Here is a 144,179-nt window from a genome sequence, read left to right on the forward strand (position 1 = left end):
GTATTATTATATTATAGCTGATATTTCCTCATTAGCCATTGTTAAAAATAATAGCTAGTAAAATGAGTTTTGAGAGAAATTACTAAAGTGGGAGAAATTATCCTTCCTGATGTTAAGGATTATTATATAGCTACAGTAATAATGACAGGATGTTACTGGTGGAAAGATAGACACATAGGTCGGTGGAACAGAACACAGAACTCCAAAACAGACCTACACAAATATGCTCAAATGATTTTTGACAGTCTATAAAGCAATTGAAAGGAGGAAGGGTAATCTTTTCAATAAATAGTACTCAAGAGATTGGACATCCATAAGCAAAGGAAATGAACCTTAACCTAAGTCTCACATCTTATATAAAAATTAATTCAAAATGGATCACATACTTAAGTGTAACATGTAAAAATTTAGTAAATTTAGAGAAAAACACATGAAAAAAAATCTTTGGGATGACATAAGAATAGGTAAAGAGGTCTTAGAGTTGACACTAAAATAAAGAATAGAAAACATTTATAAAAGAAAAAGTCACTGAATTGGATCTCTTCAAAATTAAAAATCTTACTCTGTAAGAGATCCTGTTAATAGAATGAAAAAGGAATTTAAAGGTTTAGATAAAATATTTGTATCCAATATCCAACAAATGACTTGTATCTAGACATTATCAAGAGCTATCAAATGCAACAGTAAAAATAAACAATCCAATTTAAAAATGGACAAAACGTGAACACTCTCCAAAGAGGATTTAAATACAGAAAATAGATAATAAGCACATGAAAAGTTATTCAACATTAGCCATTAGAGAAATATAAATTAAAATAACAATGAGATATCATTACACATCTATCAGAATGGCTAAAATGAAAAATGGTAATCATGTCGCCTTACAAGGAGATATGACATTCTCTAAGCATCCAGGACTGAAAGTTGGGATGTCCCATGGGATTATCAAAAAATGGGGTAACCTCATCCCTACAATTAACCCTAGAGCCAGCAGCTATCAGAACACTGAAGGCATGGCCATGGTGCCTACCTACAGCCATCACTGGACAGGACCAATGGTCAGTTAAAGGAGATCACTGTTTAAATGAGCTTCTAAGGAGGACAGTCAAGCAGGTTGGGGTATTCTTATTTCTCTCAATGTTTCCTGTATACTTGGATTAAACAAGGTGTCTTTAAGTGATAAAGACACATTAATGATCCTTAGAAAAATTGTGTAAAATTTTTATTTTTTTTAAGTAAAAAGTCATTTTATTCCAATCTACCTATTCTCTTGAATAAGGTTTCTCAGTGCTGGCATACAAGGGATACTGGCAAGGAGACAAAGAATCTAGATCATTCATTCATTTCTGGTGAGAATGTAAAATGGTAACCACTCTGTAAAACAATTGGCATTTCCTTTTTAAACATGTGTATACCATAAGAACCAGCAATCACACTTGTGAGCATTTATCCCAGAGAAAATGAAAACTTATGTTCATAAAAAATCTGTATATGTGTGTATATAGAAGCTTTATTCATAATAACTAAAACCTAGAAACAACCTCAAAGTCCTTCACTGAATGAATAAACAAGTTTTGGTACATTGATACCATGGAATGTTAGCAATAGAAAGGAACAAATATTGATATACACAAAGATGGTTCTCAAGGAATGTACTGAGTGAAAAAATCTATTTAAAAAGATTGATTTCCACTTATTTCCATACTTCCATCAATATAACATTTTTAAATAACACAATTATATGGATGGAGAAGAGATCAGTGGTTGAAACCAGAGATTAAGAGTGGAGGAAGGCCAGCGTGACTGTGAACATGTAGCGAAAGAGAGTAGTCCTCTGGTGATGACAATTATTTCTCCTGATCATTATGGTGGTCATTACATAAAGCTACACATGGGATAAAATTGCATAAAACCACACATACACACACATGCAAACTTACACACACACACACACGAGTTTTAAAAACGTGAAAAATTTGAAGGAAATTTGTGGATGGTAACAATACCAATTTTTTGGTTTTGATATAGCTGTACTGTTATTCAAGATGTTCTCATAGAAAGATGCTGAGTTAAGTTTACACAGGGCCTCTCTGTACATTATTTTGCAATTTCCTATGTGTATAGAATCATTTCAATATAAAAATTTTAATATTTACAATAATTATATCCATTCTAGATTATTTATTTTTTTCTGATGAACTTTATTCTATGTAGTTTGTACAGCATACTGAATTATTTCTGGGCAAATTAAATGTCAAACCCAAGCCCACAGTCAGCTATGTCATTACCACTGGTGAACTACCTTTGTCAGGAGAGGGAATTATACAATGGTTAAGCAAAGAGGCATTGTGGTTAAAATTCTGATTGCTGTCTCTGGAAGTTATTTGATTAGAGATCCTCATTTCTCAGCTTTTTGAAACTTCTTATACTGAATTTGAAGTATGAGTAATAATTGTGCATAGTTTATGTAATAACCACTTATATTGTGCTACTTATATGTCAGGGGCTGGCAATTTACAAATATTTATTAAATCTCTATAATTATTTTATGGGTTATTCCCCCATTTATAGTTGAGGAAACTGAGGGATAGGGAGATTAAGTAGTTTGCTCAAGAATATGCAATTGGGTTTTTGGACAAGATTCTCTAATAGACTCAGCCAAGAAGCACCACTGCCACTGAGAGAGGACAAATTATTGAGTAAATCAGCATAATTTGGTCAGATCTATGGAGAGAAAATGTCAAGAGTGGGTAAAGAGGTGACACTGAAGCAGATGCTGAAGGAGGAAGCTGGGAACCCTGTGTGAGGTGTCTGAACACCAGAGCTAGCTCCTGGCCCCAGTGACTCCTGGGAAATGGATGAGCAGGAGAACTGAGAGATGGCTCACTCTCACCGTGGACCTCTGGGCCCCTAGTTACAGCGGGCCTTGTGTCCCCCATTTACATGTGAACTGGCAGGGGGATCTCCCCAGGGAGCAGAGACAGACTTCAGATGATACAAAGCCTGGGAGCAGCTTTTGTGCATTGGGCAGCTCCAGCAGAGCATAGCCATAGGCTCCAATCCCTCTGGGCTCCCCATCACCCTCCAGCAGCAATGGCCTCAGCTGATGGCTGAGCCAGGGAGAGAGTAAGACCAGTGACCCTGTGGGACCAGGGTATGTTTGTTCTACAAGCCCTTCTGCCCAGTGGCTCCTTCCAGGGGCCATGCCCCGCTAGCCACCTCACAGTAGTGGGTGTATGCTGCAGCTTCTGTAGCCCAGCCTGAGTGTGCTGCTCCACCTGAGTAATTTTCCAGTGACCTGGGAGCACATTGGATTCTCCAGTGCAGTTGAAGCCTGACCCCTAGCTGCAGGATGTCCTGGCATCCCCAGGGCTGTGGTGCACAGCTCAGGAGTACCAAGCCAAGATCTCTGGCTGGAACTGAAGTAGGGGAGGAGTCCCCACTCTCAGAATACTGACAGCGGCAAGATGCATGAGTCCCTGGGCTGAGTCAGGAATGAGGCATGCCTCCCTTCACAGGGCTGGTTCAGAAAAGGCATAGCCTGTCTTCCTGTCAGGGCCTCTGCCCAAGAGAGCTCACACAGCCTGGAACACTTAACAAAAGAAATGTCACATGGTGCCGGTGACCAGAGGGGGCTCCCCCAAAGCCCAGGAATGTACTTAGTGAGCGAGCAATCTCCCCCCACCTCCCACTGCAGAGCATGTCTGCGAATATGAGAAAGTACCAAAGAGCCCTGTGGTTGGGTATTATCCTAGCTACCAGCCATTACTCTCTCTGCCATCTACTGATGGCAAAAATTACCCTACTTATATATACACTTGTGAAACCAAGTGCAAGACTTTACCACGCATAAAGATCCTATACAGAGCCCTGCCCCCATGAAAGCACCCAGAAATGAAGCCAACTGACTATATCCAACTTACACCACAGTTAAAGGAACACCAACCTTCCCAGATTAGAAAGAAATAGCACAAGAACTCTCTCAATTCTAAAAGCCAGAATATACCCTGATATGGTTTGGCTGTGTCCCCACGAAAATTTCATCTCTAGTTGTAGCTCCCATAATTCCCATGTGTCGTGGGAGGGACCTGATGGTGGGTAATTGAATCATGGAGGCAGGTCTTTCCTGTGCTGTTCTTGTCATAGTGAATAAGTCTCACGAGACCTGATGGTTTTATAAAAAGGAGTTCTCTGCACATGTTCTCTTTGCTTCCTGCCACGTAAGACATGACTTTGCTCCTCATTCACCTTCTGCCATGATAGTGGGGCCTCTCCAGCCACGTGGAACGGTGAGTTAATTAAACCTCTTTCCTTTATAAATTGCCTAGTCTCAGGTATGTCTTTATTAGCCATGTGAGAACAGACTAATACATCTCCTTACCTCCAAATGAGTCCACTCATTTGGAGCTTCCCAACAATGGTTCTTAACCATTCTGAAATAACTGAAATGACAGACATAGAATTCAGAATCTGAATGGCAAAAAAGCTCATCGAGATTCAGGAATGAGTTGAAATCCAATCCAAGAAATCCAAGGAATCCAGTAAAATGATCCAAGGGCTGAAAGAAGAAATAGTAACTTTAAGAAAGAGCCAAACTGAACTTCTAGAGCTGAAAATTCACTACTAGAATTTCATAATACAATTGGAAGTATTTGCAGCAGAATAGAACATGCTGAGGAAAGAATCTCAGAGCTCAAAGATCAGTTCATCGACCCAACTCAGTCAGACAAAAATAAAGAAAAAAGAATTTATAAAAATGAACAAAACCTCTGAGAAATATGAAATTATGTAAAGATACCAAAATCTATGACTCATTGGCATACCTGATAGAGAAGGAGAGAGAATAAGCAACTTGAAAAATATATTTAAGGATATAGCTCATGAAAATTTCGCTAATCTTGCTAAAGAGATTGACGTGCAAATCCAAGAAATACAGAGAACCTTGACTAGACACTATACAAGATGACCATCCCCAAGGCACATAGTCATCAGATTCACTGAGGTCAATGCAAAAGAAAAAAATCTTTTTTTTTAAATTATACTTTAAGTTCCAGGGTACATGCGCAGAATGTGCAGGTTTGTTACATAGGTATACATGTGCCATGGTGGTTTGCTGCACCCACCAACCCGTCATCTACTTTAGGTATTTCTCCTAATGCTGTCCCTCCCCTAGACCCCTACCCGCTGACAGGTCCCAGTATGTGATGTTCCCCTCCCTGTGCCCATGTGCTCTCATTGTTCAACTCCCACTTATGAGTGAGAACACGTGGTGTTTGGTTTTCTGTTCTTATGTTAGTTTGCTGAGAATGATGGTTTTCAGCTTCATCCATGTCCCTGCAAAGGACATGAACTCATCATTTTTAAGGCTGCATAGTATTCCATGGTGTATATGTGCCACATTTTCTTTATCCAGTCTATCATTGATGGGCATTTGGGTTGGTTCCAAGTCTTTGCTATTGTGAACAGTGCTGCAATAAACATACATGTGCATGTGTCTTTATAGTAGAATGATTTATAATCCTTTGGGTATATACCCATTAATGGGATTTATGGGTCAAATGGTATTTCTGGTTCTAGATCCTTGAGGAATCGCCACACTGTCTTCCACAATGGTTCAACTAATTTACACTCCCACCAACAGTGTAAAAGCGTTCCTATTTCTCCATATCTTCTCCAGCATTCTAATTGTCCCTCTTTTCAGATGACATGATTCCATATCTAGAAAATCCCATAGTCTCAGCCCAAAAGCTCCTTAAGCTGATAAACAAGTTTAGCAATGTCTCAGGATACAAAATAAGGTACAAAAATTACCAACATCCCCAAAGACCAATAACAATCAAGCTGAGAGCCAAATAAGGAACAGAATCCCATTTACAATAGTCACAAAAAGAATAAAATACCTAGGAATACAGCTAACCAGGGAGATGAAAGGTCTCTACAAGGAGAACTACAAAACACTGCTGTTCCAAGAAATTGGAGATGACACAAACAAATGGAAAAGCATTCAATGCTCATAGATAGGAAGGATCAATATCATTAAAATGACCATACTGCCCAAAGCAATCTATAGACTCAATGCTATTCCTATTAAACTACCATTGACATTCTTCACAGAACTAGAAAAAAAATCTATTTGAAAATTCACATGGAACCAAAAAAAAAAGAAAAGAGCCCAAATAGTCAAGGCAATTCTAAGCAAAAAGAACAAACCTGGAGGCATCACACGACCCAATTTCAAGCTATGCTACAGGGCTACAGTAACCAAAACAGCATGGTACTGGTACAGACACATGGAGCAATGGAACAGAATAGAGAACCCAGAAATAAGATTACACAGCTACAACTATCTGATCTTCAACAAAATTGACAAAACAAGGGGGAAGCATTCTCTATTTAATAAATGGTGCTAGGATAACTGGCTAGCCATATGCAGAAAATTAAAACTCCTTCCTTACACCATATACAAAAATTAACTCGAGATGGATTAAAGACTTAAATGTAAAACCCAAAACTATAAAAACCTTGGAAGACAACCTAGGCAATACCATTCTGGACAAAGGAATGAGGAAAGATTTCATGACAGAGACACCAAAAGCAATTGCAACAAAAGCAAAAATTGATGAATGGGATGTAATTAAACTAAAAACTTCTGCACAGCAAAAGAAACTATCAACAGAGTAAAGAGACAAATACATAATGGGAGAAAATTTTTGCAAACTGAATATGACAAAGATCTAATATCCAGCATCTATAAGGAACTTAAACAAATTTACAAGAAAAGAACAAACAAACAACTCCATTAAAAAGTGGGCAAAGGACATGAACAGACAGCTCTCAAAAGAAAACATACATGCAGCCAACAATCATATGATAAAAAGCTCAACATCACTGATCTTTAGAGAAATGCAAAACAAAACCACAGTGAGATACCATCTCACACAAGTCAGAATGGCTAATATTAGAAAGTTAAAAAAAATAACAGATGTGGCCAGGCACGGGGAGTCACGCCTGTGATCTTAGCACTTTGGGAGGCTGAGGTGGGCGGATCATGAGGTCAGGAGTTTGAGATCAGCCTGGCCAACATGGTGAGACCCAGGCTCTACTAAAGATACAAAAAATTAGCTAGGCAGGAGTGGTGGCGAGCACCTGTAATCCCATCTACTCGGGAGGCAGAGGCAGGAGAATCACTTGAACCCGGGAGATGGAGGTTGCGGTGAGCTGAGGTCAAGCCATTGCACTCCAGCCTGGGTGACATGGCGAGACTCCGTCTCAAAAAAATAAAAATAAAAATGAATAAGTAAATAACAGATGCTGGTGAAGTTACGAAGAAAAAGGAATGCTTATACACTGTTGGTGGAAGTGTAAATTAGTTCAACCATTGTAGAAGACGATGTGGCAATTCCTCAAAGACCTAAACACAGAAATACCACTATCTAGCCAAAGGTATATAAGTTGTTCTATTATAAAGACACATACATGCATATGTTCATTGCAACACTATTCACAGTAGCAAAGACATGGAATCAACCTAAATGCCCATCAATAGTAGACTGGATAAAGAAAATGTCGTGCATATGTACCATGGAATACTATGTGGCCATATAAAAGGAGATCATGTCCTTTGCAGGAACATGAATGGAGCTGGAGGCCATTATTCTTCACAAACTAACACAGGAACAGAAAACCAAAAACTGCATGTTCTTACTTATAAGTGGGAGCTAAATAATGAGAACACATGGACACATAGAGAGGAACAACACACATTGGGGCCTATCAGAGGGTGAAGAGTGAGAAGAGGGAGAGGATCAGAAAAAAACGATGGGTACTAGGCTTAATGCCTGAGTGATGAAATAACCTATACAACAAACCCCCACAACACAAGTTTACCTACATAACAAACCTGTACAGTTACCCCTGAACTTAAAAGTCAAATAACAAAAAAGAAAATGTGGTACATATAACCATAGAATACTACATGGCCATAAAAGAGAATGAAATCATGTCCTCCACAGCAACATGAATGGAGCTGGAGGTCATAACTTTAAGCAAATTAATGCAGGAACAGAAAACCAAATATCACATGTTCTTAGTTATAAGTGGGAGCTAAACATTGAGTATATATGGACAAAAACATAGGAACAACAGACACTATGCGCTACTAGAGCGGGGAGAGAGGGAGGGGAGCGTGGGTCAAAAAACTACCTATTGGGTATTATGCTCATTACCAGGGTACAATATACCCATGTAACAAACCTGCATATGTACTCCCCATATCTAAAATAAAATTTGAAATTTTAAAAAAGAAAAGAGTTAAAGATACATTGAATTATCTGAAGATTTCTTCAAATACCAATTAAATCTGCAAGGACAATTAGTGTGATGTATATTATTTCCTGAAAAGTGTTCTTAATTAAAGCTTTGAGAACATTAAAAAAAGTTATGTTTGTACAGTACTGTAGTCTATTAAGTGTGCAATAGAATTAAGTCTACAAAAGCAATGTACTTATCTGAACTAAAAAATACTTAATTGCCTAAGGAATGCTAATGATTATATAAGCCTGAAGTGAGTTGTAATCTGTTTTCTGATGGGGAGGTCTTGCCTCAGTGTTGATGGCTGCTGACTGGTCAGAGTAGTGGTTGCTGAAGGCTAAAGTGGCTTTGGTAATTTCTTAAAATAGCAATGACATTTGCTGCATTGACTGACTCTTCCTGTTACAAAAGACTTCTCTGTAGCATGTGATGCTGTTTGAAAGCATTTTTCCCACAACAGTACTTCTTTCAAAATTGAAGTCAATCCTCTCAAACCTTGCCGCTGCTTTATCAACTATGTTTATGGGATATTCAAAATGCTTCATTTTCATTTCAACATTGTTTACATCTTCACTAGGAGAAGATTCCAGCTCAAGAAACCATGTTCTTTGCTCATCCATAAGAAGCAACTCCTCATTCATTCACATTTTATCATGAGATTGCAGCGATTCTGTCATATCTCAGGCTTCACTTCCAATTCTAGTTCTCTTGCTGTTTCTACCACATCTTCAGTTACTTCCTTCACTGGAGTTTTGAACCCCTCTAAGTCATCCATGAGAGTTGGAATCATCTTCTTCCAAACTTTTGTTTAATGTTGATATTCGGACTTCCTCCCACAAATCATGAATGTTCTTAATAACGTCAAGAATGGTGAATCCTTTCCAGAACATTTTCAATTTATTTTGCCTAGATCCATAGGAGAAATCATTAAGAGAGTAATAGTCTTGCAACATGTATTTCTTAACTTGAAAATCTAACTTACCCCTTGATCCATGGGCTGCAGAATGAATGTTATATTAGCAGGCATGAAAACAACATTAATCTCCTTGTGTATCTCCATCAGAGCCTTGGGTGACCACGTACATTGCCAAGGAGCAGCAATATTTTGAAAGAAATCTTTTATTCTGAGCAGTAAGTCTCAACAGTGGGCTTAAAATATTCAGTAACTATGTTGTAAACAGATGTGCTATTATGCAGACTTTCTGGCTCCATTTGTAGAACACGAGAAGGTTAGACTTAGTGTAACTCTTAAGGGCCTTAGGATTTTCAGAATAGTAAATGAGCATTGGCTTCAACTTAAAGTCACCAGTTGCATTTGTACCTAACAAGAGAGTCAACCTGTCCTTTGATTCTTTGAAGCCAGACATTGACTTCTCTTCTCTAACTGTGAAAATTCTAAATGGCATCTTTTTCCAGGATCAGGCTGTTTCACTACGTTGAAAATCTGTTGTTTAGTGTAACCACCTTTATTTTAGCTACTTCTGGATAACTTGCTGCAGCTTTGACACAGCACTTGCTGCTTCACCTTGTACTTTTTATGTTATTGAGACGACTTCTTTCCCTAAACTTCATGAACCAACATTTCTTAGCTTCAAATTTTTCTTCCACAGCTTCCTCACCTCTCTCAGCCTTTATAGAATTGAAAAGAGTTAAAGGCCTCACTCTGTATTAAGCTTTGGCTTTTAAGGGAATGTTGTGGCTGATTTGATCTTCTATCCAGACCACTAAAACTGTCTTCATATCAGCAATGAGGCTGTATTGCTTTCTTATTATGCATGTGTTCACTGCAGTAGAATATTTAATTTCCTTCAATAACTTTTCCTTTGCATTCACAACTTGGCTAACTGGCACCAGAGGCCTAGCTTTTGGCCCATCTCAGCTGTTGACATGCCTTCTTTGCTAAGCTTAGTCAGTTCCAGATTTTGACTTAAAGTGAAAGACATGTGACTCCTCCTTTCACTTGAACACTTAAAGGGCATTGTAACGATATTAATTAGACTAGTTTCAATATTTTTTGTCTCAGGGAATAGGGAGGCCCAAGAAGAAAGGGAGAAACAGGGGAAAGGCCAGTCTGTGGAGCAGCCAGAAAACACACAACATTTGTCAATTATGTTCACCATCTTATGTGGGTATGGTTTTGTGGAGCCCCAAAACAATTACAATAGATCATTAATTACAGATAATCATAACATATATAATAATAATGAAAAAGTCTGAAATATTATGAGAATTACCAAAATGTGACACAGAGATACAAAGTGAGCACATGCTGTGGGAAAAATCGCACAAGCGGACTTTCTGAATGCAGGGTTGCCACAAACCTTCAATGTTTAAGAAACACAGTATTTGCAAAGCACAATAAAACAAGATATACTGGTATATAAATTTAGGCTGAAACATTCTAAATGCTAACTTAAAAATAAAAGTCCATGAACCAAGAGGCTTGAAAGGAGTTCACCTAGACAACCTCCTAGTGTATTCCTCCTAGCCAATCATGCATGAGCCATTGGTTCAGGAGATCCAAAATGAACTTCATAGCAGCATCTGGTACCACCCTAGAAATGGGGAACTACTCTTTTATTTATTTATTTATTTTTTGAGATAGAGTCTTACTCCATTATCCAGGCTGCAGTACAGTAGCACAATCACAGCTTACTGCCGCCTTGACCTCCTGGACCCAAGTGATCCTCCCACTTCTGCCTCCCAAGTAGTTGGGACCACAGGTCTGTGCCACTACGCCCAGCTAATTTTTTAAAAAAAAATCTTCGGTAGATATGAGGTCTCACTATGTTGCACAAGCTGGTCTCAAACTCCTTCATCAGATACTTCAAGCGACCCTCCAGCCTTGGCCTCCCAAAGTGCTGGGAGTACAGTGGTGAGCCACTGCATCCAGCTGTGAAAAATTACTCTTAGCTATTACTTACACCCAACCATCCTTGGGAGATAGTACATACTCCCTTTATTAATAGTAACTCTGGAGTAAATTGCTCCAGAGGAATATATTAAAGTATACATGGCAACACAGGCACTTAATGTATCTCCGATCAGTGACTCCCCGCACAAACAACCACCTCAAACTCACATTTATCTGTTAAGAATTACTTTACATATTTCTGGCTTGCCTAAATCTGGTGGGAACTGCAGGCTTTCAGAAATTCAAGGTCTGGACTGATGATTAAGTTGCTAGTGACCTCTCTGGTCTCAGATGGAGACTATCTGATGACGAGATGTCACTTGACCATTTAACTTTCCTCCACATGCTTAACATCCATACATATGACTTGCCTGTTCTGAAATCTGAGAATCTGGACCCTGAACCTGAACCCCTTAGAACTGAGAAGGGCCACAAGAACCTATGGTGCATGTTTGTGTGTGTGTTTGGGTGTCCATTATAGAAAAATTAGAAACATGAGAAATAAAAAAAGATAATTAAAAATCACTTTTATTCCATTAACTCTGAGATAATTGCTAATATCTCAATATCCATCAGCCAGAATATTTTCTATGCATGTGCTCATGTATACATAAATATACAATTTAAAAATAATGATAACAGTAATCTCATTTTTTTCTTTTAATAATTTTGTTTTGTTTTCATGCCATTAAGTATTATTCTAAGATATTTGTGTATTGCCTGGTATGTTTGAAAACGTACAAACTTATTTTGTAAATGATTTATTTGAGGGCCTTTATAGTATTGACAATTACTCATTATGATAAACAGTGTTACAATGAACATCTTTGTGTTTAAGTCAACACTTTGAGTAGCATTACTAGTTTAGAGAAATGAAAGGCTGTTACTCTATGCAGTCAGACAATAACTTGGCAATATTTTCCCTGAGATATCCCAGTGGTTGTGTGGAGGGTCTATCAGCTTATGATATATTACTGTTGAGATATATAATCAAGACAATCTTATAGAAAAGAGCTCTGTATACTATATGAGGAAGTAGAGATCAAACATTGGAGGAGTCTTACTTCCTTGCTTTCTATCTAGGTAAAATATTCTGAAGGGCTGTTTGTGATCCTTGCTTTTGGTTACTGTTTGATAGACCCCTTCAAGTCAGTCACTAAGACAATCTCCTTTCAAATAGCTGAATGAGGAGGCCTCATGGTACTGTGGTCATTGCTGCTGGCATTTTATGAGCTGGACGACTTGGAATGAGATGTGGAACAGCAAGAGAATGGAGGTCCTGGGATCTGGATATCTTTGAGGTCTTCTCAGAGCCCAAGTCTGTGGCCATTGTCTAGCAGAAACGCTGGGTCTCACTTCCAATGCAGTCTCCAGAGATATTTGAGAATAAAGAAAATGAGATGATTTAGATTTCCAAGAAAATGTAGAAGCAATGCATCTCAAATTCCACTAGGAAAAACAGAAATCTTTCTTTTTAATAAATTTCTGTTCTGATCTTATAGGAAACTTTATACGTGATGTAATTGGCTTTTTTTTAATACCACACTCCAGTAATCCATTCCTTCCAAAATGAAACAACACACTTTAGATAACAGATTAAAATTTGTATTAAACAATAGACCCTTTGGCATCACTGTTTATTTGTACACAAGGGAAGATAAAAACTTTGCTAAGAAACACAATTCCTTCCTCTGTACTTAGTAGACACATTCTGTACATAATTTTAGAGTGAAAAATGGACTCCTAAGCAAAAAGTTGACCTAAAATCAAGAAAGGAGGACCCATACAACCTACAGAACACGGGAGAGACCACTTTTCTTCTGTATGTTCTCTCCCTAGCTCTGTGTCTTTTTTTAAAATATCTTAATATTTTATTATTTCAATAGTTTGGAGGTATAAGTGGTTTTTGGTTACATAGATGAATTATATAGTGGTGTATTCTGAGATTTTAGTGCACCCATCACCCAACTAGTGTACATTGTACCCAATATGTAGGGGTTTGTCCCTTATACCCCTCCTACCCTCCTTCTTCTGAGTCTCCAGTGCCCGATACCACTCTGTAAGCCTTTGTGTACTCATAGATTAGCTCCCACTGTTAAGTGAGAACATACAGTATTTGATTTTCCATTCCTGAGTTACTTCAATTAGAATAGTGGCCTCCAGCTTCACCCAAGTGCTGCAAAAGGCATTATTTCACTCATTTTTATGGCTGAGTACTATTCCATGGTATACATGTATACCACATTTTCTTTACCCACTCATTAGTTGATGGGCACTTAGATTGGTTCCATCTCTTTGCAGTTGTGACTTGTGCTGCTATAAACATACATGTGTATATGTCTTTTTCTCATAATGACTTATTTTCCTTTGGGTAGATACCCAGTAAGTGGGAATGCTGAAATTAAAGGTAGATCTACTTTTAGTTCTTTATTATTATTATTATTATACTTTATTAGGGTACATGTGCACAATGTGCAGGTTTGTTACATATGTGTACATGTGCCATGTTGGTGCGCTGCACCCATTAACTTGTCATTTAGCATTAGGTATATCTCCTAATGCTATCCCTCCCCCGCCCACCACCCCACAATAGTCACCAGAGTGTGATGTTCCCCTTGCCTGTGTCCACGTGTTCTCATTGTTCAATTCCCACCTAGAGTGAGAACATGCGGTGTTTGGTTTTTTGTCCTTGGGATAGTTTGCTGAGAATGATGGTTTCCAGCTTCATCCATGTCCCTACAAAGGACATGAACTCATCATTTTTTATGGCTGCATAGTATTCCATGGTGTATATGTGCCACATTTTCTTAATCCAGTTTATCATTGTTGGACATTTGGGTTGGTTCCAAGTCTTTGCTATTGTGAATTATGCCGCAATAAACATACTTGTGCATGTGTCTTTATAGCAGCATGATTTATAATCCTTTGGGTATATACCCAGTAATGGGATTTCTGGGTCAAATGGTATTTCTAGTTCTAGATCCCTGAGGAGTCGCCACACCGACTTCCACAATGGTTGAACTAGTTTACAGTCCCACCAACAGTGTAAAATTGTTCCTATTTCTCCACATCCTCTCCAGCACCTGTTGTTTCCTGACTTAGGACTTTTAGTTCTTTAAGAAATCTCCATACCGTTTTCCATAGAGGTTGTACTAATTTACATTCTCACCAGCAGTGTGTAAGTGTTCCCGTTTCACCACATCCATGCCAACATCTATTATTTTTTGACTTTTTAATAATGGCCATTCTTGCAAAAGTAAAGTGGCATCTCATTGTGGTTTTAATTTGCATTTTCCTGATGTTTAGTGATGTTGATCATTGTTTCATATATTTGTTGGCCTTTTGCATATCTTCTTTTGAGAAATGTCTATACATGTCATTTGCTCACTTTTTCATGAGTTTTTTTTCTTGCTGATTTGTCTGAGTTCCTTGTAGTTCTAAATATTAGTTCTTTGTCAGATGGATAGTTTGCAAATATTTTCTCCCAGTCTGTGGGTTATCTGTTTGCTCTGATGATTATTGCTTTTGCTGTGCAGAAGCTTTTTTAGTTTAATTAGGTCCCATTTATTTATCCTTGTTTTTGTTGCATTTGCTTTTGAGGTCTTAGTCATAAATTCTTTGCCTAGGTCAATGTCCAGAAGAGTTTTTCCAAGGTTATCTTCTAGAATTTTTATGGTTTCAGGTCTTAGATTAAGTCTTTGACTCATCCTGAGTTGATTTTTGTATAAGATGAGAGATAGGGATCCAGTTTTATTCTTCTACACGTGGCTAGCCAGTTTTCCCAGCACCATTTATTAAATAGGGTGTCCTCTCTCCAATTTATGTTTTTGTATGTTTTGTTGAACATCAGTTCGTTGTAAGCATTTGGCTTTGTTTCTGGATTTTCTGTTCTGTTCCATTGGTTATGATGTGCCTACTTTTATACCAGTGCCCATGCTGTTTTAGTAACTATAGCCTTGTAGTACAAATTCAAGTCTTGTAATACCTCCAGGTTTGTTCTTTTTGCTTAGGATTGCTTCGGCTATTTGGGCTTTTTTTGTTGTTGTTCCATATGAATTTTAAGATTTTTTTTAAGTCTGTGAAAAATGGTGATGGTATTTTGATATAATTTGCATGAAATCTGTAGGTGACTTTGGGCAATCACAAAATTGTGAAAATAACCATTCTTCCAATCCATGAGCATGGGATGTGTTTCCATCTATATGTGCCATCTACAATTTCTTTCAGCAGTATTTTGTAGTTCTCCTTGCAGAAATCTTCCACCTCCTTGGTTAAGTATATTACTAGGGTTTGTTGTTATCGTTGTTGTTTGTTTGTTTTTACAGCTATTATAAAAGGGATTCCATTTTTTATTTGATTCTCAGCTTGGTTGTTGTTGGTGTACAGCAGTGCTATGAATTTATGCCATTGATTCTGTAACCTGAGACTCTATGTCTTAAATTATACTAGTGCCCTGAAGATGTGGAAGCTGCAGTGAAAGTAATAAATACTGGAGATGCTGAACATCTGAAAAATGAAGAGCTCTTGGTAATGGGCAATGCATATGTTGGAAAGCTCCTTGTGAGCATAAAATAAAGCATGGGTTATAGTGTTGTTGGGAAAGGTGTGGCTTTTGGAGATATATTAAATATGGGAGAAGGAATTTGAAAAAAAGCAGGGAAGTGGGGTATGGACGGGTGCCAAAAACCCTCAGAATTACAGAGTGAAAAAAGATGACGTACTGCTCTGTGCTCACTTTTCATTCTTCTCTCGCTTGCAGCTTCATTCAGTGGACAATTTGCTATGTTTCCCTACTGGTCCTTTCTCATAGATTTTCAGTAACACTGTCCTTCTGACCAGCTCAGGAGGCATATAGATGCTGTCTCAGACATGTGAGGTTGAGAACCCTCAGATATGCAAATGCTCGGTGGTTTCCTCAGGCCCTGATTGTTCTGCTTTCACATACACCTGCTCTGAAAATACAGTTTTTCTGGTTGGGCAGACACTGTCTGGTCTTTTAAAGCCCTCTAATCGGCCGGGCGCGGTGGCTCTAGCCTGTAATCCCAGCACTTTGGGAGGCTGCGGCAGGCAGATCACGAGGTCAGGAGATCAAGACCATCTTGGCTAACACGGTGAAACCCCGTCTCTACTAAAAATACAAAAAAATTAGCCAGGTTTGGTGGGGGGTGCCTGTAGTCCCAGCTACTCGGGAAGCTGAAGCAGGAGAATGGCATAAACCCGGGGAGGCAGAGCTTGCAGCGATAGAGCGAGACTCAGTCTCAAAAAATAAAATAAAATAAAATAAAAATGAAACTAAAAAAGCCATCTAATCCTGTTTCAGCCCACAGATTTATTTTGTTTTACTTGCACTTTTTTTGCATTAACAAACTTACGTTTGTTGACAAGATGGCTTCAGGCTCTTACTATTAAACTGTACCTTGGAAATACCAAATAAACAAGAGACAAACTTTTGCCTATCAAAAAAACCTGTAAAACTGTCATAAATACATGAGGAAACAAATACAGGGAAGCAGAAGCTGCTTAGAGAGGAAGAGGCAAATTAGAGGTAAGAGAATGCTTTCTGAATGAGATCTTTTCTCTCCCCCAGATCTTTCTGAGCTGATCATTTCCTATTCCAGCAGGGCAATTATTCTACCAACCAGTGGTAGTGGAGTAATTACTAGGACAGTATTAGAACCCAGCCACTGTGGCAAGCAGATAGCAATAGGCACAAATGTACTGCTCCCAAGAATTCCTGTCTCACCACCATACACAGTGGGGTGGGCAACTAGGGAATGACTGTGTCCAGCTAGAGCTCTAGAGGTTTTCTGCCCGAGACTAATCCTCAACACTCTCTCAACACACCAATTCATGACAAGTTAAATAACAGCCAACGAGAGATAATAAATATGAAAATTATAATTGTCAAAATAAGTACCTGACAGGTGAATTGATCAGCATACAGAATAATACTAAAGAAAAAAACATAGTGAGCTGGAAGGCCAGGAAAAACTCTCCTAAAAATACCAAGAAGAGGTACGGAGAAGGAGAGTATACAAGTTAAGAAATATGAATGATGGCATAGGAAGTGTCAATATCTGTATGATTCATGTACTGCATATAGGTACAAATAAGAGAAGAAAACTTATGGAAAAAATAATAACCCCAAATTTTACAAAATCAGAGAAAGACTAAAGATTTCACAATGAAAAGTATCATAATTTGCTAACTGAATTGATTTTAAAAACCTAAATATTAAAGTAAAATTTGGGAATACCAATGAACAAGGAAAAATTTTGAAATACTAAAGAACATAAAGCATTATCTATAAGTCACAGGAATGAGAATAGCCTAAGACTTCTTAACAATAACATTAAATGTAAGAAGTCAATGGAAAATGTTTTCAAAGTGTTCAAAGAAAAAAGACAACCCTGTTATTTTATATCTATCTAGACTTTTATTTAATTGCGAGGGTGAATGAAGATTTTTTCTTTGGTATTACAGCCCTCAAAATCTTAAGACACACACGCGCATGCACACACACACACACACACACACACACATGCAAACCACTAAAAACACTTTTAGAGGAAGTGCTACAGCAAGATGAAAAACAAATGCAGAAATAGGCCACAAGATAGGGAAATGAGTTTGAATAAATAAAATAATAAAATTTTGTTGTTTAAACCACGAGAAACACACATGGAAAGAAGAAGTGAAATAAAATTCTATTACTTAAACTCAAGAATGATAATGTGATAGAAGAGTGGGGAGGAAGTTGTTTTGAAGACATGTAAATGAAAGTTGTTATTCATCTTAGTACGTGAGTAATTACCACCAGAAACAAGAATAGAATGACCTTCAAAGCAGCATAGGAAAATCCACCCCCTTACCCTGTTGAGCCTCCTGTGGCTGCCACTGAGCAGAATATGGCTGTCCCTCCCATGTACACTGATCTTGACAAAGGTACCAGGGATGTCTTCACCAAGCGGTATAGATTAGGATTAATAAAGCTTCATTTGAAAACAAAATATGGGAATAGACTGGATGTTACAAGCTCAGGCTCAGCCAATCCTGAGGCCGTCAAAGTGACAGGTAGTCTGGAAACCAAGAACAGATGGATCAAATATGGCCTGACATTTACAGAGAAGTGGAACACTGACAAGACATTAGGTGCAGAGTTACTGGAGAAGATGAGCTTTTTACATGGACTAAAGTTGACCTGTGATTCAGCCTCCTCACCTAACACTGGGGGCAAAATGCTAAAATCAAGACAAGGTACAAGTGAGAGTACATCAACCTGGGCTGCAACGTGGGTTTTGACATCTCCAGGCCTTTCATCCAAGGTGCTCTCTTGCTGAGTTACAAGGACTGGCTGGCTGGATACCAAATACATTTTGAGATCAAAGAGTCCCAGGTGACCTAGAACAACTTTTTGCGGTTGGCTTCAAGACTGATGAATTCCAGCATCACACTAATATAAATGACAGTGTTTGGCCGCTCCACTTACCAGAAGGTGAGCAAGACTTTGGAGACCACTGTCAATCATGCATGGACATCAGGAAACAATAACACTTGCTTTGGAACAGCAGCCAAGTAACACATAGATCCTGACAGCTTCTTCTCAGCTAAAGTGAACAACTCCCGTGAGAGGTTTAGGATACATTCAGACTCCAAAGCAGTTATCGAACTAATTCTGTGAGTCCTGAGAGATGACAAAAACGTCAATGTTGGTCTAAAACGAGCTTGGTCTAAGACTGGATTGTTTTTTTTTTTTTTTTTTTTGGAGATGAAGTCTCGCTTTGTTGCCCAGGCTGGAGTGCAGTGACACTATCTCAGTTCACTACAACCTCCACCTCCTGGGTTCAAGCGATTACTGTGCCTCAGCCTCCCGAGTAGTTGGGATTACAGGCATGCACCACCATGCCCAGCTAATTTTTGTATTTTCAGTAGAGATAGGGTTTCACCATGTTGGTCAGGCTGGTCTTGAACTCCTGACCTCAGGTGATCTGCCACCTAGGCCTCCCAAAGTGCTGAGATTACAGGCATGAGCCACCACACCAGCCTAAGACTGGAATTTTAAGCATAAATCAATACTGTATAATTATTTAATTTTAAAGTATTGTGCAGCATAGCTACCTTCAAAATTTAATGTACCCTCTTATGTTGTACGTCTAGGATTCAAGTATTGCTAGGTATCATGATAAATCTCTAGGTTAAAGATATTTGATCTTTAAGATGTTACCTTTTCAGAGGTATAGAAGGAAGCTGATTCCCAAAAGGTCCTTTCAGTTAGAAATTTGGGAGGAATTGGTGGTCCCTCTAGAGATGTCTGTGTTTTTTTTTTGTTTTGTTTTTTTTATTTAGAAACAGCTGCAAGTGGAAACTGATAACATGTAGGCACTTTGTAAAATCATATTGAGTAAATGAACTTGTGACTTCTTGAGAATTGAACTTTGGTTTCCTATCCTAATGAGAGGCTCATTGCTTGAAGTTGTGTACAAATGTATCTGAGGGACACTTTTTTAGATGTATGTTTATGGTCTATTTCCACTCTACTCTATCACCTCTTTTATACCAAAAGTAGTTTTCAGGGTGTGGTAAGTTATTTCTTTTGTGACATTTGTGGGCAGCAAGGGTGATGAAGCCAATAACTCAAGACTGATATGATTTAGATCTGTGTCCCCATAAAATCTCATGTCGAATTGCAATCCATAGTGTTGGAGGTGGGGCCTAGTGGGAAGTGATCAGATAATGGGATGAAATGCTTATGAATGGTTCAGTAATATCCCCTTGGTACTATATAGTGAGTAAGTTCTCATGAGATATGGTTGTTTAAAAGTGGTGGCACCTTCCCTGCCTCTTTTTCTTGTTCCTGCTCTGGCAATGTACAGTATGCCTGCTTTCCTTTCACCTTCCTCCATGACTGAAAGTTTCCCGAGACCTCCCCAGAAGCAGAAGCTGCTATGCTTCCCGTACAGCCTGCAGAACCATGAGCCAATTAAATCTCTTTTCTTTATAAATTGCTCAGTATCAAGTATTTCTTTATAGCAATGCAAGAATGGACTAATACAGAAAATTGGTACCGAGAAGTGGGGCATTGCTATAAAGATACCTGGAAATTTGGAAGCAGCTAATGGTAACTGACAGAGGTTAGAAGAGTGTGGAGGGCTCAAAAGAAGACTGAAAGATGAGGGAAAGTTCAGAACTTCCCAGAGACTTGTTAAATTGTTGTGACCAAAATGCTAATAGTGATACGGACACTGAAGTCCAGGCTGAGGAGGTCTCAGATGGAGATAAGAAACTTATTGGGAACTGGAGAAAAGGTCACTTTTGTTATGCATTAGCAAAGAACCTGGAGGCATTGTGCCCCTGCCCTAGGGATCTGTGGAACTTTGAACTTGAGAATGATGATTTAGGGTATCCAGCAGAATAAATTTCTAAGAAGGAAAGTATTCAAAATGTGGTCTGGCTGCTTCTAACAGCCTAATGTAAAACTGGGACTTATATTTAAAAGGGAAGCAGAACATGAAAGTTTGGAAAATTTGCAGCCTGGCCATGAGGTAGAAAAGAAAAGCCCATTTTCAGGGGAGGAATTCAAGCAGGCTGCAGACATTTGCGTAAGTATAAAGGAGTCAAGGGCTGATAGCCAAGACAATGGGCAAAAAGCCTCCAAGACACTTCGGAGACCTTCTTGACAACCCCTCCCATCACAGGCCCAGAGGCCTAGAAGGACTAAATGGTTTTGTGGCCTAGGGTCCAGACCCTGCTGTGCTGTGCAGCCTTGGGACATTGCTCTCTGTATCCCAGCCACTCCAGCTTCAGCCATGGCTCAAAGGGCCCCAGATACAGCTTGGGCCACTGCCTCAGAAGGTGAAAACCATGAGACTATGCAGCTTCCACATGGTGTTAAGCCTGTGGGTACATTCTTCCAGAGTGCAAGAGCTGAGTCATGGGTGCCTCCACCTAGATTTCAGAGGATTTTTGGAAAATCCTGGTGTTCAGGCAGAAGCCTGATGTAGGGGTGGAGCCCTCATGGAGAGATTTTTGTAGGGAGGAGAAATGTGGGGTTGGAGCCTCCACACAGGGTCCCCACTGGGGCACTGCCTAGTGGAGCTGTGAGAAGAGAGCCACCATCCTCCAGACTCTAGAATGGTAGATCCACTGACAGCTTACACCATGCTCCAGGTAAATCTGCAGGCACTCAATGCCAGTCCATAGAGTAGCTGTGGGGTCTGAACACTGCAAAGCCACAGGGGTAGAGCTGTCCAAGGCTTTGGGAGCACATTCCTTGCAGCAACATGTCCTGGAGGTGAGGCATGCAGTCAAAATAGATTGTTTTGGAGCTTTAATATTTAATGACTTCCCTGATGGCTATAGCCCCTTTCTTTTGGCTAATTTATCCCTCTTGGAATGGGAGTATTTACCCAATGCCTATACCTCCCATTGTATCTTGAAAGTAACTAACTTGTTTCTTCTCTTACAGTCTCATAGGTGGAAGGGACTAGCCTTGTCTGAGATGAGAATTTGGACTTTGTACTTTTGAGTTAATGTGGGAATGAGTTATGACTTTGGGGGTCTGTTGGGAAGGTATGATTGTATTTTACAATATGAGAAGGACATGAGATTTGGGAGGGACCAGGGGTGGAATTATACAGTTTTGATCTGTGTCTCGACCAAATCTCATGTTGAAATGTAATCCTCAATGCTGGAGGTGGGACCTGGTGGGAGGCAGTTGGATCATGGCAATGGTTTCTAACGGCTTAGTGGTTTAGCATCACCCCGCTAGTGTTGTTCTCGTGGTTGAGTTTTCAGGATATCTGGTTGTTTAAAAGTGTGTAGTACCTCCTCTGTCTCTCTCTTCCTTCTGCTCTAACCATCTGCAACATCTTGCTCCCCCTTCGCCGTCCATTATAATTGAAAGCCTCTTGAGGCCTCCCTGAAGCAGAAGCCATTATGCTTCCTGCAGAACTGTGAGCCAATTAAAGCTCTTTTCTTTATTAATTAGCCAGTCTTGGGTATTTCTTTATAGCAATGTGCAAACAGACTATTACAAAGACTTAATTTCCTCTCAAGTTGTAGTTTTATTGTTCTTGCATGAGAGAATGAAATAGCTTCCAAAAATACTAAATGCAAGCCTGGAAGAGTCTCTGTGGCTGTAATCACACTTAAAATCTAAAGTGGACTTCTGCTACATTCTCACTAACTTATATTCTTAACAGTTTAATGAGTATGGTTTAGAGTCTTCCATTTTGTGTGGAATTAGATTCTTCCCTTCAAATGCTATAATTAATGTCACTTAAATAAAATTTAAATAAAATATTAAAAATTCAAAGTCTATAATAAAAACTGGTAGGCATAAGTAGACATTTTTAAGTAGGTAAACAGAAATGACCAAATAAAGCAGCAGAAATTAGGTCCCATTAGCCTAGTAATTACAATACTGTAAATGAGTTAAATTTAACAATAATAAAGCATAGACTCTTAGATTGTATTTTCAGAAATCCAACAGTACATTGAGAAATATATCTATAACAACACTAAACAAACAAATAATATCAATTTAGTTTGATATAATTCAATTGAAATAATACTATTTGGGGTACTATTTCTAATTGAAGCTATTTTTGCCTCTCATTTTACCATAAAAATGAATGTCGTGGTAATAAAATTCTCTTTCTCCCAGAAATTTAAGCACGTTCCATGGTTTTTCTTAGGTAATAGGTAAGGTAAATATTTAACTCTCAATTGGCTAATTAGGACATTAAGTTCAAGCCATTAACCAAAATTTGAAACTTCCTCTTCTTTCAGCCTATTTTATGCCAAAAACCTACAGTAAAAACAGAGTATGAAATGTGCTTAATTTCAGCTCTTTTCTCCATTTTGCCCCTCTAGCTGGCATCAACAATTTTTGGCATAGGAAGGCAGGATTAGAAAAGCTCAGGTTTCTGATGACATGACGTAGGCACACAAGTATTTAAAACTGTTGTCTTTCCTTTTTTTGGAGGCTCTAATTGGTAGAAAGCTCTCTCCCAGGCCCATCATCAAAACACTTAATCTGCCCTTTCTTTGCCTTTAGATTTCTCAGAAAGGAGTCAGATAAGAGTCCACTGTGCTCCTCTGAATACAAGAAACACATTTCAACTCTAAAGAGTATCAGACCTAAGGCAAGGGAAGTATCACCCCAAACCAGTCCTCTTGTAGTGGGGATAAGGGAAAGAAATCCAGTACAAAAACTCTGCCCAAGGAAGTACATTTAACAATCTCTTTTTTCTCTCTCCGAACCCTTTTATATTCCTTAAGCAGATGAGGAGTTTAGGAGTCATGGAACATATCAGAATATAATTTAAAAGTCCCATATGGATATTTGCCATCTTATTGTGAAAATTAACAGCTATTGAATCATGATATCTAATCAAAACTTTTATTTTAACCACTTGTTATACAGTTAAAACACCCAGGAAAGTTGAATAAAAAATATAAGGAACCAATATTCAAAGTAAATATTGGTCCAAAAAATATCATATATCATGCGCATATACTCATGTAACAATATAGTCTCCAAACATACAGTAACAAGTCAGAACTACAGGAGAAGAAAATTTAAATCAACAATTGTCATTGAAGATTTTAATGTAACCCTTCTGGAAACCAATAGATAAAATAAAGCTAAACAAAACTATAGATATGAGTAATAAATTCAAATATAGATAAATTTACATGGAACCAAAAATTCACTTTGTTTAGGAGTACACATGGAGCATTCAAATGAGTCAATTATAAATTCAATAAAAAGCTAGCAATATATGTTTTTAAACCATAATGCAATAAATCAAAATTGATTAAAGAAGATAGTAAAAATAGTCTCATATCTGCAAAAGGAAAAAAATTACTCAAAATTATACTTTAATTAAAGAGGAAATCATAAAGAATATTATAAAATACAAGAGAGTGATAATAAAAGTGTGATGTGAAAAAATATAGAATACAGCTAGAGCAAGACTTAGAGGAAATTTTATTGAATTAATTCACAATTATTTATTGAATTAATAAAAAAAGAAAAATTAAAGTCAAGAGACCTACCATTGAACTCAAAAAGCTTGTAAATGGAACTACAGAATTCTTCCCTCCAAAAAGGGATGGAATAGTAAAGAAATAACAAAAAATAATAGAATACTAAAAAAGAGCTCAAAAGGAGAACCAGCAAAACCAGTAGCTGTTTCTATAAAAAGACTAATAAAATTAACAAACACCTAGCAAGACTGATTAAGAGAAAAGAAAAAGAAAAAATGTAGGTAAAAAATTACCCTTTAATAAAATATTAGAAATTTAATATTTAAAAATTAAAATTTGTAAAATGTAAAATGTAATATTAATATTAAAAATTACCCTTTAATAATATTAAAGGTTAGCTAGCTACAACATATAAAGATTTAACAAAAGATATAATAAATAATTGCAAGTCAATAAATTTGAAAGTTTTACTGTTGAATATATTAGGAGGTACCCCTGGAGAGGTCCTGAATTCCAGGCATACTCTTGTCCATTCCCATTGTGTTGGCAGCCCTGTTTACCTTCATAAAAATAATAAGTAATGTTTGCCAACATACTGTATAGTTAATTTTAGATGTCAACTTGACTGGATTAAGGAACAATTAGAGGACTGGTAAGCACTATTTTGGGGTGTGACTGTGAGGGTATTTTCAGAGGACATTGCCATGTGAGTCTGAGTGGACTAAGTGGGGAAGATCTGACCTCAATGAGGATATACACCATCCAATCAGCTAGGGGCCCAGATAGCACCAAAAGGCAGAAGAAATGACTTCCTCTCCTCCTGGAAGTGGGACACACTCTTCTCCTCCTGTCCTTGGACATCGGGACCCCAGGCTGTTTGGCCTTGAGCCTCCAGAACTTAAGCCAGTGCCCTCCCACCCTTGGTTTCTCAGGCCTTCACCTTAGGCTAAGAATTATCCCATCAGCTTCCCTGGTCCTGAAGCTTCCACACTTTGACTGAGCCACAGTACTGGCAACCCAGGGTCTCCAGCTTGTAGACAGCCTGTTGTGGGACTTATTAGTCTCCATAGTCATCTGAGCCAATTCCCTAATACATTCCTTATCTATCTATCTGTCTGTCTGTCTGTCTGTCTATCTATCTATTATCTATCTATCCATCTAATCTATCTATCTCTATATAGATATATCCTCTTGGTTCTGTCTTTCTGGGCAATCCTGACTAATTTTTTGCCTGTTGGTCTGCTGACATGAAGAGCCTCAAACTGAGGTCACAGTCTCAGTTTGCAGAGCAATGGAATTGTATCCTTCAGTGGAATGGAATTGTATCCTTCAGAGGAAGCATGCTTTCCTCCAAGGTTTCTAAGCAGAGCCCAAAGTCATGGGTATGGGAAGAAAATGTTGGCAGTGGGTCATAAAAAAGACATGTCATAAGTTGTGTCCCACTTCCACTCCTTAGTTCTCAAATCTAAGTATTCTGACTATGGGAGAAACAATAACATATATTGGCATAGATAAAATAACGCTGGTCTGTGTCTTAAAACATAATAATAAGTTCCCATGTAAACCTAGAAGGGAGAAATCTGAGGAAAAGAAAAACAAATCCACAACACCACAGTGGCCCAGCACTCTATCAACAGTGCCTGGAGGCCCTTTCATTGCAGAAAGACAGGAAAAAGAAACAAAAAAAATAAAGATTAAGCAAGAAGTAAAAGAACAAATATTATTCACAAATAATATGAATGCAAATGTAGCAAGTCCAAAAGAATATATAGATAAATTGTTGGAATTAACACAAAAGTTTAGAAAAATTGCTGAATAAAAACAATTCGTATATAAAAACCAGTAAGTGTCTTTATCACATCAACAAAAATGAAATGCACTATATATATATTATTTTTGATAGCATGCCTAAGAATAAGGAAAAGAAGAGACATTTTAGGCTTCTACAAAGGTAATTATAAAAGCATTAGAAAAAATTAAAGGAGACCTAGAAAATAGAGAAATATATTTAGCAGTTAAAGGTTTAATATGATAATAGCAGTTAAAGGTTTAATATGATAATAACCTCAATTTTTCCCAAATTGCTGTATTAATTTAATGAAATCTCAATCTTAATCCTAAAAAGATTTTATTTGTTTATATTTTATGGAATTTAACAGTTAATTTTAAAATTGGTATGCATATTCAAATGCAAAGGGCAAAGAATAGCAAGACATTTTTGAGAAAAAAGAGAAAGACAAAAGATTTCAGAATAAAATATATTTTGAAGCTATAAAAAGGGTGATACAGCCACAATGATAAATGAATCAATGTAATCATAGATAATTCAGAAACTGATCCATATATATGCATAAACTTCAGTTATAATAAACATAGTACAGAAGGAGGCAGAGGAAGATGAGCAAATAGAAATCTTCACCAATCATCCCTCCTGCAAATTTCAACAACTACACATGAACAAAAAATCAGGTGAGCAATCACAGTACCTAATTTAGCTTTATATTACTGAAAGAGGCACTGAAGAGAGTAGGAAAGACAGTTTTGAATTGCCGACACCACCCCTCCCTGATTCCTTGGCAGCAGCTGGATGATACATAGAGAGAATTCATGCAGTTGGGAGAGGGGAAGCACAGTGACTAGGGAACTTGGCATTAAACTCAGTGTGGCCCTGTCATAACACTGAGAGAAAAGCCAGTGCCCACCCATGGAGGGAACAGAATAGTGCATCCCAGTGGTCAGAACCTGAGTTTCTCAGCAAACCTTGTCACTGTGGGCTAAAGTGCTCTGGGGTTCTAGATAAGCCTGAAACGCAGTCTAGGACACAAGGACTGCAATTCCTAGGCAAGTCCTAGTGCTGGGCTGGGTTTAGAGCCAGTGAACTAGGGTAGCATGAGACCCAGAGAGACACCAGCCCAGTGGGCTAAGGGAGTGCTTGTGCCACCCCTTTCAAAACCCCAGGCAGAGCAGCTTGTAGCAAAGAAATTGACTCCTTTCTTCTGCTTGAGAGGAGAGCGAAGAGTAAAGAGGACTTTGTCTTGCAGCTCAGCCACAGTAGGGTAGGGCATTGGGCAGAGTTGTAAGTCCCCCATTCCAAGACCTAGGTCTCAGATGACATTTCTAGACACATCATGGCCCAGAAGGGAATCTGCTGCCTTGAAGAGAAGGACCCAGTCCAGGCAAGATTCATCACCTGCTGAATAAAGAGACGTTGGGCCCTCAATAACCAGCAGCAATACCCAGGTAGTACTGGGCTTTTGGTGAGACTCTGAGACATCCTGGCTTCAAGTGAGACCCAGTACACTCCCAGTTGTGGAGGCCATGGTGAAAGACTCCTTCTGCTTGAGAAAAGCAAAGAGAAAAGTAAAGGGGACTTTGTCTTGTACCCTAGGTACCAGCTCAGCCACAGTTGGGTAGATCACCAAGTGGGCTCCTGGGGACCCTAAGTCCAGGCCTGGGCTCTTAAACAGCATTTCTGAACCTGCCCTGGGCCAGAGGGAATCCCACTGCCATGAAGGGTGAGTCCCAGGCCTGGCAGCTTTCACCACCCAGGCCTGGCTAAGTGAAGATCCCTGGGGCCTTAAGTGAATATTGGCAGTGGACTGACAGAATTACCCATGGGCCAGTGGTGGTGGTGGCCACTGAGAAAGGCTCCTCTGCCTATGGAAAGGGCAGGGAAGAGCGGAAAGGACTTTGTCTTGTGGACCAAGGAACAGCTTAGCTTCAATAGAATAAAATACCAGGTACATTTCTAAGATTTTTGACTCCAGTCCCTGGCTCTCAGACAGCATCTCTGGGTGTGACCGGGGCAAGAAAGGCACAAACCTGGCTGGCTTCCCAACTTGCTAACTGTAGAGCCCTAGGGCCTTAAGCGAACATAAGCAGTAGCCAGGTAGTGGTTACAGTGGGCCCTGAGTGAGGCCCAGTGCTGGGCTGGCTTCAGATCTGACCCAGCACAGTCAGTGGTGGTGGCCCCAGGGGTGCTTGCATCACGACACCCCCAGATCCAGGCGGCACAGCACAAAGAGAGACTCCATTTATTTAGGAGAACATAAGGGACGAGAACAAGAGTCTCTGCCTGGTAATCCAGGGAAGTCTTCCGGAACTTATCCAAGACCACTAAGTCAGTACGTCTATGAGTCTGCAGGAACCACAGCACTACTGGGGTTGGGTCTCAAGTTCCTTTGAATACCTGGAAAACCTTCCCAAGAAGGACAGGCACAAACAAGGCCAGACTGCAAAGAACCACAGTAAATACTTAACTCTTCAATGCCTAGACACTAAGGAACATCTATGAGTATCAAGACCATCTCTGAAAACGTGATCTCACCAAATGAACTGAATAAGGCACCTGGACCAATACTGGAGAAGCAGAGATATGTTACCTTTCAGACAGATAATGCAAAATAGCAATTTTGAAAAAACGCAAAGAAATTCAAGATAACAAAGAGGAAGAATTCAGAATTCTATCAGGTACACTTAACATACGGATTGAAATAATAAAAGAAAATCAAGCAGAAATTCTGGTGTTGAAAAATGCAATCAACATATGGAAGAATGCATCAGCATCTTTTAATAACAGAATAGATCAAACAGAGGAAAGAATGAGTGAGCTTTACAGGCAACTAATGCCAAAATGGACAAATTGGATCACATCAAATTAAAAAGCTTCAGCACAGGAAAGGAAATAATTCACAAAGTGAAGAGACTACCCACGGAATGGGAGAAAATATTTGCAAACTCCCATTCTGACAAGGTATTAACAACCAGAATATATAAGATCAGACAACTCTGTAGAAAATAATCTAATAATCTAATCAAAAATAGGCAAGAGACCTGAACAGATATTTCTCAAAAGAAGACATACAAATGGCAAACAGGCATATGATCATCAGAGACACGCAAATCAAAACTACAATGAGTTATCATCTCACCCCAGTTAAAATAGCTTATGTCCAACAGACAGGCAATAACAAATGCTAGTGAAGATGTGGAGAAAAGGGAGCCCTCACACACTGTTGGTAGAACGTAAATTAGTACAAGCACTATGGAGAACCGTTTGGAGGTTCATCAGAAAACTAAACATAGAGCTACCATATGATCCAGCAATCCCACTGCTGGGTATATACCACCCCTAAAAGGAAATCAGTTTATTAAAGAGCTATCTACATTCCTATGTCTGTTGCAGCACTATTCACAATAGCCAAGATCTGAAAGCAACCTAAGTGTTCATCACAGAGGAATGGATGAAGAAAATGTGATACGCATATGTAATGGAGTAGTATTCAGCCATAAAAGTGAATGAGATCCTGTCATTTGCAACAACATGGATGGAACTGGAAATCATTATGTTAAGTGAAATAAGCCAGGCACAGAAAGACAAACACATGTTTTCACTTATTTGTGGAAGCTAAAAATCAAAACAATTGAACTCATGAAGATAGAGTAGAAAGATGGTTAGCAGAGGCCGGGAAGGATAGTAGAGGTATGAGGGGGAACTAGGGATGGTTAATGGGTACAAAAAAATAGAAGAATAAATAAGACCTAGTATTTGATAGCACAACAAGGTGACTATAGTCAATAATAATTTAATTGTATATTTTTAAATAACTAAAATAGTATTATTGGGTTGTTTGTAACAGAAAGGATAAATGCTCAAAGTGATGGATACCCTATTTACCATGATGTGGTTATTACACATTGCATGTCTATATCAAAGTATCTCAGGTATCTCATAAAAATATACACTTACTATATACCCACAACAAATAAAAATTAAAAAATAAAAAATAAATGTAGTACGGAGAAGAGAAGAACTTTCTATGATTGATCCTAGGATAATTAGATATCAAGATAGAGTAAAATAAATTTTAATCTCTTCATTATTACATATGCAAGCAACACAAAATAATTTCTAGTGAACTATAAAACTAAATGAGAAAAGATAAAAAGTTTTTAAAACACAACTTAGTACTGTATCTTTATAAGTTAGAGTAGAGAAAATTTCTTAAACAAAACAGCAAAGATAAATGAAAAGATTGGTAAGTTTGACTACATTGAAATTAAGAACTTCTGTTTATCCAAAGACACAAGGAAGAAAGTGCAAAGCAGGGCCTCAGGGTGAGAGAAAATTTTTACATTACATAAACCCAACAAGGGGTTTGTATCCAAAACTACAAGTCATAAAGAACTACAGATTTATAAAGAAAAGACATATAACAGAAAAATCACCACAAGACTTGAGCACTTTACAATAAAAGAAAATCCAAAGACAAAAAATCGGTAAAAATATGGTCAACCTCATTAATAATAAGAGAAATACAAAATAAAATCATGAGCTACTACTACACACCGATAGCAATGGCTAAATTTAAGTGGAGCAATGAGAACTAGGCTGAATGTAAATTGGTTCAACCACTTTGGAAAACTTTTTGGCATCATCTACTAAAGCTGACATGCATATATACTACCCTGTGACCCAACATTCAATTTCTGTATAAGTGTGTGCTTATATATACCAAAATGTTCACAATATCCATAATATCATTGTAATAATGCAAAAACTTGATACTACTCAAATGGCCATAAACAGTACAATGGACAAATAAAAGTGATGCATTCATACAATAGAATGAATTTAATAAAAAGTTAGAACACAGCAATAAAAATAAACTAGAATAAATGCATGAATAAATCTCACAAACATCATGTTGAATGAAACAAGCAAGATACAAAAGAATATAAATAATTTGATTAAATGAATATATAGCTCAGAAACAGGAAAAACTAATCAATATTGATTAGGAATGGGTAGAGCAACGTGAAGTGATTACCATAAAAGCTAACACCCAGGAAGCAGGGAGTTGTGATGAGAAAGAGGCAGGCAAGGACTTCTGGAATCTTTGTAATATCCTATTTTATGATCTGGTGGTGATTATATGGGTGATTGCTTTACAATAATTTATTAAGCTAAACGCTTTTGTTATATATACTATGCTGTACATATATATTACATATGGAAAAAAAGACTCAAAAAAGAATAGACTGGTAGTGAGAGATTGGAATAGGGCCATGACAATAAAAAGAGAAACTAAAGGAGTCAAGAGTAATTTTAGCAAACAGCAATGGTACAGCTGGGAATGATAATAGAAAAGAATCAAACATGATTTTCAGGTTTCTGACTTAAGCATCTGAGTGAATGGTGATGGTGACACCTGAGGGAGTACATGTAGTTAAAAAAAAAAAAAAAGGAGGCCAGGCGTGTTGGCTCACGCCTGTAATCCCAGCATTTTGGGAGGCCAAGGTGGGTGGATCACAAGGTCAGGAGATCAAGACCATCCTGGCCAACATAGTGAAACCCCATCTCTACTAAGAATACAAAAATTAGCCGGGCCTGGTGGTGCATGCCTGTAATCCCAGCTACCTGGGAGGCTGAGGCAGGAGAATTGCTTGAACCCAGGAGGCAGAGGTTGCAGTGAGACAAGATCACGCTACTGCACTCCAGCCTGGGTGACAGCAAGCCTCCGTGTCGGAAAAAAAAAAAAAAAAAGATTGCTTCAATTTTGAATATGTTAATCTGGAGGTACCATTAAACACATGAATGATAATGTTCAGTGAATGTTGGCTATTTTGGTCTAGGCTCTAAAGAGAGAAATCTATTTAATGAAGGGAAAATCAAATGCTCTGAAAAACATCTTATCTCAAAATAATCCTATCACTGCACAGAGGTGTCAAGTGCCTCCACATTGGGTGTAGTAAAACTAAATCTAATTTCACTTATGTAGATGTTCAAGGTTTTGCTTTTTAACCATTCTGTGCCCACTTTATGTGGGCTTGAAGTCAGATGTATTTTCTCCACCATTTGGACTCCCAAGGGACATTTGACCCTAAGGCAGAACTTAGCTACTTTCAAGTCTTTTCCAGAGCTTTGCAGTGAGTAAAACACAAAGCTGCAGTGCCTTTGCACTTGGGCTCTACATGTGCATTCTGCTTTTTTGTCCCATCTGTGTGTGTCCTTCATACTGTATTTTAGCTCATTAATAGAACATTATGGCCAGCTGTCTGAATCAAAAAGGGCAATATAAAGGGAGAGGAAAATAAGAGGGAGGTGAAGTAGGGGAGAGAGAATTTTATTCTATTTGCATTTTATTCTATTGAATGTTAAGCTTTCAAATGTTGTTAGGATCATAAAGCCGGGATGTCTCATTCTAAGATGAAGTACAAGTGAGGTTAGATCTCTACCCTATCTGGCCATGCAATGTCTATGACTTTCTTTTTTTTTAAATTTTATTATTCCAGAGAAGTTAGTATTTGGGCCTTAAGCTTTTGAAAATAAAGTTTAGAAACATAGCATATGAATACCACTGTAATACACATGAAATATCCTATCAGACCCTAAAAATTAACATAAACTTTAACTTTCTCATAGTCAACAGAACAGTGGCTGGTTGCCAATTTTATTAGATAAGTTGGTTACAGCATTTTAATTATCATTTTATGTCTATCTAGGTGTAGCTGAAATTCAAAATGCACATCAAAGTAAAACTATATCACAACTCGATGCCATACTAAATGTACTTGGCCTCAGCAATAGTAGAATTCTAGTCAGACTTCATTTTTTACTCCCTTCTTATGACCCAAGTGGCTTTAACAGGAATGCAGGGCTTAGTGCTGATCATCACACCACATACCCTTTCTTTTTAGAACCTCTACAAAATTTTGAGGGGAGATGGTTGCTTTAGCCCTGTGGAACAGCTCTTGCTTGATCACCTCAATAACACTGGCCCAGTATCTGTCCAGCAGAACCCATTGTGAAATAGTACAAGGTGCACAGCCCTTCACTGATTACAGGCAAGTGTTACAGTAGGCTAGCCATAAGGAAGGGGAGTTACATCATAGTACAAAATACAGTATAAAAGCGTTATTTAACATTCCACACTGAAGATTACTCTAATGCCTTCAAACAATCGTTTGGATGTTAGCCACTTAAACAAATACATCACTAAGATAAACAATATAAACATACCAAAACCCTGTATGGTTAAATACAATTTCCATGGTACAAAAATCAAAGCCTGGAGATGTTTCTACAGATTGCTTTTTACACAATGTCTTAAATTGCCAAATATTTACAACATTAAAGAGGAAACACATTGTGAGGCAGAGTAAAATTATCTGAAATGATTATTATAAAACCTCAATCTATCTATGTGAGGCACTCCTGAAGCAGGTGGCATTAGCCATGAGGTCCTTTGGTACAAGGCCCATTGCTTGAAGAACCACAGTAGCTGCTGTGTCTTTAGTATGCTTCTTATTAAGGCTGGCAAAGCTGGGCTGGTAAGCACTTCCATTTATCAATCCCTATTCAAGAAAAACATACAGCTGGGCTGGTAAGGGCTTCCATTTCTCAATACCCTAAAGAGAAAACGTTTGCGATGATCAGGGCCACTATCATGGACCAATAGAAATTCAGGTGGTTGCCACCTTCTCTTATTTCAGATTTCCATCAAAGCAGACACAGGATGTTTGCCTGGCAGATCTTTCATTGCAGCAGAGAAGTTCCCAGACCTTTTTTGTGCTCTTTCTCCTACCGCAACAAGACCTTTTCGGTCTGTCTTAAAATCAACTAGGATGGGTTCCTTATTGCCTTCTTTGTTTTTTCCTAATCCTTCTCCTTCTCTCCAGCCCATTTTTCTCATCAAAACGGCTCCCGTTCCTCCAGTTACCGGGGCTGCTCTTAAGAACTGATCCTTTTTAATCCAGGTTGGGCACCAGTATTGGCCAACTGTTCTTGTGTCAAAACCTGTACTCCTGTACTTCCTGTGAACTGGCCAGGAATAGAGTTCAGCTGAGCCCAGGCATCAATCCTTTCCTGAGCTCTATTTAACATGCTCATGTCTTCAAGGTCAAATGCTTTCTCACTGAGTCTTTTCTGAGCGAGTGCCCGTTCACTCATTGCTGTAGAGATGTCCACAGGCTCTGAGGGCAAATCGCTGCTGAAAACATTATCATCATCTTTGTTTTCTTCACCATTTTTCTCTACAGGAACTCATTCTCCATAAACACTATCTGCTTCTTTTTTCCAATGTTGAGATCCAGATGATACAGGGAATTCTTTTGTTAAGGTTACCTGGCTTTTTGGTGAAGCTGGTTTTGCTGCAGCAATATTCAGATTGAAAAAAAATGGGTTTGGGTTCACTGAATTTAAAGGGATGACGATAAAAAGGAGGTTCTTCTTCCTCTTCATCCAAAACATGAGGTTTATTCACTACTACATCATCATCTTCTTTACTCTGTGTGATCTGTTTACATTTCTCAGTTAGTTCTTCTATAGTAGGTCCTCTTGACTTTTTAGCAACTTTCTCTTCTATAGTAGGTGGAGGTGCAGACTTTAGGTTTGGTGGGAAAGGGACACCAGCCTTAGCACACATGGCAGGTGCATTAGCTTTAGCTATTTCAAGTAATTGAGCCTTATCCAAACCTGTTAGACGTTTGGATGGTCTGCCTTGTTCAGAAGACTTGGATCTTTTACGACGGATGGGAGATCTGCTAAACCTTCTTCTCAAGGGTGTTCTTGATCGCCTTAATCTGATTGGTGAGATACTGAAGCTTCGTCTTCTTACCACAGACTTTGATCTTCTCTGGCGGCTGGGGGTGTGGCTCCAGCAGCTTGGGGAAAGGCTAAAGCTCCTTCTTCTACCCACAGAACTAGACCTTCGTCAACGACTTGGAGTATGACTCCGACTCTGACGACTTGGGTTTCGTGCAATGTCTATGACTTTCTTTCGTCTCTCCACTCATGTGGAACCTTTTCTTTGACATTTATATCATGTTACTACCTTGTTTAATAAGGTACTTATTTCATATTTGGTTTTCACATGGAAATTTGTGTATACAACTTTATCATATCTATCACTCTTCATAAAATCTTGTATACTTTCTTTTTTTAGGGATCCTATCTCATTTCTCTTTCTATTGCCAACAGTAGCTATCAGAATTTCCGAAAGTTGTCACCCATGTTCACAAAGCTTCTCCCCAGGACAAACCCTGCCTTTGTGGGTATCCTCATGGGACCACTGGTGGGCAGTGGTGTAGAATTTTTCAAGAAAATTCAGAAAAATATGTTAGCTATATAACACAAATATCTATTGGAATCCAAGGCTAAAATTTTGCTCTATATTTTTCATGTCAAATTAAGTCCGATAAGCAGTTCAGAGGTTCTGCAATAAGATTAAACAATGAGATCCTCCAATAGCAAAATTATAACAATGTCGAGATGCCACAAATTTTTACTACAAGCCTTTTTTTCCCCTTGTTAATATCCCTAGGAAGAAATTGAAGTTCAAAGATTAAATCGTTTTGTAGGAAAAATTCCAGACCCAGTAAAATCCAAATAAACTAAAGCCTTAAATCAAATTGTCTTTAAGAACTTAAAGTAACCTCTGACCCCCCAATTTATTATATTCTGCTTAATCTCAACTAAGTGTAAGTTCTCAATGTCTGCATGAAGCTAAGTTTGTTTTAGCAATTGCTGTCTGTACTGTCTCACAGCTGAATGGAATCATTTCTTTCAGAACCTTGGAGATTGTGTTGGTTCAGTGCCAAGACTCTCATGAGCCACAGTTTTAACAAGTTCAAAGGATTAATAGGGGATAAAAGATTATCACAGCACAGGCCCCATAGCCACTGAATTCTAGAAAGCCAACCCCCAACTCTAGAGCAATAATACTAAGTAGGCTTACACTCTTAGAACCCTTATTTAATGTCTCTACAGACCCTGATGGAGATTCATTCACATATGAAGAAAGAAAAGTAGATAAAGAAATTCATTGTTTAGCTTCGCAGAATGCCATTCAGTTGGTGCCAGTTGATGCCAGTGGACTCAGAGCCTTTAAACTTAAACTCAGTTGTGAGGAAACTCACAGCACTCACAAGGTTAACGTTGACACTAAAAGCATTTACTATTTTAAGGATGGGTGGGAACCATTCATTTTGTGCCTTTTTTTTAAGAACAGAAAGCATTTTTAGTTTAAGAATAAGTTTCACTTCAAAGATAGTAGTACACTTGTAAATTCTTACTGAAATCAAAAATTACATAGCAACAAAAAAATACTTATAGCCTGTCACAGGCTGATCACAAGCCTTTATAATAAAGTACACTATTCTTAGCTTTAATATCCTGTATAAGCAAGCATCGCATATGAGGTAGCAGCATTCCTTCTCCTGCTTTCTGAGGATGCCCTACTTTGTAATTGAGTGGTTTCTTTTTTCCCCAACTTTTATTTGAATTCCAGGGGTACATGTGTAGGATGTGCAAGTTTGTTACAGAGGTAAACATGCGTCATGGGAATTCGTTGTACAGATGATGTCATCACCCAGGTATTAAGCCTAGTATTCATTAGTTATTTTTCCTGATGCTCTCTCTCTTCCCGCCCCCCACCCTCCAACAGGCCCCAGTGTGTTCTGTTTCCCTCTATGTGTCCATGTGTTCTTATCATTCAGCTCTCACCTATAAGCAAGAACATGCAGTGTTTGGTTTGCTGTTCTTGCATTAGTTTGTTGAGAATAATGGCTTCCAACTCTAGCTATGTCCCTGGAAAGGACATAATCTCATTCCTTTTTATGGCTGCATAGTATTCCATGGTGTATATGTACCACATTTTCTTTATCCAGTCTGTCATTGATGGGCATTTAGATTGATTCTATGTCTTTGCTATTGTGAATAGTGCTGCAATGAACATATGCATGCAAGTATCTTTATAATCAAATGATTTATGTTCCCTTGGGTATATACCCAGTAATGGGATTGCTGGATCAAATGGTATTTCTGCCTCTAGGTCTTGGAGGAATCACAACACTGTCTTCCACAATGATTGAACTAATATATACTCTCACCAGCAGGGTATAAGCTTTCCTTTTTCTCCACAACCTTGCCAGTATCTGTTGTTTTTTGACTTTTTGATAGTAGCCATTCTGACTGGTGTGAGATGGTATCTCATTGTAGCTTTGATTTGCATTGCTCTAATGATCAGTAGTGTTGAGCTTTTTTTCATGTGTTTGTTGGTCACATATATGTCTTCTTTTGACAAGTGTCTGTCCATGTCCTTTGCCCACTTTTTAATGAAGTTGTTTTTTATTTTTTTCCCTTGTAAATTTGTTTAAGTACCTTGTAGATGTTGGATGTTAGACCTTTGTCAGATGGATAAATTGCAAATATTTTCTCCCATTCTGTAGGTTGTCTGGTCATTCTGATGATAGCTTCTTTTGCTGAGCAGAAGCTCATTAGTTTCATTAGATCTCACTTGTCAATTTTTGCTTTTGTTGCAATTGCTTTTGGTGTCTTTGTCATGAAATCTTTGCCTGCGCCTATGTCCTGAAGGGTATTGCTTAGATTTTCTTCTAGGGTTTTTATAGTTTTGGGTTTTACATTTAAGTTCTTAATCCATCTTGAATTAATTTCTGTATATGGTGAAAGGAGGGGTCCAGTTTCAATTTTCTGCATATGGCTAGCCAGTTCTCCCAGCATCATTTATTAAATAGCGAATCCTTTCCCCATTGCTTGTTTTGGTCAGGTTTGTCAAAGATCAGATGGTTTTAGTTGTGTGGTCTTATTTCTGGGCTCTCTACTCTATTCCATTGGTCTATGTATCTGTTCTTATACCAGTACCTTGCTTTTTTGTCACTGTTGTCTTATAGTATAATTTGAAGTCAGGTAGTGTGATATCTCCAGGTTTGTTCTTTTTGTTTAGGATTGTCCTGTCTATTTGGATTCTTTTTTGTTCCATACACATTTAAAATTTTTTTTTTCTAATTCTGTGAAGAATGTCAATGGTAATTATTGGGCATAGCATTGAATCTATAAATTGTTTTTTCATGATATCAGTTCTTCCTATCCATGAGGATGGAATGTTTTTCCATTTCTTTGTGTCATCTCTGCTATCCTTGAGTAGTGGTTTGTAGCTCTCCTTGAAGAGGTCCTTCACTCCCCTTGTTAGCTGTATTCCTAGGTATTTTATTCTTTTTGTGGCAATTGTGAGTAGGAGTTCATTTATGATTTGGCTCTCTGCTTGTCTACTGTTGGTGTATAGAAATTCTCATGATTTTTGCACTTTGATTATGTACCATGAGACTTTGCTGAAGTTGCTTATCAGCTTAAGAAGCTTTTGAGCTGAGATGATGGGGTTATCTAGATATAGGACCACGTTATCTGCTAACAAACATAGTGTGACTTCCTCTCTTCCTGTTTGAATACCTTTATTTCTTTCTCTTGCCTGATTGCCCTGGCCAGAACTTCCAATCCTATGTTGAATAGGAGTGGTAAGAGAGGGCATCCTTGTCTTGGGCCGGTTTTCAAGGGGAATGCTTCCAGCTTTTGCTCATTCAGTATGATATTGGCTGTGGGTTTCTTATGCCCTAGGATGCAAGGTTCAACATATGCAAATCAATAAATGTGATTCATCCCATAAACAGAACTAAAGACAAAAGCCACATGATTATCTCAATAAATGCAGAAAAGGCCTTCAATAAAATTCAACATCTCTTCATGTTAAAAACTCTCAATAAACTAGACATTGAAGGAACCTATGTTAAAATAACATTTTGTGTCTTTCTTTTCCATTGAATCTATTCAAAGCATCTTGATTTTCACTTCCTCTTTGAGTGAAGTGCTTCTGACACCTCAGCTCTGAATTCAGTGAGGGACCTCTTATGTGACACAGCATCTACCCTCTCAAGTGAGCAGACCAACCTCTGCTTGATATGGAATTGTACTGGCCTAAGAAGACTGTCTCCTAGGGAATATTTTCACCTTGTATTTACATTTAGTTCAGTTAGAAAATATAACTGACCATGTGTGTTTCCTCACACCTGTAGCCCCAGCACTTTGGGAGGCAGAGGTGGGTGGATTGTTTGAGTCTAGGAGTTCAGGACCAGTCTGGGGAGCACAGCCCCATCTCTATATGAAAGAATTAAAAAATTAAGCCACCTACAATAACTATGTAATCATGTCAGTAATTGTTTAAATGTTTTCCACCCTTGAGCTGAGAGAATGCCACATGAATTCAAGAGTAATCCATCCAGTTTGCTGCTTGGACCTGAAAGCAGGGTGAGATTTGGGGTGACTGAGATATGGGAAGCTTTTCTAGGCTTCATTCTAGCAATTTAAAACTAGATTCTTATTGGTGTTTTGTAGCATACAAGGAATCTTGGAGCCAAAAATATTATTCCAGTCACCAGTGCCTAAAAATGCTTTAGAGATTTCTATTTTTGCCCCTCCCCCCCCCCAAAAAAAAACAAAAGACTATCTGCTTCAGCTATGACTACCTAGAAAATGTGACTCCGCCTACTGTGGACCTCTGTTGAACCATCTTGCAGCCCCCAAAGTTCTGTTGCCAGGCAGCACTTGTGTCCTTCCAAGCACTTACTGCCCATACGTAAGCCCTTGCCTTGTCTATCCCTGCTTACAAGGGCTTCGCAGCAATCTTGAAGGCCCTCACAAGGTTCTTGTGCCTTTTGCTCATTCACATTCATGGGTACAGTCCCGCCTCTATAGAAACAACCACTGACCTATGAACAAAGCCACCACAAGTCGTGTCACAAAACCATATGCCCTAAGATTGCAAGCATCTTGCCCAGGCTCAGTAGTTAAGTATAAAAGGTGGCTCAGAATAGGCCTCCACAATCTGGAAAATGCCCTTCTCTCTTACTAAACAAATCCCAAGGCTGAGAATGACAGGATCTCTTCCCACCAAAAGCCTCTCCTTGTAAATATATAGCTCTCATACATTTGTTCTTTTGTTTTTAGTTCTTTTACATATAAACCCATGCCCCAATTGTTTGTGCCTCTGAAAATTTGCTCTGGAACTTTAGACTCCCTCACTCCCTCCCCACTTAAATCTCCACACAGGGGAAGGCGTATGCTTGTTCATAAACCCTTCTGCCAGTAGAGTTGCATCCAGGGGGAAGAGCATGGAGTTAAGTTTAGCATGGGGCCGGGTGCGGTGGCTCATGCCTGTAATCCCTGCACTTTGGGAGGCCGAGTGGGTGGATCACGAGGTCAGGAGATCGAGACCATCCTGGCCAGCATGGTGAAACCCAGTATCTACTAAGAATACAAAAATTAGCTGGGCGTGGTGGCACGTGCCTATAGTCCCAGCTGCTCGGGAGGCTGAGGCACCAGAATCGCTTGAACCCAGGATGCAGAGTTTGCAGTGAGCCGAGATTGGGCCACTGCACTCCAGCCTGGGCAACAAAGTGAGACTCTTTCTCAAAAAATTATAGTAATAATAATAATAAGTTTAGCATGACTCAATTATTCTTCCCAAATTTACTGATCACATAAGGCACGTCACTTCTTCCAGGGTGGAGTGAGTTAAGGAGCAGAAGGAGGAACAGGAGTAGGAGTTGCATGCACATGGAAGAAAATAGATGTCCTCCCAACACAAACATTCACTAATATATTCAGGCAAATGAAAAGTTATTCTGTTCAATTAGATTTGCCATATTTAGCAAATAAAAATATGGGACTCCTAGTTACATTTGTATTTCAGATAAACAGTGACTACTTTTTAAATGCAATTATATCCTGATATGGCTCCATGTCCCCACCCAAATCTCATCTTGAACTGTACTCCCATAACTCCCATGTGTTGTGGGAGGGACCCAGTGAGAAATAATTGAATCCTGGGGACAGTTTTCTCCATACTGTTCTTCTGGTAGTGAGTAAATCTCACGAGATCTGATGGTTTGATAAGGGGAAACCCATTTCGCTTGGCTCTCATTCTCTCTTTGCCTGCTGCCATTCATGTAACATGTGACTTGCTCCTCCTTGCCTTCTGCCATGATTGTGAGGCCTCCCCAGCCATGTGGAACTGTAAGTCCAATAAACCTCTTTATTTTGTAAATTGCCCAGTCTTGTTATGTCTTTATCAGCAGCATGAAAATGAACTCATACATATCCCAAGTATTATATGGAACATAATTATAGTAAAAATTATTTGTTTTTTATCTGAAATACAAATTTAAATGAGAACCTTGCATTTTATCTGACAATCCTCTACTGAGTGTTAGGCACTGTGCTAGGTGCTAGAATAATGTGAATATGACATAGTTCCTGTCTTCAGAGAGAGAGGTAGAAAAATGTAACATTTTTGGCTACAGATGAGCAATTAAATTCAAAATACTCTTTTCTGAGCATATCTTTCCAACCACAGGAAACAATACTTCAGAGTCATCAACAACATCATCACCTTTGAGCATGAAGTATATTTGAGGTTTATTCATATTTTGAATTAGTCTGAAATTACTCACTGAATCTCGAAGCTATCCATATCCCACTGAACCTTCCTTTTGTTGATGAGCATGCTGTCCTCAGAGAAATAAAAAATAAGCCCTAACCGCTCTCTTCCCTAAAGATACTTAGATCATTGAGGAATACCATCAAAGGGACAGGATGTTTCAGTTCACTGTGATCGGTTCTGGAGTGAAGGAAATCCAAGTGTTATTGATGCACTTGAGAGGAACACCCAGCCCAAATGTGGGAGGTCAGAGAATACCTCTCAGTAGAGGTGGCACCATACTCTACAACTATAAGTTTACAAAGACCCTGTAGTATGGATTAACTGGGTATAGTTTTAATAAATAATTTAATTTAATTTAAATAAATTGATATAACCAATATATCTTCTCCAGAATATTGGAGAAATCTCTAACCAGTAATGACTAAGAATACATTGAAACACATCCAATCCTCTTCTATTGTCATCCTGTTCCTTACTGTTTGTTGGTCGTTCATTTGGCAAGTCCTTATTGACAAACTGGTATGTGACAAGTGCTCTGTTAGGCATTGAAACAAAATGAAGAACAAACCAGGCTTGTTCCCAAACCTTGTAATACTATCTAATGAGAAAAATAGGCATTATACAATTACATAAACATATAGAGAATGGTAAAATTTGGTGACTTCCATGGGAGAAATATCATAATAATATTTGTTAAAAAAGAGGACCCTCTTTCCATTACCTGCCAAGGTTGGGCACCCTGAGGATGGGACATTTGATCTGAGATCATCTTCCATTTCTAATGTAAAGGTCTCTGAATGTTGACAACTTTATCCTGGTAGGTAGATTCCCAAGAATGGCTTACCTCTAAGTCTAAAACATGCCTTCCTAACAGAAGTTATATCACCCTCAAAGGGGCAAGAATTGACTCTTGGGAAGATGAAAAAAACTAATTTTTTAATGTATCAAACACAGCTATACATGCAGCACATAAACACATACATAGTATATTTGTGGTATTAAATTTTCATGGAAAAAGGGGGTGGCTAAAAACAAAAATGTCTAAAAAAGATCCTCAGGGGAGCAATAATGAAAAAATGGTTGAGAAACACTGGTTCAGAGTTTTTATTCAATAGTCCCTCAAATAATACTTACTAAAGGCGTGCTTTCAAGAAAGAGCAGTTAGAGGTGCAGGGGATATAAAGGGTAAGAAAAGGGGCCCTTAAATGTTAGTGGGAAAGAAGACACGAAAGCAAACAAGGAAATAGAGAAAATAATTGCAAATTGTTATAAACACTGTGAAAAAAACACAAAGGACCTGAAACAAAATAATGGGGTGGAACCTCTTTGATTGCAAAGTGAGGGAAGGCCTTTCTGAGAAGGGCTTTGGCTTTAAAAACAGTGGTACGCTTGCTGATTTATCTCCTAATTTGCAGATCTGGGTGAGATTACGGGAAGTCCTTGATCTGTAAATTTGTATTATTTTCCTGTTCAGAAGCCTCATAACAACTTATGTGAAAGTCAAAAAGGCATATGCTTGACACCTTGACTGTGTGATTCACACCACGCTCATTAAGCTTGCCTACATTAGGAGCTGCATGCAGAACCAAAGGCTGTGTGAAGACAAGGTAGTGAAGGAGTTTCCCATATGAAAAATACAGAAAGAATTATTTGAATACTAGCAAATACACAACTTGACATTTCTAGAGAACCCAGGCACAGCCTTGGAGACATTACTCCTGAGAGACTGCAGCTGTTGGAAGACGAGCCCCAATTTCTAAAAATGTATCACTACCAGGATTGAGATACAAACAGCATTTAGGAAGGTAGCCACGTTCACATTTTCAGAGCCCAAAGCAAAATATGACACTAAGCTCTTCTTCCCTTTTCTGATTCTTGCAGGTCTCATCTGAGTAGCAGCTTCCTGCCCTCCTTCCTGGAGATAAGTCGGGCTTTTGGTGAGACAGACTTTCCCGACCCTCTGCCCAGCCGGTGCCCATGCTTCTGTGGCTGCTGCTGCTGATCCTGAGTGAGTAGATGGGCTATAATGGGGCCACGGCCTCAGTTCCTAAAGGTGACCAGGGAAAAACTCAAGGAGCTTCTATCTCTGCTTCTACTTGGGGTTCAGAGACAGATAGCAAGGGATGGGAAGTGAGCAGACCTGGGTTCCCAGGACAACCAGGAGGCTCCAAATGCAACCATCAGAGCAAGCCAGATATCCTGACCTTGGTTTCTCATCCACTGCTTTTCTCACCTCATAGGAAACTTGGATTTTTCCTTCTGCCAAACCACAACTCTATATCCCACCCTCCCTCTTAAGCCTCAGACTAAATAATTTTTCAGATGAACAGTCACTTCTAAAAACCTAGGCACGTGAAGGAAGGTTTACTGAGAAACATCACTCTTTTCTAGAAGTTTTAAGCCAAAATTTAATCAGAGATTGAAAAAGTGAGGGGAACAATAGGAAGCCCAAGGAACGAAAGGAGGATAAACCATTTCTGTAAGTCCTTGTCTGCCTCTGCACTCAGAGAAGAGAAGGAGAGAATAAAGTGTGCCGTGGCCAAGTAAATAATAGCAGAGATGAGGTCAGGCCTTGGACATAAGCCATCACGTTTGTAAAATACATTATATGACATTTTCTTTGTTGTTTAGGGGCTCTGGATGATATAAAAAGGGAGCAAAGAAATGATAAGGAAAAACAAAAGAAGTGGTTGTGGTTAGGTTGTTAGAAAATGTTTCGGAGAGTGTCTGATTGTCATTTTCTGCTCCCTCACAGCTCCTGGAAGAGAACAATCAGGTAAGTTTCTCCTTCTCTCTGCCCCTCTGGTCTCTGGATATTGGTCCCCTCAGCCCACACAGCCTGCCCTAACCCTTGCAGGCATGCATCCCATCAGCAATGCTGATGCTCTGGGGTCACATCTGCTACTATATTGGGTGAACAGAGCCTCCTCCGACTTTTTCAGTCTCTAGGTTTTTTTTTTTTCTCCCTACATTACCAGTATTCCTCAGACTACAGGAAGGAAACACTTGCAGAGCAAAGGGCAGAGGCAAGAGGCTGATGATGAAGGAATCTCATATGTGATCTCCATATTCTCTAGTACATCTCCCTCTGAATGTCCAAGCTAGTGCTGCTATCAAAGGACATAGAAATAGCTCCCATCCACGGAGGAAGATGCTACAGCAGAATCCTTATAAATCTCCAAAAAGAGCTCATGCCACTGCCACACCTCACTTCCATGCCTGTCAGTCAGTTGCAATTCCATACACAAGTCTGACTTCTCAAGCAACCCATCCTCCTCCATTTAAATTCTTTATATCCCTCCATTGTTTACTGTGTCCAACTTAAATGGAGAGTAAAGTTGCCTTCCCCACAGACTTTCAAAACTAAGATAGATATAAAAGTAATACAAGTGAGAAAATCTTATTCATTTTAAGTGTTAACAAGTAGGAAGTAATTTTCTGGAGTCTAGAAACTACTTCTGAGGTATATACATCCCAGGTTCACCTTTATCTGGACAGAAATGTATAGGACAAGAGAATTTCAGGATCAGCCACATTCTGAGGCCTTCGCAGTGTTTGTCTAATGGCAAATCACATCTCCTGAGCTTTTCTGAGGCTATGCCAGGAACTTGAGACCTCTCCCCTATAATACCCTTCTGCCCACCTCCAGGAAATGGATGAGGAAGAACAGATTCTTTCCCAGGCATTTCCCTAGGTTATTTCTGCTCAATTTTCCACCCTGGTCCTGACTGGAAATTAGTCCAGGAAAACTCCTGACTGTAGGTTGGGCTCCCCCTGTGCTGTGCCCACCTCCCATTGACCTTCCCCTGCCTTCATCTTTCTATTTCCTGTTTAGGGGTGGCCCCAAAAGCTGTACTTCTCCTCGATCCTCCATGGTCCACAGCCTTCAAAGGAGAAAAAGTGGCTCTCATATGCAGCAGCATATCACATTCCCCAGCCCAGGGAGACACAGATTGGTATCGCGATGAGAAGTTGTTGAAAATAAAACATGACAAGATCCAAATTACAAAGCCTGGAAATTACCAATGTAAGACCCAAGGATCCTCCCTCAGTGATGCCGTGCATGTGGAATTTTCACCTGGTGAGGAATGGAAGGGGAGTGTCTAAAGTCAAGCCACCAGGCAGAATGTCTGAGGGCCGGGTTAATGCAGGGATCCTAGGCAGAGTTGTAAGCAGACATGGGGATTGATGCACTGACCCCAGTGGGGAAAATAAAGAGATAGGGCAGCAGCGTGATGCTGGATTGTCTATCCATCTACCTCCAAAGAATTGTGGGTGACCCAGGGGCCATCAGGCAAAAAGGGGTTCAAGTTTGGGATTCCTCTTTTGTGAAAAGACGTGAAGATTTCTCAAGAACATTTTCTGGGAATTGGTTCACTCTTGTAGGGCAAGGAAGAATCAGGTATTTGGGGCCACATGGCAATGTGGGTGGGGGCCATTTGCAGGTGTGTATAGAACTGTGGCTCTTGCCTCATGGGTGGAAATGAAAGTGAAGGCAGAAACAGCAGGGGATAAACTGAGTGTGCTCCTGTGCTCTTTGCAGACTGGCTGATCCTGCAGGCTTTACATCCTGTCTTTGAAGGAGACAATGTCATTCTGAGATGTCAGGGGAAAGACAACAAAAACACTCATCAAAAGGTTTACTACAAGGATGGAAAACAGCTTCCTAATAGTTATAATTTAGACAAGATCACAGTGAATTCAGTCTCCAGGGATAATAGCAAATATCATTGTACTGCTTATAGGAAGTTTTACATAATTGACATTGAAGTAACTTCAAAACCCCTAAATATCCAAGTTCAAGGTAATGGCTAGATTCCTGTGGATTACTGGGTTTGGTAGGGAAACTGGGGATAAAGGGAAGGTGTTTATCAGTGGGAATTTCATAAAGAGTCTCCTATGGCTCAGCCATGGGAGGGAGATGGTTCCTTCTGCATGCTTCTCTGTCTCCTGATGGCTGGTGCTGAGAACACAAATGCATCTCTCTAGGAACTCTGAGCCTCACCACCCTGGAAACTATGTTGTTTCTTTTCATTAGAGCTGTTTCTACATCCTGTGCTGAGAGCCAGCTCTTCCACACCCATAGAGGGGAGTCCCATGACCCTGACCTGTGAGACCCAGCTCTCTCCACAGAGGCCAGATGTCCAGCTGCAATTCTCCCTCTTCAGAGATAGCCAGACCCTCGGATTGGGCTGGAGCAGGTCCCCCAGACTCCAGATCCCTGCCATGTGGACTGAAGACTCGGGGTCTTACTGGTGTGAGGTGGAGACAGTGACTCACAGCATCAAAAAAAGGAGCCTGAGATCTCAGATACGTGTACAGAGTGAGTGTCTAAGGGGCTGCTCTTCCAGAGTCAGAGCTGGGGAGAGGAAGGCCAGTGATATCTCCTGCACCCCTAGGATGGTGGACATAACAGAGAGGAGTGTCCAGCTATTCTGGTAATCTTCTCTCTTTAAGCTCAACGTTGGTCTAACAGCCCTAGAACATTTTCTTCCACTTGAGTCAGGTAAGAGTAATTATTGATCAGTTACTGATTGCCCAACCCTATGGGGTTACAGAGATGTACAAGATCGGTTCTCTCATGAATCAAGAGACAGCTAGAAGCACAGCTGAACACATGCAGTTTTAAGAGGCCCCTGTGGTGCTTCCATTTGGTAACCTGAACTCACAACAAAATAGTCCGAAAAGGGGAAGATGAATATGAACTGTAATAGTCAGAGAAAGACATGGAGACATGGATGTAAATCTGGAGAAGTCTTGAAGAATAGGAGAAGGGTTTGGATTCTATTTTGATCTTCAAAACAGAGGATCTCCAGTGTTCTCTTTTATTTTGTGGTTTATTGATGCATTAAAGATTCCTTAGAGATAAATGCATATAAAATGTGACCAGAAAACACTGGGTTTACGGAGATTATGGACTTGGTGCCCACATTTCTCAAGGATGGGAATGTTGTGGGAGTGAGAGGGATGTTGCTTCCTTTATAATCGTATACACAATTAATTTCTTATTTCCTACTTTGGGCTTCTGCCTGCTGCACCTGCTGCAATTGGCCTATTCATGGTAGCTCCAGCCTTCCCCTTGACCTTGATGTCCCTGCCATCAGGACCTTCACATGCCATCTTGTGTTCCCCCAGGAGTCCCTGTGTCTAATGTGAATCTAGAGATCCGGCCCACCGGAGGGCAGCTGATTGAAGGAGAAAATATGGTCCTTATTTGCTCAGTAGCCCAGGGTTCAGGGACTGTCACATTCTCCTGGCACAAAGAAGGAAGAGTAAGAAGCCTGGGTAGAAAGACCCAGCGTTCCCTGTTGGCAGAGCTGCATGTTCTCACTGTGAAGGAGAGTGATGCAGGGAGATACTACTGTGCAGCTGATAACGTTCACAGCCCCATCCTCAGCACGTGGATTCGAGTCACCGTGAGAAGTAAGTTCCGATTCCTTTCACACAGCCTCGAGTTGCAAGCCAGGGTTTAGGTTCTCTGTCAGCCACTAAGGTCTCCTAAAAGAGGCACGGGGAGGGAGTGAGGGGAGGGGGGTGGGGAGAGAGGGGGGTGGGAGAGAGAGAGAGAGAGAGAGGTATTTGAAAGCTATCCAAGAAATGGAAAGATTGCAAAATAAGTTGAAGCACCTTACTTCTTGTGGGGAAGACTGAGTGGTGATGAAAACAAAACTACCCAAGATTACCTCTCACTGTTTTGGGGAAATGCTTCTGATTGTTAGATAAGAAAAATGTGATCAGTGGGGAAACAGAAACAATCAAGGGACAAGGGACATATCCATTGCTAGGCTCCTTGAGAGAGGTTGTGCATCTGTCACAACACCAGAATCCTCTGACAGCCCTTTTGTCTCCTTCAGTTCCGGTATCTCACCCCGTCCTCACCTTCAGGGCTCCCAGGGCCCACACTGTGGTGGGGGACCTGCTGGAGCTTCACTGTGAGTCCCTGAGAGGCTCTCCCCCGATCCTGTACCGATTTTATCATGAGGATGTCACCCTGGGGAACAGCTCAGCCCCCTCTGGAGGTGGAGCCTCCTTCAACCTCTCTCTGACTGCAGAACATTCTGGAAACTACTCCTGTGATGCAGACAATGGCCTGGGGGCCCAGCACAGTCATGGAGTGAGTCTCAGGGTCACAGGTAAGCAAGATATACCCACAGCAGTTAACAGCCAATACAACAGATCATGTCTTCTCAGAAATAGCTCCACTGGGCTATTTGCTGGTTGATATCCCAATAGACTTCCCACTCTTTCTGACTCCACCTGGGAGTTCTGGGATTCTTCCTAGTGATTACACATTTAGTAACTTAGACCATTCCTTTTTTTAATTCCTCTGTAATTATCATCAACAGCCATCCATATACCCCATTCATTTTTTTTTCTGGTAGAGGCACGAAGGCTTACCAGAATACCAAACACGTGATGGGTCAGCAATTACTGACAAAGGAAAATGGCACAGAAAGCCTTTATTTCTGAATTCCTTTGCCCAGGAAAAAAATGACTGGATCACCCCTTGCCACAGTTTTCTGCCCCTATCTCGATCTAAATTCCCACTTGGCTCCCTGGATCATTTAAGTGTCTCTCTTCATGGATACCCACTTCTGTGGGTTCTCTGTCAGCCACTAGGATCACAGCAGCAGGCCTCTTTCATGGCCTCCAGATTCTAGTGACCTATCTAACCTTCTCACTTTTTTCAAATGCCTTCTGATTGGGTCTCATTTAATCTGATGTTCTCAGTATCCCCTAACAAAATTTTCCTTCAGCAGAGGCACCAGGGCATCTCGTATTTCCCACGTCCAGCCCCTAAGAACAATTAGCAATGTGCCCAATCATTTAGAAGAGAACCTCCAGTCCAAGTCATGGTTATCCCAAAGGGCTCAGCATTTGGAGGATGGGAGAGGGCAATGGGACCTAGGAGAAGATGGCAAAATAAGAGAGATATGGTGATAATTCCCAGTCACACAAACCCATACATTCTCTGGATTTTGCCATGGACTCTTGTTCTCCAATGATTCCAGACTATTAGAACACTTATGACATTTTGGTTAATAATAATCCTTCCTATAGGCCAAACTTGGGTAATGATTTAAGGAGGTATTAAAATCTGGGAATGCCAGACAGTGTGCTGAAACAGAGACTCGAGTCTTGAACAAGAAAATATCATTTGTTTAACCTTGAATAAGTCTTCTTACTAGTCTTGTGCTTATATTCCTCCCTTATAAAGTAATTGAGTCAGCAAATCATGGGGGTATAAGAATTCTGGATCTCACGCCACTCTCCATCAAAAGTATTTAACACACACCCCACATATATGTATATTAATAACATATATTTGTGTGTTAATTATATACATGTACTACTGTATTAACTTAATGGGCACATTACAAAACAAACAGAAAAAATAGAAATTAAATAAGGGGCTGGGTGCAGTGGCTCATGCCAGTAATCCTAGCATTTTGGGAGGCCGAGGTGGGCAAATCACTTGAGCTTAGGAGTTTGAGACCAGCGTGGGCAATATGGAGAAACCCCTGTCTCTACAAAAAAACACAAAACTCAGTTGGGCGTGGTGGCGTGCGCCTGTACTCTCAGATACTTGGGAGGCTGAGGTGGGAGGATCACTTGAACCCAAGAGGTTGAGACTGCAGTGAGCCAAGATTGCCCAGCTGCACTCCAGCCTGGGCAACAGAGTGATACCATGTCAATGAATGAAAGAAAGAAAGAAAGAAAGAAAGAAAGAAAGAAAGAAAGAAAGAAAGAAAGAAAGAAAGAAAGAAAGAAAGAAAGAAAGAAGGAAGGAAAGAAAGAGAGAAAGAGAGAAAGAGAGAAAGAGAGAAAGAAAGAAAGAAAAAGAAAAGAAAAGAAAAGGAAAGAAGGAAGGAAGGAAGGAAAGAAAGAAAGAAAGAAAAAGAAAGAGAAAGAAGGAGAGAGAGAGAGAAAGGAAGGAAGGAAGGAAGGGAGGAAGGAAGGAGAGAAAGAAAATGAAATAAACAATATTTTAAAATCTTTGATTTAGAATATCTGACTAAAATTATTATAATTGAATATGCTTCATGTACTTTGAAAATCTTAGTTTACTTATGGTGGTACAATTATTTGAGGTTTGGTTCTGAGTTTGGCCTTATTCCTATTAGTTTTAGTGTCTGTTACTGCTTAAAGCTTTAGCTTACCAATATATCTACATCCAAGTGGAAGCAGATCATCACTGCTGCTCTTTCAATTCCATGATACTCATTTTTCAATCCCATAGTCTAACTATGCAAGGGTTTTCATTCAAATTTGGTTAATAAGTTTATGTTTTTGTTGATGTTCATTAGTTGTTCTTGTAAAGTAAGTGGGAAGTGCTGCATGTTGAATATCCATTTTTTTTTTTTTTTGAGATGGAGTCTTACTCTGTTGCCCTGGCTGGAGTGCAGTTGCACTATCTCAGCTCACTGCAACCTCCATCTCCCAGGTTCAAGCGATTCTTCTGCCTCAGCCTCTCCAGTAGCTAGGATTACAGAGGCAGGCTACCACGCCCTGCAAATTTTGTATTTTTAGTAGAGACAGGTTTTTGTCATGTTGCCCAGGCTGGTCTCGAACTTCTGAGCTCAGGGAATCTACCCGCCACAGCCTCCCAAAGTGCTAGAATTACAGGCATGAGCCACCACGCCCAGCCACTGCATGTTGAATTTCTATCGAACGTGTTTAAACTTTGGTTGCCATGTTCGGTTTCCATGGATTTTTAAAGGTGCAGATATAAATTTTTAAAGTTGACATACTTACACTTTCTGGTAATAAGACGACATAGAAATGTAAATATTTTTAAACAACTGTTTTCCAAAATATTATCTCCATAGCATGAGTTTAGAAAAGCATTAACAATATGAAATTCTGTTAAGTCACTTTTTAAAGTGTTTGCTAAGTATTAGCATTGTCAGTAGCCACTGATCACCAAAAAGTCAACAAAAATTAAATACTAATCTTTCTTCATGGAAAAACACGTAACTTATCTTTACATTTAATTCATCTTTTTAGAACTTTGCCACAAAATAAGTGAACTTTCATGTGATACAAAAAGGTTTGAGGTCACTCCCCAATCTCATTACAAAGCATTGTAAATCTTTTATGATTTGGCCAGGCACAGTGGCTCATGCCTGTAATCCCAGCACTTTGGGAGGCCAAGGAAGGATTGCTTGAGCCCGAGAGTTTAGACCAGCCTGGGCCACATGGCGAAACCCTGTCTTTACTAAAAATACAAAAAAATAGCAAGGCGTGGTGGCACAATCTGGTAATCCCAGCTACTCTGGAGACTGAAGCAGCAGGATAACTTGAGCCCAGGAGGTCAAGGCTTCAGTGAGTCATGATTGCACCACTGTACTCCAGGCTGGGCAACAGAGTGAGACGCTGTCTCAAAAAACAAAAAAAGAATACAGAAATTAAATTAAAAAATAAAAAAATATATTTTATGATTTAAATTAAAATCATCTGTAAAAACACTTCAGTAGCCAATTAAAAGGGCATTATGTTCCATATGCTGAGAGTTAACTAACAAGCCAAGGCACTGCTGTCCCGCCCTCTGTGCCTGGGTGGCCCTGCCTTCATAAAAAACCCTGTCCTATCCCAATACACAGTGTGACATCTACCTGAGCAAGAGCACCACCATGAATATTAGTAAAGCTGAATATCTTTTTAAATTTCAAGCTCAAAAAGAAATACTCTTAAACGTTCTCGTATTTTCTTCTTACACTTCAATCTGGTGTCTTATAGCCCATCTTGGAGACCACTTAAGTTGACAATAACCATGGTCTTTTTCAGTCTTCAAATTCTTTGATTTTAGGGGAATATGCATTCAGAACCAGAGGTGCCATGAGCCCTAGAGGAGGGGATGCAAGAGGTTGGAAATCTCTCCAGAATACGAACACCCAGAGACATGAGTGAAAGGCACAGTGAGATCACAAAGCACCATACAAAAGACTCACCCCTGAGGCCCTCTGCATCCCGCCCAGGTCACTTCATATTTAGAGGCTATACAGAAGGGACAAATTCAAACCATCTGTTTCAATTTAGCAGGAACTCTACACTTCCAATATCAGGACTTGGCACCTCTATCCTGATGAGGCAGCTGGTGCTATCTTTCTTGCAGCCAGCAGATGGCTCATTTTCAAGTTTAATCGTTGCCATTCAGTGAATAGTTTCCACATTCACACTCATTCCCTTCAGCCAATCTGCGATGGAAAGCAGAGCTTAAGATCCTTATCAAGTTACCCTTGCCAATAAAGCACACAGCTTATATCTAAAGCACTACACACAGATTGGCTCATCCAGTTTTCCTCACAACTTTGCAGAACCAGCAATCTTACAGTTAACATTCGATATTAAGGGCTTTCTATTCTTCCCGCTATGCCATTTCTTTAATTGTTCATTAAAATAGAAATCATTGTTGCTAGAGCTATATCTGGATTTTTTTTGACAGTTTGGTTCACTTCAGTTTTCCATTCAATCATCAATTATTGAGCATAAATTTTATATGCCAGGCAAAGTTCCAACAGCTATAAATACAGCAACGAACAAACAGATAATTCTCCATCCTATTGGGGAATCATATAAAACAATGATGATGATAGATAGATGATAGATAGATAGATAGATAGATAGATAGATAGATAGATAGATAGATAGATAGATAAATACATACATACATACATACATACATACATACATACATACATACATAGACAGATGTTAGGTAGTGCTAAATGCTATGTAGAAAAATAAAGCAAGGTGATTAGGTAGAGAGTAATGGGTCCTGCCTTTAGATAGGTATGGAAGTCTCAGTCTTAGAGCTAAGATTCAGGTGTAGGAATTTTAGAAACCTTGATTTTAGCTATATTTTTATCAATAATAATAACCAATTTTTATAGTACTTTACATACAATATGATTTTTATTACAATAGCTTGAGATATAATGTACCATTAACTCAGTTTTACAGAGGAATAAAGTAAGACTTAGAGAAATTAAAAAGTTCTTAAAAAATCAAGCTTATAGAGCTAATAAAGGATAGAGACAGGATTGAAGCCCAGGTTCTCCAGAATCCAGGTGCATGTTCCCGCAACTCAACTATGCTGCATATTCCTTTATTAAGTTCTCTTGTATACCTACTTAAGTAAAACTGCCAGTGAACTATTTTTCCTCCCTCAGTTCCGGTGTCTCGCCCCGTCCTCACCCTCAGGGCTCCCGGGGCCCAGGCTGTGGTGGGGGACCTGCTGGAGCTTCACTGTGAGTCCCTGAGAGGCTCCTTCCCGATCCTGTACTGGTTTTATCACGAGGATGACACCTTGGGGAACAGCTCGGCCCACTCTGGAGGAGGGGCATCCTTCAACCTCTCTCTGACTACAGAACATTCTGGAAACTACTCATGTGAGGCTGACAATGGCCTGGGGGCCCAGCACAGTAAAGTGGTGACACTCAATGTTACAGGTGTGTTAATAGTACCTGGGCTAGAGGTCACCGTTATGGTAAATAAAATAGCTATCTGACAGATTGTACAAATTCTACTAGCACCAAGGAGGTTTTGAACATGCACACGAAGGCTTGGGACTTCTGGAGATTGGTACTGATTCTATATGGGAGAGGGAAAGGAAATACATTTTAATCTTAGATGCTGGCGAATACCTTTCATGTGCCATAGTTTTGAAAATTACAAATGATGCTACAGGAGGAATCAGAAACTGGAACATACCCACCCTACTTGCATGATTTTGTCTATATCCAAAACCTGTGCCACTGGAACTCAAGTACAGCTCCCTCTACCCAGGAACTTCCAGGAACAGAACAGGCCTTACTGCTGCGGGAATCACGGGGCTGGTGCTCAGCATCCTCGTCCTTGCTGCTGCTGCTGCTCTGCTGCATTACGCCAGGGCCCGAAGGAAACCAGGTGGGTGTCTAGGTCCTACCTTGTGATGTGATTTTGCCGTTGCTATAATAATTTGAAGTTGTCTGGTGCACCCTATAAAGGTCAAGTATTCCCTTCCAAGTACTAGGCCCTCAGTTCCACTACTCACTGTCACTCTGTAGGCAATTGTAGCAAAAACAATAGAATAAACTTCTCAATAAAATTTTTACCTCATGTGTTTAATTGGAAATTTATATTAGGTAGCAGAGTTTTGCTTCCAATTAAAAATTAGAAAATTAATTAACTCATGTTCTATCTCCCTAAGAAAGTCCTTCATTCATAACAAAAAATAAATAAATCATCATAGAGGTGACCATAAACTCCGAGATATATTTGAATGCCAGCTAAATATAGTGAAATTGGATAAAATAAATAAAGAATGCCAAAAATGAGATTAAAAATTCAATTTCCGATTGTTGCTAGTATATAGAAACACAATTAATTTTAATATTAAGTTTATATCCTGAAATCTTGCTAGACTGACTTATTAGTTCAGTATCTCTTTTGCAGATTTCATCAGATGTTCTATATAGATGATCATGTTGTCTGCAAAGAAAGATAGTTTAACTCTTTTCTTTCTAATATTAATTTCTTTTACTTCTTGTTCTTGCTTAATTGCACTGGTTAGAACTTCCTGTACAATGTTGAGTGCAGGTGGTGAGAGAAAATATTCTTATCACATTCCAGATCTTAGGGGGAAAGTATTCAATCTCTCCCCATTACAGATTACTTTAGCCATGGGTTTTTTTCAGTGCTGTTTATCTGGTGGAGGAAGTCCCTCCTATTCCTAATTTGCTGAGAGATTTTACACAAATAAATTTTTGTAAAATGATTTTTCTACATTTATTGAGATAGTAATGAGATTTTTTTTAGTCTACTGATAAGGTGAATCTTGAATGTCGAAGTAGCCTTATATTTCTGGGGTCAACCCAACTTGGTCATGATTGTTGATTTGATTTGCTAAAATTTTGCAAAGGATGTTTACGCCCATGTTTATGAGGAATATTGGTTGTTAGCTTTCATTTCTAGAAATGTCTTTTTATGATTTGGTCTCAAAGGAATACTTACTTAGTTACCACTTCCAGAATTTTTCTTTCCTTTTTATATAGCCATATTTTCACCTGGTATCAATTTTGTTCTGCCTGAAGGACTTTTTTTTTTTTTTTAACATTTCTTACAGTATGACTGTCTGCCAGTGAATTTGATTGGTAATGTTTCTCAATTCCTCTATATCCTTACTGATTTTTTGTCTACCTGATCTATCAATTATTGAGATAGGGGAACTAAAATCTTTAACTGTAATTGTGAATTTATCCATTTCTTCTGCAATTCTATCAAGTTTTGCTTCCGGAATTTGGAATTGCTCATTATTAGGTGGATAAGTGTTAAGAATTTTCATGTTTTTGATGAATTATCCACTTTATCCTTATGAAATGACCCTCTGTATCCGTGGTTGAATCACTTACTGTAAAACAGTCTTTGTCTAATATTAATATAATTAGTGTTAGCATGTGATTTTTTTCCATCCTTTTGCTTTTAGCCTATTTGTAACCCTATATTTAAAGTTAATTTTTAATAGATAGCATGCAGCTAATTCTTGCCGGTTTTGTTTAGTTTAATATTATAGTCTGCCTTTAAAATGAGGTGTTCAGACCATTTACACTAGTGTAATTATTGATATGATTAGGTTTCATGTCTATTTTGCTATTTGCTTTCTATTTGTCACATCTATTTTTTGCTTTACTTTGACTTATTTTTGGAATAATTGATTTTTTAATTCTATTTTACTTCCTTTGTTAGTATAATAGCCATAACTTTTTAAAAATTTTCAACTTTTATTTTAGATGTAAGGGGTAAATGTGTGGATTGGTTACATGGTTATATTGCATGAGATTGAGATTTGGGGTACAGATCCTGTCACCCAGATAGTAAGCATAGTACCCAATAGGTAGTTTTTCAACTCACACATTCCTCCCCATCTCCCCCATCTAGTAGCCCACAGTGTCTGTTGTTCCATGTTTATGTCCATGTTTGCTCAATGTTTAGGTCCCACTTATAAGTGAGAACATGTAGTATTTGGTTTTCTGTTCTTGTGTTAGTTGGTTTATGATTATGGCCTCCAGTTAAATCTATGTTGCTGCAAAAGACATGATTTCATTTTTTTATGTCTGCGTAGTATTCCATGGTGTATATGTACCACATTTTCTTTATCCAGTCTACCACTGGTGGGCACCTAGATTGATACCATATCTTTGCTATTGTGAATAGTATGGCAATGAACATATGAGTGCATGTGTCTTTTTGACAGAATGATTTATTTTATTGTGGGCGTATACCAATAACAGAATTACTAGGTTGAATGGTAGCTCTATTATAAGTTCTTTGAGAAATCTCCAAACTCCATTCCACAGTGGTTAAACTAACTTAAATTCCCACCAACAGTGTATAAGCATTCCCTTTTCTCCTCAGCCTCACCAGCACCTATTGTTTTCTGACTTTTAAATAATAGCCATTCTGACTGGTGTGAGATAGTATCTGATGGTGGTTTTGATTTCCATTTCTCTGGAGATTAGTGATGTTGAGCATTTTTTTATGTTTGTTGGCCGCTTGCTTGACTTCTTTTGAGAAGTGTCTGTTTATGTCCTTCACTTATATTTTAATGGGGTTATTTGGTTTTTGCTTGTTGATTTGTTTAAGTTCCTTACAGGTCTCAACATTAGACTTCTGTCAGATGCATAGTTTCCTAATATTTTCTCCTATTCTATAGGTTGTCTGTTTACTCTGTTGATAATTTCTTTTGCCGTGCAGAAGCTCTTTAGTTTAATTAAGTCACACTTGTCAATTTTTGTTGTTGTTGCAATTGCTTTGGGAACTTAGCCAAAAATTCTTTGCCAAAGCTGATGTCAAGGATCGTATTTCCTAGGTTTTCCTCTAGGAATTTTATAGTTTGGAGTCCTACATTTAAATCTTTGATCCATCCTGAATTAAGTTTTGTATATGGTGAAAAGTAGGGGTCTAGTTTCAGTCTTCTGAATATGGCTAGCAAGTTATCCCGGCACCATTTATTGAATAGACAGTCATTTCCCCATTGCTTCTTTTTGTTAGCCTTGGCAAAGATCGGATGGTTGTAGGTGTGAATCTTTATTTCTGAGTTTTCTATTCCATTCCATTGGTCTATGTGTCTGTTTTTGTATCAGTACTATACTATTTTGATTACTGTAGGCTTATAGTATAGTTTGAAGTTGTGAGGTGTGATGCCTTCAGCTTTGCTGTCTTTGCTTAGGAATGCTTTGGCTATTTGGGCTCTTTTTGGTTCCATATGAATTTTAAAATAGATTTTTCTAATTCTGTGAAGAATGATTTTGGTAATTTGATAGGAATAATATTGAATCTGTAAATTTCTTTCGGCAGTATGGCCATTTTAACAATATTAATTCTTCCAATCTATGAGCATGCAATGTTTTTCCATTTATTTGTGTTGTCTTTATTTCAGCATTTTTTTTTTTTATTTCTCGCAGAGATCTTTCACCTCCTTTGTTAGCTGTATTCCTAGGTATTTCGTTTTCTTTGTGGCTATTCAAAATGGAATTGTCCCATTGATTTAACTCTTTGCCTGACTTTGTTGATGTATAGAAATGCTACTGGTTTTTGTACCTTAATTTTGTGTCCTGAAACCTTACTCTTGGCAGAGTCTTGAGGGCTTTCAAGTTAGAGAGTCATGCAGTCAGTGAAAAGAGAAAGTGTGACTTAGTTAGCTATTTGGGTGCTTTTTATTTCTTTCTCTTGCCTGGTTGCTCTGGCTAGGAATTTCAGTACTATCTTGAATAGGCGTAGTGATAGTGGACATGCATAGTTGTGTCCATTTTTCATTAATTAAAAAAAAATTTTTATTTATGCATTAATTTTTATCTTTACCCAGGAGTTATTCAGGAGTAAGTTGTCTAATTTCCATGTATTTGTTAGTTTTGAGAGATCTTCCTGATATTTATTTCTATTTTTATTGCACTGTAGTCTAAGAGTGTACTTGGTATGATTTTTTAAAAAATTTTATTGATATCTGCTTTATGGCCCAGCATATGGCTGATCCTAGGATATGTTCCACATGCAGGTGAGAAGAATGTATATTCCATAGTTGCTGGATAGAATATTCTGTAGATGTGTGTTAGGTCTATTTGGTCAAGTGTCAAGTTTCTTTGTCAGTTTTCTGACAAAGTCCAGAGTTTCTTTGTCAGTTTTCTGCCTCGATGATCTGTCTAACTCTGTCAGTGGGATATTGAAATCTCCCACTATTACTGTGTGACTGTCCAGGTTTTTTGTAGATCAAGAGGAACTTGTTTTATGAATCTGGGTGCTGCAATGTTGGGTGCATATATATTTAGAATAGTTAAGTTTTCTTGTTGGAAGCAATAATTATTTGTTTTGTTACTCTGGTGATTGCTTTAGGGCTTATAGTATACATCTTCAACTTATTGCTGTTTTCAAGTGATATTATATTACTTATAGAAGGCTAGTCACACCTCCTACTTCCAAAATTACTTTTCTTTTTTTCCTCTCATTGTTTATCTGGGATGCCATTTTCTAATCTATAACATACTAAAAGAAGACATTTGAATCTCAGTGTTGAGGTTGTCAGTCAGCACAGCACCAGGAGAGAAAACTGACAATCATTTCACACGATCCATGTGGACAGAAGCCTAGGTGGTCTGTCCCCCAGACTTACGGGAAGTGTTATTTTAAATAACAAACTCACTAAGGAATTAGGACAGTTCACCAAGCAAAGGGTCTGTGCTCTTCTTTTCTCAAAATCTTGCTTACTGTACCTCCACATAGCAAAGTCTCCCTTCTCATCATTGACAAGACTTCTCAGGAAGAAGCTCAGACCTTCTACATTTTTCTAAAAGTTAAGGGTTCTGCTCCTTGCCTGAGTGAATCACTCCTAAAAGGAATGATAGGTTTATTGACTCTATAGTAAATCTGGCTGTGTTGAAATTCCAGTAACAAAACTTGCCAACTTGATATTGGGTGAATAAGTTAAACTCACTAAACTTCAGTTTCTTTATCTATGAAGTGGTTATAATAATAATAGTATCTACCTTTTAGGTACTATGACACAACCTAGGTAAACTGCTTAGCACCGTGCTGGCCCATATGTCTTCAAGGAATATTAGCTTGTATAATAAATAGCCACCTGTCTAGGTCTCAGTTTTCTCTTTTACAGATAAGGAGATAGACTGACTCCCAGATGCATTCTAGGTCAAAGCTAACCACCCACAGAAAAGATACTGGTTATTGACTGATGTGGATTGTGATTGCTCTGAGGAGATTCAGGACCAGATCCTGATCACACCCCTCTAGCTTAACTCAGGAGGCCCACTCCCTGAGGAACAGGGAGTTACTCAGTTATTTTTCATGAGAGTCAAGGCTGGTATGTGTATTTTGAGCAACGACTTGCATTCTCTAAGCCAATGAGACCGATTAGAGCTACAGATTTTAAAAAGGCAAAGGACAAGGATGGGAACCTGGATAAGGCTTGTATTGGGGCAAGCCTGAAAGATTCAATATTTTGGTGATGATGGAAACTTGCCATATTTTTAAGTCTGATAGATTTGGCTTCAAGGATAGACTTCTAACAGGCAATCTCCTATTAGAAAATTGTCAATTTGTTATTTTTAAGTCCTCAAAGTAAATACTTTGTTCAGTTGTTTAACAAATCTTTGTTGAACATTTTTAACTGCTAAGCATGATATTAGGAATACAAAAAAATTTAAGATGAGGTTTACAGCCTCAAGTAGCACATCCTTTCATGAAAGAGAGAAATAGAGGCAAATAGAAATAAATAATTACAAAACAATATAGTAATTTTAATATTACATGGTCTTATGTGCATGGAGACAGTTTACTTAATCCAGCCTGTTGGCATCAGGGACAGCTCTGGAAGAAAGATAAATTGGAGCTAGCCAAGTGAAAGAGAAGGAGAGAAGAGGTGTGGAAAACCCATTACATACCCAGACGATTTGCAGTTCAGTGTTGCTGGAATAGACTTGCAGGGGTGAGGGGTCACAGTTAGAGAAAGAGAAGGTAGAGCTTATCATGGTAGTCCCATTGATTCATATTAGTGAAGGAATTCTGTATCCATTTTGAGCATCCCTTGGCCCCTCTAGGCCTCAGTCTCCTTGTCTCCACCTTGTAGGGCTGCAGTCAGGATGAAGAAGTGGGTTTGAGGGGAGCACCTGACCCAGGTTGTGACCTACTCAGTCACAACTACTTAGAGTTGCTATTCACCTATTACTGATTGAAAAATGATTCAGAATGAGCGTGACTCTGGGCAAATGCCTTTCAAGACCCCACCTTCCTCACCTATAACATAACATAGGGGGAGTAAGGAGGGTGGAGCTGGATAATCCTTGAGATTTGCCGTAGCTTAGATCTAGAATGAATCTGATTTCTAGGAAAAAATGTTCTAACAGGGAGTTCATTATTTACACAGCTCACTTACCACCAACCTTCCTTTGTTTGTTTTGCAGGAGGACTTTCTGCCACTGGAACATCTAGGTGAGGTCTCTGCTTCTTGTGCTGCCAACATTTTCATGATTTATTTATATGCACACGACTTGTTTATGTTTTTTTAAAATTTCAATGGATTTCCTAGTAGCATATTTACGTTCTTACAAAATAAAAAAGTAGATATAAGTGAATGTCACTTTCACTTATATTTGTGAACGATATTCACTGTCTCTACTTAAACACAATACATGTTATTGTCTATCTATGTTAATTTATCTACTTCCTTAAATGTGTTCCAGCAGAGACTTGACCACTAGTGTCTTAATGGCATTACCTTTCATAGGGCTACAGTGCATTCATTTCCTTCTTCCTCATTCTTCCACTCATTTGGGAAATTATTATTGAATGCTGGCAATGTTCAATTCACAATATTAACTGCAGAAGGAAATGAAATTGGAAACAAATCCACTTTACTTGAAGAGCTCACATGGCATCTTGCAGGAAAGGTAGATTATTGTAACATGAGGTGGAAAACTGAAAGGGACCTTTTAAAAAAGACAAGGTTTAAGTTCTGTAAGAATGCAGAGGTCTTTGCGTATCAGTGTTTAATCATTTACATCTTCAAAAATAACATTTAAAATTAGTCAAATATGAGTTTTTGCCTTTCAAAGAGGCCCTGAGGCTGCTGGCTCTCTGGCCTTGCCTGGGCTGTCCTGTTTTGTAATGCTTCCCTGGGCTTCATCTTGTGCCATAAGTCTTCTGATACTTTATTAATAAATGGTGCTGGGAAAACTGGCTAACCGTATGTAGAAAGCTGAAACTGGATCCCTTCCTTACACCTTATACAAAAATTAATTCAAGATGGATTAAAGACTTAAATGTTAGACTTAAAACCATAAAAACCCTAGAAGAAAACCTAGGCAATACCATTCAGGACATAGGCATGGGCAAAGACTTCATGTCTAAAACACCAAAAGCAATGGCAACAAAAGCCAAAATTGACAAATGGGATCTAATTAAACTAAAGAGCTTCTGCACAGCAAAAGAAATTACCATCAGAGTGAACAGGCAACCTACAAAATGGGAGAAAATTTTCGCAACCTGCTCATCTGACAAAGGGCTAATGTCCGGAATCTACAATGAACTCAAACAAATTTACAAGAAAAAACAAACAACCCCATCAAAAAGTGGGCGAAGGATATGAACAGACCCTTCTCAAAAGAAGACATTTATGCAGCCAAAAAACACGTGAAAAAATTCTCATCATCACTGGCCATCAGAGAAATGCAAATCAAAACCACAATGAGATACCATCTCACACCAGTTAGAATGGTGATCATTAAAAAGTCAGGAAACAACAGGTGCTGGAGAAGATGTGGAGAAATAGGAACACTTTTACACTGTTGGTGGGACTGTAAACTAGTTCAATCATTGGTGGAAGTCAATGTGGCGATTCCTCAGGGATCTAGAAGTAGAAATACCATTTGACCCAGCCATCCCATTACTGGGTATATACCCAAAGGATTATAAATCATGCTGCTATAAAGACACATGCACACATATGTTTATTAAGGCACTATTCTCAATAGCAAAGACTTGGAACCAACCCAAATGTCCAACAACAATAGACTGGATTAAGAAAATGTGGCACATATACACCATGGAATACTATGCAGCTGTAAAAAATGATGAGTTCATGTCCTTTGTAGGAACATGGATGAAACTGGAAACCATCATTCTCAGCAAACTATCGCAAGGACAAAAAACCAAACACCGCATGTTCTCACTTATAGGTGGGAATTGAACAATGAGATCACATGGACACAGGAAGGGGAACATCACACTCTGGGGACTGTTGTGGGGTGGGGGGAGGGGAGAGGGATAGCATTAGGAGATATACCTAATTCTAAATGACAAGTTAATGGGTGCAACACACCAACATGGCACATGTATACATATGTAACTAACCTGCACATTGTGCACATGTACCCTAAAACTTAAAGTATAATAATAATAAAATTTAAAAAAAAGATCCAAGCAGAAGCAGACACAATATTTTTACTTGAATCATGCTGGACTGGAGGACTTCCAGAATACTGATTTCCCTGAAATTCTGTGTAACCCACAGATACTTTTTAATCCATTCTCTCCCCCTCTGTCACAGTCACAGTCCTGGTGAGTGTCAGGAGCCTTCCTCGTCCAGGCCTTCCAGGATAGACCCTCAAGAGCCCACTCACTCTAAACCACTAGCCCCGATGGAGCTGGAGCCAATGTACAGCAATGGTGAGGACTCCCTAGGGGGCAGAAGGCTCTAGGGAGGAGCCAGGGAGGGAAAAGGGATTGAGCGACAGCCCATGGCCCTGTCACAAATTTAAAAATGACATTCCTAGCATTACACTGGGAATAGAAGTTGGTTATGAATTTGGTGATTGGGAAGTAGAGTCTAGAATATGAGCTCTTGACTGCAACCAACTATGATATCTTCTCTCACAGTAAGTCCTGGAGATAGCAACCCGATTTATTCCCGGATCTGGAGCATCCAGCATAAAAAAGAAAACTCAGGTGAGATGCCTTTCAGGCAAATAGAGGTGAGGGGGCAGTGTTTTATTAAAACGGGCAAGGGGTCTTTGATCAAAGTTATTTCAAATACAAGCCCAACACGCAAGGCATTACTTGCCTCCCATATTGTCAGCTGTATAATCTTTCCATTTCTTCTTACCTTTACATACTGCCGCCATGATCCCATAAATTCTTTGAGGACAGACACTGTGACTTTTTCACTAATGTATTCACAGCATTTAGCTCAATGCTTGGAAAACTGTAGGCCCCCTAAAATAGTGTTTGAATTAATGAGTGAATAATCAAATGTGGAGACAATTGTCATTCTTTTAACTGGTCTCTTTATTTCTACTACTGTTCTCCTCCAGCCTTCCCACAATCTATTTCCAGCATGATCCCTTTGAGGTGCTCTATTGTTCACATCAGTGCCTCGATTAACTGCCCTCAATGACACCCATTCCAAAGCATGATCTTTGCCTTCTGCACGCTGGCTCCTCCTGCAAGCTTTGCCTAATGTTCTTCCTCTAGCCATACTGAACTCTTGGCATCTTTATGCTTGGTGCTCATGTTTCTTACTGGTCCTGAAATGTCCTTTCCTCTAGTCTACTTGGGGACCCCTACTCATATTTCAAGACATAGATCAGGTAACACAGTGAAACTCACACTGATGCCAACTACCCTTTCCATATTCTAATCTGGGAGGAGACATTTATTCTTTATAGTAACAACATAGTTCAATATGTATTTCTGTCTTGGTGCCCATAAAGCTTGTTGCATTTATTTCTATGTCCATTTCTCCCCTTCATAATTATAGGATTCTTGATCACATTAACTGAGTTTCTGTCATTTCTTTTTTTTTTTTGTGAGATGGGGTCTCGTTCTGTCGCCCAGGCTGGAGTGCAGCAGTGCGATCTTGGCTCATTTCAACTTCTGCCTCCTGGGTTCAAGGGATTCTCCTGCCTTAGCTTCCTAAGTAGCCGGGATTACAGGCGTGCATCACCATGCCCAGCTAAATTTTGTATTTTTAGTAGAGACGGGGTTTCACTATGTTGTCCAGGAGTTTCTGTCATTTCTATCTCCTTATACCTTACCTAATGCCTAATAGAAGGCATTGCTTATTGGCTGCACAAATAAATAAAAGAGATACAAACAGCCCCTTGGAAAGGTAGAAAACACACACACACTAAATTTTCTCAATGCTCCAATGCAACTCTTTGGCTTCCTGGGAAATTGTCATGTGGCCTTAGAATGCCAATCTCCTCTCTGGTCTCTTCCAATTTCCCTGTGCAAGTGAAGTGACTCATATCTGCCTCCTTCTCCCAGAGGATCAATACAGCCACAGAAGTCTGCAGTGGATTGGGGGTGGGTGCCCCTCTGGGGTTATAATGAGCAGAGGAGCAAGAAGGAAATTGTCATGAAAATAGTTCTGGGCATTTGGTGGGCAGAGGAAAGTCTTTATTACTGTTTGTGCTTGGGGCAGTACTTTTTCTATTTGGGTTTGGAAGAATCCAACAGACGAAACAGTCAAGAGATCAAGCAAATCAAGAAGATTGGCCTGGAGTACTTTTTCTATGTGGGTTTGGAAGAATCCAGCAGAGGAAACAGCAAGAGATCAAGCAAATCAAGAAGATTGGTTTGGAATGCAGTGTGCGTAGGTTGTAGGTTGGAATATATTGCCCACAGTTTAATACTTTTCTTTGCTACTCCTACCCAACAGCTAATTGTCCAATGATGCATCAAGAGCATGAGGTGAGTCACATTTCTTGGCTTTCTTTCCTCTCTGGCCTTCCTCTCCTGTATTTAGGTACTTACCTTTTGTGTTTTTTTCTACCAGGAACTTACAGTCCTCTATTCAGAATTGAAGAATACACACCCAGATGACTCTGCAGGGGAGGCTAGCAGCAGAGGCAGGGCCCATGAAGAAGATGATGAAGAAAACTATGAGAATGTACCACGTGTATTACTGGCCTCAGACCACTAGCCCCTTACCCAGAGTGGCCCACAGGAAACAGCCTGCACCATTTTTTTTTTTTTTGTTCTCTCCAACCACACATCATCCATCTCTCCAGACTCTGCCCCCTACGAGGCTGGGCTGCAGGGTATGTGAGGCTGCGCAAAAGGTCTGCAAATCTCCCCTGTACCTGATCTGTGTGTTCCCCAGGAAAAGAGCAGGCAGCCTCTGAGCAAGCACTGTGTTATTTTCACAGTGGAGACACGTGGCAAGGCAGGAGGGCCCTCAGCTCCTAGGGCTGTCGAATAGAGGAGGAGAGAGAAATGGTCTAGCCAGGGTTACAAGGGCACAATCATGACCATTTGATCCAAGTGTGATCGAAAGCTGTTAATGTGCTCTCTGTATAAACAATTTGCTCCAAATATTTTGTTTCCCTTTTTTGTGTGGCTGGTAGTGGCATTGCTGATGTTTTGGTGTATATGCTGTATCCTTGCTACCATATTGGGAACAGCCAAAAGAAGTTATAGAACAAGATTTTAAGGTGACTCTATCTGAAGTGTATTTTTGTACTTACAGGGTGACATTCCCAACCAAATTACCCTAGTTATGATGAAAAATAACTTCAGCATTTCATTAAAGACTCTGCTAGTTTAATATGTGACTTCTATTCCCACTGCAAAGACCTTATGTGTGAAGAATCACATTAATTGTAATTTTTGCTTCATGACATAGTCTCATCATTTTCCATACATGATAGATTTCTAGTCAGTCAGTTTTATTCTTATAAGCACCCATTAACCCCGAGACAATAACCTACTATATCTATGTGGCTTCTCCCATTCTTTTCCTCTACCTCACTCCATCTGATAAAAAACCATTCTAAATCTCATGTTCATTATTCCCATGTTCTCCTATTTCTGTCATATTAATATATCTACATGTTTTCCTTAAATATGTTTTTATATTAGTTTTAACTATAAGTTAAAGACCATATTGTTGTAGATAATTTTTTTAGTACTTTCTCTTCATGTTGTATTTCTAAGATTCATCCATATTGTTGCGTGTTGCTATAGTTCATTTGTTTTTATTGCTGTTTAGTATTCACTTGTGTAAAATATCTGGCTTAATGTTTTCCTAGCTATCACTATCAAAAACTCTTTCCACAGCGTGTTGAATTTTTAATATGACAAAAATGAAAATGTACCAACAATTTTCAGTGACTTCACCTCCATTCTGAAATCGTGATGTTTCCAAATATCTCTGAACACCTCAAGTCCTAGGGACAACTGAGATTATATTAACATTAATCTCTGAATGTTGCCAGTTCTAGGCCTTCACTTGGTTCATGTAGGAACACCAAGTCCCTTTCAAAGCACCACATCTTCCTCTAATCAATATTTCTTGGAGTCCCTAGGGAATGTCTTACATGCATTCAAACAATCACCATTTCTGGAGATACACTACAGGGTCACCATAAACTCTGCTACCCTTAGGTTCCATCACTATGGAAGATGAGTTTCATCAGAAGGCACTTTTGCCCTCCGTTACGACCAGCAAAGCCAGCTAAGCCACAGCTGCTGGCCTCAAAAAATGTGATGATCAATCCACACTGCTCCCACTGGCCTCTGTTACCCTTATCCTGGCCTTTGAGAGCAGGGCATGATGTCCTGCCTATACTGAGATGCTGATCTCTGCCAGTTCATGTTCATATTGGCATTAAAATTTTAAGGTCCCTTGAAGAGGGAGGAGGCAAACGTCTCTGTCTTCTATGTGATACACTCTGCTGTTTTTTTCTCTATGGTGAAAATATGTAAACTGGTTTTGGGTACCAACCACCAGGCTGTATATGGAGGCTCTCCTCCTTTCTAACCCTGCTGCTGATTTGGAATTACCTTGCCAAGCCCCTTTGTGCCTTATAGTGAACTTTCTCTAAGGGACCTGTCATCTCTTATCATTGTTTATCCATTTTCTAGATTCTGAACCCAAGAAAGAACAAAGTTCAAGATTTTCCATGTCTTTGTAACACTTAGCCCTGTGCAAATCAGAGTATGTGAGTGGAAGGAGGGGTGAGTCCTAACTGTACATCTCGGATATAACAAAAGTGCAAATTCTGATTGCCCTGTAAAATGAATTATTCTCATGCAGTGCTCTACTTGACTTTTATCGTTGAATTCACAACTAAAAACCCATAGCCCAGAAATCTAAAAAAAGTAATTTTAGTGGAGCCTTTGAAAATAAAAGACCATTGGAAAAAGTACCAGTTTCCACTGTCTTTCTCACACTTACCCTTTTAGTATATCTTTACATCAGAGCCTATTCTCACTCATGGTTTACCAAATAGAAAGCCACATGAGAAGCTTAGGTTTTGTCACTAACGTATATTAAAAAGATTATTTTAATTTTATCAAGTTCAGATTTGGGTGGGGACACAGAGTTAAACCATATCATTCTGCCTCGACCTCTTCCAAATCCCATGTTTTCACATTTCAAAATACAATCATGCCTTCCCAACAGTCCGTTAAAGTCTTAACTCATTCCAGCCTTAATACAAAAAGCCAAGTCCAAAGTCTCATCTGAGACAAGGCAAGTCCCTTCCAACTAGGAGCCTGTGAAATTAAAAGCAAGTCAGTTACTTCCAAGATACAATGGGGGTACAGGCATTGGATAAATGCTTCCATTTTAAATGGGAGAAATTGGCCAAAACAAAGAGGCTACAGGCCCCATGCAGGTCCAAAATTCAGTGGGGCAGTCATTACATCTTAAAGCTCCAACACAATCTCCTTTGACTCCATGTCTCACATCCAGGTCACACTGATGCAAAGAGTGGGCTTCCATGGCCTTGGGCAGCTCTGCCTTTGTGGCTTTGCAGGGTACAGCCCCCATCCCAGCTGCTTTCATGACTGTCATTGAGTGTCTGCAGCTTTTCCAGGTGCACGATGCAAGCTGTCAGTGGACCTACCATTCTGGGGTCTAGAGGATGCTGGGCTTCTTCTCACAGCCCCGCTAGGCAGTGCCCCAGTAGGGATTCGGTGTGGGGGCTCCAACCCCACATTTCCCTTCTGCACTGCACTAGCAGAGCTTCTCCATGGGTACTTCATCCCTGCAGCAGACTTCTGCCTGGACATCCAGGAGTTTCCATACATCCTCTGACATCTAGGGAGAGGTTCCCAAACCTCAATTCTTAACTTCTGTGCACCTGCAGGCCCAAGGCCACATGGAAGCCACTAAGGGTTGGGGCTTGCACTCTTTGAAGCAATGCTCTAAGCTGTATGTTGGCCCTTTTAGCCATAGCTGGGATGCAGGACACCAACTTCTGAGACTGCACAAATCAGCAAGGCCCTGGGCCTGTCCTGTGAAACCATCTTTTCCTCATAGGCCTACCAGACTGTGATGAGAGGGGCTTCTCTGAAGACCTCTGACAGCCCTGGAGACATTTTCCCCTTTGTCTTGGCAATTAACATTTGGATCCTCATTACTTGTGCAAATTTCTGCCTCTGACTTGAATTTCTCCCCAGAAAATAAGTTTGTCTTTTTTGTCACATGGTCAGAAGGCAAATTCTCCAAACTTTTATGCTCTATCACCTCTTGAACACTTTGCTGCTTAGAAATTTCTTCCAGCACATACCCTAAATCATCTCTCTCAAGTTTAAAGTTCCCAAGATCTGTAGGGCAGGGGCAAAATGCCACTAGCCTTTTTGCTAAAGCAGAGAAAGAGTGACTTTTACTCCAATACCCAATAAGTTCCTCATCTGCATCTAAGACCACCTCAGCCTGGACTTCATTGTCCACATCACTAACAGCATTTTTGTCAAAATCATTCAACAAGCCTCTAGAAAATTCCAAACTTTCCCACATCTTCTTGTCTCCTTCTGAGTCCTCCAAACTGTTTCAATCTCTTCCCATTACCCAATTCCAAAGTTGCTTCCACATTTTTGGGTATTTTTATAGCAGTGCCCCACTCCCAGTACCAACTTAATACATTAGGCCATTTTCACACTGCTATGAAGACATACCCAAGACTGGGTAATTTATATAAAAAAGAGGTTTACTTGATTCACAGCTCCACATGGCTGGGAAGGCCTCAGGAAACTTACAGTCATGGAAGAAGATGTAAGAAAAGCAAAGACCTTCACATGGCAGCAGGAAACAGCGAGTTAGCAAGAGCTGGGAAGACTGCCTTACAAAACCATCAAATCTCGTGAGAACTCACTCACTATCACGAGAACAGCATGGGAGAAACTGCCCGCATAATCCAGTCACCTCCCAACAGGTCCCTCCCTTGACACATGGGAATTATGGGGATTACAATTCAAGATGAGACTTGAGTTTGAGAGCAAAACTATATCAATGGCTTTGCATCACATAATTTATTACAGGTGTGTTCTGGAATAGTTTCTATAAATTGATCCATTCTTGTAAAAAAAATTAAAAGGGATTTGAATAAATATATAGATGTGGCTATAAATATAAATTTAGATACTCATCAAACTGTTGAAAGTGGTTATTTCTGGTTGATAATGAACAGTATTTATTATTATCTATTCAAACTTTGATTTCTTATAGTGCTATGTTGACAAAAGTTTTGGGAAACAGACAATTACTCACTCTGCAGGTGGAAGAGTAATTACTAAGTCTTTTCTGGCAATCAGCAACAATATTCTTAAATGTGCATCCCTTTAGCCCTTTAATTCTACCCAAGATTGTTGATAATAAAGAAAAAGTTGGTTCTGTATAAATTACATCAGCGGAAAATTGGTTAAATAAATTATGGTACATCCATAATATGTATACTGTTATCACTATATAATTATATAACTAGAAAGTCCAAAAAAGTCAAACAAAAAGGTTAAAGTGTTGAAAAGTGTTGATAAACTAATAAAAATTAATTATATCCATACATGCCAGTTGTAAGTTGTAGGAAATTCAATTGCTTTTAAAAAGGAGATAATATTTATGACAATAATAAAGAAGATTACATTTCTAGAAGTTCATATACAGAAAATAAACAATAAATAATAACATCCAAAAATAAGAAATAAAGGAAACCCTGAACTAAGATAGAAAAATATCCCAGTTATTTTAAAAAGAAGACCTACACATGGCCAATGAGCATATAAAAGTGTTAGACATCACTAATCATTAAAGAAATGCAAATCAAAACCACCATGAGATACCACCTCACCCTAGGCAGAATGGCTATTATTAAAAAATCAAAAAATAACAGATGCTGGTGAGGTTGTGGAAAAAAGAAAATGCTTATACACTGCTGGTGGAAATGTAAATTAGTTCAGCCATTGTGGAAAGCAGTTTGGTAATTTCTCAAATAACTTAAAACAGAATTACCATTTGAACAAGCAGTCCCATTACTGGGTGTATACCCAAAGGAATGTAAATCATTCCACCAGAAAGACACATGCACATGTATGTTCACTGCAGCACTATACACAATAACAAAGACATGGAATCAACCTAAATGCCCATCAACAGTAGACTGGATAAAAATAAAAATGTGGTACATATAATAATGGAATACTATGCACCCATAAAAAAGAATGAGATCATGTCGTTTGTAGCAACATGGATGGAGCTGGAGGTCATTATCCTTGGTAAACAAACACAAGAAGAGAAAACCAAATACCACCTGTTCTCACTTATAAGTGGGGGCTAAATTTTGAGTACATATGGACACAAAGAAGGGAAAAACAGACACCAGGGCCCACTTGAGGGTGGAGGTTGGGAGGAGGCTGAGGATTGAAAAAGAACCTGTTGGGTACTATGCTTATCACCTAAGTGACAAAATAATCTGTATTCCAAATCCCTAAGACATGCAATTTACCTATATAGCAGACCTGTGCATGTACCCCTGAACCTGAAATAAAAGTTAGAAAAAATATGAAGCTAAAAAAAATTTAAAGAACAAAATATATCCTGGTTCTTACCTGAGATAATTAATGATAACAAAATATCTTCATCTCATATATTTAATATAGCTGAAATTGATATTAGAAATTAAAAAATAAGATTTCAAAGGGAAATAAACATATAATCAGAGCCATCCTGTTATTCAGGCAATATTCCCAAGACTTTCTATTTTTTCCAAGACGCTTGACTGAGAAGAGGGTGTCCAGAGTTGCCAACACAACTCCTCTGTTCATTGGGAAAAAATTCTCAATTATACTTGAAAAGAATAGTTCTTTTGGCTGGGCACAGTGGCTCACGTCTGTAATCCCCGAACTTTGGGAGGCAGAGTTGGGCAGATCACCTGAGGTCAGGAGTTCAAGACCAGCCTGGCCAATACAGTGAAACCCCGTCTCTATAATAATACAAAAATTAGTCGGGCTTGGTGGTGGGTGCCTGTAATCCCAGCTACTCTGGAGACGGAGGCAGGAGAATTGCTTGAACCGGGAGGCAGAGGTTGTAATGAGTCAAGATCTTGCCACTGCACTCCAGCCTGGGCAGCAAGAGCAAAACTCCATCAAAAAAAAAAAAAAAAGAAAAGAAAAGAAAAGAAAAAGAATAGTTCTTTCTATAAATTAGTCTATCATGAATTTTACTCCACACAATCTGGTCATTTTTCTCTGAATGGATAAAGCCAAGCCCCAAATCTACCAAAGTTGAGCATACACTATGAGTCATATACTATATTGAGTTTTTATATACATAAGTGCTGTGAATATAGTCCATGACTCATAGACTCACAAAAGATTCCAAGAGTTCAGTATTACAATACCTATTTAAAGATGAGACTGAGGCTCAGGTAGTTTAGTTTATCCAATAGTTTATCATATGCAAAGTAAAGCAAAATCCAAACCCAGATTTGACCAACTCTGAAATCTGTGCTCTACATTGTCACACTACATTGCCTTCTAGTTACAAGGATGATACTAGAATTCAAAAGGACCAAATGATTTTATGGAAGGAGAATGTTATGCAGTTTACTAAACAACTGGCTTAAGCATGTGTAAATGATATTCAAGATTGTTCTATTATGCACGTCTAACCCTTCCCAATAAACACAATGCAGGTTCTCTTCTTTCATTGTCTTGGTTTTGCATTGTTCATTGATCCTTTATTTCTTCCCTCAGTGATCATTTTGTATGCAATTTGCATCAAAATGACTTTTCCCTTCTGTCAGGATTTTAATGTTACTTGCAAAACAAATTCTTATTCACTGTGTTTAAAATTGCTCAAAGTACAGAATCTTTATCAAGTCTGTTTTTAGAGGTTTGCTTTCCTGAGATGTCAATGTTAGTAGAAATATTTGTGTCTCTGCAGTAATTTGTGTCTCTGTTTATCAACATATATACTATTTCTTCATGAAATATACATCACAACCAACAAGTTTTTAAAAAATAATTTTATTTAATGGAGAGTGAGCTTCTAAGTAGTCTGATTAAATAAACACATAGATATGTAGGTGATAGATGATTAATGATAAAGAAGATAGATGATGATGATGATGATAGATAGATAGATAGATACATGCATACATACATACATATGTACATACAGGTAGATCTGCACAAAAGTTGTGGTCTCTGAAATATCTTCTCTGTCACAGGATCAATCATTTCCCCCCACCTGTAGCATCTCAGTTTTATTCCTTAACTTCAGCACTCACTATTTGAAAGCTACTGAAGCATCAGCACTAAGCTGGCAGTAGATGTATAGATGCAAAACATCAACCAATAGGCTCAAAAAAAGACATTCCTCCCATTGCTCAAAAGACTCCTCATCTATTCTTCAATTGACTGACGTATATTGAGTAACTAGCATTGAAAAGATAAATAAAACAAACCCCCTCTGTGCTTAGGTTTTGGGAAAATGGACAGAATTACTTTTATTTATAATTTCCTCTGAGGTAGAAAGCAATAACTGAAATTGTTAGCCTGTATCACTTGATATCACACTAAACTTATTTTAGCTTTGAGAAAAATGAATCTTAAGAAAAGAAGCTAATAAGTTCACTGATGACCAATAAACATCAACTGATACAATTTATCAACATCACTCATTTTACATCAGCCATTGTTCATGACTTTATGTAAACAACACTAGAATACTTTGAAAACCTTAAAAATAACTCAAATATTGAAGTATGAAGTGTATTTCAAATTTTATGGCTTTTCTATTTGGTATCAATAGCTTAGACAACAGAAAGTATAATGCATATAAAAATGCAATCTACTTTGAAGTTTTTAATATTAGGCAAATGGATTCAACTAGCAAACTAATTCACTGAGGAAAAATTTACTTCTTCTTAAAAAGGAAAATATATATATATTTTAATTTTATAATAGGGTCCCATATGTCTTGTTTTCAGATTGGAAGGTGCAAAATACAATCCAGAAATTTGGGTATGGCCTTTAGAAGGATTAAGGAATTCAAGTGGAATCTATATGTGCTTCAAATTTGCTCCAAACTTTTTCCTCCTGGAGGCCCCAGGAAAAATAAAGCTATTTTATAACAATAGCCCATCAACGTGGACTCCTCCCCGAAAGGTCCTTTGAAGGACAGGCACAAACAAAGCCAGACTGCAAAGACCAAAATAAATACCCAGTATATCAATGTGCAGATATCATCACACTTCCACAAAGATAAAAAACATTCTGGGAAGTATGACCTCACCAAATAGATAAAATAAGGTGCCAGAGACTGACCTAAAGTGATGGAGATGTGTGAAACAATTCAATTGTTTGAATTCAAACAATTCAAAGAAACAATTCAAAGTAGCTAATTTAATAAAGCTCCAAAAACTTCAGGAAAACAGAGAATTGACTCAGTAACTTATCAGAGAAATTTAACAGAGTAATTGAAATAATTTTAAAAAATCAAACAGAAATTATAAAGCTGAAAACTACAACAAATTAAATAAAAAATGCTATAGGGAGCATCAACAGCAGAATTAGTCAAACAGAAGAAAGAATTAGTGAGCTTGAAAACAGACTATTTGAAAATAGAAGAGAAAAAAGAAAAAAACAATGACCAAAACTTAAAGGAGCTTTGAGACCCAATCAAAAAAGCAAATATTCAGGTTATTGGAGTGAAGGAGGGAACTGAGAAAACAGAGACGCAGAAAGCTTATTGAAATAAATAATAACAGAAAACTTTCCAAACTTGGAGAAAGATATAAATATCAGGTACAGGAAGTTCAAAGATCACCAACCAGATTCCACTCAAATAAGAATACCCCAAGACATATTATAATCAAATTCTCAAAGGTCAAAGACAAAGAGAGAATCCTGAAAGCAGTAAAAGAAAAGAAGCAAATAGCATATGAGGGAGAAGCAACATGTCTGGCAGGGGACTTCCTCAGCAAAAATCATACAGGACAGGAGAAAGTGGGATCTTATAGTCAAAGTGCTGAGAGAAAAAAGTTGCCAACCAAGAATCCTGTACCCAGCAAAGTTATCAATAAGAAACGAAAGAGAAGGCCAAGCACGGTGGCTCACAGCTGTAATCCCAGCACTTTGGGAGGCCAAGGTGGGCGGATCACAAGGTCAGGAGTTCGAGACCAGCCTGGCCAATATGGGGAAACCCTGTCTCTAATAAAAATACAAAAATTAGCCAGGCATAGTGGCATGCACCTGTAGTCCCAGCTACTCAGGAGGCTGAGTCAGGAGAATTGCTTGAACTAGGGAGGCAGAGGTTGCAGTGAGCCAAGATCGCACCACTGCACTCCAGCCTGGACAACAGAGTGAGACACTACCTCAAAAAAAAAAAAAAAAAAAAGAAAGCAATATAAAAGAAAAGAAATGAAAGAGCAACACTTTCTCAAACAAACAAAAACTGAGGAAAATGATCAGTATCAGAACTGTCTACAAAAAAAAAAAATGCTACAGAGAGTTCTTTAAACCAAAATAAAAGGATGCTAATGTGATTGCTATGCTAATACAATTGTTGTATTTGAACAACGTGTATACTTAGTAAGAGACTAAAAGACAAAACCATTAAGAATAATAACTTTAACAATCATATAAGAGACACGCAATATAAAAAATGTAAGATGTACATCAAAAAACCAAAATGTGGGGGCAAGAAGGGAGTTAATGTGTATAGATATTTTTGTTTCTTTCTTTTATCTTTTTGGTGATCAAAGTTAAGTTGATATCAGTCTTAAATGTTTGCTGTAACTGTGGGATGTTTTTTGCAAGCCCCATGGTAACCATAAAGCAAAAACCTATAATAGATATATTAAAAATAAAAAGCAATGAATGAAAACATGCTGCCACAGGAAATCATTTAAGCACAAAGGAATACTGTACAAAAGAAAAGAAGGAAGGGAGGAGTTAGAAAACAAGTAACAACATGGCAGTAATAAGTCCTTACCTATCAATAATAACATTAAATATAAGTGAGATGTACATTAAGTGTAATTGGAGAATTAAATGTAATTCTCCAATTACAAAACATAGAGTTGCTGAGTGGATTAAAAAGGAAGTGACCTTCACTTTTATATGTGACCTTCAAGAAACTCATTTCACCTATAGATTGAAAGTGAGAAGACGTAAAAAGATATTCCATGCAAATTAAAACAAACAAAAAAAAAGGCAGGAGTAGTTACACTTATATGAGATATAATAGACTTTAACTTAAGTACTGTAAAAAGAGAAAAGGGCGGTCACTGTATAATGATAAAGTGGTCAATTCCACAAGAGGATATAAAAATTATAAACATCTAGGCACCCAACACTGGAGCTCCCGAATACATAAAGCAGACAACAATAGATCTAAAGGGAGAAATAGACTTCAATATATTAGCAGTAGAGGACATTAACACTCCAATTTCAGTAGTGAACAGATTATCCAAACAGAAAATCAACAAAGAAACATTAGAGTAAAACTACACACTAGACATAATAATAGGCCCAACTGACATTTACAGAACATTTCACCACCTGCTACAGAATACACATTCTTTTCATCAGTTCCTGGAACATCCTCCAGAATAGACCATTTCTTAGGCCAGAAAATAAGTTTTAACAAATTCAAAAAAGCAGAAATTATATCAAACATATTTTATGACCACAATGGAATAAAACTAGAAATCAATAACAAGAGAAATCTTCAAAACTTCACAAACACATGGAAATTAAACAATAAGCTCTTCAATGACCAGTGAAGAAATTAAGAAGAAAATTTTAAAATTTCTTGAAATAAATTAAAGTGGAAATGCAACATACCAAAGTCCATGGAATACAGCAAAAGCTATATTAAGAAGGAAGTTTATATAAAGAAATACTTACATCAAAAAACTTGAGACTTCAAATAAAAAACTAACAATGCATGTAAAGAAACCAGAAAAGCAAGAACAAACCAAACACAAAATTAGTGAAGAAAAGAAACAATAAAGATAAAAGGAGAAATAAATGAAATTGATACTAAAAAAATACAGAAGATTAACAAAATCAAAAGTTATCTTTTTGGGTGTTTTTTTTTTTTTTTTTTTTTTTTTTTTGCTTTTTGTTTTCTTTCTGAAACAAGGTCTTGCTTTGATGCCCAGGCAACAAAGTGCAGTGGTCCAGTCACAGCTCACTGTTGCGTATATCTGCTGGGCTCGAGAGCCTCTCACCTTGGCCTTCCAAGTAGTTGGGACCAGAGGTATGAGCCACCACACTTGGCTATTATTATTTTTCTTTTAGAGATGGGGTCTCAGTATGTTGCCCAGGCTGGTCTCAAACTCCTGGGCTCTAGTGATCCTCCCACCTCAGCATCTCAAAGTGTTGGGATTACAGGCATGAACCACCATGCCTGGACACCTTTCTGAAAAGATAAACAAAAAAAGATAAACCTTTACCTAGACTAAAAAAAAAGAGAAAATACCCAAAAGAGTAAAATCAGAAATTAAAAACGAGACATAACAATTGAGACCAAAAAATACCTAGTATTGTTAGAGACTATTATGTACAACTACATATCAACAAATTGGAAAACCTAGAAAAAAGCAGACGAATTTCTGGACACGTACAACCTACCAATACAGAACCATGAAAAAATAGAAAACCAGATAAACCAATAATGAGTAATGAGATTGAAGTCATAATAGTCTCCCATCGAAGAAAAGCTCAGGACCTGATGGCTTCATTGCTGAATTCTACCAAATACTTAAAGAAAAACTAATATCAATTTTATTCAAACTCTTCAAAAAAATTAAAGAAGACAGAATACTTTCAAACTCATTCTACAAGGCCAGTATTACCCCAATGCCAAAACCAGACAAGAACACAGCAAAAAAGAAAACTACAGGCCAATATCTCTGATGAAAATAGATGCAAAAATTCTCCACAAAGTAATAACAAACAGAATTCAGCAACACATTAGAAAGATAATTCACCTTCATTAAATTGGATTTGTCCTAGAGATGCAAGGATGGTTCAACATACAAAAATCAATAAATGTGATATCAAATTAATAGAGTCAAGAACAAAAACCATAAGATTATCTCAATAGATGCAGAAAAAGGATTTGAAAAAATTCAACATTACTTTTTTATAAAAGCTCTTATAAAACAAAATATAGAAGAACGTATCTCAAACTAATAAAGGCCACATGTGACAAACCAGCAACTAACACTGTACTGAACTGGGAAAAATTAAAAGCCTTTTGTCTAAGATCTAGAACAAGACAAGAATGCCCACTTTTACCACTTTTATTTAACATGTACCAGAAGTCCTGTCGGAGTAATTAGGCAAGAGAATAAAAGGAAAAAAAAAGAAAGGAAGAAAGGAAGGAAGGAAGGAAGGAAGGAAGGAAGGAAGGAAGGAAGGAAGGAAGGAAGGGAGGAAGGGGAAAAGAAAAGGAAGGAAGGAAGGAAGGAAGGAAGGAAGGAAGGAAAGAAAGAAAGAAAGAAAGAAAGAAAGAAAGAAAGAAAGAAAGGAAGAAAGAAAGAAAGAAAGAAAAAAGAAAGAGAAAGAAAGAAAAGAAAGAAAGAAAGAAAGAAAACTGTTATAGCCGATAAATGAATTCAGTAAAGTTACAGGATAGAAAACCAACACAGAAATATTAGAAAAGTAGCATTGCTATATGCCAACAGCAAGCAATCTAAAAAAGAAATCAAGAAAGAAATCAAATTTACAATAGGTACAAAGAATATAAAACATATAAAAATCAATTTAGCCAAATAAGTAAAAGATCTATACAAAGAAAACTAAAAAATATTTTATTGAGGTTTTTTGCGTCGATGTTCATCAGGAATATTGGCCTGAAATTTTCTTTTTTGTCGTGTCTCTGCCAGGTTTTTGTATCAGGTTGATGCTGGCCTCATAAAATGAGTTAGGGAGGAGTCCCTCTTTTTCTATTGCTTGGAATAATTTCAGAAGGAAAGGTACCAGCTCCCCTTTGACTTCTGGTAGAATTCGGCTGTGAATCCGTCTGGTCCTGAGCTTTTTTTGGTTGGTAGGCTATTAATTACCGCCTCAATTTCAGAACTTGTTGTTGGTCTATTCAGGGATTTGGCTTCTTCCTGGTTTAGTCTTGGGAGGGTGTATGTGTCCAGGAGTTTATCCATTTCTTCTAGATTTTCTAGTTTATTTGCATAGAGGTGTTTATAGTTTTCTCTGATGGTAGTTTGCATATCTGTGGGATCATTGGTGATATCCCCTTTATCATTTTTTATTGTGTCTATTTGATTCTTCTCTCTTTTCTTCTTTATTAGTCTGGCTAGCAGTCTATCTATTTTGTTAATCTTTTAAAAAAGCCAGATCCTGGGTTCATTGATTTTTTAAGGGTTTTTCATGTTTCTATCTCCTTCAGTTCTGCTCTGATCTTAGTTACTGCTAGCTTTTGAATCTGTTTGCTCTTGCTTCTCTAGTTCTTTTAATTGTGATGTTAGGGTGTTGATTTTAGATCTTTCCCACTTTCTCCTGTGGACTTTTAGTGCCAGAGATTCTGGTATGTTGTGTCATTGTTCTCATTGTTTTCAAAGAACTTATTTATTTCTGCATTAATTTCATTATTTACCCAACTGTCATTAAGGAGCAGGTGGTTCGGTTTCCATATAGTTGTGTGGTTTTTAGTGAGTTTCTTAATCCTGAGTTCTAATTTTATTGCACTGTGGTCTGAGAGACTGTTTGCTATGATTTCCATTCTTTTGCATTTGGTGAGGAGTGTTTTACTTCCAATTATGTGGTCAATTTTGGAATAAGTGTGATGTGGTGCTGAGAAGAATGTATATTCTGTCAGTTTGGAGTGGAGTGTTCTGTAGATGTCTATTAGGTCCGCTTGGTCCAGAGCTGAGTTCAAGTCCTGAATATCTTTGTTAATTTTCTGTCTCGTTGGTCTGTCTAATATTGACAGTGGGGTGTTAAAGTCTCCCACCATTATTGTGTAGGAATCTAAGTCTCTTTATAGTTCTCTAAGAACTTGTTTTATGAATCTGTGTGCTCCTGTATTGGGTGCATATATATTTAGGATAGTTAGCTCTTCTTGTTGCATTGATCCCTTTACCACTATGTAATGCCCTTCTCTGTCTTTTTTGATCTTTGTTGATTTAAAGTCTGTTTTGTCAGAGACTAGGATTGCAACCCTTGTTTTTTGTTGTTGTTGTTGTTGTTTTTTGTTGTTTTGCATTTGCTTGGTAAATTTTCCTCCATCCCTTTATTTTGAGCCTATGTGTGGTCTTTGCACGTGAGATGGGTCTCTTGAATACAGCACACCAATGGGCCTTGACTATCTAATTTGCCAGTCTGTGTCTTTTAACTGGGGCATTTAACCTATTTACATTTAAGGTTAATATTGTTATGTGTGAATTTGATCCTGTCATTATGATGCTAGCTGGTTATTTTGCCCATTATTTTGCACTTTCTTCATAGTGTCAATGGTCTTTACAATTTGATATGTTTTTGCTGTGGCTGGTACCGGTTTTTCCTTTCTGTACTTAGTGCTTCCTTCAGGAGCTCTTATAAGGCAGGCCTGGGGGTGACAAAATCTCTCAGCATTTGCTTGTCTGTAAAGGATTTATTTCTCCTTCATTTATGAAGCTTAGTTTGACTGGATATGAAATTCTGGGTTGAAAATTCTTTTCTTTAAGAATGTTGAATATTGGCCCCCACTCTCTTCTATCTTGTAGGGTTTCTGCAGACAGATCTACTGTTAGTCTGATGGGCTTCCCTTTGTGGGTAACCCAATCTTTCTCTCTGGCTGCGCTTAACATTTTTTCCTTCATTTCAACCTTGGTGAATCTGACAATTATGTGTCTTGGGGTTGCTCTTCTCGAGGAGTATCTTACTGGTGTTCTCTGTATTTCCTGAATTTGAATGTTGGCCTGTCTTGCTAGATTGGGGAAGTTCCCCTGGATAATATCCCGAAGAGTGTTTTCAAACTTGGTTCCATTCTCCCTGTCACTTTCAGTTACGCCAATCAAATGTAGGTTTGGTGTTTTCATATAGTCCCATATTACTTGGAGGCTTCATTTGTTCCTTTTCATTATTTTTTCTCTAATCATGTCTTCATGCTTTATTTCATTAAGTTGATCTTCAATCTCTGATTGAATTTCTTTCTTCGGCTGGATCGATTCAGCTATTGATACTTGTGTATGCATCATGAAGTTCTCGTGCTGTGTTTTTCAGCTCCATCAGGTCATTTATGTTCTTCTCTAAACTGGTTATTTGAGTTAGCAATTCCTCTAACCTTTTTTCCAAGGTTCTTAGCTTCCTTTCATTGGGTTAAAACATGCTCCTTTAGCTCGGAGGAGTTTGTTATTACCCATCTTCTGAAGCCTACCTCTGTCAATTCGTCAAACTCATTAGCCATCTAGTTTTGTTCCCTTGGTGGTGAGGAGTTATGATCCTTTGGAGGAGAAGAGGCATTCTAGTTTTTTGAATTTTCAGCTTTTTGCTCTGGTTTTTCCTCATCTTCGTGGATTGATCTATCTTTGATCTCTATCTCTGGTGTTGGTGACCTTAGGATGGGGTTTCGGTGTGGAAGTTCTTTCTGTTGATGTTGATGCTATTCCTTTTTATTTGTTAGTTTTCCTTCCAACAGTCAGACCCCTCTGTTGCAGGTCTGTTGGAGTTTGCTGGAGGTCCACTCCAGACCCTGTTTGCCTGGGTATCACCAGCAGAGGCTGCAGAAGAGCAACCATTGCTGCCTGTTTCTTCCTCTGGAAGCTTTGTCCCAGAGGAGCACCCACCAGATGAAAGCTGGAGCTCTCCTGTAGGAGGTGTCTGTTGACCCCTGCTGGGAGGTTTCTCCCAGTCAGGAGGCACAGGGGTCAGACTGCCATTTGAGGAGGCGCTGTGCTGGGAGATCCACTGCTCTCTTCAGAGCCAGCAGGCAAGAACAAGTCTGCCAAAGCTGTGCCCACAGCCACCCCTTCCCCCAGGTGCTCTGCCCCAGGGAGATGGGAGTTATATCTATAAGCCCTTGACTGGAAATACTGATGAATAAAATTGAAAAGGACACAAAAATGAAAAAAAAACTCTATCAGTTGGAAGAATTGATACTGTCAGAATGACAATACTACCCCCAAACAATTTATAGATTCAATGCAATCCCCATCAAAATACCAATGACATTCTTCACAGAAATTTTAAAAAGTCTTACAATTTATGTGGAACCATAAAAGACCCTAATTAGCTGAAGCAATTCTGAGAAAAAAGAACAAATCTGGAGGCATCACACTGTATAACTTTAAAATCTATGACAAAGCTATAGTAACCAAATCAGCATGGTACTGGCATAAGAATAGACACACAGACCAATGGAGTAGAACAGAAAATTCACTTATGAATCCACACATTTATAGCAAATTCATCTTCAACAAATGTGCTAAGAAAGACAACCTCTTTAATAAATGGTGCTGGGAAATTTGGTTAACTATAATCAAAAGAATGAACCTTAGATCTAAATCTCTTACCATCCACAAACAAAAATAGATTAAAGGTTTAAATCTAAGACCTGAAACTGCAAAACTACTAGAAGAAAGCATTGGGAAAATGCTCCAGGACATTGGTCTAGGCAAAAATTTTCTGTGTAAAACCTCACAAGCACAGTCAATCAAAGCAAGAAACAGACAAATGTTATTCCATCAAGCTAAAAAGCTTCTGCACAGCAAAGGAAACAATCAGCAAGCGAAGGAAGACACAACCTATAGAATAGGAGAAAATATTTGCAAACTACCAGTCTGACAAGGGATTAATAAACCAGAGTTTATAAGGAGCTCAAACAACTCAGTAGAAAAAAAAACCAGCAAATAATTTAATTTAAAAATGCACAAAATACCTGAATAGACATTTCTCAAAAGAAGACATACAATGGCCAACAAATATATGAAAAATATGCTCAACATCACTAATCATCAGGAGAATGCAAATCAAAATTACAGTGAGGTATTATCTTACTCCAGATAAAATTGCTTTTATCAGAAAGACAGGAAATAACAGGTGCTGGCGATGATGTGGAGAAAGGGGAACCCTCATACACTTTTGGTGGGAATATAAATTAGTAAAGTCACAATGGAGAATAGTATGGCGATTCCTCAAAAAACTAAAAATAGAACTGCTCTACCATCCAGGAATCCTGCTACTGTGTATATCCAAAAGAAAGAAAATCAATATATTGAAGGGATACCAACACTCCCATGTTTATCACAGCATTATGAACAATAGAAAAGATATAGAATAAACCTAAGTGCCCATCAACAAATGAATGAATGGAGAAAATGTGGTACATATACACAATGGAATATTATACAGCCATAAGAAAGAATGAAATCCTGTCATTTGCAGCAACATGGATGGAAGTGGAGGTCATCATATCAAGCTAAATAAGCCAGGCACAGAAAAACAGTTATTGCATGTTCTCATTCATATGTGGGAGCCAAAAACTGGATTTCATGAAGAGAGAGTGGAATGATAGTTACCAGAGGCTTGGAAGGGAAGGGGAGAGAGAGGTATGAAGAGAAGTTGGTTAATGTGTGCAAAAATACAGTTAGCTAGAAAGAATAAATTCTAGTATTCAATAGCAAAGTAGGGAAATTTTAGTTAAAATAAATAATAAATTATATATTTAAAAATAAAATAATATATTGTACATTTTAAAACATCCAGAAGAAATATAATGTTTCCAACATGAAGCAAGATAAATGTTTGAGGTGATGGATATCCCAATCACACTTGTTTGATTATTACACAATGTATACATGTATCAAATATTACACATACCCCCAAAAATGTACAACTATGATGTATTAATTTAAAACACACAAAAAATTCCTTTGTCTGTTTTCTAGAAATATTATATTTTCACTTTTACACTTAAATCTTTAATCTACATAAAGTGATTTTTTTCATGTTGTGTATAGTGAGAAAAAAAGTTTGTTTGTTTTTCTTATAAGTACCCTGTTGTTCCAACACTATTTACTGAATAAACTTTATTTTGCCTCTTGTTAATTTGGGTTGTCTTCTTAGTATGTGGTTGCAGGAGTTATTTTTGGTGATGGTCAGTCTGGTCAACCACAAGGGAGACACAGAGGAGGCAAAGGAAAAAACAAGTTTCTTATACTCAAGGTCCTAGAGGGACAGAGTCACTGCATGCTGACAGGGAGTGATGTGGAAAAGAGCACCAAGGAAAAAGGCTCAGCCAAGCAAGTGGGGAGCAGAGAGCGGGCAAACACCAGAGGGTAAGTGCCTTTATTGGAACTCAGGTTGAGACACACAAGAAAAGGGATACACAAGAAAAATTTTACTGGTGTGTTGAAATGTTACTAGGTTATGGTCAGGAGAGGCTGGGAAAGGAAACTTGTGGCAGGGGCCAATCTTACCACACTGTTGCACCTGGTTGTCTGCGTAGGATGCTCTCAGCCTGTTTGTGGGTTGTTGAGGAAGCAAGAAAATATGAAGTTTTAAAATATACAATATAATATAACTTTGTCAGATAAATGCCTACCAAGTATTTTCTCCCATTTTGTGACTTGCCTTTACAGTTTCTTAACCGTAATTTGTAATTTCAAATTTTTTCGTTTAGTGGAATTTATCATTTTTTTCTTGTAGTTCATGCCTTATGTGTCCTGTTTAGAACTATTTCTCTGACCAAATGTCATAAAGATTTTCTTATGAAATGTAATATTTTTAGCTCTTGTGTTTAGCTATGTAAGGCATCCTAAGTAAATTTTTATCACGGCATGAGGTCAGGGTTGATGTCAATTTTTTCCCCACGCAAATATCCAATGATCTTAGCACTCTGTTTTGAAGATTACCTGTTTTTTGTTTTTCCTTTGAATTACCTTGTCATTGTTGTCAACAACCAATTACCTATATAAATGTGGGTCTACTTCTGTACTATTCTGTTCCATTTATGCTAAAGCAGGGAACCCACTCAGAGATGTTTCTTTCCCAGGCTGCAGTGCAATGGCGTAATCTTGGCTCACTGCAACCTCAGCATCCTGGGTTCAAGCGATTCTCCAGCCTCAGCCTCCCGAGTAGCTGGTATTACAGGCGTCCACCATCCTGCCTGGCTAATTTTTACATTTTTAGTAGAGACGGGGTTTCACCATGTTGGCTAGGCTGGTCTCAAACTCCTGACCACCAGTGATCCACCAGCCTTGGCCTCCCAAAGTGCTGGGATTACAGGCGTGAGCCACCGCTCCCGGCCTATTTGTAGTTTTTTGAAAAACCTTCATACTCTTTTCAATAGTGGATATACTAATTTATATTCTCACCAATAGTTCCTTTTTCTTTGCATCCTCACCAGCATTTGTTACTTTTTGTCCTTTTCATAACAGCCATTCTAACTGGAGTGACATGATGTCTCACTGTGGTTTTGGCTTGCATTTCTCTGATAATTAATGATGTTGAGAATTTTTTCATATGCTGGTTTGGTCATGTGCATGTCTTCTTTTGAGAAATGTGTATTCAGATTTTTGTCCATTTTTAAATCAGATTGTTTTTGTTTGTTTGGTTTTTGCTGTTGAGTTGTTTGAGTTCCTTGTATATCCTGTATATTGATCATTTGACAGACGAATAGTTTGTCTCTTTATTCTGTTGAGTGTTTCCTTTGCTGTGCAGAAGCTTTTTAGTTTGATAAAATCCCATTTGCCTATTTTTGCTTTTGTGGCCTTTGCTTTTAATGCCTCATTCATAAAATTTTTGCCTGGACAAATGTCCTGATGTATTTTCACTTTGTGTTTTTTCCCAGTAGTTTTAGTTTCAGGTCTTACATTTAAGTCTTTAATCATTTTGAGTTGTTTATTGTATATGGTGAGAGATAGGTGTCTAGCTTCATTCTTCTGCATATAAGCATTAAAAGCTATCAGTTTTCCTCCTAATGCTCATTTAGCTGTGTCTCACAAATATTGTCCTCATTGATACGGTTAGATTTAGGCCTTCCGTCTTATTATTTGTTTCTTGTTTTCCTCTGATTTTTATTTTTTTTTCTTTTCCCTTCCAGCATTCTTCTAGATTACTTGTACATATTTTAGTATTTCATTCAGTGCCAAATAGTTTCTGATACTCATTTTTTCTTCAACACATTGCTGTTTTAAAATATGTTGTTAATTCTCAAGTATTTGAGATTTTCCTGAATATCTTATTGGTACTGACTTATAATTTAATTACTTTGTGGTTGGAGAACATAATATTATTTCAATCCTTTCAGATTTATCAGCACTTGTTTTATGGCCTGGCATATGGTCTCTCTTGGTGACGTACATGTGCACTTGAAAATAATGTATATTCTACAGTTTCGGAATAGAGTGTTCTATAAATATCAATTAATTAATTAATTAATTAATACCAATTAATTAATAAATATCACAAGAAAGTTGTGAGTGTTGTTCAAATTTTTTGTGCTTTTATCTCATTTTACCAACGGCTGAGAAAGCAATGTTAAAAATTTTTTACCATGATTGTAGAATTATTCTATTTCTGTTTTTATACCACAAATTTTTGCTTCATATATTTTGAGACCCTAGTAAGAAATGCACACACGTTAATAATGTCTTCCTGAAATAGTCCCTTTCGTTATAATAAAACACCTTATTTTTGTCTAATAATATTGTTTGTCTTAAAGTTTATTAATTCAGTAGTAATGTAACCTCTTCAGCTCTCTTATGTTTACTGTTTAAATAACATATATTTTTCCATCTTTTTTACTTTCAATCTGTTTGTGTTTTTATTTTTCAAGTGAGCTTCTTGTAAGCATCATATACTTTGGCCTTACTTTTTAAAATCTATTTAGATAATCTTTTCCTTCAGTTAAAATTCTTATACTATTCATAGTTAAGGTAATTATTAATATGGTTGAATTTAAAAAAATTTTATTTTCCATTTGCTCCACCATTTTTTGTTCATTTTTTCTCCTTTTTCTCTTTTGAATCATTTGAAATTTTAGTATTCCATCTTAATGTATCTGTTTTCTTTTTAGTAATACATCCTTGTATTGTTTTCAAAGGTTGATCTAGAGGTTACAATATACATTCTTAACCTTTCATGGCCTACTTAAAATTGATACTCTGCCTCTCCACTGAAAATGTAGAATCTTGAAATTGATAGGTATATATATGTCCACCCCTTCAATCATTTATAAGATGGTTGTCCTATCCTTTCATTTATATCCCATACGTGTCCAATCATTTATAGGATGGATGTATAGGCATTATATCAATGTATGTTTTAAAAATCCCACAAAAATTGTTATAATTTGTTAAGTACTTATATTTTAGATAACTTAAACAGAAAAATGCAGTCTTTTCTATTTTTCCCTAGATATTTACCACTTACAATGTTGTTAATTTTTTCTGATGATCCCCATTATTTCTAATTTCATTTCCCTTTAGCCTAAGGACTTCTTCTTCTTTTTTTTTTTTTTTTAGACAGAGTTTTGCTCTTGTCGCCCAGGCTGGAGTGCAGTGGTGCGATCTTGGCTCGCTGCAACCTCCACCTCCCGGATTCAAGCAATTCTCCTGCCTCAGCATCCCGAGTAGCTGGGATTACAGGTGCGCGCCACCATGCCCAGCAAATTTTTTATTTTTAGTAGAGACGCGGTTTCACTGTGTTGGCCAGGCTGGTCTCCGACAGGGACTTCTTTAGAATCTCTTGTAGTGTTTTCTGACAGTTAGTCTCTACATTTTGCTTTACTTATTTTTTGAAAAAAAAATTTTGCATGCATTTTTGAAGGATATTTTTGCTCAATATAAAAACCAAGTTTGATAATTGTTGTCCCTTTCTTTAAAAATTTGTTTTTTCTCTGTCTACAATCAAGATTTGGTCTTTATCTTGGATATTCAGTAGTCTGGTTATGTTTTTGGTATGGTTTTCTTTGAATTTATCCTGTGTAGGGTTCATTGAACTTCTCAAACCTGTAAATGTATGTTTTTCACCAAATCTGAGGAGATTTCAGCTGCAATTTCTTTAAATATTACTTTATGTCCAATTTCTCTCCTTTTCTGCTGGGATTCCAAATATATGTATGTTACAGTTTTTGATAGACTTGATATTGTCCCACATGTCCCTAGTTTCTGTTTATTTTTTCAAACTTTCTTTCTATATTTTAGATGAATAGTTTAATTCATATAGTTTTAATTTTATTGATTCTTTCCTTTGTCCTATTCATTCTACTGTAAGTCCATTTGGTAAATTTTTAAAATATGTTACAGACTTATTTCAAAAATTTCTATTTGGTTCTCTATTTATATATCTCGGCTGAGATTTCCTGCCTTTTTATTCATTTTATATATTTTTTAAATTCTCATTGAGTATAGTTATTGTGCCTACTAAAAAAATTCTCATCGAATAATTCCAACATCAGATGCATCTGAAGCTAGCATCTATTGATTGTCTTTATCCTGAAAAATTGAATTCATTTTCCTGCTTCTTTGTATATTGAGTACTTTTCATTTTATCTTGGACATTTTAATGTTATGTTGTATAGATTCTGTGTTCTGTGACATCCAGCATGCTGTTTTTGTTTTTGTTTTTGTTTTTTGTCTTAGCAGGCATTTAACCCAGTTAGACTCAATGTGTAAGCTCTGCCTTTCCTTCCGTAGGTGGTGGTTTAAATCCTAATTCAATTATTTAGTTCTTTGGTGTACTGCTTTGAGACAGTCCTGTGCTTATATGGCTCAGGTGTCAGCCTGAACTTGTGTATTTAACCACACAGAAAATTAAGGGACTTCCTTCTCTGGCTCTCTCCTCTATGGAATTCTCCCTCCACCTTCTAGTAACTGCAGTTAATCAGACTCCCTTTTTAGATCCTCTGGCCAGAAAGACAATGAGCTACCAAAATTTTACCAACCTACAATATGCCTTCTCTGCTACAAAAAACAAATCCACAAATCAAATCTACAATAAAAATGGAAAACTAACTGCTATGCCAGTCACTTCTCCAAATTTCATTTCCCCACTACACCCTGGCTACTCTTTTACTCTTCAGAATTCTCAGGTAGTCATTTTCTATATTTTATGTAGCATATAATTGTTACCAGTTGGATGGCTTGTCTGATTGTTACCAGTTAGATGGCTTGTCTGAAGGGAATTTACAATATTATTCCAGAAGTGAAATTCTAGCTTAACTATGAATGGACATATTTATACTCATTGGTCAGTAAGGTCTGCATTATTCAGGATGTATCTACATATGTGTGTATATGCATTTTACGTACTTGGACTGCAATTGTATTAAATGCTTATTTTACATATTTGAACACTTTTCATGCTTTAAAAATATTCTTCTCAGACATGAGTTTAATAGCTTTATAATACTGCATCTATATATGTACCCTAATTTACCATTCTTCTGTATATTTTTGTTTTTTTACTTTCGTAAAAACTTTGAGATGAAATCTTTTCCTCTCTTCCTCAGAATAAACTTTTATTGTGAAAAGTAGTATACGGAACTTTGCGTCTCATAATCCAGAAAGTTTTTACATTGTATGGTACCAGCAGGAAATCGTTTATGAGTTCCAACACTGGGTGCTGTAATTTCTTTATTGTTTTTGCAAAAATGATAACAGAAATTACATTTTATTGTTTAAATTTTAATTTACTTGACTATTAGTGAAGTAGAATATAATCTTATGTGTTTCGGGGAGTGTTCTTTTTTTAATCAATAGTCCATTTAGGATAAAAATTTTTCACATTTTCAACAAGTTAAGATACTCTTTTTCTAACAAATTATGTGAGTTTTTTTAATGAACTAAGGATAGTAATCTTTAATTAATTATGTGTGATATAGATATCTATGGTATGTCTTTTGCCTTTTACTTTTGTTTATGGTATCTTTAACCTACCAAGGTTATTTAATAGATTATGAACATGTGCTAATTTACCAAGATATCTTGCTTAGCCATAGGTTAAGACATGAAGACTTCTACTGAAACTTCTCTAAATATGGAACCAAGACTTCATCGGAGTTTGAGATTAAGAGAAGAAATTATCACAGGTAATGTGGAGACAAGTCACTTCTCCAGTTGTGTTCTCTAAAGTGTGGTGTTTTGATGGTGAAAACCTCATAAAATTAGGTCCAGGAGAGAAAGAATTAGAAATAGGAATTGCTAACAGAAAAAGACCATTTCAGAATCATGGACTGAGGGTTACCATTCAAGAGAACTATAACCCTTGGGCCACCCAGTCTATAGAGCAGCTTCATTTTTTGCAAAAGTGAATATGGTGGCATATAGATTAAAGTGTTAATTATTTTCTGTGCTACACACTTACAGGAGAAAACTCTTAATATCCAAGACAAAAACAGTGCCTTGCTGATGAATGAAGAGACATGTGTGTCAAAAATATAACTGACAAAAGGCCGGGCATGGTGGCTCACATCTATAAACCCAGCACTTTGGGAAGCTGAGGCCAGTAGATTGCTTGAGCCCAGAATTTCAAGACCAGCCTGGGCAACATGGCAAAACCCCAACTCTACTAAAAAATAAATAAATAAATAAATAAATAAGAATATAACTGACAATGTAGGAGCCTCTTACAGGTTCCTTTGATGCTTCAGTTTCCTCTGTTTACTCTGCTTTTTGTGGTAAAATCATATTTACAAATTCTTCTCTTCCTGACAATTATAAATTCTTATCTCTCCCTCCCTTGGATTCGTTGAGTGAACCTATCTACACAAACTACTCTTAAAATGGATCTTTACCCTCTTTCCTGTCCATGGGCAATTACTACTGTTTCTTCAGCCCTTCTGCTAGGATAGGGCTGCTTTACATACACCATGTGGAGTCAAAAAAGAACAGGGAGAAGTAGTCACAAAAAGAGGAAGTAGTGGTTAGTGGGTTCTTGAGAAAGTTCTCCAAAGGTTACAAACTGAAAAGACTGAAAAATTAACAGTTCTATGCTAATCTCTGGTTTCTCCTTTTTGGCAGCTCCATGAGGAAGAAAAAATAATCTGTGACTTCTGTACCTTCTTCATGACCTCCAGGCAAGACTGACTCTCTGACCAGTGCACAGGAGACTCATCAATATCTATCTAAGCCCTTTCTCTCTAACAGCTGCCAGAGTTTGGTCTTCTATCATCTCAGGCCAAGGAAGCGCAGTGGTTACACTCATCTCCACTCCGGTCACCTGCTTTCCATTTTATGTGAGCAGGTCCTGCCTTACAAAATAAACATATCTGCTGAGAAATGCCAATGAGGGAGACAGAAGAGATCTTCAAAGGGAAGGGCAGATTTTGTAAGCGGTTGTTGATGGACCAAATTCCGTGTTATAAATCTTCTCAGGGTGCAGTAGTTGATATAACTCCATTGAGATGGACCCTGAAAACAAATAGGCACGAAAGGAATTTTACAGATAAATCCGTGTTCCATGCCTAGAATAAAGTAATACCATTATAATAATTATCTGCTTTCAATATCCAACCCTGCCATTTAGTTTCAGCTTCAGGTCCACCGGATCCTTCAAATATTTCTTCATACAATCTCCTTTTGTCCCTCAGGACCTGTTGGAAAGAAAGGCGTCCAATGCTAATAAGGAAAAGAGAAGAGCCTTCCTCTCCATGCAGGTTTAAGTCTACTGAAAGTGGAAACTACTCTTTTATTTATAAATACTGATAGGACTCTTTTGGTAGCAGGGAACATGGACCAACTTATGCAACCTTAAGTAAAAACGGTAATTTATGGTAAAGGAAAATGGATAGCTGTCAGAATTCTAAGCAGGAAGGTCATAAACAACCTGGAATCAGAAAGTGGGAGGTTGTTGGGATCCTTGGAACTACCTCGACCCTGCAATCAGACAGACTCCTCTACCTGCCCTCTGTGTCCTTGGACAAACTGCTCAACCTCCCTATGCGTCAGTTTCCTCATCTGTAAAATGGGAACAATGATATCCATCTTTTAAGATTTTTGTGAGGATTGAATGAATTAACACAAGTAAAGAGATTGGATCTAGGTCTGAAATTTGCTAGCCACTCAAATACTAGTTATTTCATTGGTTGTTTCATATTTTCTGCCCACGTATGTTGACTTCTATTTTGTTTCTTTTAAATAATTTGCCACTTTCTGAAATTGTCTTATTTACCTAATTGCTGACTTGTAAAGCATGGGTCTTCTCCTCTAGTATTTAAGGTTTATCACACCCTCAGTAGAGGGAAGGCAATGAGTGTTCTGCTACATGTCCTGTTTGCTGGAGCGGAGAACTTTCAGCCTGTTTCTGACCCAGTCCTCTGAGTACTTCTGCTCTGAAAGTTGTAACTGTCTCTCTTTCCCAGGGCTGTTTCTATCTCCTTAGCCAAAAGCCAGACTTCCTAGCCCAAGGAGGGGAGCTCAGTGAACCTCAACTATAAGGCTGAATCAATCAGGATTAACGTAGTTTCAAGCCAGACTGAGTAGATGACCATAACTACTGCTACTACTTTAAGTTCTGCCCCCTTTGAAGGATTTCCTTCATCACTTTCTTTCAAGAACAATACTAATTGTGGTTGCAGTAATACAACAGTCCACTTCCAGTTTTGCTAACATATTTTACTAAATCATCTGTGAAGCAAGCCCTGGTTTTCCTTCTGTAGTTATCTAGTTAAAAGGAGTTCCATATGAGGCTATAGATGTGAACTGCAGGAGAGGAGGGAATGCAGTAAAAGTTGGTACCTTAGCAGTCTGAGCCACCTGCTCATACAACTTACTTATGCCTTGTTAAACCCAGTCATATATACATCATATATATATATAGATGTATTGCTGCTGTGCATGTACAATCTTGTGGCTACATAAAACCCCACTCATGATGAGCAGTTCGAATTGCAGATTGCGTGGTCACTTGATGTCCCATGTTAAGTATTAAGTTTTTAGTAAGGTCTAGGCAAACTTGATGCTGTATCCTAAAAGAACATTATCTCCAGAAGAGAGTATAACTTTTATCTAAAATTCTAGAAGTCTGTGCTCTAATTTTCCTTTTCTGACTCCTTAGAAGCACTATACAACATCCATATTTTCTATAATCGTTTCAGGCTACATCGGATCTACCACACCACAAGTCTCAAGTGGTCAAGCAGCTTTCGAGGCAATCTGGAATTATTGCAGAGCCTTCTCTTGCCCTGAGCCTCACTCAAAACTAATAGTGTTATGGGCTCCTCAGCAAATGGGTAAGAGTGGTGCACGTAAATGAGGATATATTGCATCCAAATTCCAAAGATATCCACCAGGTATTGTGCCTCTTCTTTAGTAATAAGAAGGTACAAGATGCAGCAATTTGTTTTAACTCTGAAGACATTCTGACATGTGAATAACAGCATAATCTAACTTATAGGGGTTTCCTGAGAAGAAAATGAATTACTTAGCCCAACACATGACATTAAGTAAGTGCTTAATAAGTATGAGCTATGATGATGATGACAATTATGTTTATTATTACTACCATACTTGAAATTTAAGCAAGACTGCATAGAGAAGGCCTTTTTAGATTTCCAAAAACTTCCCTTCTCCACCTCCCAACTACAACATACTGCAATCAGAGGAGTAAAAGAATAGAAATAATGTCTGAGGTAGAAGTAATTGTTTCTATATCTCTTCATAAAAAGTAGGTATCAAATTCAAGAAGTCAGTTCTACCTGTGCAAACAGTTGTTATGTGCTGAATCATTTTACATGTAACAATATGTTCCAGTAAAGTCTTAGACAACTTTATGGTTTTTAACAAAAATGTGACAGAAAGTGTCCTCACTCCATACTGATTCTATATGTTTGTGTGAACTTGTAGTCTGGGCAGGAGTGTGGAGAATGGCTCGGGGAACAGTGACCTCCACCTACAAGAAGATAAACAGGCCTTTGGGATTGAAGAACTTAACCCTCCTTAATTATAGAAGAAATAGCTCTTTAGGAGCCTCTATGTGCTCTCTAATAGACAACTAATCTCTACTTTGGAAAAGAGAATAAATGTCTTGAGTTCAGCAGTCAAAAGCACTGATGGTGGACCTGGAATGAGAATGAGGGGAAAGGAAAGAAAAATAAGATTTGGGTCAAGGAGGAAGGTAGTCATCTGCTCCTGAACAGATAGTGCTCCTCAGTGTCTCCCTGACACTGTTTTCAGGGCCTGTCTATATCTCAGGAAGCGCCAGGGTCATTCAACCGTAGAATCCACTACTGGGAAGACCATTTTACATTCTTTCCAAAGAAGCTTCCTGGACACTGTTATGGTATCATTGTCACCCACAAGCTTCAGAGCACTGGCCACACACTCACCCATGGAACTGTCATAGAAGAAACCTGGGATACTTGTAAAATCGATGGAGCACTAAGGACCCACTGGGTGAGAAAAAGCTGGGCAGTATATACTCTGGAAGTGGACTGGAGCAGTTTAGTGCATGCCAAGTTTGAGACAAATAGTCATCTCTTTTTTATTTATTTATGTATTATATATGCCAGGCACTATTTGAAGAGCTTTCACATATTAACTCATTTAATAGTGATGAAGAAGTTGAGATTTTTGCCCAAGGAGAGAGCCAACAGCTTTTAGAGCATAGGAGTTTTTGCAAGGTGTAGGCAAAATAGAATCTATAACGAACCAAATGGTATATAGAAAGTGGCAGATAAGAAGTACTCTTGAAAGATATCAAGTTTTAAGATTCTAATAGGAAATAGAGGACATGTTATTCTCTATAAAGTCTTTCTACCCTTATTAGACTAGAAATTACATAAAAATAAGGATCATGTCACTTTTGTCAACACTGTGCAACAATTGTTAAATGAGTGAATGAAGTCCCCCAGACACAGAAGCTAAGGAGACTTGAAACTTTCTAACAGGATAGCAGGTCTTAAAGTCCCTGGATAGCTTCTTGTCTACTTCAGCCATAATGTCACCCTGTATTTAAGAAGACTTAAAAACAAGAAAACAACTTCATTTCCTTAGGACCCACGGCAGAAGAAACGCAATTAGCAAATAGCAGTATCCTTGGCTTCCCTTTTTCGAAATCTTCTAGGCAATGCTCATGGGTGCCACTGTGGAGAGCATCTGTACTCAGACCTGAATTGTATGGTCATTCTCCAAGATAAATTTCCTTTGGGTTTTCCAGGACAGGTCCTCATGTTGCGGTGGCCTTTGATGCTGATTCTAGGTGAGTGGACACCATGAATCTAGACCTGGATTGGGTGGGCACTGAGCGCTAACCTCAGGTGCTCACAAAATCTTCTGTTGTACTTTGTCCTAAGGCAGTCTCTAGGCTGAGAGGGGACTGGGCAAATGTTTTTGGACTATAAGCTCCTGGCCTCTTAAATAAGAATTTAGCAGCACATCAAAACCAAAATGATGGTAATAGAAATGCTAGTATTTGTTGAGTGCTCACTAGTAATTTATATGTTTTAATCCATTTTAATCTTTACACTAAATACTACCAAGTAGGATTTGTATCAGAATTGAAGACTATATGGAAATTCACTGTTATTATATGAAAAAAAAAACACATCAAAATGCTAAGTAAAAGAAATCATATTGGTTAGGCACAGTGACTCATAATCCTAGCACTTTGGAACGCTGAGATGTGCAGATCGCTTGAGCCCAGGAGTTTGCGACCAGCCTGGGCAGCATGGCAAAACCCCATCTCTACAGAAACAATTAGCCAGGTGTGGTGTTGTGTGCCTGTAGTCCCAGCTACTCAGGAAGCTGAGGTGGCAGGATCACTTAAGCCTGGGAGGTTGAGGCTGCAGTCAGCTGTTATCATACCACTGCACTCCAGTCTGGACAACAGACTGAGACCCTGTCTCTCAAAACAAAAAACAAACAAAAGAAATTATATAATGATGGCAGGTGTCAAAAGTATTGACATAAGTATTAAAAATCAATATCCATTCCAAAAATAATTATTCTTAAGCCAGAAGAATCCTTACTTAACATGATAAAGAATGTGTTCTAGACTGACAGCCAATATTACACCTTGAAAACAAGACTAAAATTGCCATTCAAATTGGAGCTAGAACCAAGATGATTGCAATCATCATCATTTGCAATAGTTTTTAGATCCTGGCCAACACACTAAATTAGTAACAAAAATAGGAAGCATACATATAGGAAGCCAAGATTTTAAAAAGTATTATTTATTCTTTAATCATTCCCAGTGCAGTTATTTATCACCAGCTTGTTTGCTATTATTGCTATGAATTGTACAGCCCCTGCTCTTGATCATATCATCTATGTGGTATAGTTATAAATTTATGAATATTCATGAATTAGGAAGATTGACCATAAATATCAAAACTTATGAAATCTGTGAATATTATTAATTACCACTTGGAGATTATAATAAAGAAATATCAGCTACAATAGCAATAAAAGTGAAAACATAGGAATAATTAGAGTTTTTTAACCAAGAAAAGGAAATATATAAAACTGTACAAAGGAAACTTCAATGTAGAAGGACATACCTTTAGCCTGGATAGAAATATTAAAGTAAAGATGTTATAAAGAGATCAGTTCTCCCCAAGTGAATTTGTAGATTCTGTATAATTTCAAGCTACCTGTGGAATTTTCCTTGGAACTCAATAAAATGTTCAAAAGTGTATCTTGAAAAATATGTTGGTAAGAATGCCAAAGGATAGATTCTTTTCTAAAAAAACAGAAACGTTGGAAATCTAATTATATATATTAAAGAATAGATTCCATATAAATATAGGTCAATGGAAAATAATACAAACCCAGAAATATATCTAATTACATGTTATTTAATATACAAAAAATAGACAACATAATACAATAGATATTTATAATTCTCCTACAAATTTAAAAATAAAGTTCAGATAATTATAATTATATTTTTTAGTTATCGAAAACATGATAGAAAATAAAATTAAGACTACTTTTTAATATAAATTATTTCTTCCTAAACATTGAAGTAGTAGAAAGATTAGAGATTTTAAATCTAAAACTTAAAAACTTTTGTATTACAATAATAACATAACCTTAATAGCAACTAATGTTGCATTAGGATATTTGCAGCAAGTAAGGCAAATAATTGAGATATGATATAAAGAATTCATGTTCATTGGCCAAAAAAACTTGAAAATGTTATTGGGTAAAAGGATAAATATCAGAATTATAGAATACACAAACACTCTTTGTAGCTGCTGCTTACTTGTCTGCAAGCTTCATAAAACCCGTTGCTTATCCTCCAAACCTAGCAGAGTGCCTGGCACATAGCTGGCATTCAATAAATATGTCTTATATTAATGAATAAATGCATTCGGGAAATGCACACAGAGGTACAATTTGCAGTCATTAAATTTGCAGCAACAACAACCCCCAAATGCTGGATACTGTACAGTGTAGGAAGGTTGGATAAGTTATACATTGCTGTGGCAGTGGAAATGGTAAAGCTCACTTAGAAAGCCAGTTAACAAGAAATAACATAAATAAGTATATTTTGACTCAGTACCCCCAGTTCCAGAAAGCTAAGATAAAGGGGTAAGACTGCAGAAGATAATATACACAATGATATTCATTGTAGTTATTATGATAATATTGAGAGAAAAAGAGCAGAATAAAAAACAGAGTCTTAACACGAAAACTAGGTTAAGATTATGCATATACAAGGTTAATGTTTGGAAGGGAACAAGTAGTGAAACCAGATGAACTATGAAATTGAAAGTATGCGTGGATTGTTTCACTTTTTAAAATACAAACAATATTTAAAACATTTGAAAAATGATAGAAAAACTGAATCTCAGGTTTCAACAAAACAGGCTCAACATTTTGACTCTGACTTACTCCTGTTATATCACAAGCTGCATAAATGGTCTTTTCTTATTCAGCAAAAGGGAGAAGTTGGATATTCTTTTCAGTGCTCTTACAATGCTCTATACTTCCCCTTATCGTAGCCCTACCACACTATGTTATACTGCTTATTAACTTAGTTTCTCCTCCAGTAGATTATAAGTTTCTTGAGGGTAGGAGCAGTATTTCATTCTTCTTGGTAACTACAATATTTAGGCCAATGCCTGCATAGTAAGTGCTTAAAGAATGTTTGTTGAAAGAGTGAATGAATGAATGAATGAATGATCAAGGAAGTTGCCTCCACTGAGTGCTCTTGCAAAGGCACTGTCTGCCAGGTAAGATCTTAGTAAGATCAGGCATCTGCTAAACCCCACTTTGTGTAGTAAAGCCAAACCAGAGAGCAGTTAGGGAAACCAGCTGCTGAGGAAAGGGAAGGGTTGGACGTCCTTCTCCTCTGTCCTTCCTGCCTCCGTGAAATTCCACATCAGCATCTGGTACCAAAAAAAGAGAACTGCAGAGGAGCCAATCCGTCCTGATGTTGAACTGGAGAAGTGTTCTTTGCTGTTTGGGTTGGAGTAGAGTGACACAGAGAAGGCACAGAAGGGAAAGTGTGAGTGTGCAGCCGAGGCTGATTTCTCATGCCTGTGCCTCCTGCAGTTCCCGTCAGAGGACAGTCCTGTAAGGTCCCCTCTGTTTCTTCTCCTTGGCTTTAGAGTAATAGTGCCCAGCAGAGGAGCCTGGGAAGTCCGCACCAACCCGTGTCCCCAACAGCTGCAGGGAACTGTACTCCTTTCCACCAGGCCCAGTCACTTTGGTTCTGCCTACCTCACTCACTCTCTCTGACACCTTCCTGCTCTGCACTGCACAAGAGTTGTGATTTCTGATGCCTTCTGCAAAGGGAAAATTGTACACCTGACAAAGGAAGGGCAGGCATCGAGACAGCCTGTTCCCCTGGTCACAGATGCACTGAGGCTTCTGGGGACTCCCCAGTTGGAAGTCCATACTGGGGAGCAGGGAGGCAACTCTGGAAAAAAAGATATTCGCAGGAATGGTCTTATATCCAAATCTTTGGTCCAGGCTCAGAACAAATTCCTCTCATTTCTTCCTTTTTTACTTACATAGTCAGTATTTGATACTGACCCTTGTTCAACTTCCTAGCCCTTAGTCTGCACAAGGGTCAGAAGCCATTTGGATGTAAAAGGGAAACATCCTGTCCCCAAATATTTACTTATTTGTTCTGATCCATTTGAGACCCTGATACATGAAATCATATGAAGAAAGTCCCATAACTACCCTACACCATGTGTACTCCCTGGTTCCTTGGCCATCCCCGAGCAAGAGATAAGGCTTTTGCTAACCTACTTAATGTTAGGGTCTCTTTCTCTGACTTTCTCAGAGAGCATAGTTTAATAAAAAGATCATGGTACTAAAATTTAGAGACAATGAGGTTTATCCTATCTTTGTAACATTCTAGCTCTGTGACCAGAGGCAAAGTGACCTGAGGCTAATTTAATTATTTAAAAATTAAACATGATGATTATGAGCCCTTGGATTCAATGATCTCATGAAAAGAATATAGCCTGGAGTCTAGTGCCCAAATGAGGCTTAATTCATGTCCATTTCCTTGCCCTGCCTTCTAATCAGTCTCCATGCTTCATATTGTGTCTCACTGAAGTCTGTCCACTGACAGAGTGCTCCATCGAAGTTCGAATTCTATCCCCCTCAGTCTCCTCCTTGAAACCTTTCCATGACACCTTGTGGCTTTTATAATAAAATTAGAGCCACTTACGTGGGCCCTGTAAGCTTCTATGATCTTATTTCCCCCAACACTCCCAACTCCTGAGCACTAATGTCATTTCTCCACCTCTGTGCCCTTTCTGCCTTGATTACTCTCCCCATCGCCTCTCTCCACACACAAATGCTAACATCCACCTGCAAACTCATGTTCTCACTCACAGTTTTGTGAAGTATCATCTCCTTCAGGTACCTTCAAGGATCCATCTGCTTTCTTCAACAAATATACACACAAACACATACCCTACACACACACATATGTACTACACACTGGGCTAGGTGGCTCTTCTGCCCCCAAGATTCCCGATGTGTATTTCTGTTATTGCACTTACACCTTGCGTTATAATTATATTACTTTACATTGTGTTTATGTTTTTCCACCAGTCAACTTCTTGAAGGCGGATACCATTTTTAAAATTCATTTAAAAAATCCAAGCACCATGCCTTAGTATATATGAACATTTGATGAATAATTATTAGATTTTTTAAAAATGAATTTTTTAATGGGAGAGGTAATACATGCATGGGAAAAAAAGGAATTACCTTCTTAAAACAAAATGCTCTTGGCTCTATGTTCATCTCTGGCTCTTATTTTTGCAGCTCCTGTCAGTGGACAGCTTGGTGAGTTCTCCTGTCTTTGGCTCTTCAGCATCTCTGGTAAAGAGTGTCTCTTCCTAATAAATAGAAAACATTTGTGATGGCTGCCTGAGCTCTCTAATATCTCCTGTTTTCTTGCTGAGGTCAGCAGGGCTTTCAAAGTGATGCCTGGTTTTCTGGCATTGCCCAAGGGCCAGGATAGCTCCATGGTCACCCTCTGACCCTCCCTGGGGGAAGGGGTGAATGCCCAAGCAGCTCCTGGCTTTTGCTAGGCCCTGCATTTACTGTTATTGCCAACAGACCCCATTTAGCCAGGCAGGACATCTTCAACTCCCTGGCAAGTGTGCTGGACTCAGGATAGGATCCTCTCCAATCAGCGAGCCAGAAAAATCCTCTGAAAACATTCCACTGTGCTGATGCCAGAAGGAATGCTGCATTCTCTACACTTTGGAGTAAAATCCTCCAGGACATCCAACAACTGGGTCCTTACAAAAAAGAAAGGCACAGAAAGGGGAGAGAGGGGAGAAGACAAGTTATCTGCATCCCACATTTAATTAGTTCTGGCTCTTACTGCCATTCCTTTGGCTCTGAGTGGATAATTGAGAACCCATGAATAGCAAGAACCCTCTACTACCGCTCTCCTTGTCCAAATCAATGGCCCCAGCTGTAACCTTGTCCTGGTCACCTCTGGATGTCAGTGAGTGACTTGTCTCTTCTTTGCTCTGACACAATTAGCTATGGTGGGATTCTTCTGGGCATTTGAATCATCATTTACAAAATAAAGATGTTAGGTAAGTTGAGCTCTCAAGGTTTTCTCAGTGACAAATCTTAAGATAATATGATTTATTCTCTTAGGGAAAGTGCAAAATTGTGATTTTATCATCACCTTTGGAGTTTCTTATGAGTGTATGAACATGATGAAATGGCAGCGTAGTGTTGATTTTCTCTGGGACCCATTCCCATGTAAGGCTACCTAACTGTGATATTTGATGGCGAATCCTGCTGGTGTCACCTTCCTGAAATCATTTTGCTCATTGCCATCCCTGGTCAATTTCTCCCTTGGGCGAGGTGAGGGCCACAGACTGACAGGGAGCTTTGAGTTATCAGTGACCCTCCCAGAGGACCTCTTTCAGATCCTCCAAACCCAGGTCCTTCAGGCTATGCAGCAGGAGGCCCTGAGGCTGGGTCTGCAGGTACCTACACCTCAGACTCCTTTTCTCTTTCCTTGTCAGCAAGGACACACAAGTCCGTTATTTTCCTCCAGCCTCCATGGACCACAGTCTTCCAAGGAGAGAGAGTGACTCTGACTTGCAAGGGATTTTGTTTCATCATCAACCTGACGATAGAAATACTTGGTGGCTGCAGGAGCAGATGGAAAGGCATGCCAATCTCAGTCGGGAAGTTAGAACAAATTTCTTAGAAGAGCTCATGTGTGAGTTGAGACCTGAGGATGAGTGGGAACATTTCAGGAGAAGAGGATCGTGGTGAGGGAGGGAGGACGTGTTCCAGGAAATGGACAGGGGTCACTTCTTGATGAGTGCAGCATAGACTGAACAGTGGAGAAAGGAAGGATAAGATTGGGGAAGAAGACATGGTTAGACCATACTTAGAAGTAGAGTAAGGGCTTGGGCCACATTCTGCAGGGCAATCTGGGCTCCATGAATCGTTTACATGTTGGGGAAGACCACTCCAGCAGCACAGTGAGAAATGGGTCATAGAGTAGCCAGTCTGGGGAGCAGCCAGGAGTGAAGGAGAGGGCCCAACAAAATAGTGTCCGATTGGACAGCACGCCCAGGCCGGTCCCAGTAGAGGAGGTGGAACATGAGAAGGAAGGACTCTGGGCAAGGGAAGAGGCAGTATGAGAGTATGTACTACTGTCACCAAGGGCAGAACGAGTTCTAAGCAGAAGAGATTGATCCAGTTTGGATAAGGCAAAGCTAAGAGATGATGAAAGATAAAAACTGAGTCACATCCAGTGAATTTAGCCACAAAGTACTCTTTGGCAGAAGAACACAGACTAGACCCAGAATACCTGGGTTTGACTGCTGCCTCTTCACTTACTAGCTGTGTGACTCACCCACTCGGGGCCTCAACATCTTCATCTGTGAAATAGGGGCAACAATTGTACCCACCTCAATGAATTGCTTTGATGATTAAATTAGTGTCTCTCTATATATCAATATTTACAAATTACATCCAACAAATATACAAACACCAGAACTTAGTTAAAGACACTATAGCGTCATTATAACAAACATCTATTTTATTATTTTTATCATTATCATCATAATTATACTCAGAAACATGAAAATCAGCTTTAGTAGATTGTTGGGGATAAAAACAGAGTTGGAATGAAGAAAATGTGCATGTGAGATATGAGATAAAGAAGTAGAGATGATAAATGTTGGTCGCTTATTCCAGAAGACTGACCACAGAAAAGTGGAGAAACAGACTGTGAGGAACTTCAAATGCAAATAGGGTTGTTTTTCTATTGTCTCATGGTTTTTCTAACATGGAGAGGGTTAAACACATGCAAATGGTGTTTGCAAGGAGCCAGTAGAGGTAAGAACGTTTTTTCTAGGACAGAGGCAGGTGTGCACAGGATCAAGAGACTGAAGAGAATCCCCCACAGTCAGGCCAGGGAGGCTCTTCCATGGTGTCAGGGCACAGTGCTGAGTGAGGAGCTGGTGCAGGTAAGGGTGTGGTTCAGCTGGTGGCAAGACAAGGGAATTCTTCCTTGAAAGCAACGTCTCCTCTGCAAGAGAGAGGCAGGTCCTACAACAAGGGGAGCTGGGAGGGGAGAAAAGACGAGAGGTCTGGTGGAAATGGAACAGGCAGGGAAAGACCAGCATGGAGGATAGGAAAGCTGGTGAGAGAAGCCTGGAAAGTGGCTGGGTCACCCTGTGGGTATGTGGAACCTGGAGGCTGTGGACTGGAGACTGAACATCTGCATTGGCCAAACATTGAATCTTTGAGCCAAAAACTACCTGAGACAGGTCTTAATCAATTTGGAAAGCTTAGTTTGCCATGGCTAAACATATGTGCCCCAAATTCAGCTCTCTGCCTTCTCCAAAGATGATTTTGAGGGCATCAATATTTAAAGAGGGAAGAGCAGATATTGGAGAAACAGGAAGAAATTTTTAAAAGGTGTCTGTACATAAGAGACAAACAGTTTCACTCATTTGAGTCTTTGATCAGCCTTTATCAGAATATACGATTTACATGTGAAAGGCAGGGCAGAGGAAATAGTCACTTCTGTCTTCCTCTAACCCAGGAGTCTGCATTTTTAAGTCAGGGAAACAATCAGATATGCATTTGTCTCCTGTAAGCAGCAATGGCTTAAAGTTCTGTCTTTTGTCCTGCACTTGTGAAAATCAGCTATCAATTTACACTGTTAGGGTAAAACAGAATGCTTTAAAACAGAACCATTTTAGGGTAAAGATCTTGGGGCCCACAAAAAAATATTTCAGTGGACAAATTTTGAGGGAGGTATGTAGCTTTTAAAAAAGGTTTGAAGTTATCTTATTAAGGAATAAAATAAAAGGCAGGTTTGTCTGAAACAGTTCCCAGCTTGACCTTTCCCTTTGGCTTAGTGATTTGGGGTTCCCAAGATTTATTTTCCTTTTACAAAATCTACAGTAAGAGGCAGAAACAAATCTTGACTAATTTTTTCTCTCTCTCAGTCCCTGTGTCTCATCCTGTCCTCACCCTCAGCTCTGCTAAGGACTTGAATTTTGAGGGAGCCAAGGTGACACTTCACTGTGAAGCCCAGAGAGGTTCACTCCCCATCGTGTACCAGTTTCAACATGAGGATGTCACCCTGGGGAGTAGGTGGGCCCACTCTGCAGGAGGAGTGGCCATCAGCTTCTCTCTGACTGCAGAGCATTCAGGGAACTACTACTGCACAGCTGACAATGGCTTTGGCCCCCAGCACAGTGAGGTGGTGAGTCTCTCTGTCACTGGTAAGCCCTGGGTTCCTGCCAATCACCCACTCCTGGCCAAGAGTCCTCTCTAACCCAGTCCTTCAGAAGTCAGCATGTACCTTCCGGTTTCCTCTGCTTCCTCTTTGGGACAACCTAATGTCCTCCTCCACTCTCTGACTCACTGAACCTGCTGTCCGCCGCTTTCAGCCTCGTCTCATTGCAGTCTTGGTGCCTTCCCACCCCTGCCTAATGATACAGCAGCTTTCTCTTCCCTGCTCCTCAAATTCTGAGCAGCCAAGTGCTTTTCTCGTGCTCTCCACTTGTTCTGTAGATCCCACAGATGCCTGATTTTCATTCACTAAATTGTTCTTAGTAGATATAGACTCAGACTCAGTTCCCAGGAGCACAGAAATGTCCTCTGTCCAGTTAATATCAGACATCAATGAATAACCAGATGCAAAGTCATGTAAGATACAAAGACAAATAGCTGGATCAGTTACCCCAGCATGTGCCTCTTGCTTAAGCCTTTTTTAGAGTTGATTGGGCACTAGGTAAGAAAGGCACAGGCAGCGGTGGGCTGGGGGCAGGCCAGAAGACAGCTTCACCTCTGCTTGCTTGGCTTAGTGCCCTCACAGCTATTCAAGTAGCTGTCAAATACTTATGACATCAAAAAAGTTTATGTGGTGCTTTGGGTCTCAGTTTTGAACTATCCGTGTGTGGCTAAATGCCAGGTTCAATTTTTTTTTTTAAGACGGAGTCTCACTCTGTCACCTAGGCTGGAGTGCAGTGGCATGATCTCGGCTCACTGCAACCTCTGTCTCCTGGGTTCAAGCAGTTCTTTACCTCAGCCTCCCGAGTAGCTGGGATTACAGGCACCTGCCACCACGCCTGGCTAATTTTTGTGTTTTTAGTAGAGACAGGGTTTCACCATGTTGGTCAGGCTGGTCTTGAACTCCTGACCTTGTTTTCCAACCGCCTCAGCCTCCAAAAGTGCTGGAATTAAAAGTGTGAGCCACCGCGCCTGGCCGGTAGGTTCAATTTTTAAGGAGACAGTGTGATTTGGGCCTATACTTTTGACAGAGTGTCCAGTCTTCGCTGGGCCTGGAAGCAGTCTCAGTTTCCTCTCCTGTGAAACAATAATACCAGCTTGGAAGACAAGGGAGAGTCCGGTCCCTCCCACATGGATGTGTGAGATTGTGGAGGAGAGGACCAGGGAACCTGGGGGAAGATATCACATGACTTAGAAAGAGACCTGTGCCCCTGACATCCAAAGGCCTAAGGAAAGTGGAGACAGTGACATTGTGATCAAACTCAGTCAGAGATGTTTAAAGTCCTATTCAATGACTCATTTCTTCACCTAATACTGATTGCATATATTTCATGGACCAGACTGTACTAACATCTAAGGATGCATGTAAGACTAGACTAAACTGGCCCTGCCCACATGGTTCATAGGGGCTAATAGCAAATGCAGACAAGTAATAGAGAAAACATCAATCTGAGGATAGAATTACCTGGTGGCTGCAGGAGCAGATAGAAAGGCATGCCAATCTGAGTTGGGAAGTGAGAAAAAATTTCTTAGAAGAGCTCATGGGTGAGTTGAGACCTGCAGGAGAAGAGGATTGTGGTGAGGGAGGGAGGACACTTTCCAGGAACTGGAGAGTGGTCAGTTCTTGATGACAGAAGCATAGACGGAACAGTGGAGAAACGCAGGATAAGGTTGGGGAAGACGACATCGTTAGAACCTACTCAGAAGCAGAGTAAGGGTTTGGGCCATATTCTACAGGGGAATTTGGGCTCCATGAAGGTTTTAAATGTCGGGGAAAACCACTCCAGCAGCACAGTGAGGATCAGGTCATAGAGTAGCCAGTTTGGGGAGCAGCCAGGAGTGAAGGAGGGGGCCCAACAAGAGAGTGTCCAGTGGGACAGAAACCCCAGGCCAGTCCCAGTATGGGAGATGAGACATGAGAAGGAAGGACTCTGGCTGAGGGAAGAGGCGCTATGAGAGTGTGCCCCACTGTCACCAAGGGCAGAACGTGTTCTAAGCAGAAGATAGTGAGCCAGATTGGATAAGGCAAAGCCAAGAGATGATGAATGATAAAAACTGAATCACAGCCAGGCGCAGTGGCTCACTTCTGTAATCTCAGCACTTTGGGAGGTCGAGGTAGGTGGATCACCTGAGGTCAGGAGTTCGAGACCAGCCTGGCCAACATAGTGAAACCCCGTCTCTACTAAAAATACAAAAATTAGCCGGGCATGGTGGCAGGCACCTGTAATCCCAGCTACTCGAGAGGCTGAGGCAGGAGAATCGCTTGAATTCAGGAGGCGAATGTTGCAGTGAGTCGAGACTGCCACTGCACTCCAGCCTGGGCGACAGAGTGAGACTCTGTCTCAAAAACAAAAACAAAACTGAGTCATATCCAGTGAATTTAGCCACAAAGTATTCTTTGGCAGAAGAACACAGACTAGAACCAGAATACCTGGGTTTGACTGCTGCCTCTTCACTTACTAGCTGTGTGACTCAACCATTCGGGGCCTCAGCATCTTCATCTGTGAAGTAGGGACAACAATAGTACTCACCTCATTGAATTGTTTTGATGAATAAATTAATGTCTGTATACATATCAATATTTATAAATTACATCCAACAAATATACATACACCAGAACTTAAAGGTACTATAGTGTCTTATAACAAATATCTTTTTTATTTTTATCATTATCATCATTACTACATTAATAAACATGAAAAATCAGCTTTAGTAGATTATTGGGGGTAAAATCCAAGTTGTAATGGACAAAATGTGCATACGAGATATAAGATAATGAAGTAGAGATGATAAATGTAGGTCACTTCTTCCAGAAGTTTGTCCACAGAAAAGTGGAGAAACAGATTGTGAGGAACTTCAAATACAAATAAGGCTGTTTTTATATTGTCTGATAGTTTTTCTTATATGGAGATGGTTAAACACATCAAAATGGTGTTTGGAAGAACTTCATGTCTGGGACAGAGGCAGGTGTGCATAGGTCAAGAGACATAGGAAAATCCCCCTTGGGCAGGCCAGGCATGGGTCTTCCATGGTTGCAGGGAAGCCTGCATGGTTGCAGGAAGGAGTGAAGAGCTGGTGCAAGTGAGTCTGGTGGTGGTTAAGACAAGGAATTTCTTCCTTGAAAGCATCATCTCCTCTGCAAAAGGGAGGCAGATCACACTATAAAGGGAGCCATGAGGGAAGAAGAGACTATTAGTCTGCTGGAAAAATGAACAGATAGGGAAAGACAGGCGTGGAGGATAGGGGAGCTGGTCAAAGAAACCTGAGAAGTTGCTTGGCTGCCCTCCAGATAGGTGAAGCCTGGAGATCCTGGACTGGAGACTGGGCATCTGGGCACTGGCCAAGCATTGAAATCTATAATAAGAGGCAAAATCTACAATAAGAGGCAAAAGCAACTCTTGACTCATTTTTTCTCTTCCTCAGTCCCTGTGTCTCATCCTGTCCTCACCCTCAGCTCTGCTGAGGCCCTGACTTTTGAAGGAGCCACTGTGACACTTCACTGTGAGGTCCAGAGAGGTTTCCCACGAATCCTATATCAGTTTTATCATGAGGATGTGCCCCTGGGGGAGCAGCTCAACACCCTCTGTGGGAAGAGCGTCCTTCAGCTTCTCTCTGACTGAAGGACATTCAGGGAATTACTACTGCACAGCTGACAATGGCTTTGGTCCCCAGTGCAGTGAGGTGGTGAGCCTCTTTGTCACTGGTAAGTGCTGGGTTCCTGCCAATCACCCACCCCTGGCCCAGTTCTCTCTCACCCATTCCTTTAAAAATCTGTTTGTCCAGTTTCCTCCCCTAATCAACTTAATCCCCTTCTTGGCTTCCTCTTCAACTAACTAGCTGGGGTTCTCAGTACTTATAAGTCCTGGCTCAGCCAGACCCCTAAAGTAGCTCAGTAGCTTCCCTAGCTTTTAGCAAATGAATTTCTTTATTGTATTTTCTTCTCATTTATTGCATGTTATATCAGTACTCCAATTTTTCTTGATGCACAGAGCTTGTCCTATTTCTCTACTGACATTTACATATTAACTTAGCTACAAGAACAGTCTTATAGATAAATATTGGTCAAGACCTTAAATTCTCCAAAGGATTTCCAAGCAGTTAGAACTCCTATGGTAGATTTGGAGAAGGCTGCTTTTGAACAAAGGGGGAAATGGCTCCCTAGGAACCAGCTGCTCAGACTTCCAGAGTTTTTATGATCCCTTGTTTTCTAATCAACTAAAATCAGTATCATTTTATTGCGTTATTAAAAAAACTTTTATTGAAGTGTGACATACATTCAAGAAACATGTGCAAATTGTATGATTTGGTGTCTTCTTGGGAGCTAAGTTGCTTCTTTTTTTACTTGAATCTTTGTTTAGTAGAAACTGGGGCAAAGTTTATTTTCTTTTCAGAGAAGCAAAATAGTATGATAGAAAAATCTTGAGCATGATGTGTCAGACATGCTCATGGTATAGCTTGTTGAGTAAAGAGGTTATTTTTAAAGTTTAAATGTTCTGAGACTACTCCAAAGTCAGAGCCAAATCTATCTAGGAAGCTTCTACACTTCATGCATTCTGTATCCCATTACCATGTTTTTATCCATGTTTTACTTTCTTCTCATGTTTAGCAGCATCTTAAGCCTCTTTATTTTCTGTTTCTTGACTGTTACCCTTAATGCCAATGAAATGTAAGCTTCATGAGAACAGAACTGCATCCATCTTGGTCTCCACAACATCCTTGTGCCTACTTAGTGTTTGGCACACAGTAGGTCCTCAGTCAATATTTGTGATTTATGGATACCTTTGAAAACTGTCAATTGAATGAAGAACCAATCCGAGAAAACAATACAGAATGCAAAGTAGAAAGATACAGAAATAAAGGAAAAATTATAATATGGAAATCAGACAATGGAGCCCCCCCCCAATTATCCAGTTATGTGGATAATTAAAATGGAGACCCTCAGAAAATTGAACCAAAGAGTAAAATTAAACTCAAAGATGTAGTAGAAATTGTTGGGAAGTAAAGAAAACTTGAATATGTAGATCAGAACATATATGTTGATGAGGTTATTGAACTTTGAGGTTAAAAATATACGTATGTGTTTATGATCATGGGGAAAAAAACAGTCATCTCAGAAAGAAAACTATCAAGTTAGTCTTAGACTTTGCAGAGCACTCAGTGCCAAAAAGAGAGGAGTGATGTCCAGACTTGGACCTCCAAGGGAGGAATAATCACTGAGAATTTTATATGAAATCAAAAAGGCATTGTCAAAAATACAGGGATTCAGGAAAATGAGAATGCACTAACCCTTCTTGAAAAATCACCTAATGACAAAATCTAGTCCAACAAGATGTAAACGAACATAAAGAACTCATAATGAGGAAACTGCGTTATGACCGGTTCTCAACCCTGGCTGCACATTAGAACCATCAAAGAACTTTGTAAAAGACACATTACTAAGCCCCTCTCCAGACTAATTCAGTTCAGAATCTCACAGATGGGGCCACAGAATCAATATTTTTTGACATATCCTCAGGTGAGAATATTCTGTGAACAAGATTAGAAACCACTGATTTAGATACAGAAACAAAGGCTAATCAACTGTGAGAATCATGGTCACAGAATAGAAAGTAACTATTATAAACACTGAAAATATAAAAAAAAATGTAACAAAGAAAAATCACTTGTTCAGAGGAAGGAGAGGAAGCAAAGGAACAATCATTTTCTCATGATTATTATTATTTCAGAGTAAATTGTGAATTATTTCACAATTGAAAAAGAATGGACAGTTTTTTAAAAATTAATGACAGATTTCAAAATGTCCATTTTGTAAATCATTTCTGAATACTTTGGCAACAGTATCTCATCATTAATGGTGTATACTTCACTAAAATTCCATGGAAAACCAACTAGCAGCCTGTAATGTCACATAGGATAGAACAAGTGAATTCTTCAGGTTGAGCAACCATAGATATTAGGACTGACAAAAAATAAATAATAAAAATAAACCTGTGCATTGATATGGCCATAAATGATCAGGGAAAGAAGAAACAGAAACTCTTGTACACCATTATTACAAGTATAAATTGGTTCAACATTTTCTTCTTAATTGACACATTGTAATTGTATATATTTATAGAAGTGATGTTTTGATACATATACATGGTGTATAATGATCAAATTAGGAGATTTACTCTACCCATCATCTCATGCATTTATCATTTCTTTGGGATAAAAACATTCAAAAGCCTCTTTCCTAGCTCTTTTGTAATATCCTGTACCTGACTGTTAACCATCATCACCCTCCTGTCCAAAAGAACAGAATTTATTCCTCCTAATTATAACTTTGTACCCATTGACCAACTTCTCCCTATCCTCCTCTTCCCTCTCCCCTCCCCAATCTTTGATAACCACTGTTCTACTCTCTGCTTCTATAATATCAACTTTGGTTTTTTTAGATTCAAAATATGAGTGAAATTATGCAGTATCAGTCTTTCTGTGCCTAGCTAATTTCATTAAATATGACATCCTCCAGGTCTTTTCATATTGCTACAAATCACAGGATTTCATTATTTTTTATGGCTGAATACTATTCCATTGTGTATATATACCACATTTTATTTATCTGTTCATCTGTTGGTGGACACTTAGATTGTTTCTATATCTTGGCTATTTTGAATAGTGCTGCAATAAACTTGAGAGTGCAAGTATCTCTTTAACATAGCAACTTTATTTCCTCTGAATATCAACCCAGCAGTGAAATTGCTGGATAATATGATAGCTCTATTTTTATTTTACTGAGAAACTTCCGTGCTGTTTCTTTTAGTGGCTGTACTAACTTACAATGCCACAAGCAATGTAAGGGTTCCTTCCTCTCCACAACCTAACCAACACTTGTTTTCTTTTGACATTTTGATAACAGTCATTCTAACTGGAATGAGGTGGTACCTCATTGGAGTTTTGATTTGTGTTTCTCCAATAATTAGTGATATTGAGCATGTTTTCTCATGCACCTGTTGTTTATTTTTATGTCTTCTTTAGAGAAATGTCTGTTAAAGTATTTTGCCCGTTTTTAAATCAGTTTCTTTTTTTTTCTTTTTTTTTGCTGTTGAGTTCCTTAAGTTCTTTATATATTCTGTATATTAACACCCTGTCAGGCGTATACTTTGCAAATATTTTCTCCCATTCTATAAGTTGTCTCTTTACTCTGTTAATTGTTTCCTTTGCTGTGCAAATTCTTTTCAGCTTGATGTAATCCCACTTGTCCAATGTTTGCTTTTGTTGCCTGTACTTTTGTATTTTAAAAGGTCCAGTCTTTTAGAAGAACAATTTGACAATATATGATATTACTTAAAATGTTTGTATACTTCATCCCAGAAATTCCATGTTTAAGAATTTATCCTAAGAAATGCATGTGTAAATATACAATAATGTATCTACAGAATTACTTAAAGCAACATTACTTGACATTTAAGAAGCAGCAATATCCCAAACATCCATTAATGGAAAAATGCTTAAATGTATTATAGCATATCTATACAATGGAACACTTTGTCATTGCTAAGAATAATCAGGTAATATTTATCCAAAATTATCAAGTTGCAAATTTAAGTGTTGTACTTTATTGTGTGTAAATTATGCCTTAACACAGATGAGTTTTAAAAGTTAGTGATTTAGATCTTTAAGTAATACCACAGAAAGATGCCCATAATATATTGCCAAGGGAAAAAAGCAGGTTGTAGATTAGTATGTTACTGTGATCCCATGCACATGTGTGCTTTTAATGTATTTATTTATGTGTCTATATAAGTGTACTTACACATAGAAAAGATCAAGAAAGTATCACCAAATACTCAACAAAGATAATTTCTGAAAAATAAAGAAAATGGTAAAACTTTTTATTTTTACTTAGGTAATTCTGCAAAGTTTGATTTTATTAAATGAAGAGCTGGGTTTTTCTTTTTTTTTAATTTCAATAGTTTTGGGGAACAAGTGCTGTTTGGTTACATGAGTAAGTTTGCTTCAGACCTTTCGTGAGTGGACAATTTTATTTCACACTGTGGTAAGACAGGGAGAGAGTAAAAACCTTGGAATACAACCAGACAGGGAATAGGATTAGCTGCTTAAGTTTAAATATTAAAATGATGAAAATTTAAATTATCTATATAAAACTCATTCAGCCCATGGGACACTGACTTCAAGTAGTGTATCTAGAAGGATATAATTATCATAAGTATCAACTAAAGTTTACATGGATGAACCATGCAAACACTGCAATTTCTACTGAGTGCATTAATGTCTCTAAACTCGTGGTTCTTAAAGATCAATTTGAGTCACATATCCTGTGCAGCTTATTAATCGTGCAGATACTGAGGACCTACCCTATATTTACGGAGTAAAATGCTATGAGAGCAGGGCCCAGGAATTTGTATTTTTGCAAGCTGCTTTAGTAAAAGAATATTTGAGGAGTAATTTATTTGAAGGGTTCCTGAATCTATGTATAGTTTTAAGCCATATTATTTGTTTGCAATAATAAGTAGTAGGAGTATTATTTTCTATTTAGAGAAAGAAAAAGTGAGAGAGAGAGATAGATGATGGAGAAGTAGGGAGAGAATGAGAGATAAAGGAAGAGACATTTCCTTTTTTTGCCCTAAAACCACCTGTTTTGAAATTGAAACCATGTCATCCTAAAGTCCTTTAATTTAGTGAGAAAAGAAGCAGTGTGGTAGAAAGGAACAAATAAAATGCTTATGCTCTTTGACTTAACAATCTCTGTCTTAAGAATTTGCCTTCTGAAACAATCACAGATGTCCATCCCTGAAAACTGCAGACTCTAAATGGTCAAGAATAAGACTCATTCAATAAATTACGTTACGGCCATTTAGGGAACATTTTGTGGTCACTGAAAGTCAGATTCAGGAATGATATTAACAGCATAGAAAAATTTTCATAATATACTAATTGAAAAACAAGTTATCAAATCTATAATTATAATTCCTATTCCATAAAAAATACACATAGACTGTCAAGTATATGAAGATGGAAGAGAAAACTGGAAAAACATATGCCAAAATGTGGCTGGTGAGACATTAAATGATTTTTACCTTTCAACTTTTTGCTTTTGAACTTTTCTCAAAGCTCAAGTGTTTAAACAGAAAAAAATAAATTATAATTATTGTAATAATCCTTTTTCCCAACCCATTTTTTGAAATACAGTCTATTTGGAAAAACAATGAGAGGAAAAGGGAAACGATGAGATGAACCAAATAACTGCTGTTGTGTTTCTCATAGCTTCGCTGATCCTGCAAGCTCCACTTTCTGTGTTTGAAGGAGACTTCGTGGTTCTGAGGTGCCGGGCAAAGGCGGAAGTAACACTGAATACTATGTACAAGAATGGTAACGTCCTGGCATTCCTTAATAAAAGCTCTGACTTCCATATTCATCACGCAAGTCTCAAAGACAATGGTGCATATCACTTTACTGGATTTAACGGAAGTAATTTCTCTGTTTCTTCCAACATGGTCAAAATCCAAGTCCAAGGTAAAGCCTTCATTATTTTGTGAAGTGAGTTGGTCAAAAGGAGACTCCCTGGGGACACAGAGGTAGACCAAGAGTAACAGGGCGGGCTGGAATACCATTAAACCTCAGGGTATATTCCTGCAAGGACCAAAAGAAGTACAGTAGTGCTTTGGGCTGAAGGAAGCCAGGGATCGATGGCATCCGTTTCTTTGCCTGCTTTTGGATGTGCTGCTGCTTGAAGTGCGTTTTTCTCCAGAGCACATCTCAGCCTCATTGCTCTGGGACTGTTGTGATTCTTCTCTCTAGAGCTGTTTTCACGTCCAGTGCTGAGAGCCAGCTCCTCCCAGCCCACCAACGGGAGTCCAGTGACCCTGACTTGTGAGACCCGGCTCTCTCTAGAGAGATCAGAAGTCCAGCTCCAGTTCTGCTTCTTCAGAGATGGCCAGACCCTGGGGTCAGGCTGGAGCAGCTCCCCGAAGTTCCAGATCAGTGCCATGCGGAGTGAAGATTCATGGTCCTTCTGGTGAGAGATAGATACTGTGGCTCACGCGGTCAGAAAACGGAGCCTGAGATCCCAAATTTGTGTGCAGAGTAAATTTTTGTAAAAGGGGATATTGGAGACAGAAAGAGGAGGGTAGAGTAGGGACATTGCTTACACCTTAGTTCCTTTTTTCCTCTAAGTGGGGAGCAGGGGTCTATTCTAGACAGATTCTGGTGCTATCTTGAGCTCTTCTTCCTGCTAGTGCATTAGGAGTGGAATGATTATCAACAGACTCCAAGAAATCTCAAGACTTCTGGATCTTTGCTAAATCTCTCTAAATTTACCCTTTCATATTGCAAAGTAATCAGATATTTATTGGGTGTCCATGATTGTGCTATAGAGGCTGTGGAGGACACAGATGATATATGAAGCATTATCCCTACAGACAGGAAACAACTGACATTATAGTTGGAAAAGAAAGAGAGTACTATTTAATATTCATTGAAATTTGCTTTGTGGACTACTAGTAGTGATAGTCAATGTTTATAAATGTTCCATTTATACCTGAAAATAAAATCCTTCCTTTAGTTATTGAGTGTTAGGTTTGGTATTTACCTATTAAATCAAATTAGAATTTTTCTCCTTATATATTTTTATGTGTATTTTTCAATTACTGAGATTCCTGTTAAGATCTCCTACTGTGAAAATAGATTTGTTTTTCAGTTCTTGCAATTCTGTCAATTTTGTGTTATATATTGTAAGGCTATGTTATTGAAAGTGTTGTTACACATTGCTAGTAGATGAAGAATTATTATATGATCCACGCTGTGGTCTAAATATATGTGTCCTCTCCAAATTCATACATTGAAACTTAACCCCTAAGATGATAGTAATAGGTGGTAGGGTCTTTGGGAGGTGATTAGGTCATGCAGAGATCTCATGAATGGGGTTAGTGCCCTCATAAAAGAGACACTAAAGAGCTAGTTACCCTCTTCACCATGTAAGGACATAGTGAGAAGGTACCATCTCTGAAACAGAAAGCAAGTTTTCACCAGACACTGAATCTGTGGGTGCTTTGATCTTAGACTTTCCAGCCTCCAACGTGAAAAATAAATTTCTGTTGTTTATAAGCTACCCAGTCTGTGGTATTTTATTATTGCAGCCCAAATGAATGCAGACAATCTCCTTTCACTCTGTCATGTCTCTTATAAAAGCTTTCTCTCAAATCTCTTCATTTCTGGTGTCTAATTGGTGAGCTTTTTCCCATTTAAGGTATTGTGACTGCTGATGTGTATGGAATTATTTCTATCACCTTATTATTTCCTTCTATTTGTCGCATTTTACCTATTTTTCTTTTCTAACTTCCTTCATTAAATTTAAATCTTTATTCTATTTTTTTCTCTACTTTTTTTGGAATTTATACACTGTATTTCTATTCATGTAGAGATTTGACCTGAAATTTTTATATGTATCTCTAACACAAAGCCTATATAAATATCTCTTTATACCCGCTTCCTAGAAATTAAAGGACTTTGGAGCACTTTCAAACTTTTCATCTTCCTCTTGTCTTATCCAATATCATTTTTCTGTATTTCCACTACCACAGTTATAAATTTTTTTTTTATGAAATCAGTGTTCAGACCTATTCCCTGTTTGCCAATTTCTCTGCTCACTATTTCTTATCCCTTTTCAAACTTTCCTTCTAGGACCATTTTTCTTCGTCACGAAGAAGTTCTTTAGTGCTTGTCTAACGGTGGTGTGCATTCTCAGTTTTAATTTGCCTGGAAATCTTTTTATTTTATCCTTGTTGAGTAATAGTTCAATTGAATAGATAATTCAAAGATTAATTGAATTGAATGTATAATGTCTGATGACATTATACATTTATAATCCTGCTGTGTTGTAATTTTCCTTTCATTCTTTTGTAGATAACCTCTTTTCTACCTCTGTCTATTGTACAATTCTATCTTTGTCTATAGTGTATAATATATTTATTCAGGTTGATAGCTGACCCAATCATAGGCAAAACCAGTGCCAAATGAAGATCTGAGTTAGAACAATCAATAAATTTAAAAAACAGAAAATTAATAATGTAATATTTATGATACAATCAATGCTTCCAAGAAAACAATGTGTATAAGAAATGACTAAAGACCCTTGGGAAAAGTGAGGAGCCCATGTCTAGAGAAGGTGTCTGGGGCTAACCAAGCCTTCTGCTTCCATTGCTGGGGATAGAGCATCTCCTGCCCCAGTGGTTCCTGAAGGCACCTGATCCCACTGTGGCCCTTAGTGAGATATTCTCAGTCAATAGAGGTCCACTTCTGACAGGCACAGGCTCCCGAGTTATGACTCCCTGGATTTACTTCCCTACTGAGTAAGTAAGTTTGAAATATTATCTGACTATATAGATATATATTTACCATCAGTACTTTTTAATATTTGCCATGTCTTTTACCTGTTTCTTTGCTTAAGATTTTTCCTTCTCATTCCCTCCTGCCTGTTTTTTCTTCAAAATATTTTGTTTTGCTTTGTATTACAGGCTTGACTTCTCCCTTTAGCTCTTTCTAGAGTTTAAGCATAGTTTTCTGAAGCTCCGTTGCAAATTTCTCTGTTAACTGTGGTTGCCAGACTAAGACTTCTGGTTAGTGGCCTTTGCTAACTCTCTATCAGAAGCTTGTGCATTTCCTAACATGTTGGTAATTTTTTACTGTTATCATATCTTCAGCAGTGATTGTTCTTTACAAGAGCCCACACTGTGCCCTGAGATGAGGAAGTCTCCTCATGGGTTTATTGTTTCCACTGCTGGGGTCCTATAGGTTTCATCTATTTTTAAGGTTGTTTCTGGGCTCAAAGTTCTAGCACAAAGTGAAAATTAATGTCCACATTCATGCACTGTGCAGGATTGGATTCCAATTTCTCACAGATTCCATCTTTAAGACAGGACAGGTGGCATTCCCCAACCTGGTTTCCTAAATGAGAAGACAGACTCGTTCTCCTCCTATATCCACCCCAACCCCTCATCTGGCTTTGCGCAGCTTCACTACAAGCAAAAGCACAGCCTAGACTTCATCCTCATGTAGGGATATAAAACATGGGCCTCTAAGCTCTGCTTCTGGTTCTGATAACTTCTTGGGTCTCCAGAACTTCAAATCCCACTCACTTCCTTAGCATTGAGTTCCGTCTTGTTTCTGTACCTGGAGTTTTCCTGAACCTAAGTTACATAATTAAAATTTTTTTAATGTTTTTATCAAGCACTATTGTGTGGTCAGAGTGTTAGGAGGGGCTTACTGTGTCAGTTCAAGTGCCTTCTTCTCTGGAAGTTTCCAAAGTATCTTTTCCATTTCTGTAATTCTTGTTGCCCACAAGCGTACAACATTTGGGATGCAGTCAGCCATTACTTCAGGCAGAGGTTAGAACCCTACTGAGAATGCAGAACTCAGTGTTCACCTTTTGACTGCCAAAATGGGCAAGAACTAAATTTTACTGATAGAAAAAAAAATAGATTTGTGTGTTCCAAACCAAAGATTGCAGATTCAGAGGATAGAGTTCTTCCAAGTCACAAAATAAAAAAATGCCAGGTAAGATATGTATGTGAGTAATTTTCCACCATCTATATATAACGTTCTGGATCTAAGTAAGCATTGAAGAAATGCCTAAAGTTGAGACTCTGATTATGACTTAGAAGGGACTTGATATCACCATTTCCTAGGACTCAACAGAGGGCGCTGTGGGGCAGAAGGGAACAGAGCAGGCCAGGTGATAGGACCTCCAGATAGGTTGACAGGAAAAACAAAGACGGGGATTAGGTCCCACTTACCTTTGACAAGGGAGGGCAGGGCCTCCTCCCAGGGGGCCCTGTTGAGCAGAAATTGGGGCATGGTATGTTTCAGAAGAACAAGGGCCTCTAGAAGTGCTACAAGTTCTCCTCAGCTTGTTCATGATGCTGGGAGATTCTGCAGTTCTCTTGGGCCTCCATAGAGAAATGAATTACTGAGAGGGGTCATGGGCCAGAAGATGCCTGAGCTTAAATAAGGAATATCAGAGAGCATGAACCTCATTACAGAGGCTGTGGCAGGAACCACAGGTGTCAGCAGCACCTGCCCACCCCAGCCCCAGCCAAGCAGGACCAGTCCCATCAGCAGCAGATGTGGAGAGTCATACCCAAAGACCAGGACAACATTCCCTGCAAACACCTACAAAGGTGACAGAAGAGCCAAAAGATGGACCTCCTTCCCCCAACTCCATGAGGACAGGCAGGGAGAAGCAGTAAAGAGGATGGAGATGAAAGAGATGGGAAAGGCTTTCCTGAGTAGTTCCACGTGGTCATCAGTTGGTTCTCTGGGCTTGATAGTGTCCAGGCTAATTCTTTCTCCCCCAGGGCATTTTCATAGCTTCCCTGGATAGATAGCCTTTTTCACCCATGCTGCGAATCTGTCACCTACTTTGTCATTCACAGTACACTCTCAGTGTGACCACTGATGACTCTCTCTTTGGCCCCTGTTTCCTGGCTGGTCCGTTTTCATACAGACTTTCCCTACTAGGGTTCTATTGCTCCTTCAAGTGACCCTCTTGACAAATTCTTTTAAGGTCCCGTGTCCAGCAGATGAAAAGCAGTTTCATTTGACTCCTCAATGGGGATGCAGTTTCCCCACTGGTAGTCCTGACTCTGCGGCCATAGGCTCAGATGTGAGTCAAGCACCTGTCCAGTGCATCCCCAAGCTGCAGGGGACACGCATCAAGTTCTCTGAATGGTCTCATTGATGCCGCTCTCACCAGGTTTGAGGTGAAGGGTAGGTACCCATGGGGTGTGGAGGGGACCCATAGCATAGCTCTTTCCAAAGAACTTTTTTTCCCATGATCACCAAATCCTAAGTTTTTATGCCTTCAATATAAATGAGAGCTTAAGAGTCTCAAACCCAGTTTTCAGAACTAGCTTTGCAAATTCTTCAGTGGAAGGCATTTTCCCAAGAGGTTTTATTGTACCCTCCAAGTTCTCTGAGGATTGTAAAGGATCTGATAAGGCATTTGAAGGGCAATGAATGTGGATTCAGCTGCGTGTAGTACAGGCAGGGGACACAGAAGTGGTGGAGGAAGCTACAAGACTTTGGCTGCTACACCTTCTCTAAATCTGGGGTTCTGTATCACTTTCTCAGGATATGACTTTGGGCAAACTATTTTACTTCTTCAAATATTGGTTTCTTTGGCTGTGAAATATCTTGCCTGCTCATCAAGGTGCTCTGAAACTAAGTTAGATAATCAATGAAGAACATGCCTTAGAATTATAATAATTATTATTTTATTCCCTCCTTCCCAGAGTCTGTGTCCCTCCCCCAGATCCTGGCTGAGTCATCATCCATTACACCAGGCTGGTGCAACATCACCATGGAGTGAAGGGTTCCAGGGACCACAGATGACCTGAACGTGACCTGAGAGAGCCAGGGCCTCCCCAGGAGCTGGAGCAGAGAGGGACACTAGGACCAGCCTCCAACCCATGGACTCTGGCTGTGAGCCTGCCCTCGAGCCAGTTCAATGCCAGCCTCACTTGTGTGGTCAGCAACTATGTGGACCAGAAAACTGCCACCAAAAGCCTTGGGGAAGTATGTTGGGCTCAAAAATGTGCCAAGCAAGGTGAATATACTCAGCTCAGAAGATACTTCTTTTCCTGGAGATTGGGGGAAGGGGAGTTGTGCTGACCATCTCATGCCAACCTTGCCACCTCTCGACAATAAATACCAGCTGGGAAGACCCACCAATAGTAAAAATTTGCATATGCCCCAGGAAAACTATCCAGGGAAGGGATGGAATCAGGGGTTTTAGGAAGAGAAAAGAACAGCTATAGTAGGCACTTACCTCTGCTTTGCTCTGAATCCTACTTGAACAGCCACTGAGTGTGTGAGGAGTCATATTTGTAGCAAGTGATTTCAACCGGGAAACATGAAGAAATTAGAGAAAGGCGAGTTTTAACTCATAATATTAGAGAAGATCTTTTTGTGGTCAGAGTCATACAAAAATGGAATGGAAGACTTAGGACACACTGAGGTCCCTGTCATTGGTGGGGCATAAGCACAGCCATGGCCACTTGATAGGGGTGTTATAAGTGCAGAAGGGGGCAGGACTTTATGGTGAGTTTCCTTCCAACAGCACATTCTTAGATTCTAGGTAACTCTCTTTGACAAAAATCACATAGACTTATTCCCAGCCACAAACTGTCAGGTGGAGCAGAGTGCCTGGTACTGAGCCAGTCCCCTGCAGGAAGCATGGCAGCCCCAGGACCCAGTTACCCAGTGGCCTCTCTCTCCCTGCTCTGTGTCTGACCCAACAGGGACTGGAACTTCACTCTTATTCCCATTACCATGGACGATGCTTGCAAAAGGCCTTGTGCTTCTCGGGCTCCTTGGGAAGTTGGAAGTCTAACACCAGGTAAAAGTTTCCAGCAGAAGGGGAGTAAGAACTACCCAAGCAGCCTTGACAAATGGATGGGACTTTATTCCTTGTTCATCAAGTTTTCTGAACCATAAATGAAAGCTTTCTATCTTCTGCCAAGATATACATTGTATTTGTTATTACAAAAATGATCTATTCATTACAAGTTTGAGTGAATCCACTGTCAGTAGGATTTGTTCCTTAAGTGCTTGAAAGAGGAAAGACTAATATAAGTTTTACAATATTTCCTGTGTTGGTTTTTTGAGGTTTATACACACATGTAAATCAATTTAAGTAATGTATGTTTTTCTAGAAATTGTGCATTTAGTGAGTATTTTACACTAAATAGATGTTAATTGTATATTATATCTCTTAGAGTTTGTTCTTGGTGTTGTTTGGCTATTTCATATGTGAGAGCAGCTTGCTCAAAGGCTAAGTGATAAATCTGGTGAAGATTCTAACCTTGAGAGCTACAGAATCCCATTCACCAGTTCACAGTTTTTCTCACTGGGTCTGTTTACCAATGCAGTTTGGTGATTCAGCAGGTACTATATGGTATGTGATACATCGAGGGATGTCCTCCTCCTCCACTCCCTTTACTAAGAATTTGGAAGTAAGGGAAATATGGTTGGGTGGTTTTGTTTGTTTGTTTGTGTTTTAGCAGTTAAATGTAATTCTGTATAGCTAGATCACAAGAGAGGTATAGAAATTCTAGTTTACAATCCAGGGTAAGACTTAATCTCACATGACCTAAGAAACAATATGTCAATCAGAAAGACAGATAATAAGAAATGAAGCACAAAGAAAGGTAAGTGGCAGAGACAAATAAAATGCCCTGTTAAGCTGGAGGAGATTATTTTGCACTGATCCAGTAAGTCGTATTGCCCTGATCCGGTAAGTCCTACAATGTACAAGAAAAGCTCAGACTCCAGATTGTCGGCAGAATCCACACTAGCAGCATCTGCTCACTGGCCCTGACTCCCAGCTCCTCAAGCAACTTATGGATGCCTTAGTTTCCCATGTTGTCTGTCTTTGGAAAGAGGGTGCACTGGTTAGGGTAACAGAAATATCCAGTCACGTTGACAAGTATACTTCTTACTGTCAATTAATAAATATGCATTCTGGACTCATCTATTCATAGTCTATCACATCTGTTAGCAAGATTTTGCATCCCCAAGACAGGTCAGCTTTGGACATTATTTGATGGAGCATGGAGCCACTAGGCTCAGTCTCAGGGTCTGAGGGTCAGACTCAGAACCTTGGTGAACACACCAGTATAAGGCCAACCTGTGGGGTCTCATCATTCATTCATTCCTTCCTCAGCCATTAATTATTGTGTTGTACACTGAGGACATGCTGAGGATTGTCTTGGAAGACAAGCTGTGTCTTATGTATGTGGCAGCCCCTCCTTGCTACATACATTCCCATTTGAATTTTATGAAGATTCCACGAAAACCACGTTTGAGTTCTCAAGTGCAATTATGCATGAGAATTGCATATTGACTTTTTAAGAAACACAGATGATCCACAGTTTGGGGATAGGGTCCAGGCATCTGTGTTTTTAAAAGTTCTGCATGGCATGGTGGCAGGCACCTGTATTCCCAGCTACTCGGGAGGCTGAGGCAGGAGAATGGCATGAACCTGGGAGGCAGAGCTTGCAGTGAGCCGAGATCATGCCACTGCACTCCAGCCTGGGTGACAGAGCAAGACTCCATCTCAAAAAAAAAAAAAAAAAACTCTGCGTGTGTTCTAATGAACAGCCAGGGTTGTTAGCAATTCAAAGGATTGTTCATTTGGATCAGTTAGACCAACAGTTCACTTTGCCTGTACTGTCTACACAAATCCAGAGAAGATTAAGAGTGATTTCAGTAAAGATCCTGAAGGGGTTGTTTCAACACAATAGAATGCTAAAAGGGGAACATGGACATAAAAACTGTAACTGGTTACCAAGATGACAAGCCTCTTGTTGGCATAATGTGGCTTTATCTATTTGAAGCACAGCACTGACCATGTCACTTGTGTGCTAAAAAACTGTAATAGACAATCTCTTTTTCTGTTAAATATTACAGAGAATCTGATGATACAAAAAAAAACTCAGAAAATAACCACTGTTAACTGTTTCAACTTTCAGACTTCCTTTATGCCCACATAAATAAATGAATAAAGACAGAAGACACGCTTCACAATTTCAAAACTCAACAGAAAGCTAAAATAATCAAGAAGATGTAGCACTGACATGAGGATTGATTACAGGAATAAAATTGAAAGCCCAGAAATAAATCCACCCATCAATAGTCAATTGATTTTCAACAAGGGTGACAGAACAATTCAATAGGACGAAATTAGAAATCAATAATGTTAAGAAGTTTGGGAAAATCACAAATCTGTGAAAATTTAAAAAGGTACTCTTCAACAACCAATGTGTCAAAGAAGAAATCACAGTGGAATTAGAAAACACTTTTAAGATTTTTTTAAAAACCTTGAAAGTACAACATACCTCATACCATAAACAAAAATTAATTCAAAATGTATCAAAGACTAGATTGTAAGAGCTAAAACTAAAAAACTCTAAGAAGAACATAGCTGAAAACATTCATGAATGAAATTATTTGTTTATTAGGCAGTAGTTTCTTAGATATGATATCTAAAACGCAAACAACCAAAGAAAAAACAGATAAATTGGACTTCAACAAAACCAAAAACTTTTATGCAGCAAAGAACATTATCAAGAAAGTGAACGATGACCCAGGAAATGGAACAAAATATTTGCAAATCATATACCTTATAAGAGTCTACTATCCAGAAAATATAAAGAGCTCTTATACCTAAATGATAAGAACATAAATAACTCAATATTTTTTAATGAGCAAATAATTTGAATAGACATATCTCAAATGAGGTGGAAAAATATTTCACATCATTAGCTATTAAAGAAATGAAAATCAAAGTCACAATGAGATACTTCTTTATATCTACCATGGTATTATAATTTAAGAGTCACATAATACCAAATGCTGACAAGCATGTGGAAAAATCAGAACCCTCATTTATTGCTGGAGGGAATGTGAAATGATGCAGCCACATTGGAAAGCAGTTTGGCAGTTTCTCAAAATGTTAATCATATAGCTCACACATGACTGAGCAATTCCACTCCCTGGTAAACTTCCAACAAAATTGAAAACATATTTATATAAAAACATGACATTATTCATAATAAAGGTGAAAATAACTGAATTGTTCATCATCTAATGAATGAATTAACAAATTGTAGTATATGCATACAATGGAATATTTAATCTTTATATTTTCTTCCTTCTGCTTGCTTTGGGTTTGGTTTGTTATTCTTTTTCTAGATTCTTAAGTTGGAAGGTTAAGATATTGATCTAAGATCTTTCCTTTTGTTTAACATAGGCATTAATAGCTATAAGCTTCCCTCTGCATACTGCTTTCAATATATCCTGTAAGTTTTGGTATGTTGTGTTTCCAGACTTTTTCATCTCAAAGTATTTTCTAATTCCATTATTTCGTCTTTGACGCTTTAGTTGTTGAAGAGCTCATTTTTAAATTTTCATAGATGTGTGATTTTTCCCAATGTCTTCTTGTTACTGATTTCTAGTTTCATTCCATTGGCTTTGGAGAACATACTTTGTATGATTTCACACTTTTTAAGTTTATTGAAGCTTATGAAATAAAGTTTTATGGCCTAATATGTTGTCTTTTTGAAAGAACATTCCATGTACAGTTGAAAAGAATGTGTGATTAGCTCAATAGCAAACAAGCAGTTCAAAAGAAGGAAGATGAAGTGTTCAACAAACTTCTGTTAGGTCTAACTGGTTTAGGGTATTCTATTGTCTTCTATTTTCTGAATAGATTTTCTAGCCATTATTGAAATTGTTTTATTAAAGTCTTAAATTGCTATTGTTGAATTATCTACTCATACTTTTGATTCTGTCAGTTTTTGCCTCATCTTTTAAGGCTCTTTTGTTAGTTGCATATATGTATGTTTATAATTACTATAATTCTTTATTCCTACATTGTCTCCTTTTTTGTATTAGACAATTATTTTGTATGGTGTCATTTTAGTTCCTTTCTTATACTATATATTTTGTAGTTATTTTCTAAGTGGTTTTCCTGGGGATTACAATTGACATATTAATTTATACGTACCTGGATTGTATTAATATCAGCTTAATATAAACATTAATAATATAATATATAATATTTACATAACAGAATTCATTTAACTGTCCTGAATTTAAGGTCAACGTATTAAAATACATGATATATTACAACCAAATATAAAACATAACTGAAGAAGACAAGATACAATGCACAAAACTAAATTTTTTTGAATAAATGTAAAAAAGGGTTATTCTTAACTGGAGACTGTCTCTCCCTCTCTCCCTTGAACTTCTCAAAAGATTGTCAATCATTTTGTCACACTCACATATTTTAGGATAGAGAGGTAGTCAAGCCTTCTTTACTTTTCTCTGTTGTATCCAGTCACAGTTTCTCCACAAAATTTTTGATACCCAGTCCTTTGAGGACATGTCTGACTATATCACACTCTACACCTCCTTATTGCAGTCATCTATCTACCAACCTCCTGGTCACTTCTCACCAAAAACAAACTCAGACATTTTCTCTAGCCAAATTCCTGTACTCACCCTGCATGGCATCAGAACCCATGACTGCATCAACTAGGATACTTGGCTGCAAATAACCAGCTCTGATTCAGGGTCAGGAAGTCACCACCAGCACTGCTGGCTGCAGAGCCATGCAGTACCTTCCAAATGCACATTGATTCAAGAAAAATCAAAGACCAACACCTTTTCTCCCGACACCCACAGATATAGAGAGACACATGTGGGCCTCTGCTATGGTAGAAAATCCAGTGACACCATCGCTGTCCTTAACAGAGAAGGGCAGAAAAAGCAAAAGGGTGACTTCTGCCTCACTTCCAACCTCCAATCCCACCTCTGACAATGAAGTTTAAATCACATTCAGAGCCCCAGCTGCCGCAGAGCCTGGTAAATGTGGGGTTCGCTTTATTGCCTCCAGGGTAGAGGAACTCCATTGAGTACCTGCTCACTATATCTAGCACACCTCTTTTACTACCCTGCTAAAACCCCATGGATAAGCACATCAAACATTCCAGCCAGGCTCCTAAATACCTCTGTTTCACTACCACCAGGTCTTACCTACTTAGCAAATCATGAACCTTGTATTGATCCAACCTCTGCACAACACTCACACTGCCTAACAGAACACCAGTCTTCTGGATGACCTATCACAAATTCACGATACCTAACCACAACAAAATGTTAACACCATTCAACAATCAGTTAAGTGCATGACAGCTAAAGATAATATAAACTAATAATAGCCATCACATATTGAGTGCTTCCTATGCGCCATGACTCTTCTAAGCATTCTGCATGTTTTAACTCATCTAATCCTCTTAAGCACTCTGTGAGATAGATGTCACTATCCCCATTTACAGATTATGAAGGAAGAGACATAGAAAGACTAAGTCATTTCTCAAGTCCTCACAACTAGGAAGTATCAGAACCAGGATTTAAATCCAGGTAGTTTGAATCCAGAGCCAACATTTTCATCTTTCTGCTGACTGCCTCTCACATTCTCTCAAACTTCCATCTGCTATGGACTGACTGAAAAGCATTATCGTCCCCTCCCAAAATTCATATGTTGGATCCTAAAGCCCAGTGTGATGGTGTTCGGAGATCAGACCTTTGGGAAGTAATTAGATTAGATGAGATCAAGAGGGTGGAGTCTTTGTGATGGGATTAGTGGTCTCTAATAAGACGAATCTCTCTCTCTCTCTTTCTCTCTCTCTCTCCCCCACCCACCCCCAGCCCACCCCCATCACTCTCTAGCCACCATATGAGCACACAGTAAGAAAGCAGCCATCTGCAAACCAGAGAGACCTCACCAGAACCCAACCATGCTGGCTCCCTGATCTTGGATGTCCAACCCCCAGTATTGTGAAAAAATAAATGTCTGTTGTTTAACCTATTCAGTCTATGGTGCTCTGTCATGGCAGCCTGAGCAGACTAAGACACCAACCTACCTTATCACTCATGGCAAATGACAGAACCTCCCATTTTTCAGAGAAAAATGAACAGTAGAAAGTAATGTCTTCAAGTTCCTACCAGCACACTTCCCACTGACCTGCCTTTATATTCATCTGTCCTAACTCTCTCCTGTCCCCACACAAAGCAATGTGCTCCTGTCATCTAAAGTGAGTGCCTTCTCCTGTGGCTCAAGTCCCTTTTCCTCCCACTGTTTCAGGAACACTGATCTCTGATGCAGCTCCCCTTTCTCTGGTGTGTTCCATGGACCCTGCTCACTCCTTTGCTACAGCCCTTAAACATTCTCAGGACTCTCCCCTCTCAGCATCCCCTTAACCTCACCCTGCAACTATCTCCTGTTTCTTCATCTTCCATGTCACAGCTAGACTTCTACACTTGCTCCAAGACACTGAATCCTCGGACTTCCTCCACCAGCAAGTACCCCTGAGAACTCCACCAGGTGACCAGGAACCACCCAGCATTTGGCACTGTTGACCTCTTTCTCTTTCTCTTTGTGAGAACTCTCTTCCTTGGTTTCCCTGATATCACTCTCTCCTGGATCCTGGCTCCTTTGCTGCTTCCTCTTTCTGCACCTCCACTCTCCCCTCAAGCACTGGATCTTGTCATAAGCCGATTTTCATCTCATATTTTGTGTTCTCACTAGGACATCTACTTCCCTACTTTCAATGTTCATTCCCATGCTGCTAATGCCCACGTCTGTATCTCCACCCCCTACCCTCTGCTTAGCATCAGACCCTGCATTCAGCTCTCTACTAGACGTCTCCACTGGCACCTCACGCTCAGTGTGTTCACTGCTTTATCTTTACCTTCTAGCCTATTTCTGTGTTCTCATTCTCAGCAAATGGCCCCATCCAGGAACCTGGGTATTATCCTTGGCTCCTTCCTCTCCTGACCCCCCGGGGCAATTGATCAAGGACCTAGAATATGTCAGATCCACTGCTAAGCACCTCACATGCAATGGTTTCATTTTACTGTCACAATCTTAACAGAGAGGAAAGAAATAATTAAACTTTGGCTGTTTCTAGCACCTATTGGTGAGGACATTGTAGCAGAGCTCCCTAAGCCATCACACACCATCTCAGCTTCTCCACATTCTGTGGCATCTTCTTCCTCACCTCTGTTCCTAAACCCAGACCTGCTCATGGGCCCTTTTGATGTTCTTCACTTGTCCCTCACCTCTGTTCCTAAACCCAGACCTGCTCATGGGCCCTTTTGATGTTCTTCACTTGTCCCTCATCACACTATTTTGCAACATGGCACGTTCTTTGTTTTATTATATGGAACTTGGAGAAAAGAAAGATGCATTATTTGTTACAGGAAATGAAAGCAGAAGCTATCATTGTGTGTGTTATCTGGCAATAAACTGGTATTCATCTCATGGGAAAGCTTAGAATAGTTTCAGGTGATTTAACTGGTCCTACAAAAAGGTATTAAAAATTATCCTCTTCTCTCACCTGTCCCCACCACCACCTCTATTCCTCATGCAAACAAGACAACCTGCTATTTGCTCAATTTTTAATGCAAACAAACAAAAAAAACTTGTCTCTTTTGTCTCTTCTCTTCAATCTCCCCAGCTTAGCCTGCAGTTCCACCTGCAATAGTCAGATTCCCAGAGATCAGAGGGGAACCAGGCAAATTTATTATCCCTCATCCCCAGCCTCTTTAAAGGACACACATACATGCACCACAGACACATGAATGTGTAAATACACACAAATACACAACCCACACACACCAGCTTCCAGTCATGCCACTATGTGTGAATTATTACTGAGATCATCCCAAACTATGAAGAATACATGTTAAACAAGGATTCTAGTACCTGAGGACATAGTCACCTACTAGATGAGTTAGGGAGCAGCATTTTCTCCCTAAATTTTTCAACTACATGTTCTGAACGTGGCTCCTTTCCCTTCAGGGTTCCAGAAGTTCAGCCTTGCTGGTGGGCAAGAAGCAGGTATTTTTCTTTCCAGGGGACACTGAGATGCACGATAATAGACAGTAATATTATTTTCCAAATAATCCATGGAGGAAGTGCCCCCAACTTGAATAAAAAAATGGTTCATATTTTCAATTTATACTGAATGGTAAGGGAGACAGATGAGATTGGAGGTGGGTACACAAGTCCATGATCAGTGCTACAAAGCTTAACAGGGCTACATGCCGTCACAGCCCTGTCCTCCCCTCTAGTCCATTTTACAGCCCTGGAAAGATTATCCTCCTCTCTGCACACTCCTTCAAGGACCTCAAATGGACTCCTAAATCTTAGAATCCAAACATTTCCCTATGTTAGAAGTGAGGCCTGGTGGAAAGTGATCAGATCATGGGGGCGGATCCCTCATGAATGGTTTACTACCATCCCCTTGGTGATAAGTGACTTCTCACTCAACTAGTCTGGGACCTTCCCCTTCTCTCTCTCTTGCTCCTGCTCTAGCCGTGTGACATGCTGGCTCTCTGTCACCTTCTGCCATGATTGTAAGCTTCCTAAGGCCACAGCAGAAGCAGATGCCAGCACCACGCTTCCTATAAAGTTTGCAAAACAATGAGCCAATTAAACAAACTCTTTTCTTTATAAATTATCCGGTCTCAGGTATTCCTTTATATCAACACAGGAACGGCCTAGTACATCTTACTAAGCTCATTTGTTGGTTCCAGAAGGTTTATCTATGTAGATAAAACATGTTATCTACAGATAACAATAGGAATTTCTCCACTTTCCAATCTGTATAACTTTGTCTCTTTTTCTTGCCTTACTGCACTTAATAGAACTTGAAGTACAATTTTAAATAGAAGTGGTGAGATGCGGCATTTTTATTGTTTCATTCATTTCTACTCCCATCTTTACTATTTCCTTTCTTCTACTTTATCTGGGTTTTTACTTTTATTTTTCTCTCTATTCAGAATGTACAAATTTAAATTTCTAATGAGACATTTCTTCTTATCTAATGTAAGCCTTTAATCCTACCAATTTCCCTTTAAGCACTTTTTCAGCTTCATCCCACTAATTTTATACATTATATTTTCATTTTCATTTAGTTCAGATATGTTGTAACTTCCTTTCAGACTCCCTCTTTGACCCATTGAATGCTTAGAGATATCTTATATAATTTCTAAGTGTTTGGAGACGTTTCTGTTATCTTTCTGTTAGAAAGTTGTAGTCTAATTCCATTACAATCAGAGAATATGGCTTACATTATATTTGTCACATTTGTTTTATGACCCAGGATAGGACATATCTTAGTGAACCTCTCATGTGCCATTGAAAAGAATGTGTTTTTTGCTGTTATTTGGTGGAGTGTTTTATTAATATTAATTGTGTCTAGGTGGTTGATGGTGGTATTCAGTTCTATATTCCTGCTGATTTTCCCTCTACCAGTTCAAAGAAGTGTTAAAAATCTCTTATTATAATGGTGAGTTTCTCTATTTCTATTTTAAGTTTTGTCAGGTTTTGCTTCATTTTTTGAACCTCTGTTTTCAGTGCATGCACATTTAAGATTGTTTTCTCTCGTTGGTGAGTTAACTTGTTCATCATTAGGTGATATCCCTCTTTTTCCCTCATTGTGCTATAAAGTTTGCTTTCTCTGATACTAATTAGCCATTTCAGCTTTTTAAGGGAAATTTTATATTTTTATTAATACAGCATAGTGTATATATTTTGGGGTACATGTGATATTTTGACACATGTATACAATAAGCAATGATCAAATCATGTTAACTGGGATATCCATCACCTCAAACATTTGTCTTTCTTTTCTATTGGAAACATTGAAAGTTTTCTCTTCTAGCTATTTTGAAATATACATCAAACTATTTTTAGCTATAATTTCTATGTTGCACTATCAAATATTAGAACTTATTCCTTCTATCTCACTGCATTTTAGTGCCCATTAACCAACTTCTCTTTATTCCCTCATTCCCCTTCCTTTCCCAGCTTCTGGTAACTATCATTCTACTCTCTACCTCAGTGAAATCCACTTTATAGCATCCCACATATGAGTTGGAACATGCAATAATTATCTTTCTGTGCCTGATTTATTTTACTTGATATGATGATCCCAGCTCTATCTGTATTACTGAAAATGACAGGGTTTCATTCTTTCTTATGGATGAATAATATCCTATTGTGCATATATACCACATTATGTGTTCATCTGTTGACAATCTGTTGACAATTCCATATATTATCTATTGTGAATAGTGCTGCAATAAACTTGAGAGTGCAGATGCCTCTTTGATATATTGATTTCCCTTCTTTTGAATATATACCAGGCAGTGGGATTGTTAGATCTCATGGTAGATCTCGTTTAAGCTTTTTGAAAAACTTCCATACTGTTCTCCATAGTGGCTATGCTAATTTACATTCCTATCAACAGTGCACAGGTGTTTCCCTTTCTCCACATCCTTGCCGACGTTTACTGCTTTTTGTCTTTTTGTTAATAGCCATTCTAACTGGGGTAAAATAATATCTCACTGTGGTTTTGATTTGTATTTCCCTGATGACTAGTGATGTTGAGTGTTTTTTCATATACTGGTTGGTGATTTGCATGTCTTCTTTTGAGAAATGTCTATTCAGGTTATTATTTATTTTTAATCAGATTATGTGTTTGTTTTACTATTGAGTCATTTGCATTCCTTATATATTCTGGTTATTAATCTCCTGTCAGGTGGATAGTTTGCAAATGTTTTCTCTCCTTCTGTAGGTTGTCTCTTCACTTTAATTGTTTTCTTTGCTGTGAAGAAGCTTTTTATCTACATAAAATCCCATTTGTCTATTTTAGTTTTAGTGGCTTGCGCTTTTGAGGCCTTACCCAAAAAATCTACGCCCAGACCAATGTCCTGGAGTGTTTCCCTAATGTTTCAGTAATTTAATAGTTTCAGTTCTTACACTTAAATCTTTAATACATTCGGAGTTGATTTTTGTATATGGCGAATGATGGGAATCTAGTTTCATTCTTCTGTGTATGAATATCCAATTCTTCCAGCACCAATTTTTAAGGAGGCCATCATTTCCCAAATATATGTTCTTGGTGCTTTTTTGAAAGTGAGTTGGCTGTAAATGTGTACATTTACTTCTGGATTATCTGTTCTATTCCATCTGTCTATGTGTATCTCTCTATGTGAGTACTACCCAGTTTTGTTTACCATAGCTTTGTAGTAAATTTTGAATTCAGATAGTGTGAAGCCTTCAGCTTTGTTCTTTTTGCTCAAGATTGCTATAGCTATTCAAGGTCTCTTGTGGTTCTATGCAAATTTGAGGATTTTTTTTCTTTTTGTTTCTCAGTAGTTTTTGGATACAGGTAGTTTTTGGCTACACAGATAAGTTCTTTAGAAGTGAATTCTGAAATTTTAGTGCACCCATCACCTGAGCAGTGTACACTGTATCCAATAAATAATTGTTTATCTCCCACCCACTTCCAAACCATCTCCCCCGAGTCCCCAAAGTCTATTATATCACTCTTGTGACTTTTCGTCCTCATAGCTTAGTTCCCACTTACAAGTGAAAACATGAAATATTTGGTTTTCCATTCCTCAGTTAATTCACTTAGAATAATGGCCTCCAGCTCCATCCAAGTTGTTGCAAAAGACATTATTTTATTCCTTTTTATGGCTGAGTAGTATTCCATGTTATATATATATATACACATATAAAACATGGATATATATATATAAATATATAACATATATATAACCTATATATAAAACATGGATATATATACATATATACACATTTATATATACATATATACATGTTATATATATATGTATATATAAAACATTTTCTTTATCTACTCATTGGTTGGTTGATGGGCACTTAGGTTGGTTCCATATCTGCAATTGCAAATTGTGCTGCTATAAACGTGTGTGTGCAAGTATCTTTTTCATACAGTGACTGCTTTTCCTCTGGGTAGATACCCAGTAGTGGGATTGCTGGATCCAATGGTGGATCTACTTTTAGTTCTTTCAGGAATCTTTATGTTGTTTTCCATAGTGGTTGCACTAATTTACATTGCCACCAGCAGTTTAAAAGTGTTGCCTTTTCACTACATTCATTCTAATATCTATCATTTTTTCACCTTTTAATTATGGCCATTCTTGCAAGGGTAAGGTGGTATCTCATTGTGGTTTTAATTTGCATTTATCTGATGATCAGTGACGCTGAATATTTTTTCATATGTGTGTTGGCTATTCGTATATCTTTTTTTGAGAAATGTATATTCATGTTCTTTCCCAACTTTTTGATGTGATTATTTGTTTTTTTTCTTGCTGATTTGTTTGAGCTTCTCATTGATTCTGGATACTAGCCCTTTGTTGGGTGCATAGTTTGCGAATGTTTTCTCCCACCCTGTGGGTAGTCTGTTTGCTGATTATTTCTGTTGTTGTGCGGAAGTTTTTAGTTTAATTAAGCCCTATTTATTTATTTTTTGGTTTTGTTGCATTTGCTTTTGGATTCTTAGTCATGAATTCTTTGCCTAAGCTAACATCTAGAAGAGGTTTTCTGATGTTATCTTCTAGAATTTTTTATGGTTTTAGGTTTTAGATTTAAGTCTGATCCATCTTGAGTTGGTTTTTGTATAAGGTGAGAGATAGAGATTCAGTTTCATTCTTCTGCTTGTGGCTTGCCCATTTTCTCAGCACCATTTATTGAATGGTCGTCCTTGGGTTGGTTCCAAGTCTTTGCTATTGTGAATAATGCCGCAATAAACATACATGTGCATGTGTCTTTATAGTAGCATGATTTATAGTCCTCTGGGTATACACCCAGTAATAGGATGGCTGGGTCAAATGGTATTTCTAGTTCTAGATCCCTGAGGAATCGCCACACTGACTTCCACAATGGTTGAACTAGTTTACAGTCCCACCAACAGTGTAAAAGTGTTCCTATTTCTCCACACCCTCTCCAGCACCTGTTGTTTCCTGACTTTTTAATGATCGCCATTCTAACTGGTGTGAGATGGTATCTCATTGTGATTTTGATTTGCATTTCTCTGATGGCCAGTGATGGTGAGCATTTTTTCATGTGTTTTTTGGCTGCATAAATGTCTTCTTTTGAGGAATGTCTGTTCATGTCCTTTGCCCACTTTTTGATGGGGTTGTTTGTTTTTTTCTTGTAAATTTGTTGGAGTTCATTGTAGATTCTGGATATTAGCCCTTTGTCAGCTGAGCAGGTTGCGAAAATTTTCTCCCATTTTGTAGGTTGCCTGAATGACTACTGGGTACATAACGAAATGAAGGCAGAAATAAAGATGTTCTTTGAAACCAACGAGAACAAAGACACAACATACCAGAATCTCTGGGACGCATTCAAAGCAGTGTGTAGAGGGAAATTTATAGCACTAAACGCCCACAAGAGAAAGCAGGAAAGATCCAAAATTGACACCCTAACATCACAATTAAAAGAACTAGAAAAGCAAGAGCAAACACATTCAAAAGCTAGCAGAAGGCAAGAAATAACTAAAATCAGAGCAGAACTGAAGGAAATAGAGACACAAAAAACCCTTCAAAAAATTAACGAATCCAGGAGCTGGTTTTTTGAAAGGATCAACAAAATTGATAGACCGCTAGCAAGACTAATAAAGGAAAAAAGAGAGAAGAATCAAATAGACACAATAAAAAATGATAAAGGGGATATCACCACCAATCCTACAGAAATACAAACTACCATCAGAGAATACTATAAACACCTCTATGCAAATAAACTAGAAAATCTAGAAGAAATGGATAAATTCCTCGACACATACACTCTCCCGAGACTAAACCAGGAAGAAGTTGAATCTCTGAATAGACCAATAACAGGATCTGAAATTGTGGCAATAATCAATAGTTTACCAACCAAAAAGAGTCCAGGACCAGATGGATTCACAGCCGAATTCTACCAGAGGTACAAGGAGGAACTGGTATATTCCAATCAATAGAAAAAGAGGGAATCCTCCCTAACTCATTTTATGAGGCCAGCATCATCCTGATACCAAAGCCTGGCAGAGACACAACCAAAAAAGAGAATTTTAGACCAATATCCTTGATGAACATTGATGCAAAAATCCTCAATAAAATACTGGCAAACCAAATCCAGCAGCACATCAAAAAGCTTATCCACCATGATCAAGTGGGCTTCACCCCTGGGATGCAAGGCTGGTTCAATATACGCAAATCAATAAATGTAATCCAGCATATAAACAGAGCCAAAGACAAAAACCACATGATTATCTCAATAGATGCAGAAAAGGCCTTTGACAAAATTCAACAACCCTTCATGCTAAAAACTCTCAATAAATTAGGTATTGATGGGATGTATCTCAAAATAATAAGAGCTATCTATGACAAACCCACAGCCAATATCATACTGAATGGGCAAAAACTGGAAACATTCCCTTCGGATGCCCATTCTTTTATTCACTTGCTTAACTGTTCTGGTTAGAACTTTCAGTCCTATATTGACTAAAAGTGGTCAATATAGGCTTCATTGTCTGCCTCCAGATATTAGTAGAAAGGCTTTCAATTTTTTTTGCTCAGTTTAATATTAGCTATAGGCTTGTTATATGGCTTTTATCGCATTGTAATATGTTCCTTCTATACCCAATTTGTTGAGGGTTTTTATCATGAAGAGGTGTTGAATTTTATCAAATGATTTTCAGCATCTATTGTAATGATCCTACTTTTTTTCTCCTTCATTCTGTTGATGTAACATTATCATGTTTATTGATTTGCATATAGTGAAATATCTTTGCATCCCTGGGATGTATCCTACTTGACTATGGTGAATGATCTTTCTAATGTGTTGCTGAATTCTGTTTGCTAGTATTTTGTTGTGGATTTTGCATTTATGTTCATCAGAGATGTTGGCCTATAATTTTCTTTTTTTGTTGTTTCTTTTTCTGGTTTTTATATCAGAGTATTTCTGGCCTTCTAAAATGAGTTTCGTTGTATTCCCTCCTCTTTGATTATTGAAATAGTTTGAGTAGAATTGGTATTAGTTCTTCTTCAAATGTTCTGTGGAATTCAGCAATAAATCCATCAGGTCCTTTGATTTTCTTTGATGGCAGAATTTTTATTACTGCTTCCATCTCATTACCTCTTATTGATCTATTCTGGTTTTCTGTTTCTTTATGGTTCAATCTTGGTACCCCTTTTGCTATATAACACAGATTCTAATATGTTGTTCTTCTATTTTCATTTTTTTCAATAAGTGTTTAAATTTCTTAATTTATTCATTGAACCATTGATCTATCAGAAACACGTTGTCTAATTTCCAGGTATTTGTGCAGGTTTCGTTTCTCTTGTTATTTCTAGTTTTATTCCATTGAGGTCAGAAAAGATACTTGACATGATTTCTACTTTTTCAAATTTGTTAAGACTTGTTTTGTGATCTAAAATATGGTCTATCCTGTAGAATCTTTCATGTGCTGGTGAGAAAAATCTGTATTTTGCAGCAGTTGGATGAAATGTTCTGTAAATGCGTGTTAGGTCCAATTGGCCTAGATATAGTTTAACTCTGATGTTTCTTTGTTGATTTTCTGCCTGGAAGATCTGCATATGGTCATAAATGGGATGTTGACGTGCTCCACTATTATGGTGTTGCAGTCTATTTTTATTTTTCTATTATCTATCTATTAACAAATTGTTACTATAACAATCACAATTTAGCATTTCTTATAGAAAAGGTCTGATAAATTTCTTTACTTATGGGGGCCAGAAGGGGTTCTGGGAAAGTCTTTGTCTCCCTTATTCCTAAAGGATAACTGTGCTTGGCACAGTATTCTTGGGTTTTTTCCCCCCTCCCTTAGCACTCTGAATATATCATCCCATTCTCTTTTGGCTTGTGGACTTTCTGCTAAGAAGTCTGCTGCCAGGTGTATTGGATTTCCCTCATATGTTATTTGCTTTCTTCTCTCACTGCTTTCAAGATCTTCTTTTTCAGTTACAATTTGTCTTGTGGCATTACAATTTGGGTTGAATCTGATTATAATCTTTGACCTTCCTATACCTGAATATATAGATACATCAATATCTGGATCTATCTATCTAGTTATCATCATCATCTATTACTTATCTATATCTAGCTTTTCAAAGTTTGAAAACCCTTCCATGATTACTTCTTTAAATAATAACACTATAATAACACAATAATAATACCACTTTGCCTTTCTCCAGTTCCCTTTTTCACTTGAATAACCTGAGTATTTCCTTTTGATGTTGTCTCATAGATACCATAGGCTTTGTTTATTCCTTTTAATTCTTTCTTTTTATCTCCTCTGACTGTGTACTTCCAAATAAACTGTCTTCAAGCTCACTGATCATTCTGTCTGATCAATTCTGTGATAATCTCTACTGCATTTTTTGTTTCATTTATTGCATTTTCAGCTCCAAGGATTATGATTTTTGTTATTATTTCAATCTCTCTATTAAAATTATCTGACAAATTTATGAATTGGTTCTCTGTGTTTTCCTGAAGTTTTTTGAGTTTCCTTAAAACTGCTATTTTGGATTTTTTGTCTTAGAAATCACACATCTCCATTACTTTAGGGTAGTTTCTGGTGTCTTATTTTGTCTCATTGGTGAGGTCATATTTTTCTGAAGTTTCTTGATCTTGTGGAGGTGCAAAAATGTGTGCACATTAAGATGTTAAGTATTTGTTTTATTACTCACAGTCTGGCTTTTTGCGTGCCTGTCCTTCTTCAGAGGTCCTTCTAGGCATTCTAAGCTTTCTGACGGTTGTGTTCCCTGACCGTGTGACCACTGCAGCTGTCTCAGCACTAAGAAGATTTTCTAATCTCAGGCTTTCTGTGAGTCTCATGAGGACTCTGATACAGCTTTCCAGCCCAGGTGGATCTGGAGAAGACCCAAGGAAAGTACTGGGCTGCATGAAAACACTGGCCAGGGACCTTGGGCCAAAAGTCTGCCCTGTTGGCCTTGATTGGCATCCCTCTCCCAGCAAGTTCCTGCACAGCTGAGATAGTTCCCCAATTGCAATAGGAGGTGCCAGAGCTGAGACTGAGACCCCTCAGGATCCTCTGTAGTACAGAGCCTGGAGAGCCCATCTCATTCATCCAGTCAGATATGCCTATTTTAGCAGGTCTGAGAACAGATGAGATAGTTCCCCATCTGTAGCAAGAGGAACCAGAGCTGAGATTGGGCCCCCCTGGGATCCGGTACAGGACAGAGGCTAAGGAGCCCATTGGTAAGGGTTAAACTCCCAGGCTATGAGGTATGGGTGAATCTTCCTCTGGGTCCTTATATAAGCAGTTTTGATGTGGGACCTCAGCTGAAGAAGGCTGCAGCAGGGCAACCAGGCAACTTTCAGGTTCACTGCCAAGACTGGTGTCAGCAAACAGATGAACCTTTCTGCCAAGGCACTGGTGTGCACAATTTCTTCTCAGACCCTTGACAGGTAGTTTTGCTTGCAAACTCAAAGCCAAACAGAGAAGTAATTAACCCCCTTAGGGCACTGGATTATTTCTGGACTCGAACCCAGAAGCAATACTGGCAAGGCAGATCAGCCACCTGTATATCTGTCTGCACTCTCAAAATTTCCTTCTTAGATCTTTAGCTCCACTGGGCTTTTACAAACTCCTATCTATGAGCAGAATATCTTCTATTCTGCCATCTTGGTGACATCACTTTGATCAGTTTCAGCTTTCTTTGAATGAGTGTTTGCATGGCATATCTTTTTTTTTCTCCTCTTACTTTTAACATACTGATATCATTAGTTTTAAAGCCAAGCAAGGTGGAGAATTGTGGTTGTGAGTGTCCAGTTGCCAGTCTGCTCCTCCAGCTAAGATATTCCCTCCACCACCCTCTGCCCTCTTCCTGTTTCTCCTCCACCTAAATGTCCATGCTGAAAAGCCCTACACAAATTACATTATCCCATTATTCATAGAGGACCTTTATTTTTCTTGACTACTGATTTTCTGAGATCCTCTCTCTCAACCCTCTTTCTTCTCAGTTTATCTCCCATTCTCATTTATGTCTCAGTCAAAATATCATGTTTTATTCTTCTTGGTGTCATAGGGGTCCACTCAGCCCTAGATAGCACCTAGTTGCCCAGCTTTAGCCAGTGTACTGCAATGATAATTATTTCCTTTGGGTTGATGTTTCAGGACTAGACTCAAGGGGGAGAAGACATGTGGGTAAGGGACCAGGGACTGAGGATTGGAGGAGTCTCCTCACCACTTCAGCCCTGCTAATGTTCTCAAGACAAGAATGATGACAACAAGTGATATTAATTTTACTCATTAAAGTTGATTACCATTGACAGAGACCAAGACATATTGCTTATCATGTCACAAAGATACAAGCCAAAACATATTCAAGAGCTAGAAAAACAAATTCCACCTCTCCATGTAAATAGCTACAAAGTCACATTGCAAATATATGGATTCAGGGAAGGGAAGAATTTGTGGCCATTTTTATAATCTACCATGGGTCCTGAAGAGTTGAATGTAGTCTGGACAAATTAGTAAACAGAATAGAGAGGTGACCCTATTGTGATTGGTGCTAACATTGAACTTGTTATGAAATTTAAATTCAAGATGGTAATATTTTGTAACGACAGATAACTTAAATCTTATTATATTATCCACCAGAATCACTCTGCACTAATGAGTTAAAAACAGAGCACATCTCAAAATCAGTAATTAAAACCATGAGTTAGATATATTCCTGAGGTTAGAAGCACAGACGGGTTAGCACTTTGCTTGATGAATTAGATGCAAAGTATGGTGATCAGCTATACATGAATTCTAGGTGGCTTGCTTGTGGCATGGTGAATTGAAAAAAAACTCCTTCATTTCACCCAATGAACAATATTGGTCTTGGCTCCTTACCAAAGATTAGATCAAATACTTGGCCTTTTTATTGAACAATACAACCCATTTAAACACTTTGAATCTTTCTCAGATAAACATTTATGAATAGTTACCGAAAATGATAATCCTATTCACTGAAATCAGTTTCCAGAAATAAAAGGATTGAATTACATATCCTAAATTGCTGAATTGAAAAGTGAATTCAGAAAGTAAAAATCTAAAAATAAACCACCATGGTTGAATTGGCTTTTTTCAATTAATATTGATAGCGGGGCTGAAGAGTTACAAATAGCAATAATTATAGAAGTAGGGAGGACAATACTGAAAAACAATATGGCAATGTAGGAATGCCAGAAATCTACAAATATCTCAGAAGAAGCTATCCTAAATATAAAACTATTGTGCAAAGTTTCTATCCATGGGCAGAGTGCCTACATTTGCAAACAGCAATTTGCCTTTATAAAACAATAAAACTAAATATTGCAACCATTTAAAGGATACAAAACTGAATCCTGTATTGCACATACACTGTGAAATGTAAGTTTTGCCACTGATTTCTTGGTGCAAAAGAAGAGATGTAAACTTTTTAGTCCCCAGTTCAGAAATAATAAATAATAAAGGAAAAATTAAAAATTAATTGTGTCTGCATTCCAATTGTATTTTTCAAATGTGGATTTAAAATATAACCTCCGATAAATGTTTGCATTAAGTTACATACATATCCAATAGCTCAGCAAAAATAATCAAATTTTATTAAATTTTGGCAGTTAGTTTTTCTTACACATTACTTTCTTTATTCTACATTGCCTACCTGGCTCTCATAGGTTTTGAATTTGCACCCCCTGAAACAGGCTGAATCAGATTAAAACTGGTGCCAGGGGCACCAATCTACAAAAAGTAATCAAACCAGGGTTAATCAGTAAAATGTAAACTTCCTCCACTCCCATGAAATGGAGCTCATCGTCCAGTTTAATTTTTTAAATACACCTCTCTAAAGCAAACTTCTCTGTTGAATGTTTTTGTGATGTGCAGTTCCAGCTAAAAATGAGTAGTTATAGATAAAATTTGGAAGCCATAAAATGCTTAGCTTAATGTTGTTTACCAGTGGATGCATGATTTTACTTTAACACCTAATTTTTAAATTCTTCAATATACAGTCTAATAAATTGCCTGGTTTGAGAAATCTTGAAATCTAAAAGTTATGATTTTAAAACTTTTATTTTGGTGATTCTTTTTCAAGAAATTAACTCAGTTTTGGCAAATCGAAATGAATGTAGTAGAAAATCAGTTTATACATAAAGTGAATTAATGGAAAAGCAGTATCTCCCTTCCCCTTCTAGGTAAGTGTTCTGTGCCTCCCTAACTTTTGCAGAGGCCCCGGCAACAGTGCAAGTTGAGGTCTTCCTAGTATACATCTGAGGATTTAAAAGTTATAAATCAGCCGGGCGCAGTGGCTCAGGCTTGTAATTCCAGCACTTTGGGAGGCCGAGGCGGGCGGATCACGAGGTCAGAAGATCGAGATCATCCTGGCTAACACAGGTGAAACCCCGTCTCTACTAAAAATATAAAAAATTAGCCGGACTTAGTGGCGGGCGCCTGCAGTTCCCACTACTCGGGAGGCTGAGGCAGGAGAATGGCGGGAACCCGGGAGGCGGAGCTTACAGTGAGCGGAGGTCGCGCCACTGCGCTCCAGCCTGGGCGACAGAGCTAGACTCTGTCTCAAAAAAAAAAAAAAAAAAGTTATAAATTAATCTAATAAGCTAATAAGATGTGTTTTATTCTCCTACTTTGACAAATATACCTTCATAATGACCTAGAAGTCTGGGTTCAAATATAACATTTTAAGATAATGGGAGTTTTATACTACAACAAGGCATGACAAGGAAAGCAGGCTCTGGTCTCCTGTTTCAAGCTTACAGCTTCCTACTTCTCTTCCTGCTCGCAGCTCCATCCCATAGTACAATACATTGGAACGAGCCAGCCTGCACATCCAAGCTTCTGACACATCCCTCTAACAGCACTGCCTTGGCCAACCCTCAGGAAAAACTGACCAAATATGGCTAAATGTTAATAACTGATAACTCTCAGTGAAGAGCAGGTAAGTATTTATTGTACTATTCTTGCCATTTTTTGAAAGGTTTAAAATTTTTTGAAATAAAAATATTGGGGAAATGAAAGTTTTCTTGTTAACGTCTCCAAGTAACAAGATGGATTTGCCTTCAGCTACATAGCTTGTAAGTGATGAAGCAAAACCATAGCCAGGCCTTAGAGTTCAAATCTGGTGTCCATTTCACACCCTCTACTACATAACTGTGGATCTGTGAATCTGGAATAGAGGGCACTAACAACTTGCGATTCTGTTCTCACTTTGGACAAGTTTTTGAGCAAAAAGATCTGTATGTTCATGAAGATAGAAGAGTCTCGACTTAGAACAAGAAATCATCTCAGAAACATCTCTAAAACAAAAGGAGATTATATTTTACCACTGAAGGCTAGAAATATTATTATCTGTAGTCATGGAAAATAAAATGCGGCTTCTAGATGGCACCAGCCTACAAATAAATGTAATTGAGCTTCTTCACTGCCTTTTCTTTGAAGTTCAAAGTTGATTACTCCAAGCGGCTGTTCCTCCATCACTAACAAATGGCCATAGAAATCATTATGTATACAGCCACTGATTTGGGAGAAGAGTCTTTTAACAGCAAGAACAACAAATTTATCTTTCCAGTATTTTTCCCACCCATAAAGCACTGACAAGACCACAGACTCCCTGTCACATAGTTAAAAATGTATGATTCTCCCGTAGTAGTAAAGACCATACTCAGCACTCAGATCTTGGTTTCTAAATATCAGTCTCTACTGAAAGGAATTGGGGCTCCTTGAAGAAGTGGCTGATTCTAGAGTTGGGGCAGGAAAATGTAAGATGAGCCAGGAGCATCTCGTAGTGCCAGACAGTACAGAAATGTTCCAACAAGGAAAAGGATGAGGGTTTCTCAAAGGCACAAAGAAGAAGCTGACCTGAAAGAGCTCCCAATCACCAAAGCTGGATCAATTTGAACAACAAAATAAATAAAGCATTATATTGTTACCAAAGTTTAAAGTAAATATACAAATCTATAGTGATATAAATAAATGATTGAATGGATGAATACATGAATAAGTAAAGAAGAACAAGGAGACAAATCCCCCTACCTCACCTCTCACCCTGACCGTGGGCTGGACTTGCTCCCAAACGAAAGAATATAGAAAAAGACAAACAGTAATTTTACATCGAAGAAACCTGGCAAACACTACATTAACCAAGTGATCACAATTTACATTACCAGTGATAAGTCATGTTGAGATTCCATACCCCCAATGTGATGAGAAGGACACTCTACCGCTGTGGTATTCTTTGTGAAAACTCATAACCCCAGTTTAATTATGACCAAAACATCAGACAAACCCAGATTGAAAGACGCCGCAAACTACCTAGCCAGTACTCCTCAAAACTGTCAAGGTCATGAAAAACAAGGAAACACTGAGAAACTCACAGACGGAGAAGAGACGTCTGTGAGCAAAGATAGCTGAATGTAATGTAGTATCTTAGAGGGGATACTAGAAGAGGAAAAAGGTGTCAATGGAAAACTGAAACTAGCTGGATAAAGCCTGTAATTAATAGTAATGTAGAGACGGAGCAAAGATAACTAAATGTAATGTAGTATCTTAGAAGGGATACTAGAAGAGGAAAAAGGTATCAATGGAAAAACTGAAAAAAGCTGGATAAAGCCTGTAATTAATAGTAATGTAGCAATCTTGGTTTCTTAGTTTTGACAAATGCACCCCCATGATGTGAAATGATAACTGTAGGGGAAATTGAAACAGGTGAGGGCTTCCTATATGGGAACTCTTTGTATTATCCTTACTATTTTATATAAATCTAGAATTACCCCAAAATGAAAATTTATTTTTTAAACTGTAAAGATTTAAATGTTTTTCAAAAAAAAATTAGAAAAGTTTCAAATTTTCAGTTTCTTACATTCTCATTGAAAACAATTATTTTTGTCCTTTGTTAATATAAAATCTAAAAGTTCCTGGTTAGTCAAGCAATTGCTTAATAAATCATGGCATATGTACTTCCTGGCTGATGTTTCAAAGTACAAACCACACTTCTGGCACCAATAACTAAAATATTTCTGTTAGTGACTTAAATACCACAACAAAAATAGTACTTGACTGACGTAAACTTAAACATTTACACAGTAGTTGTAAATAAATATGATTTTTGTGTTTGGACATCTTGTATAACATCATAAATGTGAAATTTTATTTTGCTAATTGAAATCTATTCATTCAACAAAACTTACGGTAGAAACAAGAAAACAGGCAATATGATTTCAACTTCCCTCAATCCTTAGTCAGTCAATAAATATTGGAGTTCTAAACTCATGCTAAATACTATTTTCCAGTGTTATAAGGAATACAAAAATGTTGGTAGGATATTATGTCAATTATAAAGTGCTTTTTAGTTCATTATACTTGTTACTTCTAGTATTACAGAATAGTTCTCAGCACAGGGACTAAGCTGAGAGTTCTATGTCATTAATGTATTCATACAAACATCAATAACAACATCCACTTCAGCTGGACATTATTTTTATCTCCTTTTTACCAGTGTGAAAGAGGCTAAGTACTTGACCAGAGTCACCCAACTAGCAAGAGGTGAAGTCAAGATTTCATCCAGATGTGTGGGATTCTGCAGATCAGGTTCTTGACTGCCATTTTATACCCTTGCTCCTCCTGGGACAAATGAAGGCAGCTGAAAGATGACAGCACGGTCACAAGGCAAGGAGACAAAGGACCCATGTGCCGCCTTGAAAGCTCTATGTCTCTATGGTTCCTTGTGTCTATGTCTACTCTGGCCCTTACCACATTG

General features: G+C 38.5%; 1 protein-coding gene, 1 long non-coding RNA gene and 2 pseudogenes across 8 annotated transcripts; 2 read left to right on the forward strand and 2 right to left on the reverse strand.

Annotated features, from left to right (window-relative positions):
- Window positions 1-4,208: 4,208 nt before the first annotated feature.
- FCRL3 (Fc receptor like 3) lies at window positions 4,209-67,709 on the forward strand. Of its 7 annotated transcripts, XM_063693836.1 has the most exons (16): window positions 4,209-4,289; window positions 43,393-43,519; window positions 44,267-44,287; window positions 45,347-45,592; window positions 46,055-46,315; window positions 46,550-46,834; window positions 47,647-47,934; window positions 48,366-48,644; window positions 53,685-53,963; window positions 54,301-54,420; window positions 60,963-60,990; window positions 63,107-63,225; window positions 63,436-63,504; window positions 65,219-65,250; window positions 65,336-65,449; window positions 67,426-67,686. In XM_063693836.1, exons 2-16 carry the CDS (start codon window positions 43,489-43,491, stop codon window positions 67,480-67,482), a joined length of 2,229 nt encoding a protein of 742 aa, XP_063549906.1. In that variant the 5' UTR covers window positions 4,209-4,289; window positions 43,393-43,488; the 3' UTR covers window positions 67,483-67,686. The 7 variants fall into 7 exon arrangements, with proteins under 7 accessions (XP_063549906.1, XP_055218558.2, XP_055218604.2 ...); XM_055362583.2 differs by lacking the exon at window positions 67,426-67,686 and having other exon boundaries at window positions 65,336-66,433; XM_055362629.2 differs by lacking the exon at window positions 67,426-67,686 and having other exon boundaries at window positions 60,966-60,990; window positions 65,336-66,433.
- LOC109024951 (voltage-dependent anion-selective channel protein 1-like) lies at window positions 18,133-18,905 on the forward strand (annotated as a pseudogene).
- LOC101138392 (protein SON-like) lies at window positions 32,981-39,742 on the reverse strand (annotated as a pseudogene).
- LOC134756557 (uncharacterized) lies at window positions 47,330-48,530 on the reverse strand. Its single transcript, XR_010129312.1, has 2 exons — window positions 48,391-48,530; window positions 47,330-48,009 (listed from the first exon to the last, which is right to left on the reverse strand). It is a non-coding gene; the product is annotated as an uncharacterized lncRNA (long non-coding RNA).
- Window positions 67,710-144,179: the final 76,470 nt, after the last annotated feature.

Source organism: Gorilla gorilla, chromosome 1 (genome assembly GCF_029281585.2).
Source record: "Gorilla gorilla gorilla isolate KB3781 chromosome 1, NHGRI_mGorGor1-v2.1_pri, whole genome shotgun sequence".
Taxonomy (NCBI): domain Eukaryota; kingdom Metazoa; phylum Chordata; class Mammalia; order Primates; family Hominidae; genus Gorilla; species Gorilla gorilla.

Excerpts from the sequence above, each read along its gene's own strand:
- FCRL3 (XM_063693836.1), top strand. The coding sequence starts at position 43,489 with ATGCTTCTGTGGCTGCTGCTGCTGATCCTGA. Across the intron at positions 47,935-48,365 it reads GATTCGAGTCACCGTGAGAA|TTCCGGTATCTCACCCCGTC; the intron begins GTAAGTTCCGAT and ends TGTCTCCTTCAG. Across the intron at positions 48,645-53,684 it reads AGTGAGTCTCAGGGTCACAG|TTCCGGTGTCTCGCCCCGTC; the intron begins GTAAGCAAGATA and ends TTCCTCCCTCAG.